Genomic DNA, 144,179 nt, shown 5'->3' on the forward strand with positions numbered 1-144,179 from the left:
TAAATGTGTTTAGTTCCGACGCAAAGACCTTATCAGTGACTCAATATTAACGCCAAAATATGCAATCTTTAATGACTTGACAACAGTATCGTAATTATATCCCTTCTTAATAAGTCTATTCAAAGGTTTTGTAAGTTTATGAGGTGAATACTGACACCTTTGTGCTTTATAAAGAATATTTCCATAAAAAATTGGATGTGAAATACCTGAACGTATAAAAAGTCTGCATGTTGAGCTATATTTACGAATGATGTCTTTATACCGATGATAAAATTTAGTAAATGTTTTGACTAATGTAAATGTAAGTGTTATAGTTGACTGGCAATACCTTATTGTTAAAGAAATATCACATGGTGTTTTAGTCAATTCACTTTGTCTTATTTATACAGATATATTTAGTTCACTGACATTGTCGTATTTGTACAGATATATCTAGTTGACTGACAATGTCGTATCTATACAGATATATCTAGTTCACTGACATTGTCGTATCTATACAGATATATCTAGTTCACTGACAATGTCGTATACAAGTGAGAGATATAGCTAGCTATACAACCAGGTTCACTCCACCATTTTCTACATTAGAAAATGCCTGTACCAAGTCAGGAATATGACAGTTGTTATCCATTCGTGTGATGTGTTTAAACTTTTGATTTTGTCTTTTGATTTTGGACTTTCCTTTTTGAATTTTCCTCGGAGTTCACTATTTTTTGTGTTTTTACTTTTTATCTATACAGTTCACTGACAATGTCGTATTTATACAGGTAAAGCTAGTTCACTGACAATGTCGTATTAATACAGATATATCTAGTTCACTGACAATGTCGTATCTATACAGATACATCCAGTTCACTGACAATGTCGTATCTATACAGATATATCTAGTTTACTGACAATGTCGTATTTATACAGGTAAATCTAGTTCACTGACATTGTCGTATCTATACAGATATGTGTAGATCACTGACAATGTCATATATTTACAGATATATCTAGTTCACTGACAATGTCGTATTCATACAGATAAATCTAGTTCACTGACATTGTCGTATCTATACATATATATCTAGTTCACTGACAATGTCGTATCTTTACAGATATATCTAGTTGACTGACAATGTCGTATCTATACAGATATATCTAGTTCACTGACAATGTCGTATTCATACAGATAAATCTAGTTCACTGACATTGTCGTATCTATACATATATATCTAGTTCACTGACAATGTCGTATCTTTACAGATATATCTAGTTGACTGACAATGTCATATCTATACAGATATATCTAGTTCACTGACATTGTCTTATTTATACAGATATATGTAGTTCACTGACAATGTCGTTTATATACAGATATATGTAGTTCACTGACAATGTCGTATCTATACAGATATATCTAGTTGACTGACAATGTCGTATCTTTACAGATATATCTAGTTGACTGACAATGTCGTATCTATACAGATATATCTAGTTCACTGACATTGTCTTATTTATACAGATATATCTAGTTCACTGACATTGTCGTATCTATACAGATATATCTAGTTCACTGACAATGTCATACATATACAGATATATCTAGTTGACTGGCAATGTCGTATCTATGCAGATATATCTAGTTGACTAGCAATGTCGTATCTATACAGATATATCTAGTTCACTGACAATGTCGTATCTATACATATATATCTAGTTCACTGACAATGTCGTATTCATACAGATACATCTATTTCACTGACAATGTCGTATCTTTTTAGATATGATAAATGGTTACCTATAGCTAGCTATCTGATAAGGTACTATTTGTACAGATATAGTAGATGGCTGTCCATTTAACGAACACTGTATTATGTATACAAATGTATCACATAGTTGTGAAGCTTATTGTCAACATCTTACGCAGGTAGGTTAATGACATACAGTTAGCACCAAATCGTTAAAAAATGTCAAAGCATGAGTTATTTCCCTTTTTTATTACGTAATGGCTGGCGTTCGTCTCTTTCGGTAACAAAATATATCTGTTCAGGAATCCCCTCAAACGCATTCGTGTTACATTATGACCAATAAGATGCCAAATATTATTATATTGACGTACATGGCAGAAATAAACTTCATTTGTGTTTTAAAACACGTACCATAGTTCTTCAAATATTCTTCAATCAGTCAGGGAAGTAAGCTCCGCCCTCTTTTACCATATTTGCAAAATCGGTGTAATTTAGAACCTTGCATCCTGAACAAATTGTGCGAAACACCTGTTCGCAGAAAATTCGTATTTGGCGAAGAAGTGCTCTTGTATGTATTTTTTGGGCTGCAAAACGATATTTCATGGGTAGATTTGAAAGATTTGAAAGATTTTGACGTAGGGAAGTGTTTTTTATTGAAGGTAAAATAGAAGAAAGGACAAAATAAAGGCTCGATACTGTTGGTTAATTGGCCAGACGTGCTCCAATTTTCAATCTTCTTAGAATAATTGTTTTTCAAGTTATAAAAATGAAATACTTCTATTTTAATTATTCTCGAAACTTGATTTGGTATCTAAAGGTTGACATGATACACCTTTTTCCATGTTATCAGATCTTTTTTTCATGCAATGAAATAGTCTAAATAGTTATCATCTCTGGCAAAAAACAAATAAGCCTCGCCAGACGTCGTCCTGAAAAAAAATAAAATAGCCTTGCCAGACGTCATTAAATATTTAAACATCTATGAAATTGAAAAAAAAATAAATATCTGTATTTCCCACTTCTGTAGAACGGTTGGGTACGTCACAGATTTCTTTCGGCTATTGTGTGACGGGATGATCTGCGCATAAATTAGTCCCGCTTGCTGGGGAGTAATGATTTAAATCCTGAGTTATAGTGATGCAGTCCGGTAGATGGTTTCTGTCTACTGTGTACAGTGCACACAAAGATGGAGATTTTGAATTCGTCGGTCTTACTGATATGATAATGAACTATGACCGCATGTTTGTGGTTGCGAACTTGCTGGTCTATAATGTTCTTAGTTACAAAATTGTTATAAGTTGTCGCTCTTATTTGTCGTTTGGGTCTGGAATTTTATTAGATCATCTGGCGGATTCTAATTTGTCCATGTCTTTCATAACTTTGTTTCCAGATTGTCAATAGGACAACTTCCCACAAGAGACCAAAATGACCCAGAAATTAACTAGTATAGGTCACTGTATGGCCTTGATATTATATTTACACCTTGCATAAGTTAATAAAGCACCAACCCTATTATTTTCAAAACTGTTTTTGAGCTTACAGTTTATCCTTTACTCATATAACACTTGTGTTGCATACATATACATTTGCTTTATTTAATGGGGACTACACACCATCGATTAGAGAGCAAAATAAATTTGGTGTAACTGCTGTTTTTTTTTTATTATATGAAATAGCTTCTTAATGGGCAATTACACGATGAACTGTCAGTGATATTGTTGGCTTTTTTCAAAACTACCTCTATCCTTTTGTTATTGGGAAGATATGCGTCATTTTCATCAAGTTGGGAAATTTCAAATAAACCATGAATTTGACTGAAACTTCAATTTACAGACCCATTTTCAAGAGTTTAACCCTGCTTTAAAATAAGGCCCCATTTTGTCAGCGATGATACATACATAGACCCTCAAATTTGTACATATAGTCATTTTAGACATTTAAATTGTTTAGATGAGTGTTTTCCAGTTTGTATTCACGCACAATTACTACTGAAACTGCACTGTTTGGGAAAAAGTTGTCTTTTTTAGGGAATAATTTTAAGCCATTTTTTTCAAATTAGGATTCTTCTCCAGGGGAAAAAGCCTTTATTCTCCACTAATTTAAGGCAAATAATATCATTGACTGCCAATTGGAGATATATTTATTTGAAAATTTGAAAAATTATGTACCATTACTTATACATGTAGATAAATGGTCTAAGTTTCTTATAACGCTTGCAGATATGAAGAACAAGTCACAAGAGGGTTTCAAATGAAATAAGATTTGAAAAATAAAATCTTTCCACCCACCCCATTTTTTTCAAAAATTTGGATGAAAATCTACTAATAAATTTTAGTTGGCCTTTGGAAAAAACTTTGATGCAGATCTAGACTAATATGATGCTATGACATACACATGCATTTTTTGTATGTGTAAGGCTTTTAAAAAATTAATGTTAAAAACACCCCAGTGTTGACATTATATCTTGTCTGTATGGTGACACATGTTCTCTCTAATTCAAAAAAAAAATCAACCTGAGGTTTATCACAGACTAGAAGGGAGTGGGCATCGTACATCTGCTATTCAAATTAATAAGATTTAATCATTCAGCATTCAATCAATTTAATAATAGTTCTCAAAGGTACCAGGATTATAATTTAGTACGCCAGACGTAATACATTGAGAGTATCGTCTGCTTTACTAGAGGTACCTTTTCTTTAATTTTGACGGACTTAAGCGTCATGTTTTAACCTACATTTTTCATAAGCGGTTTTATGGTATAAATTGCATGCTTTTCGTGATTTGTTCATTGCGTGATTTGAACTCTAAAAGAACACAAAAAGGACAGGTAGATTCGGACATAAAATAAGTTCATAATGCTTTATTGATAGTAAGATTAGTTACTGCAATTGTTTTTTCCGGATTATTTTATTTCTGTAATTTGTAAAAGAAATTATTTGATTTTAAATAAAAGTTATTTCTTGCAAATAGTTCGATTCATTAATTCATTTTTTCTCTCACTTGAATAGCATACTATAATCTAATAATAATTGTTATGTTACATTATGCACACTTATATTTCATCGACTAGCATTAAAATTAAATGCTTTACTACATATATATTTGTTTTAAATGTATTAGCGATACACTTTGAACAGGTGATTACAATGTATGTTGTGTATGCCGTGTTATCATTAACATGACCGGAAACGTTTAATAAATGTTATTAAACGTTACATGATTTATACATGTGTGTTTAATTTGCGGAAACATAGTTTAATTAAGTTAAGCTTGGTAATAGAAGCTATCAAACGTTTTCAAAACTATGTTTATTTTGTTAAGAAAGCACACAAAGGTCACTGGGAAATTATCGCCCCTGTAATGGATGCGCCCATGCGCAAATACTTAATTTTTGGTTTGTGTTTTTTTTAATTTTTTTTTTATTTGTTATTTGCTTTTTATTACTTTAGTTTTGCTTGCTCTCTATGCTTTCTTGCATGATTATCTGCAATATATTGGCAGACACATATTCATGTAAATGCTAATTATGATTTATATATACATATACTCATTTTCCAACTTGCTGAGTTAAAATGTTTGCCTTTATTATTCATTTATATGTTTATTCTCTGCTGCTTATACATGTTTAGTTATTTATAATTTTGCTATTGCTAGTTATTTACTTTTATTGTGAACTGCTATAATGTGCGTAATGCTGTGGTTGCTATATGCTTTACTTTATTTTATCAAATACAGACTGACACAAATGAGTTGAAGTTGGAATATGTAAAGTACAGACCACTTTTAAAGTGATGTTTATTCCAAATTTAAGAATGAGACGCTTGTTTAAAATTAGCTTTCCTTGGTTGTGTTTATGGTACATGTACATTATAATGAAATGACTTTACTGTAGTAATTTTTACACAATCTTTGCTGAAACTTACGCATTAATAAAAGAGGGACGAAAGACACCAAAGGGACAGTCAAACTCGTAAATCTAAAACAAACTGACAACGCCATGGCTAAAATTGAAAAAGACAAACAGAAAAACAATAGTACACATGACACAACATAGAAAACTAGAGAATAAACAACACGAACCCCACCAAAAACTAGGGGTGATCTCAGGTGATCCGGACGGGTAAGCAGATCCTGCTCCACATGCGGCACCCGTCGTGTTGCTTATGTGATTACAATAATAAGATATGCATACACACACTCAGGATGTGCAGTCTGTGTTTGACTGATAGATAGTTTTGTTAGTTTTTAAGATATATTGATCGTGCGTTAATTTGATTTACACTGAGATACAAAAGTGTTGCTACATATATATATATAGTGATACTACATTTGAAGTCAGTCAGAGTTTTTAATTTTTTGAAATCATCTCTGAACTACGCACTGTTCTTTTAAGCAAGAAATATTGATATTTAGATAAATCTTATATATTTACTACTGCATCTCATAATATCATAAAGAATATTGATCCTTAATGGTACAAATGTATCAGAGATATATTGAGTATAAAACATCTCTGCCTTCTTAAATAGAAATAGGATTATATAAATCTGTGCATTTGACTTTGGAGTTTTAATACATAAATACAAAGGACAAACATAGAAATTTCCATATCTACATGTAGTCAATTGAACAACTCTGACAGTCTTGAAATATTTTATATAATAGGCTTATTTAGAATGCATCTAATAGTTCATTTAACTAAAACTGTTTTTCAAAATGAATGAACGTGTTATAAAGACAACATATTATGATAAAAATATGACTGGATCAGATTTGAAGGCAGAACAATGGACATTTGTATACTTGTGCTTCTTGTGTGATCTTTTCTTTTTTGCCAGAACCACATATAATGGAAAAGTATATTTGTGTGTTTGAAAGAATGACAGTAAGAAAATTAAATGTAATATGAAATTATAGGAATGAAATGATCTTTCAAAATATGTACATAACACGAACTATACAGATATTCACTGATGGGTTTGCTCAAATTAAATTTCCATCTGAATCCAATGTATTTATTGAAATTTCTTCTGAGTTATCTCCCATAAACCATTTAGAGTGACTATCCTATACAACAACAGTGAATGTCTCAGAGTGCAAATTTAGTATTTGATTTTAATGTTTGACTTTGTCTTGCTATTTTATTTGATGTTTTCTTATATATGTATTTATTGTACATTACAAATATGTCTTAAGGTTTCACAGATCTGGAAAAACTATACAGTTTTAAAGGAAAAGAACTTTAAAAGTCCCTTGATTTCACACATTTCATGGTATATTTTTGAATACTCACTCATCATTAGAGCTATAAATATTGATAAAGCTAAACGCATGCATGAAGGGTGATATTCTTAAAATAATTTCTTATAATTGTCAAGGTCTGTATACAAAGGAGAAACGGAGAGATGTTTTGAACTATTTAAAGTCGAAGAATGTTTATGTATATTGTCTTCAGGACACACATTTTACAGAACAAGATGAATTAAATATTAAAAATCAGTGGAAGGGAGAATGCCTTTTCAATTCATTTACATCCAATCAGAGAGGTGTGGCCATCTTTTTTAATGAAAACTTTGATCTTCAAATTGACAAAGTTAAAAAAGATGAGGGTGGAAATCTTCTTGGATTGGACATTACAATTGAAGAACAAAGAATTACTTAAGTAAATATTTATGGGCCAAATGTAGACACTCCTTGCTTTTATCAAAAATTGGCTGACATTATTGAGGAATTTGATAACCAATCTTGTATTATTTGTGGAGATTTTAACCTCATTCAAAGTTTTAATCTTGATACCCATAATTATGTTAATATCAACAACCCAACGTCTAGAGAAAAAGTATTACAGTTAATTTAGTTGATCCATTTAGAGAATTATACTCCAATCTGAAAAGATTTACTTGGAGGAAAAAAAAACCTTTAAACAAGCTCGTTTAGATTTTTTTCTGATTTCTGATAACATTTTTCACTTTGTTAATGATGTTTAAAAAGATAATAGTTACAGGTCTGATCATTCACCTGTGGTCTTTTCTTTCAAGATTAATGAATTTTAATGAATTTTAGAAGGCAGACACCTTTGGAAGTTTAATAATTCCATTCTTCATGATACTGACTATGTTAAAGAGATAAAAAAAAAAAAAAATCATAAGTATAGTAAAAGAACAATATGCCGTCAAGATATATAGAGATGAAAATTTACAAAACATTGACAACTCTGAAATTGAATTAACTGTTGATGACCAGTTATTTTTAGAAACTCTACTCACAGAAATAGGTGGCAAAACTATTTCATATGCCTCTTATAAAAAAAAAGTCGGGTATAAAAATTGAAAATGATATTATTTCAAAATTAAAACAATTAAAAGAAAATGCCCTAACAGTAGAAAATCTGGAAGAGGTTAACCAGACAAAAGCAGAACTTAAAATGTATAGACAAAAGAAGGTTCAGGGACAATATGTTAGGTCAAGAAGTCAAGAAGGGGAAAAACCTACCAATTGTTTTTAAATCTAGAGACTAGAAATTATATTAATAAGACTATTCAAAAACTTACTTTAGAAAATGTAGTTATAGTGGAGGAACAAAAAGAAATCTTAAACCAGACAAAGGTGTTTTATGAAAAACTTTATAGAAAACAAGATTGTTTAAAAAAAGTTGATTTAACACGGGAATGTTGTTATGACGAGATATTAAAGCTTAGCGAGGATGAAAAGCAATTATTGGAGGGAAATATTAATTTTTCTGAATTAACTGCAGCATTAAAGCTGGATCTGATGGTTACACTGCAGAATTATTTTAATTTTTTTTTATCGATATTGGTAAATTTGTCCTTAGATCTATAAATGTTGGGTATGGGAAGGGCCAAATGTCTGTCACCCAGAGGCAGGGAGTGATTACATGTATTCCAAAAGATGGTAAACCAAAACAATTTCTTAAAAATTGGAGACCTATTACTTTACTAAATTCTACATATAAATCGGCATCAAGCTGTATAGCAGAGATAATAAGATCTGTTTTGTCAAAATTAATAAGCTCGGATCAAACTGGTTTTGTTCCAGGTAGATATATAGGCGAAAATTGTCGATTGATATATGATATTCTACATTTTACTGAAGAAAATAATATTCCAGGAATTCTGCTGCTGATTGATTTTGAGAAGGCATTCGATTCCATATCTTGGTCATTTCTTTATCATACATTAAGATATTTTAATTTTGGTGAGTCTGTTATATCCTGGGTTAAAACCTTCTATAACAATATACCAGCTGCGGTGACACAAAACTGTGTCTGTCAGAATTCTTCACTATAGAGAGAGGCTGTAGACAGGGAGATCCTTTATCCCCTTATATTTTCTTGCTATGTGCAGAAATATTAGGCATTTTGGTAAGAAATGGTAAGGAGATAAAGGGTATTACTGTGGATGATACAGAGTTTGTACTTTCTCAATATGCAGATGATACATCCTTGTTATTAGATGGCTCACCAGAATTGCTCGATGCATCTCATCGTGTTCTCCAATTGTATGCTGAAATCTCGGGACTTAAGACAAATATAGAAAAAACAAGTGTTATTTGGAAAGGAAGCAAAAAACCTAGTCAGGATCAAATTTGTGTAAAGTGGGGATTGAAATGGGGCTGCAGTACATTTAAACTACTTGGAATCCCTTTTCAGCCGACCTAGATAGAATGATTAATTTAAATTATAGGCCAGTTTTAGATAATATAGACAACACTTTGAAAAATGTTCAAAACAGTATCTCACCCCCTTTGGAAAGATTACCATTTTAAAAACTTTGGTCATAGCTAAATTAAATCATCTGTTTCTATCTACATTGTATCCCTTGTTCAGATGAGAATATGTTACTTAATTTAACAAATAAAATGTATGCTTTTATCTGGGATAATTAACCAGATAAGGTCAAGCGATTTCTTTTATGTCAAGATTATTATAAGGGTGGTTTAAAAATGCTAAATTTCAAAGCATTTATACAGGGACTAAAACGTACATGGGTGAGACGTTTGTATAATTCGAGTTCAAAGTGGGTGAGGTTAGTCTCTATTGTGGAGCAGATAAATTTTATTGAAATAAGTTATATTGGGCCCATTTAAAGTTCATCAAATCAATTTTGGCAAGAAGTTTTTGATACTTCGAAAACCCTTAATCAAATTAGAAAACCAAGATGTATTGATGAAATTCTATCTTATTCTTTATGGTAGAAAACTTTAAAATTGGTGGTTCAAGAGTCTACAAAAAAAACTGGGCAAATGCGGGAATTTGGACAGTGCAAGATTTGTTAGATGACCAGGGCAAAGTTATGTCATTTCAAAATTTCCAACAATTATATCAATTTAGGCCAAATATTTTACATTATTATGGAATAGCACACTCGCTTAATGAGTGGTTAAACACGATAAATATTGAAGTAAACGAGAGAAAAATTCATGCAATACAACCTTTTAACATAAGTATTTTTTTTGAATCAAAAAAGGTTCAAAGGACATGCACAACATATTGAATGAAAAATATATTACATTTGCTGCAAAGGAAAAATGGGAGAACCATCTTAATATGACTGGTATTAACTGGAAAAAAATACACACTTCGTGTACAAAATATAGTAAAAGCACTAAGCTTAGCTGGTTCCAATATAGAATTATCCATAGAATTTTGAGAACTAATTCACTACTTTACAAGATGAAAATAAATAGTAACAACATGTGTACATCTGTAAAGAAGGACCAGAGACCATATACCATGTATTTTGGAGCTGTCCGATTGTCGCCAGTCTCTGGCATGCACTAAACATTTGGATTTTTGAAATGACAAATATTGAACTGCCTTTGGATATTATGATTATTTTATTTGGTATCTTAGAAAATGTTTAATTGAATTTTGTTAAAAATAAGATTATTCTTTTTTTCAAAATACTACATTTACCGAACAAAACTACAAGAAGTTTTGCCAAATTTAAATGCTTTAAAAAACTAGTTAAAGGAACACTTGAATTTAAAAAAATACATTTCATTTAAAAACCTCTCTGTAGGAGAGCAAAACAAATACTGGAGTCCCTGGGCCCCTATCATAGAATAAATAGTAAATGTTAAATTTTATTACAACATCACTTATGCATATCGCAAGAACAAGTAAGACTTCAATGTTATACGATATTTATTTATTTTCAAGCTACTATTGCACCATCATATATATTCAATTGTTGTTTTATTATCGAATACTTCTTTTGTGTGAAAATGCCATTCTGTACACCTTTGTTCATACATGTTGTGCTAGTCTATTTGTTACAATAAAGAAAAGTCATTATAAAAAAAAAAGAAAGAAAGCACACATCGTAGCTGTTTTGAGTTACGTTTTTATAATCAACTTCATTTGTTTTATGTATAAAAATGTATCAAAGGTTTAGTTTTGGTATTTCAATTTATTTCAATTTGAGTAATTTATCTTTTGTTGAATGCATACATGTTTAAATATGATCTGGACTTTAAAGACTCGGTGTATGTATATAATCTGTATTTATGATTATAATAGTTATAACCAAGAGGTAGAGGTAGACGTCGCCGACAGGAGCAGGTTAGAGGTCCTGCGCTTCGGGTTAGGAGGGCTCCCAGTGAAGTAAAACAGCCACAATCAGTTGTGAGAAATGTGGGAAGGAGTCCGCCAGCTGGTGTAGAGCAAGAAGCATATATAGAAAGAAGACTGCAGGTCGATGAACCCGAATTAGTTGCCATGCGACCTGTAGACGATCGATTGAATGAGCCTCAATTAGCTGCATTATGTGAGGTAATTGAACTTAATGATGAACCTCTAATGTTACCTGGCTTTAATGAAGTTGACATATTTATCAGCCAAACACTTAAGGACAAAATGTGGATTTTGAATACATTGATTTGTCTCTTATGCACCGTAATAATTTTAACAGCCAAACAAAAAATGAAAACACAATTGGCATCAATGAGGGTATGCTAGTTATTCAAAACAAAGTTAAAAAAAAAACCTACTGTTTGTTCTGTTGAAGATTGGACTGATTCATTTATTGCCTATGCCCAGGTCCTTATTTTTTTTTCGTATATGTCCATAATAAGGGGTGCAGCAGCTGATCATTCTTTTGAAAAATGCTATTCTTATTACCAACAATTGCGTTTAAGGGTATCAAGGGATCATACAAAGAAATGGTCATCCATAGATGTTTTTTTTGTGGTTACGTATTTTAACTGCCAATACACAAAAACAACAACACGCTGATGTTAGTCATAAATGCTACGATTTTAATTTTAAATGTTTGTGCAATAAACGCAATTGCAAATACAGACATGCATGTCTCAAATGTGGTTTAGATCACTCATCCTTAAGATGTCGTCGATTAGTGGACAATGAAATTGATACTGATCCATCTAGGTATAATAGGAATGACATTGCACCTTTCGGAGTTTGCAAGCATTTGGCTAAATTTATCACAATTGGCGTCTGGTAGCCCAGTTGCCATTTGGAGAAAACGTATAATGGTTGTCCTTCAATATTTTTATCTTGGACATTAATGAGAAATTGTCGATGATGCAAATTCGTTGGCCGGTTAATACATAGTTTAACTGTCCTAACTGTCCATGACAATAAATTGCCAAATTCAAACTTACTAGTTGTTGTTTTTTATTATGATCATTATATTAGTTTGTCTTACAGTTTGTTCACATTTGTATAACGAAGGTAATATGAAGTCGTTGGAAATATTACGAGGGAATTCAACGAATTTTGGTTAACTTTTATCTGGTATATCGTATTCCTCAATTGAATTCTGTTGGTTTCTTTCGAATATTTGATAACTGTTTATATTCATGAAAGACTTCAATTTTTGAAAGTAAGCTATAATTTTGCATTTTAAATTGAATACCATGGTGTAAAAAGTGGGTCTCATCGGGGTCTTATTATATAAGCGTGACACAGGATTGCCGATTTTTTCTAAGCGTGACAAGTGAAAGTCAAATTATTGTGTTGTAAACACGGGAAATGAGGAATGAGGTCTAGTGGGAACCGGGAAATGACAAAAAAAAAGAATTGCTTACGAACAAAGTGTAAGTGGGATGTGAGAATCTGACAAAATAGTAAGCATCCGAATACATGTATCAGAATGACACAACGATTTAAGCAAGACCCAACATTAATGGTTATATGTCTCTAGGGTTACAAAAAATATAGGAGCCAATCAGACATATTTTTTTCATATCTCTATTTACTTCATATAGACCAAAGTTACAAAATGTAGTCCTGGTAATCAGTTAACTAGGCATCACATAAACAATGATTGACATAAATATACATTTTTTTGTACTAAACTTAAATTTTGATAAAAATTTGATGTTCTGACTTAAACTGTCAAACGGACCTATATCTGGGATAAATAGCTGCCTGTGCATTTTTATTACTTCCAATATTGTCAAAATCTATTCTTTAAATATAGAATGTAAATTGTCCCTAAAAATAATAGGAATACACGTCTGACTGTTATAAAAGTCTTATCCACAGTACACAAAAGATAAATCTATACACATATTTTTCACATAAAGGATATGTTCAATCATAAAAGAAAGGCAGACATTTTGACAAAAATTTCTTCATGTTCTTATGTTATAAACTTGAACTATCCTGATAGCTTGACTTCAGTATTTCCAAGGACTACAGTGTACATGTATATGTATATGTTTTTTCTTGATCTGTCCCAACATTATCTCAAAAAGGCATCCTAATACATGTGTAGCTTTTAAAAAGGTTTATTTTGGAATTGCTTACATTTAATAATTGACTGAAATATATTTGTTTTTAACTAACAATGGAGATTGTTTCCTAGTAATGTCTTTTTTATATACTTTACATGATTGTCTAGCTACGCATTGGAATTGATTTGATTCCGAAACGTACACACTTTATAGTGTTACATCCTTTGATATTGATACTCAAATAAACATTAACATATATCGTTGGATTACATTAAGCAGGTAATATTAAAGGATTATGTAGAGTTGATATGAATGTCATGTTTTACTGTTTTTCGTTATGAAATTCTAAGATGCGGTCTTGTTAATGTTATTATTGCATTAACTATTTATAATTTTCTTAAAATTTAACTTACCAATAATTGAAAACCCTTCACTAATCAAATCCATCACAAAACAAAATGCCGCACACAAGAGAAAAGATATGAATGTGTATTTAAACCAAACATCGATATGTAAATAGCCATTCACTTCAGTGTTAAATAGATAACCTTTAATCTATGTGATGTTCATTTCATGTGTCATTCAATTTGACATTTAAATTTAAACACGTTACTAGGAGAATCAGAAATCTTTGTTCTCTTTTATTAGTCTGAAGTGTTTTTTTTGGGCTCGATAATAAATTAGTAACAACCAAACAAATATTTGGATACATGATAATTTAATGAATATGTACATATAAACATCAACATGTATCGTTGGTACCAAATTTATCAGGTTATATTAAAAGAGTATCCAGGGTTTATATAAATGACTTATGTTACCGATTTGGATTTTGCAATTTTATGATGCGGTCTTGTTGATGTAAACATTACATTTACTTTTAATCATTTGATTAAAATTGTTCTCATCAATAAGAGCAAAGTCCCCCACTAAACAAGTTTATTCATTTAACAAAATAATGCACACACAAATAAAGATATGAATGTTTATTTAAACCAAAAATCGATATACAAATACCCCAAAACTACAGTTTAGATAGGTAACCTTTAAATGGCGTCATGTCGTTTTAGGTGTAATTCAATAGGTCATTTAAATTTAAACGCGTTGCTAGGAGTATCAGACATGTTTGTTCTATTTTATAAGTATAAGATGTTTTGAATGGGCTAAATTATAATTTAAATGAAGTATACCTGTGCAATGCACTGTCAATTATCAGAGTCCACTGGAATTCATTTTCTGCAGACATTGGCTTGTTTATTTGGTTTGAATAATCATGTGGTTTGTTATGTTTAACTGTTTTCACTGTAAGTTCATTTAATAAAGAGGATAGATATGACCGAATAAAATAAAAAAAAAAAAATCCAAACACTTAAGGTTTGCTTTTATTTTTTTTAAAGTTCAATGTTTCATCTCATTATTTTAACTGATGGAGCAAATATCTTGTATATTTGCGCAAAGCCTTCAAAAATTGCTCCTTTGAGGCTTGTAAATGAGCGGTATTAGGTCACTAAAGTCGAGTGCACCCTAGAAAGTCTACATAATTGAAAAGGAGTGCCTGCTAATTTATTAATTTATTATTATTGGTATCAGTAATCAATTCGACTCATAATATGTGGTTGATTCAATTCCATTTAAACCTAGTTCAGAAAATCGGGACTTTGTGGCAAATATAGTTAAGATCTACAGACTTGAATAAAGAGATTTTTATTATAAAAAAGTTAAATATAGTTTGCTCACTCCTTAATGTGCTAGCGTTTATTGTTGACAACAAGTCATTTTCAACTATTTTCAAAAACAAAACTCGTATTAAGTCACTAAAGTCGAGTGCACCCTAGAAAATTTACTTCGCTACATAATTGAAAAAGGATTGCCTGCTAATTTATTAATTTATTATTATTGGTATCAGTAATCAATTCTACTCATATGATGTGGATGATTTAAATCCCTTATATGAGCAAATTCAATGTACGTGTATGAATATTGTTAACGTTACCTTTTTTTTGTTTTCTAATTCAACTTCACGCCTGGGTAGTTCAATGATTTAAAACATAAACAAGTATATAGATGGACACGAAAATCACGTGATTGTTATATGCGTGTAAATGTTAGCTTCCGTTGTCGTCTATGCAACGTTTTCATAATTGTATTATAGGTTCTGTTAATAAAGTAGAAAAATCACGTTTTGGGCAATACATATTACTTATTCCAGATTTTGACATACGAGAAGAAGGATGTAAACACAAATAATAGATAAATGAAACAATATTTCAACATTATGAAACGAAAAATTTGTATATTAAATATGAAAGAGATTACAAATTTTCCTTTTTCTCGATCACTATTTAAGCACGTATACAATCACTTAAATATTAACCCATATAAACGTTTAGATGCATCAACGTATCAGATTTGGATACGATACGTCTTTAAATGTCCCTCTTTTATTGCAAGTGCACCGTTGCCTAGTACATGTACATCCAAGCAACAAAAATACACTAAGTACCGATCTGAGAGTAGTCGCAGATACTGACATCTAGTTAAAAGTCGGAAACAACCCATACAAACAAACAATCATCTTAGACTAAATTATCAATCAGTGCACACCCAACATCCAATGGATACGTCATACACAGTCAGAGAAAACATGACCTTGTGAAATACCAAGATGCTGGTATCGACAGATTGTAGATCCATGACTGTGTGTATGTATAACAATAAAATTCAGTTTGCTTGTAATTTACTGATAAAAAAAAAATTAATACCAATAAAAACAATATTCAGTGAAATAACTACAGTTTAAATTGGTAATCGTTACGAAAAAAAGTAAAATCACAAAAATACTGAACTTAGAGAAAAATCAATCCAGAAAGTCCATAATCACATTGAAAAATTAAATAACAAAGCACATCAAAAACGAATGGACAAGAACTGTCATATTCCTGATTGGTACAGGCATTTTTTAATGTAGAAAATGGAGGATTAAACCTTGTTATATAGCGCTTACCCTCTTACTTTTATGACAGTATCATCAAGTTTCGTTATATTTACATTGATGCGTTATTAAACAGACACAATAAATAAATAGTCAAAATATGGGTACAACAGTCATCATTGTATACCAATTTTAAAAGGAACACTTTAACAGAACACAAAAACATCTTCTATCTACGAACACATTGATTGATTTGAGTGTCTGACGTCAGAATTTTTTGTATACGTCACATCTTTTTAAGTAAGATATCAAGGATTCGGATATAGTATATGACAAATTTGAGGAAGTTTTTGTTCTAAAATTTTAAAACAATTTATAAATAGTATAAGATGAATTGTAGGAAGTTTTGTTCTCAAAATTGTATTCAATATATACATAGTATATGCTGAATACGAGGAAGATTTTGTTCTAAAATTTCAAATCAATATATAAGTAGTTAATGACAAATTTGAGGAAGTTTATAATCTAACACTTTAAATTAATATCTAAATATAAATTTCAAGGAATCAAATATACGAACTGTGTAAACTACAAACACGTCCTTGTAGATGTTATCATACGTAGTATGCTCTTTTTAGGTATAAGTTTACTTTTGTACTGAAATACTATCATATGCGTTTAAACATGTTCGAGTTTTTATAACATGCATGCTTCTCATTACGTTATAATATGATATACACGGACATATTTTAGAAATCAAATTAAAATCTATATCTAGAGCTGTCAGGTTTTTTGACTATCACTACTGGTAAAATAATTTAATGTCTATAATGAAATGAGATAAGTTCAAGGCCTACGCAGAAAACTAACTAGTATGAAGAATGGACAATAATACTATCCCTGACGCAATGAGTAAAACTTCCACTATGCATCAAAGGCTTTATGAATTAATAATTTAAGACCAGGAGTAGAATGCATATATAAATGACCAATCAATTGAAATACAGATTCTACAAAGTTGATCGATCATGTTGAAAGGCATGACATGTAAACTGCAACTGTTATAAATTGTTGTTGTGAAGAAGAGTCATATTTTCCAAATATTGTAATCCCATTCTAGTATTACAACATGTATCCCACAGAATATTTGAGAAGAGTAAAATTTTCCATATGTTGTAATCCCAATCTAGTATTACAACATGTATCCCACAGAATATTTGAGAAGAGTAGAATTTTTCATATGTTGTAATCCCATTCTAGTATTACAACATGTATCCCACAGAATATTTGAGAAGAGTAGAATTTTCCATATGTTGTAATCCCATTCTAGTATTACAACATGTATCCCACAGAATATTTGAGAAGAGTAGAATTTTCCATATGTTGTAATCCCAATCTAGTATTTCAACATGTATCCCACAGAATATTTGAGAAGAGTAGAATTTTCCATATGTTGTAATCCCATTCTAGTATTACAACATGTATCCCTCAGAATATTTGAGAAGAGTAGAATTTTCCATATGTTGTAATCCCATTCTAGTATTACAACATGTATCCCACATAATATTTGAGAAGAGTAGAATTTTCCATATGTTATAATCCCATTCTAGTATTACAACATGTATCCCGCAGAATATTTGAGAAGAGTAGAATTTTTGGTCAATGTTATCAAGCTCATATTCAATATCATTGACCTCATTGTCTAGTGCAAGCCACTGTTAATAATAATTGGTTTCAAACAATTGATTACGAAAATTATTTTAAGTTATAGGACAATACTATTGTGTCAATATTATGACTGTTTTCGTTGCTCATTGTTAAACATGTATATGATTTAGTCCATTTAGTCATGACACAATTTGCATGGATCATATCGATCATAACCATAGATTCTACTTATCGAATGTTAAATACAGTTTATATGAACGTTGTTATAGAACCTTTACATTAAAATCTTCCAAGACTTCCAAGATACATGTAACATTCAATCGTCTTGATTATAATCAGTAAAAATGCTAGACATCTCAATGTGTTTTTACTCAGGTTTACCTATACATTGTTTTACTTATGTTTATGTTTATAATATAGTTCAAGGATTTGTATAAAAGTAATTTAATAGTGCTATATTTTTTAAACAATTTCTTTTTAACATTTTAAAACAGCATATCTAAATATCAGATTTGGAAACCGTTTTAATTAAGGAGTGTTCCTATCTAAACATATCTCTGGTTTGACTATATTTAGTATTGTTTCTATTTAAACATAGCTCTTGTTTGACTATATTTAGCATTGTTTCTATTTAAACATAGCTCTGGTTTGACTATGTTTAGGATTGGTTCTATCTAATTATAGCTCTGGTTTGGCTATATTCAAGATTGTTTCTATCTGAAATAGCTCCAGATTGACTATATTTAGTACTTATTATATCTAAAAATCGCTCTGGTTTGACTTTCTTCAGATTTGTTTTTAATTTAACATCGCCCTGGTTTGACTATTTTCAAAAATGGTTCCATGTAAACATTGCTCTGGTTTGACCAAATTTAGGATTTTTTTCTATCTAAACATAGCTTCGGTTTGACTATATATTAAGTATTGTTTCTATGGTTTTACTATATTTAGGATTATTTCATATTAACCATAGCTCTGGTTTGACTTCATTATTTGGTCATTCGAGTTTATGAGCACTTTCGTGTTTCTTCATTATTTGGTTATAGGTTTTTACATATTTATCTATTGATCATATTTGAGGATCATGCCCATGAGGTACAATACAAATGGTACCGTTGATAATTATACACACGTCTGCATGGTCTGCTTCTATATAGCACATGTTCTAACTTTTTCTTCTATCACACCAAGAAATGTGCAGTATCAAGTACAATTGTGTAAAATAACAAAAATACTGAACTCCTTTGAAAATTTAAAATGGAAAGTCCCTAATCAAATGGCAAAATCTAATGATAAAACACATGTTACGAATGAATGGGTTGTTTGGTAAACTTGAATGACCAAAAGATTAAGTCAAACCAGAGCTATGGTTAGATAGAAATATTGAATGCACACATACATCGAATAAAAAGACATGTGGGAATTATTGTTAAAGCAACCAATCAGAACAAATCCATACACAACAGTCAGGGGCGTTACTTAAACAAGTTAATTTTTTTTTAATTACTTATATAAGTATTTTTTTATTTTAAAAATAATAAAATTACTTAATAGAGTTATTTTAATTTTCAATAGAAAAATAGACTTAATGTAGTTTTCATGATTTTAAACAACATTTTATATCATAAAATAAAGAATTTATCAGATTTGAGAGGAGTATAGAGATAAAGGGTTACTTTGAAAATAATGACCAAAATATTACTTGAATAAGTTATTTTAAACTTTTTTTTTTTTTTTTTATCTAAGGCACATATGTAATTGATTTAGGTAACACATTATAAATAACTTCAGGTCTTAACCAATTCACAAGTATATATCTATTTATATTAGCCTACCTTCAAAATTTTAGAGGAAAATGATAATTTAATAGTCCCAAGAGACCAGTTTTTGACCCAGATGCGTCGGTATGAAGGATAAGTCCGTCGGAAAGTTAATTAGTGTTTCTAAAAAAATAGGTTTTATATGTCAAGAGAAAATTAACCAGATAACTGTGAAAAATATTTAAAGCTAATTAAATCTGTATTCTTGGACACCTATAAAATAATATTCAGAAATATAACTTAAATAAGTTATATTTAAATTAGCCTCGTTTTCAACATTACTTGTATAGATAATATTAATTGTTACTTGTTTAAGTAATGCCCCTGACTGCACAATGTAAATATCTACCAGTTTTCGGACATGTAAATCATCAAAATAGAAAAAAAATCATTAGTTAATAAATTCCTATTTTGTTTACTACATTTTGCTATTACTGTTTCTAAAGTTATTGTTTTCCGACACCACATTCAAAAATGTTGATGAAATTCATCCTCCAAAACCTTTAGGTTGTTTTCTTATCTGACAGACGATAAATAAAACTCATTGGTGGCTATATTTATAACAGTTTTAGTAGAAATTATTTACAGATACAAAATGTTATAAAGGTACACGTACAATTGTTATCTACCTTTTAACCAGGTTTAATCCATCGGTATTCACAGTAAGGATATACCTTTACCCAGAAAAGCATACGAATGTTCCTTAAAGTTAGATATTTTTTATCTATTTCACTTTTTAATCATTTAGATTTTTTTCTACTCTATTTGAGTGCCCTCAAATTGTCCTAATTAATTATTGACAATACGTCGTTTTTAGTGTCAATATGAGGAGCTGTTCACAATGATATTGAGTACAAGATGGCGATCTGTATACACATTTCTTTAATTCTATTGAAAAAAAACCTCATAAATAATATTTGACTTTGCCCAGATCATAATGTTTATATGGATCAAAATTAAAATTAAAAAGCTTTCTATTGTCATGACATATAAGCATGAACAGAGAATTTTTATTTCTTTAATCAAAAAAATATTCTAGGTATTTAGCAGTTTTATATATTAAACAATGCATGCATTTATTTAACTTATACGTCTTATCTTGTTGACACATACAAAACAATGAAAGTGTATACAATTCAATCACTCCACGAGCTGTCATCTTTGCATACAAGGCCATTAGATATCATTAACATAATTAAGGCGGAAGTGTCGTGAATATATATGCAACACTGTAAGGTCAAACCTCGATGTTGAAATGCGGCGTTAAAACTTATTTGAAAAAAACACCATTTGCTATTCTTTAGTTATTTATAAAATATGGAAAACAATGATACTAGTCACTACCTTCACTTGTTTCACAAACCAATCATCCACATAATGAAGTCAGCCGCCATTTTGTGACAGACCTATCGTCAGGAAACACTTAGTTAACGGAAATATGTACATATCGAGAAGTTTGATGTATACAAAGAGTTTGAATGATAATGTCTGTATCTTTTTAATGTATTTGTTTGTAAATTTCTTACAAAGTCTTCATTGTTTAATGTTTTTTTTCCAATAAACCAACATATTATAACTATTGTTTGTTAAAACACTGAAGATGAGTTTTCGCTGATATAACATTAACAAGTTAACATTAACCACTAAGCATTCCACAGCTTGTTTTATAGTTCTAAACATGGAATAGTTATATGCATATATGTTGTTTTTAGTATATCGTATCTATCGAAAGGGGGACGAAAGACACCAAAGGGACAGTCAAACTCGTAAATCTAAAACAAACTGACAACGCCATGGCTAAAAATGAAAAAGACAAACAGAAAAACAATAGTACACATGACACAACATAGAAAACTAAAGAATAAACAACACGAACCCCACCAAAAACTAGGGATGATCTCAGGTGCTCCGGAAGGGTAAGCAGATCCTGCTCCACATGCGGCACCCGTCGTGTTGCTTATGTGAATACAAATCCGGTAAATAGTCTAATTCGGTAGGTCAAATTCATGAAAGGGAAGGGGATTATAGTTACGACGTAAGGAACATATCCGATATCATTTGTGAAACGGTTATTCCATAATACATTCTGCAGAGGGTATACAAAAAAACGGGGATTGCAATTTTAAATAGATTGGTAAATAGCCTTTTTACATATAAGATGTCAAATTACACATCGTATTTATCGAAAATACATTCTGCAGATGGTATACAAAAAACGGGAATTGCAATTTTAAATAGATTGGTAAATAGCTTTTTACATATAAGATGTCAAATTACACATCGTATTTATCGAAAATGCATTCTGCAGAGGGTGGATACCAAAAACGGGGATTGCAATTTTAAATAGATTGGTAAATAGATTGGTAAATAGCTTTCTACATATAAGATGTCAAATTACACATCGTATTTATCGAAAATACATTCTGCAGAGGTTGGATACCAAAAACGGTGATTGAAATTTTAAATAGATTGGTAAATAGCTATTTACATATAAGAAGTCAAGTTACATCGTATTTATCGAAAATACATTCTGCAGAGGGTGGATACCAAAAACAGGGATTGAAGTTTTAAATAGATTGGATGAAGTTATATGCATAAAAGATTCTATAAATAGTTTATCGTTTTTGTCGAAAATACATTCTGCAGAGGGTGAATACTAAACACGGGGACATTATGCAGAGAAGGGATACTAAAACGGGGACAATGTGCACAGAGGGGACACTAAAACGGGAACATTGTGCCCACGGGGACACTTAAACGGTTGATTTGTATTTAACAAGAAAGAATCATTACTCTTCGTTTGTTTTGCCTTTGTATACTGTATACATTAATGTTATCAATGTTGAATTGAAAAAAAAACGACAACACGACGGGTGCCGCATGTGGAGCAGGATCTGCTTACCCTTCCGGAGCACCTGAGATCACCCCTAGTTTTTGGTGGGGTTCGTGTTGTGTATTCTTTAGTTTTCTATGTTGTGTCATGTGTACTATTGTTTTTCTGTTTGTCTTTTTTCATTTTTAGCCATGGCGTTGTCAGTTTGTTTTAGATTTACGAGTTTGACTGTCCCTTTGGTATCTTTCGTCCCTCTCTTTACCATGCATGTACACTTGAACTTTTCATATAAAAAAGAATATGTGGTATAATTGCCAATGAAACAACTCTCCGTAAGTGATTAAATGACACAGAAACTATATGTCACCGTGCGGCCCTCAAACATGAGCAAAGCACATAACGCATCGTCAGGCATAAAAGACTTTGCCATCTTATAAAAGTGAGACGACAGAACAAAACATAAAAATGTTAAATTCCCCATTTCCTTTCTCAATTTTTTTTTTATTATTCAACAACATTATTGCACACACTGTTGACTTTATCAACTCAGTTTATATGGAAAATAAGAACATTCATGCTAAACATACTGAAAAAAGAATAGAGTTTTCCTAAAACTTCGATATTCTTTTTATTTTACTTTCTACCTTCTGTCATTGTCTGTTAATCTCTTTTCATTAGGATAACCTTTAATTCTATAAATGGTTATTTTATATCTATATTACATTTTAGTAAAGTAATGCTAACCTTCTTTTCTATTTAATATTGAATGTCGTACATTATCATATCAATGATTTTAGATGATATTATATTAAAAGATTAGGATATTATATTTCAAATATGGTATTGAGTTTTATACTGTTTCCAGTAATTGGTCTGAATTTGTTAGTCAATTGTGTTGTACGTCTATAATGGAAACACTATGTTTTCATAATTACGTCAAATTGATAATTTAAAACAAATTCAGGCAAAACTAACAAAAGAAATGATTTTTTTAATAGTCCAGTATCTTAAATTATAAACAGAAATGTTGACACAATGAATAAAGCATACTTAATAGTTATCCCACGAGGACGCGGTGTGTCCTTGTAAGTAAAGGCAACAGTAGTATACCGCTGTTCAAAACTCGTAAATCCATGGAAAAAAACAAAATCGGGGTAACAAACCAAAACCGAGCGAAACGCATTAAATATAAGAGGAGAACAACGACACAACACCGAAACGCAACACACACAGAAATGGACCAAGCATCAGACAAAACACCACGAGAATAACAAATATAACATGAAAACCAAATACATGAATTTGGGATAGACAAGTACAGTGCCACGTCTTATCTCAATATCTCAAAAATAAGAGGAAACATAAACGATTCAACGTTAAAATGCAACACACAGAGAAACGAACAATAATATAACAATGACCATCTTCCTGACTTGGTACAGGACACTTTTAAAGTGGAATAAAAGTGGTGGGTTAAACCTGGTTTTATGGCATGCCAAACCTCGCACTTTAATGGCAAAGTTAAATATAACATTGAAATGACAACATAATAATACAGGACTACAATACAAATAAATAGGAGAACATATTAGACAAAGAAAAACATGATTAATAGATTAACAAAAAGCATCAGGTTTAAAATTCAATACGCCAAAAACGCGCCTTGTCCACACAAGACTCACCAGTGACGCCCAGATATAAAAGATCGAAAGTGACAAAAGTACAAAGTTGTACAGCACTGAAGATCAAAAGTTGAAAAGGTTTCGCCAAATACGGCATTGTTTTTATGCCCGGGATAAGAACATTCTTATTATATAGAACAATTCATGCTATTGCAAACAGTAAATGTTATCAAATGAATATGAAAGAGATATACACAAAGAAACTAAAGTATTAACTAATTACAGAAAACTAAACCTGAATACATAACGCCTAGATATAAAAGATCGAACGTGAAAAAGGTACAAAGTTGTACAGCACTGAAGATCAAAAGTTGAAAAGGTTTTGACAAATACGGCATTGTTTTTATGCACGGGATAAGAACATCCAATTATGTAGAACACTTAATGCTATTGCAAACAGTATATTTTAACAAATGAATATGAAAGAGATATAAATAATGAAACTGAAGTATTAACTAATTACAGAAAACTAAACCCGAGTTTATCACAAAATAGACACACATCCGAATCAGTCTAGGAACTTGACACCATATAATCTAAATATATGAGGTGAATATCATACAATAGATCTTTAGGATCTTTGTTTACAAAATTGAAAATGCCATCTCAAATATTTTCATTTAAAGTACATGTGTGGCCAAGTTATTGATACATAAAATTATAAATGATAAAGCGTAGTGTGTAGTAGATAGTTCTAGTCCAATCTAAGTTTTCCGTGTCGAAAAAAACTGTTTGCTTGAATGGGGTTGAAGTAACTTCAGTGACTGACCTATCGGCAAACATTTAACAGTTTCTATGAGCTGTCTGTTTAACTGTCACATGTTAACTTTTATCAATCAGAATATTTAGTAAACAAATTTAGTTGCTGATTATCATATCACGCATAAGAATAATTGCTTAAAAAACAGCCATGCTACTTTAACTAGAAAAATTCCAGAAAAGGTTACTGAAACAGCTGCTTTAACTGTCTACATCAAAACCAGACACGGCGGTGTACATACTATCAGGAATACTACCCGTCAAATCACTGTCTACATAAACACCAGACCCGGCGGTGTACATACTATCAGGAATACTACCCGTCGAATCACTGTCTACATCAACACCAGACACGGCGGTGTACATACTATCAGGAATACTACCCGTCGAATCACTGTCTACATCAACACCAGACCCGGTGGTGTACATACTATCAGGAATACTACCCGTCGAATCACTGTCTACATCAACACCAGACCCGGTGGTGTACATACTATCAGGAATACTACCCGTCGAATCACTGTCTATATCAACACCAGACCCGGCGGTGTACATACTAGCAGGAATACTACCCGTCGAATCACTGTCTACATCAACACCAGACCCATCGGTGTACATACTATCAGGAATACTACCCGTCGAATCACTGTCTACATCAACACCAGACACGGCGGTGTACATACTATCAGGAATACTACCCGTCGAATAACTGTCTACATCAACACCAGACCCGGCGGTGTACATACTATCAGGAATACTACCCGTCGAATCACTGTCTACATCAACACCAGACATGGCGGTGTACATACTATCAGGAATACTACCCGTCGAATCACTGTCTACATCAACACCAGACCCGGCGGTGTACATACTATCAGGAATACTACCCGTCGAATCACTGTCTACATCAACACCAGACCCGGCGGTGTACATACTAGCAGGAATACTACCCGTCGAATCACTGTCTACATCAACACCAGACCCATCGGTGTACATACTATCAGGAATACTACCCGTCGAATCACTGTCTACATCAACACCAGACACGGCGGTGTACATACTATCAGGAATACTACCCGTCGAATCACTGTCTACATCAACACCAGACATGGCGGTGTACATACTATCAGGAATACTACCCGTCGAATCACTGTCTACATCAACACCAGACCCGGCGGTGTACATACTATCAGGAATACTACCCGTCGAATCACTTCCCACATCAACACCAGACTCGGCGGTGTACATACTATCAGGAATACTACCCGTCGAATCACTGTCTACATCAACACCAGACCCGGCGGTGTACATACTATCAGGAATACTACCCGTCGAATCACTGTCTACATCAACACCAGACACGGCGGTGTACATACTATCAGGAATACTACCCGTCGAATCACTGTCTACATCAACACCAGACACGGCGGTGTACTTACTATCAGGAATACTACCCGTCGAATCACTGTCTACATCAACACCAGACACGGCGGTGTACATACTATCAGGAATACTACCCGTCGAATCACTGTCTACATCAACACCAGACACGGCGGTGTACTTACTATCAGGAATACTACCCGTCGAATCACTGTCTACAACAACACCAGACCCGGCGGTGTACATACTATCAGGAATACTACCCGTCGAATCACTGTCTACATCAACACCAGACCCGGCGGTGTACATACTATCAGGAATACTACCCGTCGAATCACTGGCTACATCAACACCAGACCCGGTGGTGTACATACTATCAGGAATACTACCCGTCGAATCACTGTCTACATCAACACCAGACACGGCGGTGTACATACTATCAGGAATACTACCCGTCGAATCACTGTCTACATCAACACCAGACCCGGCGGTGTACATACTATCAGGAATACTACCCGTCGAATCACTGTCTACATCAACACCAGACATGCCGGTTTTACATACTATCAGGAATACTACCCGTCGAATCACTGTCTTCATCAACACCAGACCCGGTGGTCTACATACTATCAGGAATACTATCCGTCGAATCACTTCCTACATCAACACCAGACACGGCGGTGTACATACTATCAGGAATACTACCCGTCGAATCACTGTCTACATCAACATAAGACACGGCGATGTACATACTATCAGGAATACTACCCGTCGAATCATTGTCTACATCAACACCAGACACGGCGGTGTACATACTATCAGGAATACTACCCGTCGAATCACTGTCTACATCAACAACAGACACGGCGGTGTACATACTATCAGGAATACTACCCGTCGAATCACTGTCTACATCAACACCAGACCCGGCGGTGTACATACTATCAGGAATACTACCCGTCGAATCACTGTCTACATCAACACCAGACACGCCGGTGTACATACTATCAGGAATACTACACGTCGAATCACTGTCTACATCAACACCAGACATGGCGGTGTACATACTATCAGGAATACTACCCGTCGAATCACTGTCTACATCAACACCAGACATGGCGGTGTACATACTATCAGGAATACTACCCGTCGAATCACTGTCTACATCAACACCAGACCCGGCGGTGTACATACTATCAGGAATACTACCCGTCGAATCACTTCCCACATCAACACCAGACCCGGCGGTGTACATACTATCAGGAATACTACCCGTCGAATCACTGTCTACATCAACACCAGACATGCCGGTTTTACATACTATCAGGAATACTACCCGTCGAATCACTGTCTTCATCAACATCAGACCCGGTGGTCTACATACTATCAGGAATACTATCCGTCGAATCACTTCCTACATCAACACCAGACACGGCGGTGTACATACTATCAGGAATACTACCCGTCGAATCACTGTCTACATCAACATAAGACACGGCGATGTACATACTATCAGGAATACTACCCGTCGAATCATTGTCTACATCAACACCAGACACGGCGGTGTACATACTATCAGGAATACTACCCGTCGAATCACTGTCTACATCAACAACAGACACGGCGGTGTACATACTATCAGGAATACTACCCGTCGAATCACTGTCTACATCAACACCAGACCCGGCGGTGTACATACTATCAGGAATACTACCCGTCGAATCACTGTCTACATCAACACCAGACACGCCGGTGTACATACTATCAGGAATACTACACGTCGAATCAATGTCTACATCAACACCAGACATGGCGGTGTACATACTATCAGGAATACTACCCGTCGAATCACTGTCTACATCAACACCAGACATGGCGGTGTACATACTATCAGGAATACTACCCGTCGAATCACTGTCTACATCAACACCAGACCTGGCGGTGTACATACTATCAGGAATACTACCCGTCGAATCACTTCCCACATCAACACCAGACCCGGCGGTGTACATACTATCAGGAATACTACCCGTCGAATCACTGTCTACATCAACACCAGACATGCCGGTTTTACATACTATCAGGAATACTACCCGTCGAATCACTGTCTACATCAACACCAGACACGGCGGTGTACATACTATCAGGAATACTACCCGTCGAATCACTGTCTACATCAACACCAGACCTGGCGGTGTACATACTATCAGGAATACTACACGTCGAATCACTGTCTACATCAACACCAGACCCGGCGGTGTACATACTATCAGGAATACTACCCGTCGAATCACTGTCTACATCAACACCAGACATGGCGGTGTACATACTATCAGGAATACTACCCGTCGAATCACTGTCTACATCAACACCAGACCCGGCGGTGTACATACTATCAGGAATACTACCCGTCGAATCACTTCCCACATCAACACCAGACCCGGCGGTGTACATACTATCAGGAATACTACCCGTCGAATCACTGTCTACATCAACACCAGACATGCCGGTTTTACATACTATCAGGAATACTACCCGTCGAATCACTGTCTTCATCAACATCAGACCCGGTGGTCTACATACTATCAGGAATACTATCCGTCGAATCACTTCCTACATCAACACCAGACACGGCGGTGTACATACTATCAGGAATACTACCCGTCGAATCACTGTCTACATCAACATAAGACACGGCGATGTACATACTATCAGGAATACTACCCGTCGAATCATTGTCTACATCAACACCAGACACGGCGGTGTACATACTATCAGGAATACTACCCGTCGAATCACTGTCTACATCAACAACAGACACGGCGGTGTACATACTATCAGGAATACTACCCGTCGAATCACTGTCTACATCAACACCAGACCCGGCGGTGTACATACTATCAGGAATACTACCCGTCGAATCACTGTCTACATCAACACCAGACACGCCGGTGTACATACTATCAGGAATACTACACGTCGAATCAATGTCTACATCAACACCAGACATGGCGGTGTACATACTATCAGGAATACTACCCGTCGAATCACTGTCTACATCAACACCAGACATGGCGGTGTACATACTATCAGGAATACTACCCGTCGAATCACTGTCTACATCAACACCAGACCTGGCGGTGTACATACTATCAGGAATACTACCCGTCGAATCACTTCCCACATCAACACCAGACCCGGCGGTGTACATACTATCAGGAATACTACCCGTCGAATCACTGTCTACATCAACACCAGACATGCCGGTTTTACATACTATCAGGAATACTACCCGTCGAATCACTGTCTACATCAACACCAGACACGGCGGTGTACATACTATCAGGAATACTACCCGTCGAATCACTGTCTACATCAACACCAGACCTGGCGGTGTACATACTATCAGGAATACTACACGTCGAATCACTGTCTACATCAACACCAGACCCGGCGGTGTACATACTATCAGGAATACTACCCGTCGAATCACTTCCCACATCAACACCAGACCCGGCGGTGTACATACTATCAGGAATACTACCCGTCGAATCACTGTCTACATCAACACCAGACCCGGCGGTGTACATACTATCAGGAATACTACCCGTCGAATCACTGTCTACATCAACACCAGACACGGCGGTGTACATACTATCAGGAATACTACCCGTCGAATCACTGTCTACATCAACACCAGACACGGCGGTGTACTTACTATCAGGAATACTACCCGTCGAATCACTGTCTACATCAACACCAGACCCGGCGGTGTACATACTATCAGGAATACTACCCGTCGAATCACTGTCTACATCAACACCAGACATGCCGGTTTTACATACTATCAGGAATACTACCCGTCGAATCACTGTCTTCATCAACACCAGACCCGGTGGTCTACATACTATCAGGAATACTATCCGTCGAATCACTTCCTACATCAACACCAGACACGGCGGTGTACATACTATCAGGAATACTACCCGTCGAATCACTGTCTACATCAACATAAGACACGGCGATGTACATACTATCAGGAATACTACCCGTCGAATCATTGTCTACATCAACACCAGACACGGCGGTGTACTTACCATCAGGAATACTACCCGTCGAATCACTGTCTACAACAACACCAGACCCGGCGGTGCACATACTATCAGGAATACTACCCGTCGAATCACTGTCTACATCAACACCAGACCCGGCGATGTACATACTATCAGGAATAGTACCCGTCGAATCACTGGCTACATCAACACCAGACCCGGTGGTGTACATACTATCAGGAATACTACCCGTCGAATCACTGTCTACATCAACACCAGACACGGCGGTGTACATACTATCAGGAATACTACCCGTCGAATCACTGTCTACATCAACACCAGACATGCCGGTTTTACATACTATCAGGAATACTACCCGTCGAATCACTGTCTTCATCAACATCAGACCCGGTGGTCTACATACTATCAGGAATACTATCCGTCGAATCACTTCCTACATCAACACCAGACACGGCGGTGTACATACTATCAGGAATACTACCCGTCGAATCACTGTCTACATCAACATAAGACACGGCGATGTACATACTATCAGGAATACTACCCGTCGAATCATTGTCTACATCAACACCAGACACGGCGGTGTACATACTATCAGGAATACTACCCGTCGAATCACTGTCTACATCAACAACAGACACGGCGGTGTACATACTATCAGGAATACTACCCGTCGAATCACTGTCTACATCAACACCAGACCCGGCGGTGTACATACTATCAGGAATACTACCCGTCGAATCACTGTCTACATCAACACCAGACACGCCGGTGTACATACTATCAGGAATACTACACGTCGAATCACTGTCTACATCAACACCAGACATGGCGGTGTACATACTATCAGGAATACTACCCGTCGAATCACTGTCTACATCAACACCAGACATGGCGGTGTACATACTATCAGGAATACTACCCGTCGAATCACTGTCTACATCAACACCAGACCCGGCGGTGTACATACTATCAGGAATACTACCCGTCGAATCACTTCCCACATCAACACCAGACCCGGCGGTGTACATACTATCAGGAATACTACCCGTCGAATCACTGTCTACATCAACACCAGACATGCCGGTTTTACATACTATCAGGAATACTACCCGTCGAATCACTGTCTACATCAACACCAGACACGGCGGTGTACATACTATCAGGAATACTACCCGTCGAATCACTGTCTACATCAACACCAGACCTGGCGGTGTACATACTATCAGGAATACTACCCGTCGAATCACTGTCTACATCAACACCAGACCCGGCGGTGTACATACTATCAGGAATACTACCCGTCGAATCACTTCCCACATCAACACCAGACCCGGCGGTGTACATACTATCAGGAATACTACCCGTCGAATCACTGTCTACATCAACACCAGACCCGGCGGTGTACATACTATCAGGAATACTACCCGTCGAATCACTGTCTACATCAACACCAGACACGGCGGTGTACATACTATCAGGAATACTACCCGTCGAATCACTGTCTACATCAACACCAGACACGGCGGTGTACTTACTATCAGGAATACTACCCGTCGAATCACTGTCTACATCAACACCAGACACGGCGGTGTACATACTATCAGGAATACTACCCGTCGAATCACTGTCTACATCAACACCAGACACGGCGGTGTACTTACTATCAGGAATACTACCCGTCGAATCACTGTCTACAACAACACCAGACCCGGCGGTGCACATACTATCAGGAATACTACCCGTCGAATCACTGTCTACATCAACACCAGACCCGGCGGTGTACATACTATCAGGAATAGTACCCGTCGAATCACTGGCTACATCAACACCAGACCCGGTGGTGTACATACTATCAGGAATACTACCCGTCGAATCACTGTCTACATCAACACCAGACACGGCGGTGTACATACTATCAGGAATACTACCCGTCGAATCACTGTCTACATCAACACCAGACATGCCGGTTTTACATACTATCAGGAATACTACCCGTCGAATCACTGTCTTCATCAACATCAGACCCGGTGGTCTACATACTATCAGGAATACTATCCGTCGAATCACTTCCTACATCAACACCAGACACGGCGGTGTACATACTATCAGGAATACTACCCGTCGAATCACTGTCTACATCAACATAAGACACGGCGATGTACATACTATCAGGAATACTACCCGTCGAATCATTGTCTACATCAACACCAGACACGGCGGTGTACATACTATCAGGAATACTACCCGTCGAATCACTGTCTACATCAACAACAGACACGGCGGTGTACATACTATCAGGAATACTACCCGTCGAATCACTGTCTACATCAACACCAGACCCGGCGGTGTACATACTATCAGGAATACTACCCGTCGAATCACTGTCTACATCAACACCAGACACGCCGGTGTACATACTATCAGGAATACTACACGTCGAATCACTGTCTACATCACCACCAGACATGGCGGTGTACATACTATCAGGAATACTACCCGTCGAATCACTGTCTACATCAACACCAGACATGGCGGTGTACATACTATCAGGAATACTACCCGTCGAATCACTGTCTACATCAACACCAGACCCGGCGGTGTACATACTATCAGGAATACTACCCGTCGAATCACTTCCCACATCAACACCAGACCCGGCGGTGGACATACTATCAGGAATACTACCCGTCGAATCACTGTCTACATCAACACCAGACATGCCGGTTTTACATACTATCAGGAATACTACCCGTCGAATCACTGTCTACATCAACACCAGACACGGCGGTGTACATACTATCAGCAATATTACCCGTCGAATCACTGTCTACATCAACACCAGACCTGGCGGTGTACATACTATCAGGAATACTACCCGTCGAATCACTGTCTACATCAACACCAGACCCGGCGGTGTACATACTATCAGGAATACTACCCGTCGAATCACTTCCCACATCAACACCAGACCCGGCGGTGTACATACTATCAGGAATACTACCCGTCGAATCACTGTCTACATCAACACCAGACCCGGCGGTGTACATACTATCAGGAATACTACCCGTCGAATCACTGTCTACATCAACACCAGACACGGCGGTGTACATACTATCAGGAATACTACCCGTCGAATCACTGTCTACATCAACACCAGACCTGGCGGTGTACATACTATCAGAAATACTACCCGTCGAAGCGCTAATTGACAAAAGAGCACTGGATTATTTAACAACATCTGTAACCAAGATGAAAGCAGCACGGAAAAACAACTGGCGCGGAGACAAATCAGTGTTAAGTCGCTGGGCAGTAATAGCTGGTTTATACAAATCAAAAAGATCCTATCAAAATATAACATGGATGAAATCAACACCTACTTGATATACCTATGAAGAAAGAAAAATGGATCACTTTAATAAACCGAATTATCCAAAAAAACTGGAGTGACTCAATAACAAGAATGGTTTCTTATAACAAAGGCCTTCAACACTTTATTTACACGGAATTCCACCAAGGGAAGCTACATCCACTACTAAAAATCAAATGTCAATCAGTTAGAGACATAGGAAGAATTCCTCCAAAGCTAAAAAAATTAACCGGCACATACATTCGGCACTCGCACAGAATCAAAATGTATGACAATGAAACAAACCCGAATTGTCTGATATGTCACCAACGGGACGAAGCGCTGGAACATTTTATCCCAGAATGTGAAGGGTTATCCGATACTAGAATCAATGATGGATGAAGTTAGTGCCATTCTGAAGGGTTCAATACATGTAGACTTTCATGAGCAAACATCAAAAGTAAAGATACAAATTCTTCTGGACATTACAATGCTGCGGGAAAATCTAAAACTAAATACAACATAGATGGCCGAAATCGAATACTGTAGCCGCCGACTTCTCTTTTTTTAACACACCACCAGATATAGTTTCCTGTCAAAAGGATGGAAAAAGGACTACAAAAACGTAAAGGTGTAATAACCCAACAACTGATGTTGAAAATGAACAATGTGTAAATAACTTGTATATAAAACAAAAATCCAATGGTACTGCACTATATATAAAGCACGCAGTTGGGGGATATAACTGTTAGACACACTGAAGCCTATGAACACACTGAAGTGGTTCTCCTATATAGGTGGTTAAGGATACAGAGGTAAGGTAAGGTTTAATCGTTTAAAAGGTTAGTAGTCAGCAGTTCGGTGTTGACATGAATACAAATGTTGGGGTCTAATCATTGTTACGTTATCATCATTTACAATATTAGTAGTCAGCATTTCAATGTTGACATGAATAAAAATGTTGGGGTCTAATCATTGTAACGTTATCATCATTAACAAGGTTAGTAGTCAGCATTTCGGTGTTGACATGAATACAAATGTTGGGGTCTAATCATTGTTACGTTATCATCATTTACAAGGTTAGTAGTCAGCATTTCGATGTTGACATGAATACAAATGTTGGGGTCTAATCATTGTTACATTATCATCATTTACAAGGTTAGTAGTCAGCATTTCGGTGTTGACATGAATACAAGAGTTGGGGTGTAATCATTGTTACGTTATCATCATTTACAAGGTTAGTAGTCAGCATTTCGGTGTTTACATGAATACAAATGTTGGGGTCTAATCATTGTTACGTTATCATCATTTACAAGGTTAGTAGTCAGCATTTCGGTGTTGACATGAATACAAGAGTTGGGGTGTAATCATTGTTACGTTATCATCATTTACAAGGTTAGTAGTCAGCATTTCGGTGTTTACATGAATACAAATGTTGGGGTCTAATCATTGTTACGTTATCATCATTTACAAGGTTAGTAGTCAGCATTTCGGTGTTGACATGAATACAAATGTTGGAGTCTAATCATTGTTACGTTATCATCATTTACAATATTAGTAGTCAGCATTTCGGTGTTGACATGAATACAAGAGTTGGGGTCTAATCATTGTTACGTTATCATCATTTACAAGGTCAGTAGTCAGCATTTCGGTGTTGACATGAATACAAATGTTGGGGTCTAATCATTGTAACGTCATCATCATTTACAAGGTTCGTAGTCAGCATTTCGATGTTGACATGAATACAAGAGTTGGGGTCTAATCATTGTTACGTTATCATCATTTACATGGTAAGTAGTCAGCATTTCGGTGTTGACATGAATACACATGTTGGGGTCTAACCATTGTTACGTCATCATCATTTACAAGGTTAGAAGTCAGCATTTCGGTGTTGACATGAATACAAATGTTGGGGTCTAATCAGTGTTACGCTATCATCATTTACAAGGTTAGTAGTCATCATTTCGGTGTTTACATGAATACAAATGTTGGGGTCTAATCATTGTAACGTTATCATCATTTAAAAGGTTATTAGTCAGCATTTCGGTGTTGACATGCATACAAATGTTGGGGTCTAATCATTGTAACGTCATCATCATTTACAAGGTTCGTAGTCAGCATTTCGATGTTGACATGAATACAAGATTTGGGGTCTAATCATTGTTACGTCATCATCATTTACAAGGTTCGTAGTCAGCATTTCGATGTTGACATGAATACAAGAGTTGGGGTCTAATCATTGTTACGTTATCATCATTTACATGGTAAGTAGTCAGCATTTCGGTGTTCACATGTTGGGGTCTAACCATTGTTACGTCATCATCATTTACAAGGTTAGAAGTCAGCATTTCGGTGTTGACATGAATACACATGTTGGGGTCTAACCATTGTTATGTTTTCATCGTTTACATGGTCAGTAGTCAGCATTTCGGTGTTGAAATGAATACGAATGTTGGGGTATAATCATTGTTACGTCATCATCATTTACATGGTAAGTAGTCAGCATTTCGGTGTTGACATGAATACAAATGTTGAGGTCAAATCATTGTTACGTCATCATCATTTAAAAGGTTTGTAGTCAGCATTTCGGTGTTGACATGAATACAAGAGTTGGGGTCTAATCATTGTTACGTTATCATCATTTAAAAGGTTATTAGTCAGCATTTCGATGTTGACATGAATACAGGAGTTGGGGTCTAATCATTGTAAAGTTATCATCATTTAAAAGGTTAGTAGTCAGCATTTTGATGTCGACATGAATACAAATGATGGGTCAAATATTGTTTACGTCATCATCATTTAAAAGGTTAGTAGTCAGCATTTCGTTGTCGACATGCATACAAACGGTGGGGTCTAATAATTTTTACGTCATCATCATTTAAAAGGTTAGTAGTCTAGTTTTATTTACTGACAATGTCTTAGTAGTTGGTAGTAACAAAACATATATAACTAGACACTACTTGTAATTACTGGTGGTATTGATTATATTGAAAACAAAACAGCCTGGAATAGTATGATTTTCAAACAACATAATTGACCTGTACTAGTTTTATTTAAAGTTGAATTCTTTGAATCATCGTTTTTATGTCATGCCAACTATACAATTGGACCTGGTTACATGTATTAAAATATATTTGGATTATTACATGGCATTTTCATATCAGAATCTTTATCGGCCCTATGTAATGATATCAGCCCCTAAACAATTTACAAAATATATTGTATTTATGGCTGAAGGTTCATACGGTACTTAATGTTGTATTTTTACCATATTTACTTAACACTTAACGCTTGCAGTTCATGCAGTACTTTGTGTCGTTCTTTAAAACACAAAATTTACCAGAAACCTTATAATGTAAATCGGAGAATTCGGAAATTAAATGTGGTTTGTCTCTTCGATCTTTAGGTTGTCTGTCTCGAAATTCGAAACTCGGCATTTAGGATTCAAGATATGGTCGGTTTGAACGTGGTGATTTTAAAGTGTAAACCCCAATAGAAACATAAAAAGCTAATTGGACTATTAATATTTGCCAGGCCGATGTCTCTTGTCAATCAAAATGAATGTACCTTCTGCACTTACTTAGATATGAATGAAGGACATTTTATAAATTCAGATTGGAAGGAAAGGAATCCCTGTGTAACTTCTATAATATTTTCGTGGTTTCAAAAGACTGTTTCATACATATTTTATTTTATTATATAAGAATAAGAATAAGAATATTTTATTAATCCAATCATGGACCCTTGCGGGTTTTAAATTTCACATAATGATTACAATGATTTGTGTTATAACAATGAAATTATAAAATGAAATACATGACAATAGAACACTGAACAGTTGCATGCACATGGAAGATAAAGTAATATGGGAGACAATCAATTTCTGTAAGGATTATTCACCTGTAAACAGATATGGTGTTTTGAGCTGCATAAAAATGAAATGCAGCCCCAACTGATTAGAGATAAGGGTATTTTTCTCCCAAGTATACACGGCAACCAATTTCTAGATATTTATGTAATATGATTATATTTCTTTCACAATTGCAAGATTATGATAAGCACCTTAGAGATTTGACTGCAGTTTATTAATGCATATATAAGCATTTACATATTAATAGATGAAATATGCATACACAAAGATAGGGAAATGTGTATTTAAATTTAATTTTTGAATTTAGAAAATATATATGGACAAAATAAAAGAGATTTAGCCATTAACATAATTTGTGAATCTCAATTCAAAACTCTGGATAAGAAAAATAAATAACTTTTTAAGTATATGTTTATCTTCAGTGGTCATTAAACATATTTTTTTTTATTTGCAGTCATAAATGAAACCTTTTGTAGGATATACGATTGTAGTTTCGGGAAACAATGTCAACTAAATCTAAAGTTATTTGTCTTCTTTTTCAGAATGTCTTGATAACTTTTAATTTATTAAGTCGACACAAAATAATTATATCAGTAACTGAACGCTAGTACAAAGTAAATAATAACATAATCCAAATGTTTAAATGACTTTGAGCTAGCTTTCGGTAAATGGAAGTTGTATCACATAAAAATTTGATTGAATTGTCATGCATGTAGTTATTTAGTTCAGGATTACCAATCCGTGATCACATATTAATAATCCGAGATCTTAGATTTTCAATCCGATATTCACGGAACATATTTGTGTAGTGTTCCTTTATCATGGCTTTCGTAGATATATGACTACACCCTTTTACCTTTTGTTGATAAATTATTTACAAGATGATGTTAATTGATCTAACAATATATCTATTTAACCGTTGCTGGTTCTTAAAATACATAATTTTATTTTGATCTTCTTCTGCGTACTTTAAAAGATGTAATTGTTTAGATTAATCTCAGAGGTATCAAACAAGCCTATCCATACAGGTAACAACATACTTATATTGTACCTTTAGAGATAGTCCCAACAGCATATTGTATTCATCTTCCATCCAACACGAGCGCCAGCAGTAGTGTCGACTTTCCTAACACGTCTATTAAATTAACTCTACCGAACTGCACGGATAACACAACTGTCTATTGACAAACACCTCTTTTTAGTTATTGTTGATAAAAAGAAGAAGTATTGATATTTCGTAACATTGCAAACTGTATTTTAGTATATTTTCTCCGACAATCATCCTATGTTTTATAAAAAAAAACTTTCTTAATTACAACAAGTACTAAAAATCAATGAGACATTTTAATTTCCATTTATATAAGGCCAAAATTGCAATATGTCTAAGTTATTAAAATTTTGACAGTGCTCATGAGCTTTTGCAAACAATGATTTCCGACATTTATTATAAAATGGACAGTTTATTAAAAAATGAAACTCAACTTCAATATTATTTTGAGAACAAAAATTACAAGTCCTCTGTGACTTTTCTATAGGTTTGTTCTTAAGTCGCTCTTTTTCTACTCGTAATTGGTGGGCACTTATTTAATTTACATAAACTTTGTCTTGATTGAAAACTTTGAATATAAAGATATTTTCCATTTGGAAATTATTCTTATCAGAAAAATATATATCTAGCTTCCCATTAACATTATCTTTATCATTGAACCATGCTTTTAAAAATAATGTCTTTAACTTTTTCATAATAAGTTGTTTTAATATATTAATTGAATAATCAATACAATATGTATCTTTCAATTCAAGCTTTTGTAAAATAAATTTAACAAAGGAATACCATGTCATAGTGTTATTTTCATGCATATCTTTGATACATAAAACGCTTCTTTCAATAAATTTGAGTTACAATGATCTAATTTATGCAGATAGCTTAACATAGATATAACAATATTAAAATATTCAGGAAATCTACCTAATTCTGATTGTACAGCAACATTTGTACTTTTATTATTTAAGCCTAAAATATGCTTACAGAAATTTAAGTTCATTTTATCAACAACATTAATCTGGTATATTTTTTTCAAGTACATTTGTAGCATCTTTTTTACAAGAAGCAGAGTTGGTTTTAAACATTACCCATATCTCTGAGCCATACAAAATTCTAGGTTTAATGGTATGGTCAAACAGATATACATTTGTTTTAATACTAGCATCTGAGCCAGATAAACATATATTAAGTTTATATGAAGCTTTTAAAGATTTATAAAATAAGTCTTATTTTGCATAATTAAATAGACTGGAACATAACTCCAAGGTATTTATATTTGAAAACAGTTTCAATTAATTCATTTTTAAAATAGAATGGTTCTTTTATGTGGCGTTCACTTTTATTAAAAATTAAAACTTTTTTTTTTTTTTAAGTTTATATTTAGGCAACAGGTATCACAGTATGATTCCAATGCCTTCAAGCGCTTTTGAAGTCCATTAGCAAAATCAGAAAATACAATGACATCATCTGCATACATAAGACAGTCTATGTGACTAGTGCTGAGTTTTACACTAACAGGACAATTTAGTAAAAAGTTAGGTAGATCATTTATGAATAGAATAAAAAGGGCAGGGCTTAAAATACCCCCTTGTCTAACCCCAATATAATGGTTAAAACATGGACCCAGTGTGTTATCAACTTTTACTCTTAGATTATTAAGTGTATACATGTGTTTAATTAACTGGTAAAATTTTCCCCTAATGTCTGACTTGAGCATTTTTATAAGGATACCTGGGTGTATCACAGTATCAATGGCTCTTTTAAAGTCAATAACACATGCATACAATTTACTTCCCTTACAATTAGTATATTTATCAATTTGAGGATAAACATGTGATCTCTTGTCCTTGATTAATTTCTGAAGCCAGCTTGGCAATCAGTCAAAATATTTCTCTCATCGAAATGTTTAGAAAGTCTTGTATTTAACACAACATTAAATAACTTTCCAATACAAGAACTTATATGTACACATTTTATCGATCAAATTGTAGGGATCATATTAGCAAGTTATTGCTATACAGAAACTAACGTTGATACAGATTGTGTTAAGGGACAGCTATTAAGGTCAAAATTTGCTTGGAGAACTAGTTTAGCGGATCTGTTAACAGCTTTACTTAATGTTGAGCACCAAATAACTTTAACACATGTTGACAAAAGCTACAGGTTTGTTTGTTTACAGTACTTGTTTAACGGATATATTAAAAAGTTTACTTAATGTGGAGCATCAAATAAATTTAACACATATTGTGAAAAGCGACGGCTGTCAATGTCGATTTTTTTATGCAGTACTCGTTTATCGGATCTTTAAAAAAGTTATCTGAGTGTGGAGCAAACACGAGCAGAAGTTAAAATAACAGAAACATACTTTAATAAATATTTTGTTTATTTACAGCTGTCAAAACTCTATGTTGCCGTACTAGTTTAGTATTTACGTAGTTCGGAGCAGACAAGATAACAAAAAAACTTGATCACAAACTGTGTTAAGCGGCAGGTGTTAAGGTCAACATCTGTTTGCAGTACTAGTTCAGGGACGACATCAAAAGTTCAATGAATGATAAAAATTACTTAATTCACAGTTTTTTTCACTGACGCCCCCACCCCCTCTTTAACTTAATTTAGGAAAAATTGGTTGACCAATATGGATATATGTGAAAATCAATGTCGGATTAACAAAACTTGCAGCAGTTTAACCCCCCACCCCCATCCCCGCCCCCCCCCCCCCCCGCCAACTATTTGATTTAATTTTTTATCCTACATTGATCTTTTGATGTCGTCCTTTATTGGATCTGTTAACAGCTTAACTTCATGTTGAACACCAAATACTTTTTTATAACACACGTTGTGTTAAGCGACAGCTATTAAGGTCAAAATTCGTGTGCAGTACTAGTTTAGTGGATCTGTTAACTTTATTTTACTTTACTTAATGTTGAACACCAAATAAATATAACACATGTTGTGTAAAACGACCGCTGTCAAGGTCAACGTTCAATTCTTTGCAGTACTAGTTTAACAGATTTGTTAAAAAGTTTACTGAGTGTGGAGCATACAAGATCAGACGTTAACTTTACATAACTCGTTTAGCTCCGGCTGCTAAGGGTGCAATTTGCGTCTTTGTTTTAATAGTTTAGATGATTTGTCTTCATTTACCTTTGTCACTAGAACATTCCAACAACCGATTATTGACAAACAAAATGTGTTATCCATTCGTTCGATGTGTTTAGAGATTTTAATTTTGCAATTGTTTTATTGACTTTTCCTAAAACGTCTATCAGGATAACCTTTAATTCTTAAAGTCATTATGTTATTTCTATGTTAAATTGTAGTAAGACAATAACAATCAAAACCAAGGAGTATACAAAGACTCACAAAACCAATGACATTTACATCAACAGTTATATAAATAATAATTAAGAAACAATACGAACTCCACTAAAAACCGGGAGTGAAATCAGATGCTCCGGAAGGGTAAGCATTTCCTGCACCGTATACTGCACCCGTTTCCTGTAGACTAGTTTGTGACAAAACGAGATATTGCTATCAATGATGCGACATTATATTTGGAAACAAGTATTAGTAAACTATTTATCTAGTCTATTTTCTTCCATCTTCTTACCACTATACATTTTTGTTAATTATTTAAAAAAATAATTTACTTTATATTACGTTCATTGTAATATAAAAACCGAAATATTTCAACAGCAGTAAAAACTATGCATATTAAAATCAGCATGACATGATCAGATCACAATACGACTACCAAACAAAGACATACGTACTTTAATTCCGCCACGGACCAGCGATGTCGTTGGTTGTTTGCGATCTTAAACATGCATAAATATTTATGAAATATGAGAAACACTATCATTATACATGTACCCATTTATATATTTTTTTAAAATCTAATGTCGCATCATTAATACACAATATGTCATTTAGTCACACACTTGTCTTCAGGAAACTTATACTTTAACACCGGGCATGTTTACGTATATAGCGATATAAGGTTATTTTATCATCATTTATAAACAATTTATAATGAAGTATAACATTGTATACATTTGTATGTTATATTGAATGCCGTATATTATCATATAATTGATTAAAGGTGATATTGCATATGTCATATGTTCCTATCAGTCCAATAGGAGCTTGAAAACAGTAAACTAATGGTATATCATTTAAGAAAGATTATGAGAAGAGAAATACTGCGAGCAGAGAAAAAATGTGAGAAGAATTTAATAATCACAATATGTCAGGTCATCATTAACCCCAATATTAATGCATACTAAAGATTATAAAACAATAGTAGATAATAATCGTGTGTTGTTGACATTTTTGAGTTTTAAATCCAATTTTCAATTTTCAATATTTCTTAAAAATATTGGAAGTAAAATATGCTACTTTATTTATTATATTGAAATACTAGTCAAAACTCGTCTGTATCACAATTTTGTAAAATAAAATTATACAAAATATTTCTCAGGATTCTCCAAGTTTCTAGAAATATTGTTTTGTCAGGCAAAAAGAGAAAACAGTTAATCTGATTAATTAGAAATAGGATGATGTGGTATGGGTGCCAATGAGACAACTAAGTTCCTTTTAAATAAGTTATTCTGATTAAAACAAGGTATTAAATAAAACTGGAAATCAACATCAATTCTAGAAAACCTCCATTTCTTCTTACCTCTTAATTTCATGGTGTTAGTTCAATTATTTTTTAATTTGATGTAATTACCTTTTTTTTCTGTTTAGTTGGTTTTTTTCATATTCAACCTATTAATTATGTTTTACATACATATTGTGCATTATAACTTACCTTAGGAAATAAATTGCAAAACTTGATAGTATGGCTAAACCTTTTCATGATTTGTAAACATGAAAACTTAGAAACTAAGCTTACTCCATGCATGCATGGACGAAGGTAACTAACGTTAACTTAGTCCATGCATGCATGGACTAACACAACAGACTTAGTCCATGCATGCATGCACTAAGGCAACTAACCCTAACTTAGTCCATGCTTGCATGGACTAACACAACAGACTTAGTCCATGCATGCATGGACGAAGGCAACCAAGGCTAACTTAGTCCATGCTTGCATGGACGAAGGCAACTAAAATTAACTTCTTTAAAGTTTAAAAAATTTATAAATGCAAAATATTTCAAAAAAATCAAATTTTTCAAAAATTAAAAAAAAAATTAAATATTTAAAAAAAAAATCTTTTAAAATTTAATTCTTATAAAAATAAATGAAAAAAACATGAAAAATTTACAAAATTATTTTTTTCCAAAATGCTGAAAAAAGTTTAAATCCCATTTTTTTTAAAAATTAAACAAAAAGAAGAAAAAAATGGTTAATTATCACCACCAGATATAGGTACCCTTGGATATAGGTATAAATACCACATGAGAATATTCACGTCTGCCAAAAGATTAGAATGTGTTCACATTTCATTTCAATGGTAAAAACTCTTCACTGAACAGATCAGTTGGAGGTGATTTGTTTAACATAACCTGGACAGTAGCTGCAATTAGTTCCTGAAAGTTCCTAATCATTTAGTAGTGGTAAGTGTTATTTTAGTTTGTTGGTATTATATCTGTAATAAACATGTGTTGTTGCACTATGATTTTTGCCTTTGTCTCAATAGCAGCTAACTTTTTGTATATTTTGTACATGTACATGCATTTAGTCGTCAAATCATCAACCCAACAATGTAAGATCTGTAAATTTGCTTTCACAAATTTTTTGTTCTTCCCATGCCGGGATTCTAATCCATGCTACTGAGATATTGTGACACCAAATCTGTACAATTTTTAAACACCAGAGAAGAGCAGATGATTTAAACACTTTTGTGTAATCCAGCATTATATAAGATGTTTTGTGTCTAATGTTATTATTGCAGTTTGAGCATTCAAAAACATGTTCATTATGTCCACTGGTAGTGTTTGGTTGCTGTCTGCCATATTAAATGGATTTCCTTTTTTTGTTATTTGCTTAAATTTGTCTATTAGCTTTCTCTTTTGAAATTAAATAAAAACAGTTCACAAATTGAGTGTGCTGGGCTTATTTTAATTAACCTTCATCAGAAACATACTAACAAAAATTTGAAAGCAAAGGATGTAGATACCATTATCTTGGGACTTAATAAGCCCATGTATAACGATCTTTAAATTCAGGCTTTTGCTCATTGTTGAAGACTTCAGGTGATCTGTACTTGTTTACATCAGTGCCCTTCTATGCAGGGCTAGCAGTTGTCTCAATTGCAATCATTCAATGTATCCTTGCTTTTGTATCATTTAAAGACTTCAATTCTTTAATCATTTCAGTTAACACATTTTAATTTCAAAACATTCAACAGATATTTCCAAATAACAAATTTTGTAAACAACAGATATAATTGGTAACTGGTAATTATTTTACAGTCAATATGTTTTTATATTTATCAAGAGGCATCATAATCATGTTCATTAAATTCTTTCCTTGTCTGACTGTTACTGATCTCAATTAAAACCAGTGAAAATTGCAAGTAGCTTTTGGTTTCTAGTAGTACTATTTTGATAAGATGTGTAATTTTTCGTCATTTCTTTTGATGTTCTGTCATATCCAGTCAGACTATTTCACATGATGAACTTTACTCACAATTATATTTCATCTGTAAATGCTAAATTATGCAACTTCTAATGCAGGGAGACATGAGGGTTACTAATTTTTTAAATGTATAACTAGTTTTTATCTAATGCAGTATTTTTTTAATATCAAAATAAAAATAACTAAAACTGAGTATTTAATAGCAATATTTATTTGCAATTTTTTTAGTTATCTAACTTCAGTTTGCCTCAACTAAATGTTATGAAACTTATAAATCTAGGAACTTTGTAGAACATATTGTTGTTAATTGACCATGTTGATTTGCCATAATTTATCACATTCACACATATTCATTGCAAAAACATCTTCTTTTTCATAAGTGTCTACAGGAGCTTGTGTCTCTGTATCTTTCTTTAAAGAATCATCATGATAGCTTCTGTTCCCTTCACATTCGAGACATAAATGAGATTTTCAGGAAAATATCTACTCCTTATATCTTAATCTGAAAAAACAAAACAAAAAATATGCTTTCACATAGTTTGACATATTTTTACAAGATTGTACATACTGAATTCAGAAATGTCTTGCCTGCTTTATGGTCATGATTGAACTTTCTGTTGCATGTTTCAATCTGAAGAATATACCACAATTAGTTCCTAAAACATATACACATGACAAAATTTTTCTTCCAACATGATTTTTATTTATTTACTAATCAAGCTGAGAGTAGACAATGAAAAGTAGATAAACATATATAGATTACCGTAGCTTCTCAACTTTAATTTGATATCAACAAAATGTATTGTGGTAATTCTCAAATATCTGTGCATGGTGGATCCAAGGGGAGGGTTCCGGTGGTTGGAACTCTCCTTTTTTTGAGACGATCAATGCACTTGAATGCAGACATATAGTTTCACCCCTCTTTTTTTTAACAGGAGGTTAATAAGCTGTAATTAGCAATGGATGTTAGTAGCCATTTAATTCTTTTAAATTAAAACTAGTCTGAAGTACTGAACCATGTTTGATTGAAATATTTGTAGATGCTATAATGACACACTTCTTCAAACATCAGTAACAGTTATAATCATACCTTTGCTGACTTCAGCATTTGGTTATGTCTTCAGTTTCTTTTCTCATCTGTCATAGTATCAATATTATATATGTAGCATACCACCATCTTGATGCATTCTGTATTACAAATAGTTACTCAACAGTTTTATCGTAGCAATCTTTTGGTGTTTTTTTTATCAGGAACTACATGTTCTATATTCTGGAAATCTTACAATGCATGGAAAAGCTGAAATTATAAATTAGGTAAATAAATTTTAATTAATATGAAACGACACAATCAGCTTTATTAATGATAAATGTGTACTAAGTTTCAAATTGATTGGACTTTAACTTCATCAAAAACTACCTTGACTAAAAAAACTTTAACCTGAAACTGAGGGAACACTTTTAATTTCTATGTTCAGTGAACCATAAAAATGGGGTCAAAAGTCTTTAATTTTGTTTTAAAATAAGAAAGATCATGTCATAAGAAACATTTGTAGTAAGTTTCAAGTTGATTGGACTTCAGCTTCATCAAAAACTATCTTGACCAAAAACATTAACCTGAAGTGGGAAGAATGGATGGACAGACAAACAAAAAGACGAAAGGACGCACAGACTAGAAAACATAATGCTTCTCTACTATTGTAGGTAGAGCATAAAAATTCATAAAAGAACTAGCAAAAAAAGGCACCAACAAAAAGAAACAAATCTAAAGTAATTGTCCATTATTGATTAACCAGGAAACCCTTGTTTTTCCCCTTTTGTTGCTCCCAATTCATTAACAGATTGAGTCATAACTCCAATATTCCAACCCTAACTATCCTTTGGAGTTTTGTGGTGTGGAAACTTCAGGCAATTCTATAAACTGTTCTACAAATTATTGTCTGGACAATAGAAAATTGATTATTTGGGCCCCTTTTATATCCCTTTTTCCTACACCAAAGGGACCATAAATTAACCCCAAATCAATCCAAACCTTCCTTTTTGTGGTTTCAAACTTCAAAGATTTATATTTACTTATAGTCCAGTCAAACTAAGATTTAACCTCAAACTAATTGCAACAGAAAATGTTTTAGTTCTAATCTATAGCATTATGCCCTTTATATACACAGAAAAAAGTCCAATAAAATCTAACTTGAGGAAAACTCAAAATCAGCACTTTTAATTTCCTATGGAAATTAACATTGGAAGGGGAGATAACTCTTACAAAAATGAGTCTTTTTTGGACAGTTTTTGGTTGTTTTTCTTGAAATGTATGTACAGTATGATACTTTGATGGGGTTATAAGTTTGTATTTGACTGAAATATATAATCTTCTGCTCATGAAATGTACAAAACCAAAATGGAATGGGTAGTTTTATTTTTTTCATGCATTTTTCATTAAAGAATTTGCAAATTTGAAGCTTTGTAACCATTTTGAAAAAATAATGTGAAAATTTGGTAATGTTTATATCTGTATATTATATTATTTCAGCAACTTTCTTATCTAAAGAAACTTTAAACCACAAAAAGGAGAATACATGCTTAATTATTTTTATTAAATTTGAGATTCTTTACCTTGACATGTTGAAAAAATCAATAAATGGTCAACTAATGAATAACGAAATCTAGATTATAGCTTGATAAAATATATGAAAACACATTAAGAGTTGTTTATTATACTGTAAAGACCACTAAAAATCAAAAATCAATACATTCTGATGGATAGAAGAGGTAAAGTTATAATTTTGTATCAATTTTTATTGATATTTCTGCCTTTTTTGCAAGAGTTATCTCCATTTACAATACAAATCTACATAGGAATTTTAAATGGTGATTTTTTTAGTCTTCCTCAAGTTAGATTTTATGGGACTTTTTTCTGTGTATATTTGGGGTATAATGCTAAAGATTTAAACTTTTAAATCTTCAGTTGCAATTACTTTTAGGTTAGGGTCAAATTTATGCTAGATAGACTGGACTATTATGCTAAAACTATTGGCATTTTTTTTAATTAAACTTAAGTTATTGGCAAATTTCCAATGGATTTTATTAATACTGAAGTTATATATTTTGGTAAATTTCAAAATCACATCTTTAAGGTGGTACCCAACACTTGAACTAAAATTAATTTGGCTCGTTTAATTTTCTTAAAATTTTGACAAAGTATTTACTTTGACCCTTTGACAAAAATATAAAAATTAAAATTTTTTTGAACCAACCATTTTATCAGAAAAATTACACTGGTTACATATAGCAGTTTGACAAACACTCATTTTGATCATTGAAAATCTTAACATCCCTTTAACAACACAACGTAATTAAAACGTTTAGCTGACTTTACAGAGTTATCTCCCTGTAGTGTTAGGTACCACCTTAAAATTTGTGTGAAATAATTCAAATATAACTTTTGGATTACCTCCCTTACACAGCTTTCAAATTGTCTTGACTATCCTTTAACCAGAAAAATAATTATTTTTCATCTTTTTTGCCCCTTATTCATAAATGGTTTTATCTATACCCTCAGCCAATCCTAACCATCCCATATAGTAGTATAGAGCATTGGGGTATAATTTCAGAAAGATCATACACTTTTTCACAAGTCATTAACTTAAAACTACAAAAATGCTTGTGTTTGGCCCATCGTTCTTGACTGTTTGCCCCATAACCCTAAAAATAAATTCCAACCTTCTTCAAATCTTATAATATTTAACATTGTGGTACAATTTCAGAGGAATTGAAATACTTATACACAACTTATTGTCCTGAAACTAGATAAATGCTTGTTTTGGTCCCCTTATCCTAAACCTTAGGGACCATAACCCCCAATATCAATCCCAAGCTTTCTTTTGTTGTTTTAAACATTGTGTTAAAATTCTATTCATTTCTATTAACATGATTAAAAAGTAAAATCACAAAAATACTGAACTCAGAGGAAAATCAATTTGGAAAGTCCATAATCACATGGCAAAATCAAAAAACAAAACGCATCAAAAACGAATGGACAAGAACTGTCATATTCCTGACTTGGTACAGGCATTTTCAAATGTAGAAAATGGTGGATTAAACCTGGTTCTATAGCGCTAACCCTCTCACTTTAATAACAGTCTCATCAAATTCCGTTACATTTACATGATGCGTTAAATAAACAGTCACAATCAATAAAATAGTCAAAATATGGGAACATCAGTCATCATCGTATAACAATTTAACAGGACACAACAACATCTACTATCTACGAACACATGGATTGATTTGAGTGTCTGACGTCAGAAAAATTATATACGTCACATAAATTTGTCGTTCAATGTGCATACAATAGTTATCAAAAGTACCTGGATTATAAACAATTTTAAATTTTACATAGGCAATGAGCGCAGACAGGGTTAAAAAATCAAAAGTATGTAATAATAAATTACAGAAATCAAACTAGTCCAAAAGTTATACATAGAATTTTAATATATGAGAATCCAAAACTTTTAAAAGGAACAATTTAACAGGACACAAAAACCTATCCACGAACACATGGATCTACTTGAGTGTCCGACGTCAGAAAATTTATATACGTCACATAAATTTGTCGTTCAATGTGCATACAAACAATTTTAAAATTTACATAGGCAATGTACGCATACAGGGTTAAAAAATCAAAAGTATGTAAGAATAAATTACAGAAATAGACCGAGATTCAAACTAGTCCAAAAATTATACATAGAATATATGAGAATCCAAAACTTTTTAAAGGGAACAATTTAACAGGACACAATAACATCTACTGTCTAAGAACACATGGATTGATTTGAGTGTCTGACGTTAGAAAAATTATATACGTCACATAAATTTGTTGTTCAATGTGCAAACAAACAATTTTAAAAAATTTTCATAGGCAATGTACGCATACAGAGTTAAAAAATCAAAAGTATGTAAGAATAAATTACAGAAATAGACCGAGATTCAAACTAGTTCAAAAGTTATACATAGAATTTATGAGAATCCAAAAATTGTCAATTCCACTACGCCATTGATTGATTTTGACGTTTGTGGTTCAACGTATAAAGTAATTCATAATAGAAATATATCATAATGACATATTATAGACAAATATCATACTGACGGGATCTTTTAAAGTACAGAGTCACGTTATAAGCACAAAAGAAATACAAAGAGTCACATATACAAAACAAATCACCAAAAAATGAAAGCCAATACAAACACATTGACGAGATGTATAAGTACCGAGCCACGTCAAACGGATATCACATAAAACCATTCAACAGTAAAAGTAATCTTAATAATAGAACAAAAACAAATAAAAGAACAATAAAACATGTTGTTAAGATGATACACAACATCAGTACGCAGAATCTATACATCAAGACCATCGTGTATTATTTGAGAAGTTGATACGGAATATTTATCAACAAGGTCTTGGTACCTTCCGATGAACTTTTTTAGAAAAAGGACGAGACGTTCTTTGACATACCCCTGGTTCATCAACTTTCTACTCAGACACTGATGACGTTTTACAAAGTCTGAGTAGGAGCTGCAAGCTCTTGAATATCGAATAAGTTGGGAAATATATATCCCATATGCAGGTGAAGTTGGTATATTGCTACTAAGGTGGGGGAAATTTATAATTTCGAAATTAAAATTGTCTTGTATGTCATAGATTCTGATACTGAGATGACTGTGTAAGTCAAATTCGAGATATAAGTCTAAAAATGAGGCGGAGGAAGCCGTGTCTGTTGTTTCTTTAATCTCGAGTTCTGGGGGATATATTAATGGAACCCAATCAGAAAAGTTCGGATTGTTTAAGGAAAGAACATCATCAATATATCTGAAAGTGAAATTAAATAATCTGGCTTCTTTGATCCTCTTGTTTTTGACAAGTGTCTGGAGGAACTCCGATTCATATGAAAATAAGAAGAAGTCGGCAAGAAGAGGCGCACAGTTTGTTCCCATAGGAATGCCGACAACTTGTTGGAAAAGTCTACCTCCAAACTCAACAAATATGTTGTCGATAAGAAACTCCAGCATACTGACTACTTGTTCTTCTGTGTAGCATGATTTACCTTTTTGTTTGTCACTATTAACGAAATATGCTTTATGAAATCCCAAAGTAATAAATTTATAGCGTATGCTAGCTACCATTTTTATGTTGAAAGGCATTGTGGATAATTTCTTTTAGGCGATTTTTCAATTTTACATCGGGAATGGTGGTATACAGGGTTGAAAAATCAAAAGTTTTGATGGAACTTATTTCGGAAAGAGACCGAGATTTGAAATTGTCTAGAAGTTCTTTAGCATTTTTAAGAATCCACATATGGTTAATACCACTACGCGAGTAAACAGTTTCACAGTATTTCTGAAGACCCTCTTTCACTGCGGACAGAATTTTAGTCAATCTAATAGACAATTCTTTAGTGGAACATGAAGATGAGCCAGCAATATATAACTTATACTAAAGTTATTATCTGGAAACCATCCGTCTTTGAACGATGCTCAGCTGACCACAAAGACGATGTGATACCAATATAATTATATGATTGCAAAAATTTTATGGTTGTATAAAAAGGTATTCTAGACTTTAAACTAGAGGCTCTAAAGAACCTGTGTCGCTCACCTTGGTCTACATGTATGTGAATATTAAACAAAGGAAGCAGATGGATTCATGACAAAATTGTGTTTTGGTGATGGTGATGTGTTTGTACATCTTACTTTACTGAACATTCTTGCTGCTTAAAATTATCTCTATATATAATAAACTTGACCCAGTAGTTTTAGTGGAAAATGTTAGTAAAAATTTACAAATTTTATGAAAATTGTTAAAAATTGACTATAAAGGACAATAACTCCATAGGGGATTAATTGACCTTGTTGACCATTTCGGTCATGTTGACTTATTTGTAAATCTTTTTTTGCTGAACATTATTGCTGTTTACAGTTTATCTCTATCTATAATAATATTAAAGATAAAAACCAAAAACAGCAAAATTTCCTTAAAATTACTAATTCAGGGGCAGCAACCCAACAATGGGTTGTCTGATTCATCTGAAAATTTCAGGTCAGATAGATCTTCACCTGTTAAACACTTATACCAATTATACCCTTGTCAGATATATGCTCTAAATGCTTTGGTTTTTGAGTTATAAGCCAAAAACTGTATTTTACCCCTATGTTCTATTTTTAGCCATGGCGGCCATCTTGGCTGGTTGGCCGGGTCATCTGACATATTTTTTAAACAAAATACATGTACCACAATGATGATTGTGGCCAAGTTTGGTTTAATTTGTTTTCAAAGTTTCAGAGTTCTAGAAGATTTTTGTAAAGGTAACAACACCAGATGCAAAGTGATGGGAAAAGCTCACTAGGCCCTTTGGGCTAGGTGAGCTAAACATTACATTCTTCTAGTTTATAACTGAGTGAAGGCAATATCATATATACCCAATAAATCAAATTCGAATCATATTTCTATGTTGATTAAAATGAAGCTTTTTATTATTTGATGCAAATTTTATGTTCGGAGAGCATTCTACAGCTATTTTCCAGTATTCATTTAGGAATTACTTGATCATCAAAAAAGCGGTGTTTAAAATATAATACAGGGGACTCATATTCATTTTAACTTTATTTCGTGCTGCTACTTTTGATTTTACACAGTTAAGATGGCTCAGAATTATTCAAAGTCTCTATCAGAATGCTGTATTATTTTAATCTTTACAAAGAGTACCTCAAATTTGTCGAATAAATAGGGGTTCCAGACCATTTTAGCTCAAAATTTTACTTTAAATAGGTACAAGCATGTTAAAGGGACCATTTTCAACGAAATGAAAATAGAGGTGCTGACATATTTTTATGGGATATCAAATAAAAACTGTCTGTGACACCTCAGGTGTGACCTGGTCCAAATCTGTAATGTACAAAGCTGAAATATAGCTTCAAATATTAAGCAAATACAAGCACTTTATACATGTATGCGTCCCTGGCAAATACAAGGGTCACCAATAAGGAAAAATAAAATTTTTGCCTTTAAACCCAAATTTTGTCGGGAAAATGGTGAAATTGGGTGAAATGTCAATTTGAGCCTTTAGCAGACCTGTACAGAAATTGCTAACAAAACCACTTAGAAGCATATTTCAGAGATGCAAGTAAGAATTGTATAGCTTAAAATTTATAAAAAAAACATAAATATTTTAAAAGTTTTTAGGAAAGGTAATTGTTCAATAACATGTAAATTATTCTCACTGATTTTTGTGATAATTGTCTTTTGATGGATCAATAATAAAAAAACAAACTTTTTGTTTTGATTTATAAGCTAGTAGTCAGCTTGGAATTAATAAAAACAATGATGTCATGGATGTACGAACTGTAAATGACGAAAACAGGAATTTAATACAAGGATTTACAAGTTCGTTTAAAATTACATTTTGTATATTCTGAGACTTGTATTAAAAAACAAATTATTTTGTTAAAAAATAGCAATGAAGATAAATTAATACATTGTACTCCAGTGTTGTTCTACTATCATGACAGTGACTAAGCAAATAGGGGAAATAATAAATTGGTTGTGGCAATACAAAAATTCAGCAAATTTTTCAACAAACTTTAACATGTAATGTTCAAATAATTAACATTATGCAACTGGAGTACAAAAAAAAATCAGAGCAAATTGATCCAGGGTGAACAAGTACAAGTGTGAGTGATAAATTTGTCCTGGTAAAATATGTCAGGACGGACAAATATTACTATATAGTATAAAGAGTCCATGGTTACAGAATTGACTAGTATATATTTAGTCAGATATTAGTTATATATGTCCCCAGACAAATTTTCCTAGGTAATCATGTCCTATAAAAGATTTACTTGCATTTGCAAATTTAAATCTTATATATTAGTAATGTCACATAGTTAAATTTTTGAAAAAATTTATGTCCCAAAACTATTAATTTTCCCACAAAGTCATGTCCATGTCATTAAAAGTCATAGGTTTAAATGTCTATGCCTTTAATTTTTAAAAGTGACTATGAATGTAATATGTTTTAACATTGTTATAGACAAAACGAAAGAGTTGTGTATCAATCTGTTACAGCTAATTTCCTAAAGCATGTAGAGCAAGACTTAAGTTAGCTTGCTTGCTTTGTATTTAAATTGTACACTCATTTAAAAGGATAATATCCAATTAAATTCAAATATTAAATATACAGGTTAAACTATGCCTATATATATATATTATATAAAGATGACCATCATGTCAATCTTATTAACAAAGCTTGTATAAACAATTATACAAACAAAGAAGGCAAGCCAACCAAAGTTTTGCATTACATGCATTAGGAAATTAGCTGTAAATAAAATTTGTCTCCAGACTAATTTTCCTAGGAAATCATGTCCATGTCATATTTTCCTAGAAAATCATGTCCATGTCATTAGTATTGAATTCCTAGGTAAAAATGTCCTAGTCCAAATAATTATGACAGCTTGAAAGGCTATTATATTTTTTTTCTTTGAAGCCTTACTTCGACGAACTAAGTAAGGCGTCAAAGAAAAAAAAATCTAAAAGCCTTTCAACTTACAAGACATCATAATTTGACGAAGTAAGGCGTCAAAGAAAAAAAATATAATAGCCTATCAAGACGTCATAATTATTTGGACTAAAAATATCCATGTCTTTAATTATAAAAAATGTTATAAGCAAAGGAAACTGAATATTTATGTTTTTAATAATTAGGTTATTAATGAAATATATTCTTCATTTTTATTGGAAAAAAAATTCTTCTATTTTCCAATCTTATCTATAAAAAAAAACACTTCTATTTTAAATATATTTTATGATACAAAAAAAACTATTAGAAAAAGTCTTGTGACATATTTTCCTAGAAAAACAAGTTACAAACATAAATTACTAGCTATGAACTGATTTTCCTAGAAACATTTGTCCTGGGACTTTAATTCCTAGTAAAATCATGGACATGGACCTAATTAAGGGGGCTCACGGGTCTAAATCATTTTTTTTATTTAATATAATATTTCGCTATATTTTCTATAAATTAACTTTATCTTATACCTAATAGAAAATTGAAATAAAAAAATGGGGTCACCGTTCATATACGCTCACAATCTGCTTTCGACAAAAAGCATATAATTTGGCTAATGTCCTTTTTTTCTGTTGAACTAATAGGAGAAAAAGCGGTAATATAGAAATTAAAAAAGAATAAAATTACAGAAATCGCTAAAATTTTACAATTATTTAGTTTGTGTACAGCTTTTTCGAAAACAATAATAAAAAATATTGGTCACCGATGAGTTAAAAAATATATTTAAATTTTAATGCAAAAAATGGCATTTTTGCATCAAAGGGAGATAATTTGGAGCTTTTTCAATGATATCTACAGTTAAAAAGTCACCTGGGGCCAACACGTATTGATGTTTTGGAATAATTTTTGTACCATATGATAAAGTAACAACTTCTTAAGGCAATTAATAAAATTTGTAATGAAAAATAAACGTTTGATTTTTTTCTAAAATTTTATATCCGTCATGTCCGTGAGCCTCCTTAACTAGGAAAAAAAGTCTGGAGAACAAATTTTACAACCGGACCAAATTTACTGTTACACTATTCCAACTAATTATGACGTCTGGCAAGGCTATTTTTATTTTTTTTCTGGGGGCAGGGGCGTCCCAGAAAAAAATTTAAAATACCGGTAGCCTTGCCAGACATCATAATTATTTGGACTACTGTTACACTAGGACCACAGGCACTAGACGTTCCCCCTGTTATTATTTTTTTGATTAGCTACTGTCACGGTGTATTTGTATATACAGAAGAATTCTAGAGTTTTGTATCACTTTGACAGTCAAATCCTGACACAGCAGCCCAACTGAGACCAGATATCATTTTTATTCACGAGTTATGATCAGTATCAGATATAAATGAGGGGGAGGACAGGGATAAGGGAGATAGGAGGTAGGAGAAAGGGGTGGGAGAAAGGGGTAGGAGAAAGGAGAGGTAGGTTGGGAAAAAGGAGAAGTTGGAGAAAAAAATAAAATATTAAAAAATAAAATATCTCTCTTTTTTCCGGTAAATTAAAAAAATAAAATAAGGAGAAGAGGGGTAGGAGAAAGGAGAAAAGGGGTGGGAGAAGGAAAAGGAATACCCCCCTGTCCCCCCCCCCCCTCATAAATGCATTTTCAGATCCTTTTTTCGCTTGTTCTGTTAAAATCTTACCACGTAAATTCCTTAACTCTCTTTTTTATTTAATTGAATGTTGATTTTGTTTGCCTCAAAATAAACTGTTATTCCTGTGAATAATTTTCAATCTCCTTGCTTCTAGTATGAAAAATTTGCAAATCATCTTTGGCAGACGACGCGAGCACGAATCGCAATCTGTCAACAATGTTCTAAATGCACATAAAAATAGTTCGCTGTCGAGTTTTAATTTGATTTAGAATGACAAGACATTTCATCGTTCTTTGTAGAACAAACCATGATATCAATACACGTTTGTATTTTATTGATTTTCTAGGGATGTTGCGACTTTGATAATAAATATTCGTGTAGTAATATGCCCTCACTTTTCTGTACGAAAGGAGACCGTAAAGACAGAGCAAACGAAACTTGAGGATGAAGATGAAGATGTGTTGATAAGATCTGATACGTAAAATGCATAAAACTTAAATTTTCTCGGTTAAAAGTCACTTACTATTATTTCTCTTTCAAAACTGCCATTAAGGAAACACGCATTAAAATACCCGTTTGAAAAAGGGGGGGGGGGGGGGGGGGGGTCTCAACGGAAGATTCCGGGAACGTTCGGCCTGATATATATATATTTAGCCGTCATGTTAAGAATGTAAATTATATGAATTAATATGGGGAAGTTCTAATGTTCGCCGATTATGGCCAGATAATTGTTTTCCATTGATTTGTGTCTAATAAACTTTTGAGCTGCAAAAAAAAATCAGTTTCTTTTAACGGAGCTATCCATTTGATTTTTAGGGGGGGGGGGGGGGGGCTAGAATAAAATTTGAAAAAAATAGGTAGGACAGGAGTTTTGAGTAAAAAAAAGGCAGGATAACACACTTGCAAAAAAAAATAAGACAATTTTGGTAAAAATAAAAAAAGTCGGGATAAACTAAAAAAAAAAAAATGGCAGGACCAGAGACATATAAAGGATACAATGTATTATATGTCTCTGGCAGGACCGAACACAGTGAAAAATAAAAAAGCAGGACAGAGATTACAGCTAAAAAAAGGCAGGACAAAATTTACATCCTAGCTCCCCCCCTAAAAATCAAATGGTAGCTAAATGGAGCTACCATTTGATTTTTATGGGGGGGGGGGGGGGGGGGGGCCTAGGATGAAAGATTTTGTCCTGTCTTTTTTTTTTTTAGTCTATTTGGTCCTGCCTTTTTTATTTCTTAGCTTATCCTGACTTTTTTACAATAATTGTCATATACTGCCATTTTTTTTTGCCAAGATACTCATCCTGCCTTTTTTTTTACTCAAAATCCTGTCCTGCCTTATTTTCAAATTTCATCATTTATAAATCTGGTGACCCATCTAATTGTGGGAACTATAGAGGTATAAGCATAACAAGCTGTCTTGGTAAAGTCATTACATCCATTTTACAAAAACGACTTAGTGATTTTCTTGAAACACATAATTTATTATTTTCAAATCAAGGTGGTTTTAGAAAAAAATTACAGAACTGTAGATCATGTCTTTTATTTTAAAAACAATAATAAACAAATATTTGTTTAAATGTAAAAAGAAACTATATGTGTGTTTTGTAAATTTTAAAAAGGCTTTTGACAGTGTCTGGAGATCAGCTCTGTTCTTAAAATTACAAAATAAAGAAATACAAGGCAAATTTTATTATATACTGCATGACATGTACTCTAATACCTTATATTCATGTAAATATCAAAATATGTTTACCAAGCCTTTTCTTGATAATCAGGGTGTCAAACAAGGTGACAGTTTTAAATAAGTCCAACTTGGAAAATTTATACAAGCAGTGTCAAGCCTCTCAGATAAAGCTAAAACAGCATATTTTGCATTGAAGTCAAAACTACCATATAGTGAAAATTTGTCTGTTAAATTAAGACTTGGCTCCAGCTTTTTAATTCAATGATAACTCCTATTTTAACTTATGGATCAGAAGTACAATGTATGGTTATCAGAATTCAAACCAAATTTTGAAGCATTTATAGACAAAAGTAATTTAGACAAAACACAAAACTCCATATTTAAAAACATACTTGTGGTTCATGGAAAGTCTTCCAATCTAGCAGTGCGGTGTGAATTGGGCACTTTACCCATTAGCATTAAATGTTATCAACTTATGTTTAAATATTATGAGCGTCTCAGTAATATTGGTGAACAGTCTGGTGGTCCGCATGAAAATTCTCAAGGCTGCTTTTGAAGTGGACAAAACTCTCACAAATAGAGAAAATTCACGGTCTTATAAACTATCTGAATTAATGAAATATATTGCAATACCATTTAAAAAGCATTGTTATAGTAATTTCAAATAGAAACTAGAAGATTTCTACAAAAATAAAATTATATTTGAACTTTCTAAAATAAAAGATGGACACTGGTAAACTTTTATTTTTTAGTAAAATTTAAACAACAAGAATATTTAAATTTTAATATTCCTAAATACCTTTAACCCTTTCCTCCATAATGACGCCTTTTGACGCCTTTTGACGCCTATGTAGTACCTCAGTTGAAACACTTTGACTACAAAGTGTCTGCAGTTGACTTAATAAAATTGGTATCCATTATGAAAAGGAATATCATATAGGAATATATATATATCCGACTCAAATTTATTTGATGAAATAGTTGTTTTTCGCAATGCCTTAATACTTTTAAGCATATGTTCAGCATTTTATCAAAAAAATCCTATGCGAATCAAGTATGCAAAAAAAAAAAAAAATTCAATGGAGGAAAGGGTTAATTGAAAAAAACTCACTAAATTAAGAATAATGCACACTCATTAGCAATAGAATAACTGGGAGGTATGCAAGACCAAAAATACCATCTAATGAGAGATTTTGTATATTTTGCACAGGAAAAATTAAAAATGAGATTCATTTCTTGATTGAATGTCTGCAATATAACAAAATTAGATCTAAATATAAAATTAATGATATCAATTTAAATAATTTGGATTAAAGTTTTACCAAAATGTTAAATCCTATATGTCTGAAAAGGAATTAAAATCTATTTGTATGTATATTGAAGAAGCTTTTTATTTAAGAGACCTCCATACCGTTTCATCAGAAAATAATCCTTGACAGTAGTTTGTCCATATACATATATAAATATCTTATATTGTGTGTTTTAAGTAAATATATGAAAATCTAGAATAATACTGAGATATAAGTCTATGGTATCAATATCAGTCTATAATGTATTTGTATACATAGAATTGGCTTGACTTGTTCCATGAATCTTTATTTCATTTGTGTGTTGTTTTAATATTATTAATTATCTGTATTTGGATCACGCCTCTATTGAGCTCTTTCCAATAAAATATTGAATTGAATTGGATAAACAGGAATTTCGGGAGGGGGCACTTCCTATACATATAAGGTGTCAGCTGGGAACAGTATATTTAATACATGTACACATGTTCCCAATGCATAGTCAATAGTCAGATCCTTGCCCCCCCCCCCTTTTCGTGGCAAAAAAATTGGTTTATCAGAGGCGGATTAATCATTTAGGAGGGGGGCCTTCCCCCCCTTTTTTTGGAAAAATTTGGTTGCTTATATAGGAAATCACTGAAGCGTGACTGGAGTGTATTTAGTGTGAATTAATTTGCTAGATATGTTCAAAAATTTATATTGTCCGAAATGTTTTACTTCTTGTTTAATTTCAAAAACTTTTTCTACTAGCAAATGAGAACTGGCAGAAGAAGTTATGTTAGATTTGTGAAGCTCTTGGCTGCATTTATAAGCATCTTTCAATAGACTGAATTCAGTTGTAAGATTTTCAAATCTATACCAGTATTGTACAATTGACCTTACAATATATATCATAATGTAAGGGGAAAAGACTGAAGTGGGGACCCCTCTTAGGCAGTCTATGGGCCCCCTCTTATGAAAATTTCTAGATCCGCCATTGTTTTCTAGTTTAAAAATATGTGAATAGGTGTTGAAAATATTAAGAAATATATTAAGTCAACAAATTAAAAAGAAAATGTGGTACACTGTATGATTGCCAATGAGACAACTCACTATTATGTTTCTAGATAGGCAGAATCAGGGGGCCCTGTCTGACAACACCTTTTGTTAGAAAAATTTAGTTGATTGTATATAGGGAATGACTCGAGTTAAGGGACAAAGGGCCCCCTCTTATGAAAATTTCTAGATCCACCATTGATTTCTAGTTTAAAATATGTGAATAGGTGTTGAAATATTCAGAATATTAAGTCAACAAATTAAAAGGAAAATATGGTATACTGTCAGTAGGTATGACACATGATTTTTTTAACACATCCATTCCATAATATAAATGCTTTTAACTTACAGAGCTCATAAAAACAAAGAAAATGGTGTTAAAAATATGAAGATACCTTTAGCGGTTCAAAAGTTACGACCAAAACAAATTTAAAAAATAGCGATATTTTCTGCCGCTTTTGCTATATATGATACAAAAATGATAAAATCTCAAATTTTAGAGGCTTTTATCTCCACATTTGTTACTAACAAAACCTAAATAAACTCTAACTCTTCTATTTAGGGATATATTAGACTGGTATGGTCTTTACTAGTTACTTAAACCCAAAGTTTCCAAAAATATAAACACCACAAATAGGTCTTCGAGCACCCTCGGAAATGTGTCCTAACTGCAGAAACGACAGAGTCCAGCATTTTTTCTCTTGAATTGGCTGTAATTCTGTTACTATTTGCATTACCTCCTTATAAATTTGGCTACTAGGGTAATTTGGCATGCTCTTTCATTTGGCACTGTCAAAATTGCAATATTTTTAGTGGAAATTGAGTTTTTTTACCATGGTTACCATTTTTTTCAATGATCTAATTTGAAGCAACCATCGTACAACCCGTTAAATATTCAATTTCCAAGTTATCTTTGCACAAATTAGTTTTCTGAGACTTTTTTGCATGCTTTTTCTTTTATCAATGTTAAAGATATATTTACTGGTCAGGAAATGATAGTTTTTTTATCCCTAAATAGTCAATTACCATGGCAACAATTAACTATAACTTTCCACAAAATATATTGGATACTTTAAAAATTACTGTTTCAATGTTTTTTTAAAGGAAGACCATGTAATTTCTAAAATGTGTATGGTGTGTCCTTTCAGGGAAAAACAACCAAATGTGTTTATTTCAAATATGTCTGTAGTCTGTAGTGTGAATCTTTAAAAGGTTGGTTTGGCAAAGAATGATATGAAACAGTGGAATATGTAATAATTTAAGTAACAAGATAAAATAGCAATAAACAGTTACATGTAACATTGAAAAATAAACATTTTCAGAACAAATTAACAATTTTCAAAGTATTTTTCCACAAATTGTTTATGCAATATTTCAATTTCATCCATGTTGGGAATGAGCCAATGCCTAAGCCCCGGAGAGGGCATTATTTCAAAATCAGAATAAATTATAAATTTTTCATTAATACTATCTATATCGTCTTTGTTTGGCCAAATAAAAGTATTTCCTCTCATACTTTTTCGTTTTAAAAACTTTACAGTGTATGCATTGTCAATTATATCCATAATTTCCCCTGGATACCAATTATCCTCGTAGGATACTGCAACCCATATCCCATTTTCTTAAACTTTCTGTTTGTCAATTTTCAAAGTAAGTGTTAAAACATCTTTCATTTGGTTAACAGTGTTTTTCCACATTATGTCTTTTTTATCAACATCTAAATTCATAAAATGTTTACAATAAAGTAACTGATTTCTGAGTTTTTCTTTCTTTAATCGGATTGATTTAGACAATTGTAAAAGACGGTCAACATCCTTCCTAGATCTCACTATACCACCCATTAGCCTCACACTTTGTTCAATTTTGTTTATTTCCATCTTTTTCTTTTGTTCAAGCTGTTGTTTTTTCTTCTTTATTTGCTGTAAATGTGTTTTCCTAGCTTCCATAACACTCTTTTCATACGCAATTTCTTTTGACTTTAAAAGATTTAGCACTTTTTCTAGCTTTTAAAAGTAAAACTTTCCTGGAATTTTCAGTTTTAGTTTTTAGCCATTGTATTGTTTTATTTCGTTTGAGCATACTTATTGCAGAATGGTGTCTTAAAGTTGCATTTGGTTTTCTTTTAAAATAAAAGTCTAGATCTCCAAACAAATTTTCCGCGGGTATATTTGTTAACCCTTACAGAAATGAAAAGTTTGCTGCAATATTGCAACAATATAGCGGCAATATTGCGGCAAACAAATTTGTTTGCAAGAAAGTTGCAGGTTGTTGCAGCTACCTGCAATATTCCCGCAATGTTACTGCAACAAAATTTGTTTGCAAGAAAATTGCAGCAAGTTTGCTGCAATGTTGCAAGAAAGAATTTGTTTGCCAGAAAGTTGCAGGAACCTTTTCTTTTATTATTTAAGGAAAGACTATTTGCAACAACTTTGCAAGAAAAATTTCTTTAATAATGTCAGACATGTAGTAATGCACCAATATTTCAAGCATTTTAAAATATTACATTTTTAAAGATTTAAGGTTCAAATAATACACAACGTATGGTTTCTTTGAACATTCAGTTATGGAATTACTTCAAATTATCTAAATTTGTTATGGTCATACTTTATTTTACACAGATAAATCTGGATATTTGAATAATTTATTTGAAATAATCTTCAAATAACAATTAATGCTTATAAAGAATTCCTAAACTGCACATTTATCACAATTTTAGATATTTTGTAAGGAAAGAATTCTTTGGTATTCATTTCAACAAATTAAATCTAAATAATTGAGTCATAATAAATTTTGTTCTATATGTATTATTATGCCTTTTTGTCACTTTTTTGTGACATTTTTCTATAAACAATATTTGTAATTCTAATATTTTCAATCAAATGAATTTAGCCTCACCTGCAGTTTAATTTCTAGTATCATTATTTTAAAATTATTTATACACAAATTATCTTTCTCATCTCAATTAGTAATATGAGCTGGTGATAGAAATGTAATGTGCACATCTGGTTTTCATTATCTGTGGAGCTGTAGAGACAGGAAGTACCATAAATTAATGTACACAGAGTTGGAGGCCAAATTAAGGGCAGAGCATTTCTTGTTTGTATATATTTCCATTATAACTTATAAAACCAAAGATAAAAAAGATGTATTTATAATTATTCATATATTATAATAAATAACAAATATTCAAGATTTAGGCAATGGATATTTATAATTATGGGCAAATTTCAAAGGGATCACATTGAAACAATACCCTAAGCAACCTTGATCAACATATATTCAAAATTTGAACTGGACATGAACATGCATACAACAAACAAAGATGTCTTCTATCAGGAACAAAGTAATATGAATTTTACAATGGATTTAGACATGTTAGATCCAAAAGATCCAATTGATTCTATTGACACTGGGTAATGCAGATGCTAGCCTTCAGTTGACATGACTCTTGGATTCAGGAAGATTGGTGTTTACACACAATTTGGACAACATCTTTTGGTAAGTAAAATGGAGTTGAATGTCCACCATTTTGAATAAGTGCATGCTCTTTAACAGTTCAAATAGTGATAAATAAAGAGTCTTCTTAATTTAATAGAGTTGGCAAAAGTATTAGACAATAGATTTATGCACATGAATATTATCAATATTGTGTAAGACAGGAGATATTTTTTTAAATCTTTTAATTACTGTATGTTTTAGAAATAATTAAACATTACTTATATTGAAACAAGAAATCTTCTAATAAAAGCAGTTTGGTATTAAATTAGAGATCTGTGATTTAACTGTGCCAATAAGAGGTTTGTCAACAAATGGCAACAATGTATAGCTTTCATATATATATATATACACAACTTATCACAAAAATTAACATTTTAAAGAATAGACTAGACCAATTATGTTACAGTTCAATGAAAAACAAATATTCAAAAAAAACAATAACAACCTAGTACTGACATGAGGTTAAATGTATTCTATAGTTATATGCAATTTCTAGAAGGACTTGATCACTTTTAGACTTTGGCGCTTTAAGTGAAACAAATTCACGCGTAGCGAGTCATTTAACAGTGAGCACCAAATTTGTTATGTTATTTTGAATAGACAGAAAAAATATTACAGTCATTTCTTATAATTTAATACTAAATTCCATTTTAAACCGTAAAAAGCTATGATAAAACGTTGATAATATCACGGTCACAAGACTAAATTATGTATATGGGCTGATAACAAAATAACGTCAGCCAATCAGAAGACAAGTTACATCCAAAATTAAACCATATAGTAGTAACTTATATCTGTGTATCTTTATAATTTTAGTTATTTTTTTTATGTCTACTAATTAAAATTCTTCAACTTTTATTTTGCAGTATTTTTGAAATCAGAAAATTCAACTTAAAGGACAGTGAGACTTATAGAGAAACAGAACTGAAAGCTACACAGATGTAACACGACAACCTATAGAGGACAGAGACCATTTTCAACCTACAGAGGACGGAGACATTTTTTTTTTTATTATTAAATCATAAATTATTAAATGTTTAGTTTTTAATTCCAAATTTTACACCTGAATTGTTGAAAGATTTGCTGCAATGTTGCCGCAATATTGCAAGAAATTAATTTTCCTGCAATATTGCTGCAACATTGCAGCTAATGAACTTGCCGCAATATTGCTGCAACAATCACAGCTACTGATTTTCCCACAAACATTTGCTGCAATATTGCCGCAATTTGTTGCGTCAATGTTGCAGCAACTGTTTGCAAGAAAACTAATTTGCATACGAAAAATGAATATTTGCAGCAATATTGCCGCAACTATTTGCAGCAACATTGCCCCAAATATTTGCAAGAAGCCTTATTTTTCTGTAAGGGAACTTGCTATGAGATGTTCTTGATTTCAGATCTGGATCAGGGAACGATCCATATACTCCATTTTCAAGGTGGTCATTAAGTTGTCTTTTTACAATTGTCAACATGGATGAACATATAATTTTAAGAATGTCATTAGTTTTAGGATGTATCTTTGCCTTGTTGAATACCTTTTGAATTATGTCATGTGGATATTGTTCATATAAACTAGAAATTTCGTCATAATTAAAATCAAAAACATTGAAATCATTGGAGCTCCAATCAACCAATCTATCTCTTAAAGGTATAATAAATTTGTAAAGATCTAAGTAATGTTCATCACTGTTAATTACATTCCAGAATGGTTCAGCTAAAATCATAGATGCTATAGCAATGGCGGATACATGGGAGAGAACATCAGGACATTTAATGTCAGCAAGAACAGATTGCAGTTTATCATTTGGATTTTCTCTATAGTTCAAAATAAAGTCAATTATGTCTTCAGAATGGTTTAAAATAGAAACAGCACCTGTAAACAAATTGTTGAACCTATTCCCCCTGTAATTTATAATCATGGAAGATTTTTGTTTTAGAGCTAAATAAGCAAGCCACTCCTGTCTTGCACCGTTCTTCTCGTCACCCCTTGGACCTAAAACTTCTGAAGCCATACGAATTAATCTGATGGATGATGGCTCAGAATTGTGTTTGAAACGAGAAAATTTTGGCAATGAATCTCTTCCAATAGGTGGATTTTGTTTTGCTAATTCTTTAAGTGATTTTGTTATTTCATTGTGGAAGCCTAAAAGAACATGTGCACTGCAATAAAAGAAATTAAGTTTTGATATGTCGTTCTCATTTAAATCTTCTGTTAATTTTAATTTTCTCCATTCATCAATAATTTCATTTGTTTTTTTCATCACGCTATTACTGTATGATTGCCAATGAGACAAATCTAGTCTCTAGACAATAGACACAATAACATTAGAAATTAACAACTTTAGGTCACTGTATGGCCTTCAACAATGATAAAACCAGAAACTACTATAAGTTACAATAAGGAGGCTCGAGGGTACATGTATAAAAATTTAAGAGAAAAATAAACATTTATTTTTTCATTACAAAGGAGTAGATTCAGTAAGACCCCTTTTTGGCCCCAAAATATAGCAGTTTTACAAAATTGTGAAAATGTAATCCTTAAGCTATTGATTGGAAAGTAGCATGCTTCTGCTAAATAAATATAGGATGTTTTTGACAATCCAATGCATATATCAGGTACTAGCATCATTAAGTAATGCTAAATTACTGAAATCTTCAAAATGTTAGATTTTTTGGTAAATTTTAGACGGTTTCTGTCTTAAATGAAAGTGTAAATTTTCCCCTTACATTATGATATTGTTATTATTCGTGTTCATTTATAATATTGAAATGTTAATTATACCCCATGCAACGAGTTGCGGAGGGTATAATGTTTTTGACCCGTTCTTTCGTCCGTCAGTCCTGTTTCTTGTCATCGCAACTCCTTTCAAACCATGCATCAGAATTTCATGAAACCTTTTTAGATAATAAGGACATACTATGTAGTTGTGCATATTGACCGGAAATTGTGATTCAATTTTTTTTCTAGGAGTTACGCCCCTTTGAACTTATTTACTTTAATGTACTACTGCAACAGTTTGTCATCTCATCTTCTCTCAAACCACACAACAAAATTTCATGAAACCTTTTCAGAAAATAAGGACATACTATGTAGTTGTGCATATCAACGGGAAATTGCAATTCATTTTTTTTCCTAGGAGTTACGCCCCTTTGAACTTATTTACTTCAATGTTCTACTGCAACAGTTTGTTATGGCAACTCCTCTCAAACCACACAACAGAATTTCACGAAACCTTTTCAGATAGTAAGGACATACTATGTAGTTCTGTATATCGACGGGAAATTGTGATTCAATTTTTTTCTAGGAGTTGCGCCCCTTTGAACTTATTTGCTTCAATGTACTTCTGCAACAGTTTGTGATCTCAACTCCTCTGAAACCACACAACAGAATTTTTTTTTCTTACACTAAATTAATTTCTCCAATGACAATGTGGGGACGTGGGGTATGTGAGTGTGCTCACTAAGGTTCTTTAATTGTATTTAATGATAATACATAATATATATATACATGCACTTTCATTTTTTGACAAAAACCATCAGAAAAGTGACATTTTTTGGCAAATTCAATAGATTGTTCATACGAAAGCTTGAATCTGAGCGTTTTTAATGACTAAGTCAGTCAAAATCTATCACATTAACTAATTGAATCAATTGAAATAGACAGTTAAGTGTTTAAAAAGTGTTCAAAATCTTTCGTTAGATGAATTTGAAATTTGAGGCCAAAATCAGAACCTTACCTACTGCTCTTATTTGTTACCTTAAGTAGTTGTTACTTTATCATATGGTACAAAAATAATTTTAAAAAAGCAATTTTTGATGGCCTCAGATGAATTGTAAAATGTAGATATCATTAAAATTGCTCAAAATTATCTCCCTTTGGTATAAAAAAGCCATTTTTGAACTCATCCGTGACCTTTATTTTTTATTATTGTTTTAATTAAGCTGTTCTTAAACTAAACTATTGTAAAATTTGAGCGATTTCTGTAATTAAGTTCTCTTATTTCGGTATTACCTCTATTTCTGCTATTAGTTCAACAGAAAAAGGGTACCTTTACAAAAATGTATGCTTCTTTCGAAGGCAGGTTGTGAACGGTGACCCCATTTTTTTTTATTAAGTATAAGATTTAAGTACGTTTAATATCATTTTTACAGAAATAATTTTTCCTTGTAGATGTTGCAGATACATTCATACAAATGATGTTGAAGAAACAAAGAGAAAAGGAACTTGGACTGTACCATTTTGTTTGCAGCTGAAGTATACTTATTTAAATGTTTTGTAAAAATAAGAAGATGTGGTATGATTGTAAATGAAACAACTCTCCATGAGAGACCAGTGAGAGAAAAAATAACAACCATAGGTAACTACATCCTTCAACAATGAGCTATACAACGTCAAGGACTTGAAATTACCAATGAACAACTTAGGGCCTGATTTATTAACAAAACATTGAACGATAAACTGTTATGATATACAGCAACAAACTACTGAATTACAAGCTCCTGAATTGAGACAGACACATGGAGTTTGTAAAACATTAAAAATGGTTGCTGGCACGAAACCCTTCTTCTGACCTATGACTGGTGCAACATTTCAACTAGCAAACTATAAAAATCATTTGAAAAGGGCTTAATTCTAAGATCAATACAAAGTCAAAGCACAATAAAAAATCCTAAAACAAAAACACATGAAATACACATCTGAGATTTATAGCAGTTACTGAAAGCATGTTCTAATAATCAATATTTTATCCTTGTCCTTACACAATGGGTTGAATTTCTCTTAAGGGCATACCGTCCAGTGTTGGATCCTGTATTTACAAGTTCGTGAAAATTTGCATATAGGCTATTTTTTACCTGATTAAATCAAATATGTAATAAAAAATATACCTTCATGTGCTACTTTTTGAGAAAAATGAGGTCGAAATTTTGTATATTTGCTCAAAATTCAGATATGTCACAATGTGGCCGTATTTTCTTTTTTCGAAAAAAAGAAATAATTTTTATAAAAGATAAACTCAAATTGTTTTTTGTTAAAGTCATATGAAACGAGTGAGTGGTGAAAAATAATGTTTGTCCAATTCTTGAACCAATGGATGTATACATTCATAAACTTAGTCCTATGTGCACGATTTTATCATTATTTTCGCAAATATATCATATAATCGCCAATTTTTTTCTCTCTCTGTTATGATTGAACAAATATGGCTGCTCATTTAATGCCGTGATTTGAAGCAGAGTTTAACCGATTGTCACCTTATAGTAAACAAATCACAAAAAGCATTGGTATTGAGCATGTGTTTAACATGTATAATCAGATATTTGTTTATTTCAATGACAGATCCATGCGTATTGTGGTCACCGGATTTTTACGAGGAGGGTTACGCTTGGGTCACTTATAATGCATACGGAAAATATGTCGGCAAATTGCTTGCTGGCAGCAAGCAATTAAAAATAAGTACTCTTCTTCTAAATGTGGACAAATTAAAAAATTTAAAAGTATATGTACATAAGTTGTTTAAAGAAAACTAACCATTTAGTTATAAAAAACATATGCAGATTTTTTTTATTTGAGGTTTCTTATGACTTTAAATAATCGGTAATTTCTGTATTTTATAAGTATCCTAAAAAATTATGCATTTTTTATTCCGAAATAACTCGTATTTATCAAATGTTCATGAATTGAGGAAAAATATGTCATTTTTGGCTTTATGTTTATCAAAATTTAAAAAAATCCTAAATTTGGGTCACATAATCTCCCTGCAAATTGAAAGTCAAACAAATTGCTGTTTTGAAAAATGGGGTTCCATGAACTCGTTTTCAAATAAATTCAGTTTGAATGATAAAAATCAGTCGAAAAATGCATTTTTCCCTGGTATGTTAAAGTTTGATGTCGCAAAAATAACATTTTGCATTAGCAACGTCATTACCTCCTCTGTAACTGTATCGTATGCCCTTAAAAGCTAACCTAGACCTATAAATGAATGATTATAGCCATCACTTGATGTCATCTAAACAAATAACATATAGATGGAGAGAAATTTTAGTTTAAGTCGCAAAAATGAACAACAAGAAAAGATCATCAAATAAGTATCATGAATGGTTGAAATTGTCAGTCAACTCCTAATTATTTAATAAATTAGCCACAGAGTTTTTTGTAAGGTCTAGTTTTAATTAGGATTTTATTGTAGATAAAGGAGATAAATTTCCTCTGTTGACAAAAAAATGGTTGAGGAGTCGGAAAGTTTGACTGAAGATTAAGGATATCAAATGAAGGTAAACATAAACTTAAAGTAATGTTTATATTTGTATTAATACATGTACCTCGAGTATGCATCAAAGATGTATTGGGTAAGATGGTAATAACTGTATGTGAAACAATAAAATTTGTTTAAAGTGGGCAGTACATGTATATTAAAACATACCATCAACATTAGCACAACTAAAAATGCAATCATAAAAGCATCTGCAAAGTTTCATAGAAATCTGTGAAAGTATGACACAGTATCCATGGTATCAGTTATTTGATGTCCATGTCATTCAAGGTGGATATTGTGTCATTGGCAATAGACAAATTTCCTATTTACATGTACCCACTTTAATCGGAACAAATTTGAGGGAAGTTAACTGTTTAATGCATATGCCATTATGTTTTCTATACATGACTAAATCATCAGAAAACAGTAAACCTTCCCCCAAAATTGCACCATTTATATTTTTGAATTTACTTCTTTCGGGTGTTTGTAGTGACAGAGTACTAGGATGTCTTACCACAGAGACGGTATTAAAACCTGTTGAAAAAAATAGAATCCTAGTCAAAAGTTGATAATGTGAAAATAGACTGTTATACCACATCATCTTATTGTCGAGCCTGCAACTTTTGTTGCAGAAAGCTCGACATATATATAATGTTCTGGGGGCCAGCAGAGGAGTTAGCTGAATTTTTAAAAGCTTTATATTTTAGAAGGATGAAGACCTGGATGCTTCATACTTTGAATATATACCAAGATGCCTCAGGTTACCAAGTTTCTCTCAGTCACATGTCCAATGTCCTTGACCTAATTTTCATGGTTGAGTGTCTACTTGAAAAAAAAGTTAAGATTTTTATACGACTGCAAAAATTTAAAATTTTGGTTGTATATTGGTATGAGGTTGGCGTCATTGTCGTTGTCATCCGAAGACATTTGGTTTTCACACTATAACTAGTATAAGTAAATAGAAACCTATGAAATTTGAACACAAGGTTAAAGACTAGAAAAGGAAGTTTCAAATTGATTTTGGGAGTTTTGGTCCCAACAGATTAGGAGTAAGGGGCCAAAAAGGGCCCAAATAAGCATTTTTCTTGGTTTTTGCACAATAACTTTAATAGTATAAGTGAATAGAAATCTATGAAATTTTAACACAAAGTTTATGACCACAAAAGGAGGGTTGTTATTGATTTTGGGAGTTTTGGTCCCAAACAGTTAAGGAATTAGGGTCCAAAGGGTCCAAAATAAAACTTTGTTTGAGTTGATCAAAAAATGAATTATTTGGGTTCTTGTATATATGTCAAATCTAACCGTATATTTAGGGTGCAATCAACAGTTTTTTTCTATGACGTTATATTTTGAGGGACCATCTATAATTGACCCTTAGTGGTGTTAATGTTAATGAAGATACTTGTTTAAAACTAGATATCATTAGAATTAGAATTTTCTTTAGTTTATAATGAAATAAAAATAAATTGTACTTTTAATAGTACCAAAAAGTTTTATCCAGAGAAAATGGAAAAAACATTGCCTAATCTATGCATAAAAAACACTAGAACACACCCGTGATATCGCGGGTCCGTGACTGAATTAATGTATATTACTATGCGCAAGCCTTATTTTAGTATTAGTATTGTCATCTGTTAAAGTCATGCCGATTATAAGATACACAGTTTTCTCTGCTTTCAAATCTTTCTGTTTGAACCCGTCGAACTGGAACTTATCAATTATAGGTAATATTAATTATTTGGAAAACAAAAGGTCCTGGAATGGAGTATTTTTTAATCAACAGCATTGTCCTATATTAGTTATAAATAAAATTGAATTCTTTGATTCGCTGTTTTACGTCATGCCCGCTAACAAATTGAAAACTGTACCTATACGCCTTATTTTTAGTCCAGATTTTTAGTATTCGTATTCTTATCTTAGAAAGACTTACTGATTAAATGATTAAAATTAGTAGTGTCAACCCTGTGATTATGACCCGTGTATATAGCATATTAATCCTAAATACACCGTTTGGTGGTGCGCCTGTCAGGTGCGGAACGTTCAGATAAGGTAATAGGTAACAGGTGAATATACTATTGGTATCGGTATCGGTATCGGACTCGACCCGGAACTTCTTAATTATTGGCAATATTAATTACGTGGAAAACAAAAGGGCCTGGAGTGGTGTAATTTTTAATCTACAGCTTTGTACTATATTACTTATATATAAAGTTAAATTCTTTGATTCGTCGTTTTTACGTGATGACGGCTGACAAATTGGACCTCGTAATTTTAGTATTATAGATGAAATCAGGCCATGTGCACACCCATGCAGACATGATACATGCACATTTTTCATATTCAAAACAGTATGAATTTCATAGGTTTTTACCTGGTCTTTTAAAAATTTATGCTTCAGGCTACGTTCGTCTGCTTCGAAAAGAGATACAGTGGGTGCAAATAAGTTTTGCACTTTTCACTGACAAAAAAACAGGATGTTTACAGTTTGTCTCCCCTTAAAACATGTGTATTTAATCTAATTTTTAAAAATTATTTTAATCATTCAACCTGTTTTAATTGAAGCTAATTAACTTAATTTTACAATTAAATATAAAAAACATGATACTTTTTTACCAATTATGTTGATAAAAAAGGACTTCCCTCCAAGTCTATTTTTAGTTGGGGGAATTACCCCTAGTTTTTTATATGAAACTGTTTATAGCACCCTTAGATTTTTAATTTTTGGTCCCGTTTTCAAATTGGTCTACATTAAGGTACAAATGGTCCAAAATTAAACTTTGTTTGATTTTAACAAAAGTTGAATTCTTGGACTTCTTTGATGCTGAATCTAAACATGTACTTAGATTTTTGATTATGGACTGTTGGTCCAAATCGGGGTTCAAATTAAACTTTGTTTGATTTCAACAAAAATGGGGTTCTTTAATATGCTGAATCTAACCGTGTATTTAGATTTTTAATATTTGGGCCCAGTTATCAAATTGATCCACATTGACATGCTTGAGGTCTAAAGGGTCTAAAATTGCACATTATTTGATTTCATCAAAAATTGAATTCTTGGGGTTCTATGATCATGATGATATGCTGAATCTAACCATGTATTTATATTTTGGATATTTGACCATAATAGGTAAATGTCCAATTTAAAATTTATAAGTTTTTTTCTTGCCTTGACGGGGTAAAAAAATGAGACATAGGTATGGTGTTCCCCGCAGCGGCAGCATCAACTATGTATTAGTTTGTGATTAGGTCAATTTATGGTGAACCACTAGTGGTAGGTGAATGATATTTGGTATGCAGTTGTATAAGCATTGGCATATCTCATTTTCATGGTCTATAGACTTTAATAATTTTGCTAAGTTAATATGTATTAGTTTGTGATGAAGGTCAGTTCAAGGGGAACCATTAGTGGTAGGCCAATGTTAATTGGTGTTCAGTTTTATAAATATTAGCACATCTCATTTCCATGGAGAATATTTGGCCCTGCCCCCTCAGTCATGGTCTATTGACTTTGGAACTTTTGCTTAGTTTACATGTATTAGTTTGTGATAATATCAGTTTAAGATGAACTGCTAATGTTAAGTCAATGATATTTGGTATGCAAATTTATTGTCATTTGAAAGTGTTGTTTTCATGGAGATTATATAGCTCCACCCCTGATCATGGTTCATTGACTTTGAAACTTTTACATAGTTTAAAAGTTAATGTTTGTGTTTAGGTTCGTTTAAAGGGAACTACTTATTATGAGTCAATGGTAATTGGTATGCAGTTGTATTATATTTATCATTGGCACATCTCATTCCATGGCGATTGTTTAGCGCATGCACCATGTACCTTCAGTCATTGTTCATAGCCCTGAGACTTTGAATATTTGCATAACTTACATGTTAAAATATTGCTATTTAATTTCAACATTGCATTATCAAAATTACATGAATATTTGCATAACTTACATGTTAAAATATTGCTATTTAATTTCAACATTGCATAATCAAAATTACATGAATATTTGCATAATTTACATGTTCAAATATTGCTATTTAATTTCAACATTGCATTATCAAAATTACAAAAAGGCGATACATATCTCTGTGATAACAGTTTATTATAAAGAGTAAGTTCTTAGACCACATTCATTCTGTGTCAGAAACCTATCTTGTGTCAACTATTTAATCACAATCCAAATTCAGAGCTGTATCAAGCTTAAATGTTGTGTCCATACTTGCCCCAACTGTTTAGGGTTCGACCTACGTGGTCCTATAAAGGCGTGCCCTGCGGAGCATCTGGTTTGTAAAGTGAAATTCTCTCTTATTATAAGTAATAGGATAACTATATTTGGTATGTGAGTACCTTGCAAGGTCCTCATGGCTGTCATACAGTTTTCACTTGACCTCGCCCTCCTTTCATGGATCAGTGAACAAGGTTAAGTTTTGGTGGTCAAGTCCATATCTCAGATACTAAAAGCAATATGTCTAGTATATTTGGTGTATGGAGGACTGTAAGGTGTACATGTCCAACTGGCAGGTGTCATCTGACCTTGACCTCATTTCCATGGTTCAGTGATTATAGTTGAGTTTTTGTGGGTTTTTTTTCTGTTTTTCATATACTATTTGCAATAGGTCTAATATATTTGGTGTATGGAAATAATAACAGAATAATTGTTAGGTGTACATTTCTAGCTGGTATGTGTCATCTGCCCTTGACCTCATTTTCATGGTCAGTGGTCAAAGTTAAGTTTTTGAGTTTTTGTCTTTTTATCTAATACTATATGCAAAAAGTCTACTGCTATAATAACTATATTAGGTGTATGGAGATATATTAGTTGTATGGAAGAATTATTAGTTGTATAGATGTGTGCCTTGTATGGTTCATCTCACCTTGCCTGTCCTTGGCCTCATTTTCATGGTTTAGTGGTAAATTTTTAGTTTTTTTGGTTAATGTTAAGGTTATGTTTTAATTGTAATAAAGCTTTATTTTAAGGACTACATTATATTAAACATTAGAAAGAAGCTACAGATTAATGTTAACTGCAAAAATACTAAAATCCTTTATTAATTAGATCATGTAGATACAGGAAATGAAAATATTTTGAAATTTTTTATCATAAAAATGGTTATGCTTATATATTCAAGTTTCACTAAATTCCAAGAAGGGTTTCCACAAATAAAAATGACTGATTTTCAAAATGATCATCATGTAAAAATGAAGAGATGTGCTAAGATTGCCCATGAAAACTATCTTTATGAACAATGACAGTTCAGTGGTTTGCTTTCAGCCTTTAGCAAAAATAATTACCATATATATTGTAATAAGCTATTAAGAAAAGCCCCCCATTGTTAAATGTTAAACAATTAAAAAGTAAAAAACAGCGTCCTGATTTTTATAAGTTTGAAGAATAAAATTGAGTCATATTATGGTATGATGTTGTTGTTAGCGATGTATGTTGACACATATGGTTTGATAATTATATAGTTAAAGCGAATGGATATCCATGAAATTTTACACAAGGTTTAATACCAAAAAGGAAGGTTGGGTTGATTTTTGGGGTGATGGTACCATTGTTACAGTTTAGAAATTAGGGGCAAAAAAGAAGCATTTTTGTAGTTTCCAGACATTAACTTGTGTGCCAGTGTACTAATCTCTCTGAAATTGTTCTTCAAGGTTCCATATCACAAAGGGTAGACTGGAATTGTTTAAAGGGGTAATTGCCTCAAACGTTCAGGAAATAGGGGGTCAAAAACAAGCATTTTTCTAATTTCCAGACAATATTTTGTGTTTAAGTGTATGGATTTCTTTAAAATTGTACTGCAAAGTACCATACCACAAAGGAAAAGGCTGGGATTAAGTTTTGGGTTAATTACTGAAAGGGGGTTGAAAAAAATTGGGGGAGGGTTTTTTTTTTTCTCCTCATAATTTTGATAAAAATCCAAATACAGACAGTCTATCAAGCTTGAATATTGTGTCCAAACATGCACCAACTGGTCAAATAACAAGGCTGTGCTGCACATAATTTTCTTCATCATATTAATCTGACATGTTAAAATTTTGTACATTATGAAGTTACTAAATTGTTGATTTTGTGTATTTCAGATTATTATTGAAAAAAGAGCACTTTGAAGTACTAGGAGAATTTGAAAACATCGTGGTGAAATAGTCTGACTGATTATGACAGAACATCAAAAGAAATGACGAAAAATTACACATCTTATCAAAATAGTACTACTAGAAACTAAAAGCTACTTGCAGCAATTTTCACTGGTTTTGAGATCAGTAACAGTCTGACAAGGAAAGAATTTAATGAACATGATTATGATGCCTCTTGATAAATATAAAAACATATTGACTGTAAAATAATTACCAGTTACCAATTATATCTGTTGTTTACAAAATTTGTTATTTGGAAATATCTGTTAAATGTTTTGAAATTAAAATGTGTTAACTTAAATGATTTAAGAATTGAAGTCTTTAAATGATACAAAAGCAAGGATACATGGAATGATTGCAATTGAGACAACTACTAGCCCTGCATAATAGGGCACTGATGTAAACAAGTACAGGTTACCTGAAGTCTTCAACAATAAGCAAAAGCCTTAATTTAAAGATTTGCATGGGCTTATTAAGTCCCAAGATAATGGTATCTACATCATTTGCTGTCAAATTTTTGTTTGTATGTTTCTGATGAAGGTTAATTAAAATAAGCCCAGCACACCTAATTTGTGAACTGTTTTCTTTTAATTTCAAAAGAGAAAGCTAATAGACAAATTTAAGCAAAAAACAAAAAAAAAGAAATCCATTTAATATGGCAGACAGCAACCAAACACAACCAGTGGACATAATGAACATTTTTTTGAGTGCTCAAACTGCACTATAACATTAGACACAAAAACATCTTATATAATGCTGGATTACACAAAAGTGTTTAAATTATCTGCTCTTCTCTGGTGTTTAAAAATTGTACAGATTTGGTGTCACAATATCTCTGACAGTAACATGGGTTAGAATTCCTGCATGGGAAGAACAAAAAAATTGCGAAAGCAAACTTACAGATCTTACATTTTTGGGTTGATGATTTGACAACTTGCATGTACATGTACAATATATACAAAAGTTAGCTGCTATTGAGACAAAGGCAAAAATCATAGTGCAACAAATAAAATTGAGAAAGGAAATGGTGAATATGTCAAAGCGACAACCACCCGACCATAGAGCAAACAACAGCCGAAGGCAACCAATGGGTCTTCAATGTAGCGAGAATTACCGCACCCGTAGGTGTCCTTCAGCTGGCCCCTAAAATATGCATAATATTACAGTGATAATGGATGTCATACTAAACTCCGAATTATACACAAGAAACTAAAAAGGCCAGAGGCTCCTGACTTGGGACAGGTGCAAAATTGCGGCGGGGTTAAACATGTTTATGAGATCTCAATCCTCCCCCTATACCTCTAGCCAATGTAGAAAAGTAAAAGAATAACAATACCCACATTAAAATTCAGTTCAAGAGAAGTCCGAGTCCCATGTCAAAAGATGTAACAAAAGAAAATAAATAAAATGACAATAATACATAAATAACAACAGACTACTAGCAGTTAACTGACATGCCAGCTCCAGACCTCAATTAAACTGATTAAACATGTTTATTACAGATATAATAACAATAAACTAAAATAACACTTACCACTTCTAAATGATTAGGAACTTTCAGGAACTAATTGCAGCTACTGTCCAGGTTATGTTAAACAAATTTTCAGCTCCAACTGATCTGTTCAGTGAAGAGTTTTTATCATTTAAATAAAATGTGAACACATTCTAATCTTTTGGCAGACGTGAATATTCTCATGTGGCATTTATACCTATATGCAAGGGTACCTATATCTGGTGGTGATGATACACAGTGATAATTAACCATTTTTTTCAGCATTTTGGAGAAAAAATAATTTTGTAAATTTTTCATGTTTTTTTCATTTATTTTATAAGAATTAAATTTTCAAAGAATTTTTTTTAAATATTTTTTTTTTTTTTTTTAATTTTTTGAAAAATTATTTTTTTTTGAAATATTTTGCATTTATAAATTTTTTAAACTTTAAAGAAGTTAATTTTAATTGCCTTCGTCCATGCAAGCATGAACTAAGTAAGCCTTGGTTGCCTTCGTCCATGCATGCATGGACTAAGTCTGTTGTGTTAGTCCATGCAAGCATGGACTAAGTTAGGGTTAGTTGCGTTAGTGCATGCATGCATGGACTAAGTCTGTTGTGTTAGTCCATGCATGCATGGACTAAGTTAACGTTAGTTACCTTCGTCCATGCATGCATGGAGTAAGCTTAGTTTCTAAGTTTTCATGTTTACAAATCATGAAAAGGTTTAGCCATACTATCAAGTTTTGCAATTTATTTCCTAAGGTAAGTTATAATGCACAATATGTATGTAAAACATAATTAATAGGTTGAATATGAAAAAAAACAACTAAACAGAAAAAAAAGGTAATTACATCAAATTAAAAAATAATTGAACTAACACCATGAAATTAAGAGGTAAGAAGAAATGGAGGTTTTCTAGAATTGATGTTGATTTCCAGTTTTATTTAATACCTTGTTTTAATTAGAAATAAGATGATGTGATATGGGTGCCAATGAGACAACTAAGTTCCTTTTAAATAAGTTAATCTGATTAATAAGAAACAAGATGATGTGGTATGGGTGCCAATGAGACAACTAAGTTCTTTTTAAATAAGTCAATCTGATTAATTAGAAATAAGATGATGTGGTATGAGTGCCAATGAGACAACTAAGTTCCTTTTAAATAAGTTAATCTGATTAATTAGAAATAAGATGATGTGGTATGGGTGCCAATGAGACAACTAAGTTCCTTTTAAATAAGTTAATCTGATTAATTAGAAATAGGATGATGTGGTATGGGTGCCAATGAGACAACTAAGTTCCTTTTAAATAAGTTAATCTGATTAATTAGAAATAAGATGATGTGGTATGAGTGCCAACGAGACAAATATGTTCCTTTTAAATAAGTTAATCTAATTAATTAGAAATAAGATGATGTGGTATGGGTGCCAATGAGACAACTAAGTTCCTTTTAAATAAGTCAATCTGAATAATTAGAAATAAGATGATGTGGTATGGGTGCCAATAAGACAACTAAGTTCCTTTTAAATAAGTCAATCTGATTAATTAGAAATAGGATGATGTGGTATGGGTGCCAATGAGACAACTAAGTTCCTTTTAAATAAGTTAATCTGATTAATTAGAAATAAGATGATGTGGTATGGGTGCCAATGAGACAACTAAGCTTCTTTTTAAATAAGTTAATCTGATTAATAAGAAATAAGATGATGTGGTATGGGTGCCAATGAGACAACTAAGTTCTTTTTAAATAAGTCAATCTGATTAATTAGAAATAAGATGATGTGGTATGAGTGCCAACGAGACAACTATGTTCCTTTTAAATAAGTTAATCTAATTAATTAGAAATAAGATGATGTGGTATGGGTGCCAATGAGACAACTAAGTTCCTTTTAAATACGTTAATCTGATTAATTAGAAATAAGATGATGTGGTATGGATGCCAATGAGACAACTAAGTTCCTTTTAAATAAGTAAATCTTATTAATTAGCAATAAGATGATGTGGTATGGGTGTCAATGAGACAACTAAGTTTCTTTTGAATAAGTAAATCTTATTAATTAGCAATAAGATGATGTGGTATGGGTGCCAATGAGACAACTAAGTTCCTTTTAAATAAGTTAATCTGATTAATTAGAAAAAAGATGATGTGGTGTGGGTGCCAATGAGACAACTAAGTTCCTTTTAAATACGTTAATCTGATTCATTAGAAATAGGATGATGTGGTATGGGTGCCAACGAGACAACTAAGTTCCTTTTAAATAAGTCAATCTGATTAATTAGAAATAAGATGATGTGGTATGGGTGCCACTGAGACAAATAAGTTCCTTTTAAATAATTTAATCTGATTAATAAGAAATAGGATGATGTGGTATGGGTGCCAATGAGACAACTAAGTTCCTTTTTAATAAGTTAATCTGATTAATTAGAAATAAGATGATGTGGTATGAGTGCCAACGAGACAACTATGTTCCTTTTAAATAAGTTAATCTAATTAATTAGAAATAAGATGATGTGGTATGGGTGCCAATGAGACAACTAAGTTCCTTTTAAATACGTTAATCTGATTAATTAGAAATAAGATGATGTGGTATGGATGCCAATGAGACAACTAAGTTCCTTTTAAATAAGTAAATCTTATTAATTAGCAATAAGATGATGTGGTATGGGTGTCAATGAGACAACTAAGTTTCTTTTGAATAAGTAAATCTTATTAATTAGAAAAAAGATGATGTGGTGTGGGTGCCAATGAGACAACTAAGTTCCTTTTAAATACGTTAATCTGATTCATTAGAAATAGGATGATGTGGTATGGGTGCCAACGAGACAACTAAGTTCCTTTTAAATAAGTCAATCTGATTAATTAGAAATAAGATGATGTGGTATGGGTGCCACTGAGACAAATAAGTTCCTTTTAAATAATTTAATCTGATTAATAAGAAATAGGATGATGTGGTATGGGTGCCAATGAGACAACTAAGTTCCTTTTTAATAAGTTAATCTGATTAATTAGAAATAAGATGATGTGGTATGAGTGCCAACGAGACAACTATGTTCCTTTTAAATAAGTTAATCTAATTAATTAGAAATAAGATGATGTGGTATGGGTGCCAATGAGACAACTAAGTTCCTTTTAAATACGTTAATCTGATTAATTAGAAATAAGATGATGTGGTATGGATGCCAATGAGACAACTAAGTTCCTTTTAAATAAGTAAATCTTATTAATTAGCAATAAGATGATGTGGTATGGGTGTCAATGAGACAACTAAGTTTCTTTTGAATAAGTAAATCTTATTAATTAGCAATAAGATGATGTGGTATGGGTGCCAATGAGACAACTAAGTTCCTTTTAAATAAGTTAATCTGATTAATTAGAAAAAAGATGATGTGGTGTGGGTGCCAATGAGACAACTAAGTTCCTTTTAAATACGTTAATCTGATTCATTAGAAATAGGATGATGTGGTATGGGTGCCAACGAGACAACTAAGTTCCTTTTAAATAAGTCAATCTGATTAATTAGAAATAAGATGATGTGGTATGGGTGCCACTGAGACAAATAAGTTCCTTTTAAATAATTTAATCTGATTAATAAGAAATAGGATGATGTGGTATGGGTGCCAATGAGACAACTAAGTTCCTTTTTAATAAGTTAATCTGATTAATTAGAAATAAGATGATGTGGTATGGGTGCCAATGAGACAACTAAGTTCCTTTTAAATAAGTTAATCTGATTAATTAGAAATAAGATGATGTGGTATGGGTGCCAATGAGACAACTAAGTTCCTTTTAAATAAGTTAATCTGATTAATTAGAAATAAGATGATGTGGTATGGGTGCAAATGAGACATCTGAGTTCCTTTTATATTCGTTAATCTGATTAATTAGAAATGAGATGATGTGGTATGGGTGCCAATGAGACAACTGATATCTTTTTACATAAGTTATTCTGATTAATTAGAAATAAGATGATGTGGTATGGGTGCCAATGAGACAACTAAGTTCCTTTTAAATAAGTTAATCTGATTAATTAGAAATAGGATGATGTGGTATGGGTGCCAATGAGACAACTAAGTTCCTTTTAAATAAGTTAATCTGATTAATTAGAAAAAAGATGATGCGGTGTGGGTGCCAATGAGACAACTAAGTTCCTTTTAAATAAGTTAATCTGATTAATTAGAAATAGGATGATGTGGTATGGGTGCCAACGAGACAACTAAGTTCCTTTTAAATAAGTCAATCTGATTAATTAGAAATAAGATGATGTGGTATGGGTGCCAATGAGACAACTAAGTTCCTTTTAAATAAGTTAATCTGATTAATTAGAAATAAGATGATGTGGTATGGGTGCCAATGAGACAACTAAGTTCCTTTTAAATAAGTTAATCTGATTAATTAGAAATAGGATGATGTGGTATGGGTGCCAACGAGACAACTAAGTTCTTTTTAAATAAGTTAATCTGATTAATTAGAAATAAGATGATGTGGTATGGGTGCCAATGAGACAACTAAGTTCCTTTTAAATAAGTCAATCTGATTAATTAGAAATGAGATGATGTGGTATAGGTGCCAATGAGACAACTAAGTTCCTTTTAAATAAGTTAATCTGATTAATTAGAAATAGGATGATGTGGTATAGGTGCCAATGAGACAACTAAGTTCCTTTAAAATAAGTTTATCTGATTAATTAGAAATAAGATGATGTGGTATGGGTGCCAATGAGGCAACTAAGCTCCTTTTAAATAATAAGAAAACGTAATATCCTTTTTGCCGTAAAATGTCATCAGAGAATACTGAAAGAAATCTAACTTTAATAAATTACCTATAAATACTTTATTATACAAAAGCATCAGTTTTATATAATTCTATATAAATGTTTACCAATTTAACCTCCATGCTCATTTTAGTTATACTTGTTGTGTTCAATATATAAATAGTATATGATGAATATGAGGAAGTTTTTGATCTAGAATTTTAAATCAATATCTAATTATAAAGTTCAAGGAATCAAATATACGAACAGTGTAAACTACAAATACTTCCTTGCTGATGTTAAAATATTTAGTATGCTCTTTTACAGATATGAGTTTACTTTTCTACTGAAATAATATTATATGTGTTTAAACATGATCGAGTTTTTATAACACAAGCATACTTCTCATCACTTTAGAATATAATATACACGAACATAATTTAGGAATAAAATTCAAATCTAGATCTAGAGCTGTCAGGTTTTTTGACTATCACTACTGGTAGACTAATTTAATGTCTATAATGAAATGATATAAGTTTTAGGCCTACACAGAGAACTAACTAGTATGAAGATTTGACAATTATACTATCCCTGAGGCAATGAGTAAAACTTCAACAATGCATTGATTAAGGGCTTGATGAATTAATAATTTTTGACCAGGAGTAGAATGCATATATAAATGACCAGTCAATTGAAATTTAGATTCTACAAAGTTGATCGATCGCTGAAGAGCAGGACATGTAAACTGTGACTGTTATAAATGGGTGTGTTGAAGAAGAGTCGTATTTTCCAAATCTTGTAATCCCATTCTGGTATAACAACATGTATCCCGCAGAATATTTGAGAAGAGTACAATTTTCCATGAGGTGAATATCATACAATAGATCTGTATGATCTTTATTAACAAAATTTAAAATGCCATCTCAAATATTTTCATTTAAAGTACACGTGTGGCCAGGTCATTGATACACAAACTTATAAATGTTTAAGCGTAGTGTGTAGTAGATAGTTCTAGTCCCATTTAAGTTGTTCGTGTCGAAAAAAAACTGTTTGCTTAAATGGGTCTGAAGTAACTTCAGTAGCTGACCTGTCGGTAATCATCAAACAGTTTATATGAGCTGTCTATTTACCTGTTACACGTTAACTTTTATCAATCAGAATATTTAGTAAACAAGTTTGGTTGCTGATTATCATATCACACATAAGAATTATGGCTTAAACACAGCCATGCTACTTCAACTAGAAAAATTCCAGAAAAGGTTACTGAAACAGCTGCTTTCACTTCCTACATCAACACCAGACCCGGCGGTGTACATACTATCAGGAATACTACCCGTCGAAGCGGAAATTGACAAAAGAGCACTGGATTATTTCACAACATCTGTTACCAAGATGAAAGCAGCACGGAAAAACAACTTGCGCGGGGACAAATCAATGTTATGTCGCTGGACAGTAATAACTGGTTTATACAAATCAAAAAGATCCTAACAATTTTAACATGGATAAAATCAACACCTACTTGATATACCTATGAAGAAAAAAAAGGATCACATTAATAAACCGAATTAACCAAAAACACTGGAGTGACTCAATAACAAGATTGGTTTCTTATTACAAAGGCCTATAACACTTAAATTACACGGAATTCCACCAAGGGAAGCTACATCCACTGCAAAAACCAAATGTCAATCAGCTAGAAACATAGGAAGAATTCCTCCAAAGCTAAAAATACTAACAGGCACATACATTCTTCAGTCGCACAGAATCAAAATGTATGAACATGAAACAGACCCGATGTGTCTTATATGTTACCAAGGGGACGACACGCTAGAACATTTTATCCTAGAATGTGAAGAGTTATCCGATACTAGAATCAATTATGGATGAAGTTTGTGTCATTCTGAAGGGTTCAATACATGTAGACTTTCATGAGCAAACATTAACAGTAAAGATGCAAATTTTTCTGGACATTACAATGCTGCGGGAAAATCTAAAACTAGATACAAAATTAATGGCCAAAATCTAATACTGTAGCCGCCGACTTCTCTTTTTGTTACACACCACCAGATATAGTTTCCTGTCAAAATGATGGTAAAAGGACAAGAAAAACTTAAAGGTGTAGTAACCAAACAACTCTGATGTGGAAAAGAACAATGTGTAAATAACTTGTATATAAAACAAAATTCAATGGTATTGGACTTTTAATGCATTATATATAAAGCACACATGTGGAGGGTATTACTGTTAGAAATACTGGTGCCTATGAAGACACTGGTGTGGTTCTCCTATATAGGAGGTTAAAGATACAGAGGTAAGGTAAGGTATCATCATTTACAAGGTTAGTAGTCAGCATTTCGGTGTTGACATGAATACCAATGTTGGGGTCTAATCATTGTTACGTTATCATCATTTACAAGGTTAGTAGTCAGCATTTCGGTGTTGACATGAATACAAATGTTGGGGTCTAATCATTGTTACGTTATCATCGTTTACATGGTCATAGTCAGCATTTCGGTGTTGACATGAATACAAATGTTGGGGTCTAATCATTGTTACGTCATCATCATTTACAAGGTTAGTAGTCAGCATTTCGGTGTTGACATGAATACAAATGTTGGGGTCTAATCATTGTTACGTCATCATCATTTACAAGGTTAGTAGTCAGCATTTCGGTGTTGACATGAATACAAATGTTGGGGTCTAATCATTGTTACGTCATCATCATTTACAAGGTTAGTAGTCAGCATTTCGGTGTTGACATGAATACAAATGTTGGGGTCTAATCATTGTTACGTCATCATCATTTACAAGGTTAGTAGTCAGCATTTCGGTGTTGACATGAATACAAATGTTGGGGTCTAATCATTGTAACGTTATCATCCACTACTGGACGAAAAAACGTCTGTCCATACCAGTAACAGTCGTTCTAAGACTGATAAGGCCTGTTAAAGTTGTAACAGTTGTTAAATTTCACTGCTTCAGTTATTTTGTAACTGTCCCAACTTTAAAAGTGTTTGTCTACAACATAAATCGACTGCAACAACGCAAGAAAAAACTGCCACAGACATTAAAGGACTGATACAACTATTTCAAAGTTGTTACAGTTGATTTACAACTGTCCCAACTCGAAAAACGTTGCAACAGTCATAAATAAACTGATTAAACGCCTAAAGAGTTGTCACAGTCGAAATAAAACTGATGCAACTATTTGAAAGTTGTAACAGTTATTTTATTACTGTCCCAACACGGAAAACGTTGAAACAGTCATAAATAAACTGTTTAAACGCAGAAAAAGTTGTAACAGTTAAAATATAATAGCTTCAACCATTGTATAGGCCTAGCTAATTTATAAGCGTAGCAACTTCAAAACATTGATATTCGTGTACACTTAAAAGTCACGGATACAAATTGTCTGACAGCCAGGCCCGGGATAAAGGTTAAATTATTTGTAAAACAATTTTACCGTGTGAAATATAAGGTTGTGACAAAGAGAAACAACTTTCATTCCCATTTAATACATTAATTTTAGATGTATATTGTTTTAAAAAAATAGTTTTTTGAAATATTTGCCGCTGAACACATTTTTGTATTCCTCAGTTATTTAGTGAATGTGCTGAATTTATATATTTTTTTAACACTTCCTCGCCATTATCTCTTCGAACAAATAAAATCGGAACCAGCCATTGATACCTGCAATTTCACTAGATAAAATATAACTGCTAACAGAAAAAGCGAAAAATTACCCAATGTATTTGTAAACCAAACGTATCTTTATAACTGAATTAACAGTTGACAATTTTTAATATTATTTTTTTTTTATTATTAAATCAGTTAGGTGTGAAATCATTCATGCATACACAATTGTTTTCAATACCCGTAGTTTTACGAATCACATTACTTCATAATAACGCTAATATACATGATATACTCTAAACCTAGCCGGGAACTCCTTATACACACACTTGTCAAACTTATCCCCATATAAAACTGCTTTATTTTTTTTAGGGCTTATTTCAGACACTTATTCTGAGCTTTTATTCGAGGCTACATTTTTTTCTTTTAAAATTATAAATATTGCCGTATTAACCATATTGATTTCTATACATGTAAAACATATAATCAAAGCTATTACGGACATTTAACACATCTTTAGCGGCTATGGAAAACAAATTTTAAATCTATCCAAATTTAATTTATTTTATCGTTTTTTATTTAAGAATAGTTCAATATTAACTCGACTTTGTACTGTATATTCTTCATATTGTACGGAATGGTCAATGAGTTCAATTGTAATTGATACACATGATACATATAAATAGCACGTCAGCATTCACGATTGAGGTGAACAAATATTATCACTCGCGAGAAAAAATCATATTTTCACCGGATTTTCGCAAACAATTTACCATACATATTTTGTACATTTGTAAATACTAGTAGATGGACATACTGTTCATACAAGACCCGACAAAATAACTAGCGCAAGTGAAAGTTCAAATGTTCAAAACAAGAAAACTTGCATTGTTTCAGACAGGAAAATCAAATCTTCTTTTATGTTTTTTCACATCAAGGTTTATAACTTGGTGTATTTGGTCAATTCTAAAGACTGACATCGGATTCTCTTACGTGGTTTCAGTTGATCAGATGTCGTACTAATTACGTTTATCCAAAATATTTTCCCATTTCAATTGTTCAACTTCAAATTATTTAATCTTTTAAATTCTTGTACAATAATGTCATACTATTTAATTAGTAAAGAAAACTAACAATGTTACTAGATGTAGACAATATTCTGGGTCCCTTAATATTTTTTTTGTTCGGTGTGAGCCGAGGCTCCGTGTTGAAGGCCTTACATTGACCTATAATGGTTTACTATTATAAATTGTTATTTGAATGGAGAGTTGTCTCATTGGCACACACACCCAATCTTCCTTTATCTATGACAGTACAGTAATGGAAATTTTAAAAATGGTCACATTTATAAATTACGAAAATGGGTCCCATATTCTGAATTCATAGACAATAGACAATATTTTATTCGCACAAACACATTTACATTAAATGGTTATGGCATACAAAATTAAGACAATAAACGTACAATAGTTAAATTGATTACAATTATATTAGAGTGACAGTGGTATTCACAACAAAGAAGAAAAAAGGCTATAAATATCAACAGTTAACACATTATTAATGTTCATGAACAATTGAAAAAAGAACACAAACAAAAATTAGGTTGGCATTGCATATTAAAAGAAATACAAGTTATACAGATGTTCTTAATAAAAGACAATCATTAATATACTTTATGGTGATTTTTATAATGACTGGTAGACTGCTATTTAAAAGTACAGTCAAATGCTTAAGTGTTATAGTGGACTGTAATTTAATAAAATTGAAATTAAGATTTTTATTAATATTTTGTATATAGGTATCCCTTAATGATGAATAACATGGACAGATTGAGAAGAAATGGTATTCATCCTCAATTTCTTGTCTGTTACAGGATAAGCAAATGCGTTTACTTCTTTCAATGTTGGTATAAAGCCCTCTTTCAATTGCTAGGGAATGTGCACTTAGTTTAAATTTACTGAAAACTGATCGGTCAGTTTTGAATTTACATATATCAATATATGGGGGCCTTTTCCTAATTCTTTTAGTATGACAAAAGAAATTTAATTTTTCACATTTATTGATAGAACAATTTATAATTTGATAAGCCTGGTCATAGATTCTTTGTTGGATACTATTTATGTGATATTTTAAATTAAAAGTATCAAAAGTGAGATGACCAAAACCTAATTTATTTAACCAGTCTTTTACAATGTTAACCCATTTACTTGTTTTCTCTACATTATTATATATTTTATGGACTAAAGTGTTAGGCGAGTTTACAATATGGTTTAGAAATTTTATAGCTGAAAGCTGAATTTTAAAGTACAAAGGGATTCTGTTTGCCTCAGTTAAACAGGCTACATTTGTTGTTTTGCACTGTACACCTAAAATTTCTTTAATAAATTTAATATGTAAATGTTCAAATGGATCTGAATCTTTGAACACTTGGCTTACACCCCAAACTTCACTCCCTATAAACACCTTAGAAAAAACAAGTGAAACTGCGAGCTACTGCTCACTGATGATACGCCGCCGCAAGTGGATAATATAAATAGTGTAAAAATATGCAAGTGTTCGGTAAACAGGAAATTGTCGAGTGATGAATCTGAAAACGCATCGCACGGTATAGCTGACTGATATAAATCCTGCAACCAAATTTCAGAAATCCTTATATTGTAGTTCCTGAGAAAAGTGTGACGAAAATTTTCAACTTGGCTTTCATGTGTAAAATCATACAAGTGTTCAGTTAACAGGAAGTTGTCAAGTGATGAATCTGAAAACGCATCACACTGTATAGCTGACTTAGATAAACCCTGAAACCAAATTTCAGAAATCCTTGTATTGTAGTTCCTAAGAAAATTGCAACGAAAAAATAAATAGTGTAAAATTATGCAAGTGTTCGGTAAACAGGAAGTTGTCGAGTGATGAATCTGAAAATGCATCACACGGTATAGCTGACTTCGTTTAACCCTGAAACCAAATTTCAGAAACCCTTGTATTGTAGTTCCTGAGAAAAGTGTGACGAAAATTTTCAACTTGGCTATCATGTGTAAAATCGTACAAATGTTCGGTAAACAGAAAGTTGTCAAGTGATCAATCTGAAAACGCATCACACGATATAGCTGACTTAGATAAACCCTGAAACCAAACTTCAGAAATCCTTATATTGTAGTTCCTGAGAAAAATGGGACGAAAAATATTCATGGGAGGGACTGACTGACGGACGGACTGATGGACAGACAGAGGTAAAACAGTATACCCCCCTTTTTTTAAAGTGGGGGTATACAAATACACAGATTCAGTGACTTGTGACTCGTTTCATCCCGGATGGCAACTATTAAAGAACCTACCAAGTGTATTCATTGTAAATTGTTTTTGTCCTGAACATGCATGTAATATTTGCTACTGGACAATAGCAAATTAAAACCCCAAAAATATGCTTCCAAACATAAATATTATAATTAAATTACAACAAACAGCTCACTATTAGTGCATTATACATGTATGACTTTGTAATGCTTATTGTGTTTATGGAAACCAATGGGAAAATGTTGCTTAACATCTTGGGTCATATATTTAGAAGGCATTTATTCAAAAGCAGATAGAATGGATTTGAAGAAAAAAACATGAATAAGGACAGAAAATCACCTATTTAAAGTACAAGTCTTTGGTTAAACACAATATATGTGTCATCATTGGTGTATCAATGTTGCTTTTGTGTACATGGTATTAAAATCAAACTTGGGTTTCTCATCTAAACTTGTTTACATTGTGTTACATCATCCAATATGGCTAGGCCTGTTATAGGTTTTTCATTATCACACTTACATGTATGCGGAACTGATTTTGCTCATTGTTGAAGGATGTACAGTTACTAACAATTACATCACTTGGCTTATGATTGATGGTCGTCTTATTGAAATTCATACCACATCTCCTTATTCTGGTTATCATACAGTATTCATGTTATACAATACCTAGTATTATCAAATGAATTATAACAATTGTTAATAGTTGTCAGACTTTTGTTATCAAAAAGCAGCTACATGTGTATAATCTTGCTTTTCCTACATGTATGAAGGTTTTAGTACATTGTACATGTACAGGTATCACACAAACTTTCCATTATAAATAACCTTTGAAAAAGAATTTAAGTCACAGTAAAATTAACCATGCCAGACAGATGATGTACACCCTACAAACTGACATGCCATACACAAAATTTAGTGATTTATACTGTCTGTGGAATAGACTTAACTTTCTTAACATCCAAACCATGAAAATTAAACATTGCCCAATGAAACATGAAATGAGGTCATGGTCAGATGTAAAGCCTGCCAATCAAACTTGTACACCTTATGAATATATATCCAATAATATGCCAAAAATAGTGATCATATACATGTCATGCATGTACATGTAGTTTATACTGTAGCATCTGAGAAACATTTGGAAATAGATCAAACAACAAAAACTAAGCATTGTTCAATGAACCATGATATTTTCATTGAGGTCAAAGTCCGATGTAAGTCTTGCAATTAAGACATTTTTTCACCGCACTCATTTCATACACCAAATATATATAATTGACCTACTTTTCCTACTGCTTGTAGTATTTAACATGTGTGAGAAACAAACTTGACAAATTACATGTAACTGAAGTAACCTTAATCACTGATCCATGAAATGAAGTCAGGATCAGGCCAACCTTGCCTGACAGACAATGAGACATACAATGTAAACCTTTCAAGATACCTACATGTATATATATAAATGGGTTTACCTAAAATTAATCCATGTTATACATGTAAGACTTAGAGTCAAGTGTATTCCACTGTGACTGTTCAAACAGTAATATTTTTTTTCCAAACAGTTACATGTTCATGTAGCATGATGTAGTGTACCATGCAAACTAGGTTACGTGCAAGGGACAAGTCACTAACAGAAATGTCATAACATAAGGAAGTACCCAGGCCCAGCTTCTAAAATGTATCTGCTGAAGCTCAAATACAAAACGGTACGTTGTTGTCAGATTGTAATACCAATTTCTTGCATGCATGTACTTCAACTTTTGTTGCAGGTGGAATAATAAAATTATACTTTAAAGTACATGCATGGTTTATTTGTTTCAAATACTTGGCCACTAATCATGCTAATTAAGATTTTTATTTAATTCTAATTCAGACTTTAATAATTTAAGTACAGCAAGCAGTCATTTGACACTAAACAATTGACACAGACTGCACGAGACCCTCATAGTTGGTTAAGATCTTTTTACACACCCTGGACACGCTGGTGGTAGTTAACAATTGCAATGCCAACATAAACTTCAGATGTGATATACATGTACTGTTTTGTAAATTTCACTGAAGCTATAAATTCACATTATCCATATTCATGATATTGTTATTATAATAAATCCACTAATTAAAAGTATTCATGAATTCAGATATGATGCACTATTATAAGTAGTATTCACTTGAAACTATTCCAAATTGCTATTTCAAATGAATAATTATCCTGGGTATTCATGGAACTCAGAAACAATGTACATGTATGATTGCAGTATTAATATGCACTACAACTATGGAATTTTGTTATTCCAAATTCACAATTGATCATGATTGATGATAATCCCAGGTATTTAGTCCTCCAGCAATGTGGTCCTCCTTTTTATACAATATATTAAGTTTCCTATTTGTACAAGGCACAATTTTCTTCTTGTTCAATTTAATCAGAACATCACATCATCATCATTGAATAATGCTGCAAGCCCTATTCTTTATTTCAAAAACAATAGATAACTAGTATAAAATAATGAATTAATCCATTGTTTCACAATTTACAGCTATGAGAGCGACTCAGTGACGTCTACATTTCCTATGCATCAACGTGCACATGTTTCCTATGCACCAAAGTGCACATGTACTAGCAGGCATCATATTCTAAGTGGGAATCATGGTCAAACCAATACATTTTCAGTATGATTCTACAAAATAAAATACACATTAAGACTCAAGTACAGTAAATGTTTAACTAATAATAAATATATATAATACTACAAGTACATGTATATACATTGTGCAATAATAAGAAAGTTAATTACAATAACTGTATTTACCTAAAACTATGGCACTCATTGACTGAAAAATTCTAGCACTAATACAATTCTATTTTCAAGTCACTATTAACAAGAAAAAAAAATCTGTTAAGGGGGTCTAAATTCTGTATAGTGTTGTCTTTTTTTCCTGCATTAATGATTTTTTAAGTGTGATTGTGTACTTTCATTGAAGGGTTACTGTCTTATTGAGGCTCACACCATACTTTAATTCATCAATTCTTTAAAACACAACAGGTTATTTCTTTTATTCATTTTAATTATGTTTATAATTTAATATGAAATATATTGATACTACAAACATGACAAAGAAAAGTTTAAGGAATGAAAAAATAAAATTAATAAACAACTTTGCACTGTTACTATATACATGCACTAGATAATATTGACTTTACCTTTGTCCAGTGCATATAATGAATAAACCTTTGCAATGTAAATATATTGTTCCAAGACTTAACCATCCCAGTTAATGTTTTAAATCCTTGAGTTTAATATTTTTTACATCTTTTATGTTACCCTGAATACTTTTTACTTATTCATTTCTTATTACAGCTTGCATTAAATAATGCTTTGCAGCTCAGACAACACTTTTTGTTTATTTAATTTAGTCATTTACCCAATTTTATTTTAATAAATCAATATTGAAATTACTTTTAAAATTTGAATTTTTATATCCAAAATAATAGTATATCCTGCTGTTTTATATTATTTAAAATTATAATTTGTTTTGAAAAAGTTATCAAAATTTTAATCATGATAATTTGTGAAGATTATCATAAAATTATATCATTTTACCAATGACAGATTAAATATCATCCCCAGGGCAATAAACTAGTGTGTCTTCATTTGTATATTAGCTACATCATGTATATAATAATTTCTTATTAATACCTATCAGATATCCAGTGTTAACATCCTGATTATTACCTATTTTAATGTCACATTTGCATGGTCATATTCAGTAAATACAAAAATTTTATTTTTTTATTTTTTTTTAAATATTTTGAGCTTCATAAAATACTTTAAAAAGGTTTATACCATGTTAACATAAAAAAAATGCATACATACATGACAGATAGATTGTTCTGTTATGTTTTCCTGACATATTGAATTTTAACATAAAATAATTATCATGATTATGTAGAAAATGCAAAAAATCAGCAATCGTTTGTGAATGCACATAATCAAAGGAGGTGTGGGATATATCAATGATGCATCAACCCAACAGTTAGGCAACAATAAAGTAACCAAAACACAATTGAATGCGTGTCAAAAAATATGACTCATGATTAGAAGGTCCTTAATAATTGTGGGAATAATAAAAAGACCATTGAATGTTACTACTTGTAAGTTACATAACATGTATTGCACAAATGAATTTTTAAAAACAATGCTAACAGGGCACAGTTTATATAAAAATTTCACATGAAAATATATAGTTTAGGTTCAAATTATTAACAAATTATAGTGATTTAATATAAATTCTATGTTAAATCTAAAAAGAATAAAATTATGATGCTAGCTTTGCTCTTTTAATATTTGCTTTTTAAACAATGCAGTACATGATAAAACAATTACTAATTGAAATAAATAAGCACAATTTGTTTAATCAACAGTGTTTAAATGGCAACTGTTTATGACTCTGTGCCTTGTTTCAGGAACATTAATTTAATAATATTGTTTTATTTTGATGATTAATGCTATTTTAAACCATTTCTGAAATACCTATTCACTTTCAATGTCTGCTATCATGTATTAACAAAAATATATATTAATGTTTTGTTGTCCATGATTTGAGAATTATTTAAAATCTAAATGAAAGTGGACACTTGCTAAATAAGTCACTATTTAATCTTAAAGTTAATAGTTTTCATAACATTTTATGATCAAATCATATGTTTTTGTACTATGCATGGTTTTTTTTATGGAAATTGTGACATCACAATGCATTCCTAATTGAACAAAAACTATCAGCTGATAAAGCAAAATCAGGGAAATACTAGTAATCCTGCATAAGCATGATAAGAAACACATGTATATGGATACGTACATGTAAAGATCGGTTGGTTGTTGGTTATAAAATGTCCAGTGACAAGTATTTCATGCAAATTTATGACCCGAGTTAGCAATACTTTAACATTCAATATGTACGATACATGATGCATAGGTCAGTGGCACATCCAGAACTTTTCATAAGGGACAGGGTTGCTGACTGCACAGATCCAGTCATGCTTGAGTGATTCCCTATATATTCAACCAAATTTTTCCCACAAAAAAGGGGAAGATATAGAGTAACCTTTTCTGTATTCCACTCGGGGTGATGTATGCAAAATAATTAAGGTAATAAATGGCATACTGTTCACACATGATAATAGGGGGAGGGGAACGGTGTCCTTTATGACTTTCAATGATTTATTATGATGCTCAACTTTAACATTGAAGCTCAAAGCCTATATTTTCCCTGGAATATGCAACTTTGCACGAGTGTGTTAATATAGAACATTGATTCATAGCTATAGCCTATCGGAGTATCTAAATACATAGATTCCGTAGGATCAGTTGCGGATCCGGACATTTTAAAAAGGGGGGGGGGGTCCAACCCAGGACAAAATAGTGGGGGTCCAAATATATGTCCCCATTCAAATGCATTGAGCGGCCAAAAAAAAAAGGAATGGGTTCGAACCCTCTCCCCCCCCCACCCCCCTTTTGATCCGCCAATGGGAACACATTGTAAGGTCTGTAAGCAGACAAATGTGCACATTTTCCCTTCAAAATTATGAATCCATGATTATTCGATAGACATGCTATAAAATATTGATTATTTCTACTCACCGATTGTAATTTCTAGCTAAGATTATTGAACATGTGGTCTAACATCTGTAGTTACCTGTGTAAAAATATAGTTTGCCGACCTGAGGTCCAAGGTTTTTTGCCGACAAAAAATTAAAGAGTGTAAATCGTTTACGGTGAAGAATTGTTTTCCGTTTTTAATGAAACTTGACAGATTTTGCTAATTATTTTTTTAATCATCGGAAATGTCCTTCTTGGTGAAATTCGAATTAAAACTGTTTTATTATGCTGTACAATATTGGTAACTGAGTCATAATCTTTAAATTTATTTCAAGTACACCCTTGTACATTTTTCTATTGCGCAGAATTTATCAAAACTTTTTTAAGTATAAATTTGAATGAATTCATTGTCATCTTCTTATTCTTCTGCAATAATATTAAAACTCTATTTTAAACGAAAGCTGCTGGTTTTTAAAACCAGTTATGAACGAAAATGTTATAAAACAGATATTATAAAATAAAAAGTAAGGATATCAGAAGGATTATTTAAAGTCAAACGCACATGACTGTCAAAAATGAACGGACAATGCTACGGCAATAAATAGAAAACGACAAAAGACAAACAACGATCGCAAAATAAATGAATAAACAGCAAAACAAGTTAACAATCGCACAATAGACGATAATAGTATAAGTAAAGACTATTTCACAACAAAATCAAATCTTGAGAGCCGGGTGAGACGTGATTTTTTTACACTGATGGCCGACTACCGTTACGCTAAAATATTTGTATTAAAACATTTACCGACTGTATCAACCTATGAAGTGTTTGTTTTAAACATTGAACGACTGTGTCAACCTTTTATAAGTTGTTATAAACATTTAATGACTGTGCCAACCCTTAGAAAGTTGTAACAAACATTTAACGACTGTCCCAACTCTAAAAACGTTGTGACAAACATTTTTTGACTGCATCAACGTCTGAATAGTTGACACAAACAAATTTTAACTGTCTCAACTATGAAAAGGTTGGGACGGACATTATGCAACTGCCACAACTATTAGAAAGACTGTAATAAATAGATTTTGACTGTGACAACACCGTAAACCACTGCAACAGTTCTGAAATGACTGATGGTAGCATTTTTTGACTTTCACAACCCGTAGAAAAGTTGGGACAGACATAAATAAACTGTTGCAACGAAATATGACAGATTTGACAGTCATTACTGGTCTTTTACAGACTAATACAGTCGTACAATGACTGTTACTGGTATGGACAGTTGTTTTTTCGTCCAGTAGTGATCATTTACAAGGTTAGTAGTCAGCATTTCGGTGTTGACATGAATACAAATGTTGGGGTCTAATCATTGTAACGTTATCGTCATTTAAAAGGTTAGTAGTCAGCATTTCGTTGTTGACATGAATACCAATTATATGGTTATATTTATCAATTTACTGTTTTAGAAAAGTATGAATTATTTGAAATACGAAGGACTTGTTCATCCCATACAAATATTAACGCAAGCTCAATTTGAAATTTTTGATCTTCAATACTTACAAATACCTTTAATTAGTCAGTTAACAACATATATCATATAACGAGTCATCTCTAATGTGTGTCGTTCAAATGATACTGAACAACAATTTAAACTAGTCCAGTAGATATAAAGAACAAGAGGAGGTGTCATAATTGACCATCAGAAACTGTTTAGCTGAGATAACATGACATAAACATTAAATTGTGGACACTACAGTTTATCGTATCGCTTTTACAAAAAATGTAACAATGAGTATATCACAAATACAGATCTAAGATAGAGGATAGGGCAGTGAAGGGACAACGTTTGATGTTGAATAAAGGAAACGTCATCATTTATCATATGTGTTGCTCCTTAAGATGGAGCAATGCTTGGATCTTTAAGTACACATTAAAATCTTCCTCGCCCTGCTCGTCCGAATTAAAAGTATTAAATCTCAAATTTAAATAGACTATAAACAGGACAAACACAGATATAGGATTAGTTGCTCGCAGTACCATATTGTTTGTTCTTGAGATACAATCCTGTATTTTACTTTATTGAACAAATTTGTTCGATTTTAACAACATATACATACATGACATATATACATTGTTCCTCTTTCGCTTCGTTTTTTTAGCAAACGGGAAAACTTTCAAACGAAATGCAATATATGTTTTTATAACGTTGTCTAGCTAATGGACGATGTCTGATTTAAACATACATAGTTGTCATTTAATTGACTGTCTTATTTATAATGATGATCTAGTTTTATTTACTGACAATGTCTTAGTAGTTGGTAGTTACAGACAATATATAACTAGAAACTACTTTTAATTACTGGTGGTATTGGTTCTATTGAAAACAAAACGACCTGGAATAGTATGATTTTTAAACAACATAATTGGCCTGTACTAGTTTTATATAAAGTTGAATTCTTTGAATCATCGTTTTTATGTCATGCCAACTATACAATTGGACCTGGTTACATGTATTCTAATATATATCTTATCGGCCCTAGGTAATGCTATCAGCCCCTAAACAATGTACAAAATATATAATATTTTCGTGGTTTCAAAAGAATTTTTTATACATATTTTTTTTTATTATATAAGAATAAGAATAAGAATAAGAATACTTTGTTAATCCAATCATGGACCCTTGCGGGTTTTAAATTTCACACAATGATTACAATGATTTGTGTTATAACAATGAAATAATAAAATGAAATACATGACAATAGAACACTGAACAGTTACATGCACATGGAAGATAAAGTAATAGGGGAGACAATCAATTTCTGTAAGGATTATTCCCCTTTAAACAGATATAGTGTTTTGAGCTGCATAAAAATGAAATGCAGCCCCAACTGATTAGATATAAGGGTATTTTTCTCTCATGTACACACGACAACCAATTACTAGATATTTATGTATATAATTATATTTCTTTCACAATTGCACGAATATGATAAGTACCTTAGAGATTTGACTGCAGTTTATTAATGCATATATACGCATTTACATATTAATAGATGACATATGCATACACATAGCTAGAGAAATGTGTATTTAAATTTAATTTTTGAATTTAAAATATATGTATGGACAAACTAAAAGAGATTTAGCCATTAACAGAATTTGTGGATCTCAAGTCAAAACTCTGGATACGAAAAATAAATAACTTTTTAAGTATTTGTTTATCTTCAGTGGTCATTAACCATAATTTTTTTGATTTGCAGTCATAAATGAAACCTGTTGTAGGATATACGATTGTAGTTTCGGGAAACAATGTCAACTAAATCTAAAGTTATTTGTCTTCTTTTTCAGAATGTCTTGATAACTTTTAATTTAATAAGTCGACACAAAGTAATTATATCAGTAGCTGAACCCTGGCGCAAAGTAAATAATAACATAATCCAAATGTTTAAATGACTTCGAGCTAGCTTTCGGTAAATGGAAGTTGTATCAAATAAAAATTTGAATGAATTGTCATGCATGTAGTTATTTAGTTCAGAATTTCCAATCCGTTATCACAGATTAATAATCCGAGATCTTAGATTTTCAATCCGATATTCACGGAAAAATATGTGTAGTGTTCCTTTATCATAGCTTTCGTAGATATACGACTACACCCTTTTACCTATTGTTTATAAATTATTTACAAGATGATATTAATTGATCTAAAAATGTATCTAGTTCTTAAAATACATAATTTTATTTTGATCTTCTTCTGCGTACTTTAATAGCTGTAATTGTTTTAGATTAATCTCAGAGGTACCAACCAAGCATATCCATACAGGTAACAAAAATATTTAGATTGTACTTTTTGAGATGGTCCCAACATCATATTGTATTCATCTTCCATCCAAGACGAGCGCCAGCAGTAGTGTCGACTTTCCTAACACGTCTATTAAATTAACTCTACCGAACTGCACGGATAACACAACGGTCCGTTGACAAACAACTATTTTTCTTTATTGTTGATAAAAAGTATTGATATTTCGTAGCATTGCGAACTGTATTTCAGCATATTTTCTCCGACTATCATCAAATGTTTTATAAAAAAAAATCCTTAATTACAACAAGTACTAAAAAATCAATGACACATTTTAATTTCCATCTATATAAGGCCATAATTGCAATATGTCTAAGTTATAAAAATTTTGACAGTGCTCATGAGCTTTTGCAAACAATGATTTCCGACATTTATTATATAATGGACAGTTTATTAAAAAATGAAACTCATCTTCAATATTAATATGAGAACAAAAATTACAAGTCCTCTATGACCTTTCTATAGGTATGTTCTTAAGTCGCTCTTTTTCTACTCGTAATTTGTGCACTAATGCGAAATTTACATAAAAGTTGTCTTGATTGAAAACTTTGAATATAAAGATATTTTTCCATTTGGTATTATTTTTATGAGAAAAATAAATATCTAGCTTTCCATTAACATTATCTTTATCATTGAACCATGCTTTTAAAAATAATGTCTTTAACTTTTTTATAATAAGTTGTTTTTTAATAAAGGCGACAGGAGTATACCGCTGTTCAAAACTCATAAATCCATGGACAAAAAACAAAATCAGGGTAACAAACTAAAACCGAGGGAAACGCATTAAATATAAGAGGAGAACAACGACACAACACCGAAACGCAACACACACAGAAACGGACCAAGCATCAGACAAAACACCACGAGAATAACAAATATAACATGAATCATTTAATCTATTAATTGAATAATCAATACAATATGTATCTTTCAATTTAAGCTTTTGTAAAATAATATTAACAGAGGAATACTATGTCATAGTGTTATTTTCATGCATATCTTTGTCACATGCAAACGCTTCTTTCAATAAATTTGAGTTACAATGATGTAATCTATGCAGATAGCTTAAAATAGATATAACAATATTAAAATATACAGGAACTCTACCTAATTCTGATTGTACAGCAACATTTGTACTTTTATTATTTAAGCCTAAAATATGTTTACAGAACTTTAATTTCATTTTATCAGCAACATTATTCTGGTATATTTTTTTCAAGTACATTTTTAGCATCTTTTTTACAAGAAGCAGAAATGGTTTTAAACATTCCCCATATCTCTGAGCCATACACCCTAATAGGTTTAATGTTATGGTCAAACAGATGTAAATTTGTTTTTATACTAGCATCTGAGCCAGATAAACATCTATTAAGTGTATATGAAGCTTTTAAGGGCATATCCAACAGTTTCAGGGGAGGTTATAACAAACGTAAACGTCGTTTATTGTTTCCCGTAATTTAACGTTGTTTCAACGACGTCATAAAGGAATCACCATTTGAATTGCTATGGCGGTCTGGAAAGGGCGGGATCTTTTATCAAAGGAAAGGGCACGGCAGGAATCGGCAAAAAACTCATACAGAATATTAACAGAAATAGAACTCAAATATTTAAAGATATCTTTGTCGTTTTAGTCTATTATAAAAGAACTGCAATTATCTTGATCAGACCATACTCACTTAAGTTTCCGTTTTATTGAAATTATCTTCAATACAGTAGAGAACAACGAGAAGAAATGCGTAATGATTTATTATTACATTAGAATGTAAATTGTAATTAATTCTTTACCAAACTTTTCCGAGATTTTGTCATTCAGGATTGAAAACTCAATTTTGGTTTTACTTAAGAAAGATGAAAAAAACCTGGTTTCTTGAGAAAAATAAGATATGGCGTAAATTAACATTTATCATGCATCTAGCTTTGCGTTGAAGTCCTAATGTACAGTATATACGTACATATAGTAGATCTTTAAATGAATACGACCTTTAACTGGTAAAAAATGTACAACAAAAGATGACACTGTAATAAACACAAAATTGAAAAAGGAAAACATTGTAATTAATACACTGGCATACAAGTAGAAAATATCTGACGATTTCGATGTTTTCTTATGTATGAGGAAACAGATATAATTTAGCAAAAAAAAAAGGTGTAGGTCTTGATGTAGGTCTTGACTAATTAGACACGTTCTCATAAATTCAGCGTGTCCATAACAGGATAGGGAAAAAAACAGCCATCGAAATACCATAATTCAAAATTGGGGGAAAGGGGATGGGTGCTAATAGCTTAACTCAAGATTTTGATCTTATTCAACTTTATTCTAGTACGGCATATGTTTTACCGCTAGCAAACTCTTTATCTTAATAATGTATCAATGATTTACTTCAGATCCACTTTCCCCTCGTCCTAAATATGCGTGATATATTTGCCACTGGAGCACGGGAGCAATCAATTTATCAGTTTCATATAGTGATGCATAATCATCAGTTTCCGACGGATAATTGTCTCAAACAGTTTTCCAGTTTTGATATTTTATTTTTATTTATATTTTGTTTTTAAAAGAAAATTTTAGAATTTCTTTCCGCATCTTTATCTTTGAATTCATTTGTTTGGATAATCAAAAATAATATGGTAGTCTACATTGTATGCAGTCAAACTATGTAGAGGGCAGTAGAACAGAAAACGATCTCCATTGTGTATATGCAGTAACTCATATATTGAAGCGTGAACAGTCAATCTCATTTTTCATCCCTTTCGTTTATTCTCAAGCTTTTGTCTTACTGGTCTGTTTTTTTTTTAAATAAAGCTGTTTTTTCCCCTTCAATTGCAAGAGGCACAACAGACGTGTTAAAATCAGCCATGTGACTTACAGATTCATGTGACCTTTGTTGTTGTTTAGAGATTTTATTCGAAGTTCGTATATTCCTTTAACCATTTATTTATATGTTTTTTTAACGTATAGATAGCGCGAAACTCACTGCACTATACATCAGATATACATTTTTATTTCGACTAAACGAGGCATCCGAGCAGCTAAACGGCTGCACCAAATTTTAGCAAAGATATACTGTCGGATGGGAGAAGTCCAGAGATGTGAATATTTCTATACCCAATCAATCCTTTTGTTTTGAAAAAGATATACATTAATACGACAGCAATCCAACGAACAATATAATTCAAAACACTAAGAGTCAACATACAGATTTTTGTTATAGCTAGAAGCCTATAAAGAATATAAAAAGCCCGAAACTGCAAAATGAATTAATACGGAGTTTAAGTTTTTCAGTATCGGGTTTACAATTTTGACGAACACAATAGTAAAATTATCTGAATTGTTATCTCGTCCAGATACTGGTTCATTATAAATAAGAAGATGCGATATGAGTGCTATCGAGACAACTACCCAACAAAGTCACAGTGTAAATACATTTGTCTGCCACACCGTCACACTGCCTTTGGAAAATTAGCGGGAAAATATAACGTTATTTTCCGAAACGTCTTAATTATTGGCGCAATTTGTGAGGCTTACGGGAGGGATTGAGTAAACAGTGTTATATTACTCAATTTTTCTCAAAAACGAGTATGGTGACAAATATTTTTCAAAACGTTATGACGTTCCATTTTTTAAAAAGAATAACATATCTTACTTTGGCCAAATCGACACCGTGAGAAATATTTCAAAAAATCAAAAACGTGCATTTCAAATGTTCATTTCTTGCCGTTGTTTGGGTGCACCATAACGTTTTTGGCTTTATTTGAGTAAAAATTAATGCCTTAAATGGTAAAGTTAGATTTTTCTCACCATCATGATTTATTTTGGTTCAATTTGAGCCCAATTATATAAGTATATGTTGATTAAAAAAGCATATTTATTTTTTTCAATAAAAAACGTTTTTTACTCCAAAATTGCAAAAATGTTCAATTTTCAGCAGTAATTTTTGGAAAAACGAGATCGACAACATATATTTTTTTTTGCAAACTTTGATTCTCTGTCAACTGAAGATTGAAATATCTTAAAGTGAAAAAATTCTCACCGTCAGAAATAAACTATTGGATATGCCCTTAAAGATTTATTAAATGAGTCTTATTTTGCAAAATTAAATAGGCCACTTGACTGGAATATAACTCCAAGGTCTTTATATTTGAAACAGTTTCAATTAATTCATTTTAAAAATTGAATGGTTCTTTTATGTGGTGTCCACTTTTATTAAAAATTAAAACAATGCCTTCAAGCGCTTTTGAAGTCCATCAGCAGAATCAGAAAATACAATGACATCATCTGCATGCAAAAGACAGTCTTTGTGACCAGTGCTTAGTTTTACACTATCAGGACAATTTAGTAAATAGTTAGGTAGATCATTTATGAATAGATTAAAAAGGGCAGGGCTTAAAACACCCCCTTGTCTAACCCCAATATAAGAGTTAAACATGGACCTAGTGTGGTATCAACTTTTACATGTAGTTTAAATCATGTTTTATCTACACACAGTCTATAGTCAATGTAGGCCTTGTGTAGGTTAAGTGTACACAAAACTAGGCATTTAGAACATTAGTTTTACCGTGTTTATATTTAATTTACTATTTTTGAGTAAAATTGATATTTTTGATAATTATTAGTATAGTTCTTTACAGAAATTGTTGTCTAAATTTTACAGATTTTTTTTCGTTAAAAACAAATTCACGTACTTTTTAACCCCTGATCAAGACTCAAAGCAGCAGCATTGTCGAACCCATAAGGCAGGAACATATTGATTTTCGGGGAGGGGGGGGGGCTATTATAGTTGAGTCTAAAGCATAAAGGCAAGGGGGTGGGGATGGTGAGCTATGGATTTTGTTTTGGAAACAAAAAATGTTTCCGGTTTTTGGCCCTGAAATGTTTTTTGTTTGTTTCACCTTCAGCTGCCACTATATATAATGCTAAAATTGATTTCGACTTGTCACAAGCATTTGTCCTGAAAAAAAACAATAGCCCTAGCCCCTCTACATCTCGCCCTCTCTAAAAAATGAAGTAAATAGTTGCTGGCTTATTCATTTGAAAAGGTCTTCACGAATCGACTTGACGTACACAGAAATGTTCGCCACTGGTATTTACTTAAACAGCGATTCACGCTTAAATACATGACTAAAAAAAGTGTCGGGTAAAGATATGTTTGTCTAGTATCTCTTTAACCAAATACTCCTTGGAGAAGAAATACCATTTGAAACAAACAGAAAAGATAAAAAAATTAGTGATCCCTAATATCTCAATCCTTTTTTTCCGGCTGTAAGCACGCTGCTGCAGCTAACGTTTTCTAATGCATAATCGAGACATCTTCCCATATAAATTTAAACTACTGCAAATTATAAAAATGGCTTTCATGAAGTAGCAACCACTTAACTTAAAAAGAGGGAGGATTATTATTTTTTTTATCTGAGTAAGATTTTTTTTTTCGCGCGTACGTTTTTATTCCTTTTTTTTCGATGCTGATGATCAAATACATTTTGTTTTAAAATATTTAACACTATAATGTATGTGGAAACTCTTGATTCAGAATACTTTTTTTATCATCTGTAAGACCATATTTTTTTTTATCAAATTGGGGATCGGAATATTTCCATTCCCAACCCCCCACCCCCTTTTGAAGTCAAATGGTTGTTCCCTTACCGCTGGAAAAATTGTCCAAAATTTTGAATTCATTTCTACGTAATAAACATTTAAATGACACATAGTTTACAAGTGAGAACAAATCTGATGTACAGGTAGCTAAACAAGGTGTATATATGTGAACAAATGTAATGTGAAACCAGTGTACACTACACTCAACTAATTGTAAACATGTTTACTCTACACGGCGTTTGGTGTGAACACGGCCTTAGATTATTAAGTGTATACATGTGTTTAATTAACTGGTAAAAATTCCCCCAATGTCTGACTTGAGCATTTTGATAAGGATACCGGGTTGTATAACAGTATCAAAAGCTCTTTTAAAGTCAATAAAAACATGCATACAATTTAGTTCCCTTACAATTAGTATATCTATCAATTAAGAATTTGAGGATCAACATGTGATCTGTTGTCCTTGATTATTTCTGAAGCCAGCTTGGCAATCAGTCAAAATATTTCTTTCATCTAAATGTTTAGAAAGTCTTGTATTTAACACAACATTAAATAACTTTCCAATACAAGAATTTATGTATACACATTTTATCGATCGAATTGTAGCGATCATATTAGCAAGTTATTGCTATACAGAAACTAACTTTGATACAGATTGTGTTAAGGGACAGCTATTAAGGTCAAAATTAGTTTGGAGAACTAGTTTATCGGATCTGTTAACAGCTTTACTTAATGTTGATCACCAAATAACTTTAACACATATTGACTAAAGCCACAGCTTTCAAGGTCAAACTTCATTTGTTTACAGTACTTGTTTAACGGATATATTAAAAAGTTTACTTAATGTGGAGCATCAAATAAATTTTACACATATTGTGAAAATCGACAGCTGTCAATGGTATATGAGTGTAGAGCATACACGAGCAGAAGTTAAAATAACAGAATAAAATTGGGAATGGAAATGGGGAATGTGTCAAAGAGACAACAACCCGACCGTAGAAAAAAAAAAAACCAGCAGAAGGTCACCAACAGGTCTTCAATGTAGCGAGAAATTCCCGCACCCGGAGGCGTCCTTCAGCTGGCCCCTAAACAAATATATACTAGTTCAGTGATAATGAACGCCATATTAATTTCCAAATTGTACACAAGAAACTAAAATTAAAATAATACAAGACTAACAAAGGCCAGAGGCACCTGACTTGGGAGAGGCGGGGTAAAACATGTTTGTAAAATCTCAACCCTCCCCCTATACCTCTAGCAAATGTAGAAAAGTAAACGCATAACAATACGCACATTAAAATTCAGCCCAAGGGAAGTCCGAGTCTGATGTCAGAAGATGTAAACAAAGAAAATAAACAAAATGACAATCATACATAAATAACAACAGACTACTAGCAGTTAACTGACATGCCAGCTCCAGACTTCAATAAAACTGACTGAAAGATTATGATTTCATCATATGAACATTAGGCACAATCCTTCCCGTTAGGGGTTTAGTATCATACCATCAAAGCATATATGAGAAGAACATAACCCGTGTCATGCCAACAACTGGTTTTTGAATAAATGTGTTTAGTTCCGACGCAAAGACCCTATAAGTGAATCACTATTAACGCCAAAATATGCAATCTTTAATGACCTGACCACAGTATCGTAGCTATATCCCTTCTCAATAAGTCTCTTCAAAGGTTTTGTAAGTTTATGAGGTGAATACTGACACCTTTGTGCTTTATAAAGAATATTTCCATAAAAAAATTGGATGGGAAATACCTGAACGTTTAAGAAGTCTACATGTGGAGCTATATTTACGAATGATGTATTTATACCGATGATAAAATTTAGTTAATGTTTTGACTAGTTTGTGATATCGAAAACCCTGGTGTAATAATTTTTCAGTAATACATAAATTTCTCTCGTTAAAATCTAAAACATTGTTGCATACACGAGCGAATCGTACAAGTTGAGATATATAAACACCGTAAGATGGTGACAAGGGAACGTCACCATCTAAAAATGGATAACTAACGATAGGAAATCAAACATCATCTCTTTTATCATAAATTTTAGTATTTAGCTTTCCGTTAGGGATATAGATATCAAGATCGAGGAAAGGGCTGTGGTCATTGTTAGTATTAGCTTTATTTAAAGTAAGTTCAACAGGATAAATTTCTTTAATATACATACTGAAGTCGTCATTATTGAGAGCCAACATATCATCAAAATATCTAAAAGTATTATTAAATCTGTGCATCAGATGTTGTTTCGATGGGTCTTTGCTTATTTTTGTAATAACTTGTAACTCATAGCAATACAAAAACAGGTCCGCAATAAGTGGTGCACAGTTAGTCCCCATTGGAATTCCGATAACCTGACGATATACGGAATCCCCAAAGCGAACAAAAATGTTATCTAGTAAAAATTCAAGGGCATATATATAGTATCAATACTTTAATAAATATTTCGTTTATTTACAGCTGTCAATGTCAAAACTTTATGTTGCCGTACTAGTTTAGCGTTTACGTAGTTCGGAGCAGACAAGATCAGAAAAAAACTTGAACACAAACTGTGTTAAGCGGCAGGTGTTAAGGTCAAAATTTGTTTCTGTACTAATTCAGGGACGACATCAAAAGTTCAATGAAGGATAAACAAACTTAATTCACATTTTTTTTTTCACTGACGTCCCCACCCCCTCTTTAACTTAATTTGGGAATAAATTGGTTGACCAATATGGATATATGTGAAAATCAATGTCGGATAAACAAAACTTGCAGCAGTTTACATATCTCGTTTAGCTCCGGTTGCTAGTTAACTTTGCCAACTGTCACTAGAACATTCCAACGACCGATTATTGACAAACAAAATGTGTTATCCATTCGTTTGATGTGTTTTGAGATTTTAATTTTGCAATTGTTTTATTGACTTTTCCTCAAACGTCTATCAGGATAACCTTTAATTCTTAACGTTGTTATGTTATATCTATGTTAAATTGTAGTAAGACAATAACAATCAAAACCAAGGAGTAAAAAAACACTCACACAACCAAAGGACATTTACATCAACAGTTATAAATAATAATTAAGAAACAATACGAACTCGCCTAAAAACCGGGTGCTCCGGAAGGGTAAGCATTTGCTTTACCGTATACGACACCCGTTTCCTGAAGACTAGTTTATGACAAAACGACACATTGTACAATAATGATTTGACATTTGATTTGGAAACAAGTATTAGTAAACTATGTATCTAGTCTATTGTCTTCCATCTTATTACCACTGTAAATTTTTGTTTATTATTTTAAGAAAATGAATTTACTTTATATTACGTTCATTGTAATATAAAAAACGAAATATTTCAACAGCAGTAAAAACTATGCAAATTACAATCAGCATGACATGATCAGATCACAATACGACTACCAAACAAAGGCATAGGTACTTAAATTCAACCACGGACCAGCGATGTCGTTGGTTGTTTGCGATCTTAAACATGATCAATAGCTGAAATATGAGAAACAATATAATTATACATGTACCCATTTATAATCTTTTTTAAATCTAATATCGCATCATTAATACACAATATGTCATTTAGTCACAAACTTGTCTTCAGGAAACTTATACTTTAACACCGGACATGTTTACGTATATAGCGATATAAGGTTGTTTTAAACATTTAGTGTGAATGTTAATCATCATTTATAAACAATTTATAATGAATTATAAATTTGTATTGAATATTGAATGCCGTATATTATCATATTATTGATTTTAGGTGATATTGCATATGTCATATGTTCCTATCAGTCCAATAGGAGCTTGAAAACAGTAAACTAATGGTATATCATGTAAGAAAGACTGTGAGCAGAGAAAGATTGTGAGAAGAATTAAATAATCACAATATGTAAGGTCATCATTAACCCCAATATTAATGCATACTACAGTTTATAAACAATATTAGATAATAATCGTGTGTTGTTGACATTTCGGGGTTTTCAATCCAATTCTCAATTTCCAATATTTCTTAAAAATATTGGAAGTAAAATGTGTTACTTTATTTATTATATTGAAAAACTAGTCAAAAACTCGACTTTAACACAATTTTGTAAATAAAATGACACAAAAAATTTTCAGGATTCTCCAAGTTTTTCATACAAATATTGTTTTGTCAGGCAAAGAGAGAAAACAGTAAATCTGATTAATTAGAAATAAGATGTCGGGTGTGGTTGCCAATGAGACAACTAAGTTCCTTTTAAATAAGTTAATCTGATTAATTAGAAATACGATGATGTGGTATGGGTGCCAATGAGACAACTAAGTTCCTTTTAAATAAGTTACTCTGATTAATTAGAAATAGGATGATGTGGTATGGGTGCCAATGAGACAACTAAGTTCCTTTTACATACGTTTATCTGATTAATTAGAAATAAGATGATGTGGTATGGGTGCCAATGAGACAACTAAGTTCCTTTTACATAAGTTAATCTGATTAATTAGAAATAGGATGATGTGGTATGGGTGCCAATGAGACAACTAAGTTCCTTTTACATAAGTTAATCTGATTAATTAGAAATAAGATGATGTGGTATGGGTGCCAATGAGACATCTAAGTTCCTTTTACATAAGTTAATCTGATTAATTAGAAATAGGATGATGTGGTATGGGTGCCAATGAGACAACTAAGTTCCTTTTACATAAGTTAATCTGATTAATTAGAAATAGGATGATGTGGTATGGGAGCCAATGAGACGACTATATTCCTTTTACATAAGTTAATCTGATTAATTCGAAATAGGATGATGTGGTATGGGTGCCAATGAGACAACTAAGTTCCTTTTACATAAGTTAATCTGATTAATTCGAAATAAGATGATGTGGTATGGGTGCCAATGAGACAACTAAGTTCCTTTACAAAACGTTAATCTGATTAATTAAAAATAGGATGATGTGGTATGGGTGCCAATGAGACATCTAAGTTCCTTTTAAATAAGTTAATCTGATTAATTAGAAATAGGATGATGTGGTATGGGTGCCAATAAGACATCTAAGTTCCTTTTAAAAACGTTAATCTGATTAATTAGAAATAGGATGATGTGGTATGGGAGCCAATGAGACGACTATATTCCTTTTACATAAGTTAATCTGATTAATTAGAAATAAGATGATGTGGTATGGGTGCCAATGAGACAACTAAGTTCCTTTAACATACGTTAATCTGATTAATTAGAAATAGGATGATGTGGTTTGGGTGCCAATGAGACATCTAAGTTCCTTTTAAATACGTTAATCTGATTAATTAGAAATAGGATGATGTGGTATGGGTGCCAATGAGACATCTAAGTTCCTTTAAAATACGTTAATCTGATTAATTAGAAATAGGATGATGTGGTATGGGTGCAAATAAGACGACTATGTTCCTTTTACATAAGTTAATCTGATTAATTAGAAATACGATGATGTGGTATGGGTGCCAATGAGACAACTAAGTTCCTTTTACATAAGTTAATCTGATTAATTAAAAATAAGATGATGTGGTATGGGTGCCAATGAGACAACTAAGTTCCTTTTTCATAAGTTAATCTGATTAATTAGAAATAGGATGATGTGGTATGGGTGCCAATGAGACATCTAAGTTCCTTTAAAATACGTTAATCTGATTAATTAGAAATAAGATGATGTGGTATGGGTGTCAATGAGACATCTAAGTTCCTTTTAAATACGTTAATCTGATTAATTAGAAATGAGATGATGTGGTATGGGTGCCAATGAGACAACTAAGATTTTTTTAAATAATAAGAAAACGTAATTTCCTTTTTGCCGTCAAATGTCATCAGAGCATACTGAAAGAAACATAAATTTAATAAATTACCTATAAAGACTTTATTATACCAAAGCATCAGTCTTATATAATTCTATATAAAAGTTAACCAATTTAACCTCCATGCTCATTCTAGTTATACTTGTTGTGTTCAATATATAAATGGTATATGATGAATATGAGGAAGTTTTTGATCTAGAATTTTAAATCAATATCTTATTAAAAAGTTCAAGGAATCAAATATACGAACAGTGTAAACTACAAATACTTCCTTGCTTATGTTAAAATATTTAGTATGCTCTTTTACAGATATGAGTTTACTTTTCTACTGAAATAATATCATATGCGTTTTAACATGATCGAGTTTTTATAACACAAGCATACTTCTCATCACTTTAGAATATAATATACACGAACATAATTTAGGAATAAAATTCAAATCTAGATCTAGAGCTGTCAGGTTTTTTGACTATCACTACTGGTAGACTAATTTAATGTCTATAATGAAATGATATAAGTTTAAGGCCTACACAGAGAACTAACTAGTATGAAGATTTGACAATAATACTATCCCTGAGGCAATGAGTAAAACTTCAACAATGCATTGATTAAGGAATTGATGAATTAATAATTGTCGACCAGGAGTAGAATGCATATATAAATGACCAGTCAATTGAAATATAGATTCTACAAAGTTGATCGATCATGCTGAAGAGCAGGACATGTAAACTGCGAATGTTATAAATGGGTGTGTATTTTCCAAATCTTGTAATCCCATTCTAGTTTTACAACATGTATCCCACAGAATATTTGAGAAGAGTAGAATTTTCCATATGTTGTAATCCCATTCTAGTATTACAACATGTATCTTGCAGAATATTTGAGAAGAGTAGAATTTTCCATATGTTTTAATCCCATTCTAGTATTACAACATGTATCCCACAGAATACTTGAGAAGAGTAGAATTTTCCATATGTTGTAATCCCATTCTAGAAGAGTAGAATATTTGGTAAATGTTATCAAGCTCATATTCAATATCATTGACCTCATTGTCTAGTGCAAGCCACTGTTAATAATAATTGGTTTCAAACAATTGATTACGAAAATTATTTTAAGTTATAGGACAATACTATTGTGTCAATATTATGACTGCAATGATAACACGTCTGTTTCAATAAGCATTGATCTTGTTTTCGTTGCTCATTGTTAAACATGTATATGATTTAGTCCATTTAGTCATGACACAATTTGCATGGCTCATATCGATCATGACCATAGATTCTACATATCGAATGTTAAATACAGTTTATTTCAACGTTGTTATAGAACCTTTACATTAAAATCTCCCAAGACTTCCAAGATACATGTAATATTCAATCGTCTTGATTATAATCAGTAAATATGCTAGATATCTCAATGTGTTTTTACTCAGGTTTACCTATACATTGTTTTACTTATGTTTATGTTTATAATATAGTTCAAGGATTTTTATCAAAGTAATTTAATAGTGCTATAGTTTTTAAACAATTTCTTTTAACATTTTAAAACAACATATCTAAATATAAGATTTAGAAATCCGTCTAAATTAAGGAGTGTTCCTATCTAAACATATTTCTGGTTTGACTATATTAAGTATTGTTTCTATTTAAACATAGCTCTGGGTTGACTATGTTTAGGATTGGTTCTATCTAATTATAGCTCTGGTTTGGCTATATTCAAGATTGTTTCTATCTGAAATAGCTCCAGTTTGACTATATTTAGTACTTATTATATCTAAACATCGCTCTGGTTTGACTTTCTTTAGATTTGTTTTTAATTTAACATCGCCCTGGTTTGACTATATTCAAAAATTGTTCCATGTAACAATTGCTCTGGTTTGACTAAATTTAGGATTTTTTTCTATCTAAACATAGCTTCGGTTTGACTATATATTAAGAATTGTTTCTATGGTTTGACTGTATTTAGGATTATTTCTTATTAAGGATAGTTCTGGTTAGACTTCATTATTTGGTCATTAGAGTTTATGAGCACTTTCGTGTTTCTATTTGGTTTTAGGTTTTTACATATTTATATATTGATCATATTTGAGGATCATGCCTATGAGGTACAATACAAATGGTACCGTCGATAATTATACACACGTCTGCATGGTCTGGTTGTATATAGCACATGGTCTACCGTTTTCTTCTCTCACACCAAGAAATGTGCAGTATCAAGTACAATTGTGTAAAATCACAAAAATACTGAACACCGGGGAAAATTTAAAATGGAAAGTCCCTAATCAAATGGCAAAATCTAACAATAAAACACATGTTACGAATGGATGGATTTTTTGGTAAACTCGAATGACCAAAACATTAAGTCAAACCAGAACTATGGTTAGATAGAAATATTGTTTCTAAAGTAATTGTTTTGCGACACCACATCCAAAATTTTTGATGAAATTCATCCTCTAAAACCTTAAGGTTGTTTTCTGATCTGACAGTAAATTCGATAAATTAACTCATTGGAGGCTATATTTATATCAGTTTTAGTAGAAATTATTTACAGATACAAAATGTAATAAAGGTACACATACAAGTTTGATTGTTATCTACCTTTTAACCAGGATTAATCCATCAGTATCCACATTAAGGATATACCTTTACCTCACTTTTTAATCATTAGATTTTTTTCTACTCTATTAAAGTGCCATCAAATTGCCCTAATTAATTATTGACAATACGTCGTTTTTTATGTCAATATGATGAGCTGTTCACAATAATACTGAGTACAAGATGACGATCTGTATACACATTTCTCTAATTATGTTGAAAAAAACAGCATAAATAATGTTTGATTTTGACCAGATCATATTGTTCATATGGATCAAAATTAAAATGAAAAAGCTTTCTATTCTCATGACATATAAGTATGAACAAAGATTTTGTTTTCTTTAATCAAAAATGTATTGTAGGTATTTAGCAGTGTTATATATTAAACAATGCATGCATTTATTTAACTTATACGTCTAATCTTTTTGGAACATACAAAACAATGAAAGCGTATAAAATTTAATCACTCCACGAGCTGTCATATTTGCATACAAGGCGACGCAATGACGAGTTTATTACTTGACCATTAGATATCATTAACATAATTAAGGCGGAAGTGTCGTGAATATATATGCAACACTGTAAGGTCAAACCTCGATGTTGGAATGCGGCGTTAAAACGTATTTGAAAAAAAACACCATTTGCTATTCTCTAGTTATTCATAAAATCTTGAAAACAATGATATTAGTCCCTACCTTCACTTGTTTCACAAACCAATCATTCACACCATGAAGTCAGTCGCCATTGTGTGACAGACCATATTGTCAGGAAACACTTAGTCAACGGAAATATGTACATATCGAGAAGTTTGATGTATACAAAGAGTTTGAATGATAATGTCTGCATCTTTTTAATGTATTTGTTTGTAAATTTCATACAAACTCTTCATTGTTTAATGTTTTTATCTCAATAAACCAACATATTACAACTAGTGTTTGTTAACACACTGAAGAGGAGTTTTTGCTTATATAACATTGACAAGTTAACAGAAACCACTTAGAATTCCACAGCTTTTTTTATAGTTTTAAACATGGAATAGTTATATGCATATAAGATGTTTTTAGTATATCGTATTTATCGACAATACATTCAGCAGAGGGTGGATACAAAAAACAGGGATTGCAATTTTAAATGGATTGGATGAAGTTATATGCATAAAAGATTCTATAAATAGTATATCGTTTTTGTCGAAAAAACGGGGACACTAGGCAGAGAAGGGATACTAAAACGGGGACAATGTGCACAGAGGGGACACTAAAATGGGGACATTGTGTCGACGGGGACACGTAAACGGTTGATTTGTATTCAACAAGAAAGAATCATTACTCTCCGTTTGTTTTGCCTTTGTATACTGTATACATAAATGTTATCAATGTTGAATTGAAAAAACAACATTTAACATGCATGTTCACTAGAACTTTTCATATAAAAAAGAATATGTGGTATAATTGCCAATGAAACAACTCTCCGTAAGTGATTTAATGACACAGACACTATTTGTCACCGTGCGGGCCCTCAACCATGAGCAAAGCACATAACGCATCGTCAGGCATAAAAGACCTAACATCTTATAATAGTGAGACGACAAGGCAAAACATAAAAATGCTAAATTGACACATTCCCCATTTCCTTTCTCATTTTGTTTTTATTATTCAACAACATCATTGCACACACTGTTGACTAAATCAACTCAGTTTATATGGAAAATAAGAACATTCATGCTTAACAAAGTGAAAAAAGAATAGACTTTTCCTAAAACTTCGGTATTCTTTTTATATTACTTTCTACCTTCTGTTAATCTCTCTTCATTATGATAACCTTTATTTCTTAAAATGGTTATTTTATATCTATATTACATTTTAGTAAAGTAATGCCAAGCTTCTTTTCCATTTAATATTGAATGCCGTACATTATCATACCAATGATTTTAGATGATATTATATTAAAAGATTAGGATATTTTATTTCAAATATGGTATTGAGTTTTATATCGTTTCTAGTAATTGGTTTGAATTTGTTAGTCAATTGTGTTGTGCGTCTATAATGGTAACACTATGTTTTCATAATTACGTTAAATTGATAATTTAAAACAAATTCAGGCAAAACTAACAAAAGTAATGATTTTGTTAACAGTCCAGTATCTTAAATTAAAAACAGAAATGTTGACACAATGAATAAAGCATACTTAATAGTTATCCCAGTAAGATCAGAGAAGGCCAGAGGGTGATCTAACACTGACACACCAAGTCCGAATGGGATAACTATTTTACATCCTAGCTGTTTTAGATTAGACGAAAAACTATTTACAATTCATAAAATCTAGTTTAGAACGTCACACAACCATTATAATATACTTTTTTGCTATATGATGTATACCTTAATAAACCCCGAACAAGATGAGTAGATATCAAATAATGTCAACTCGCCCAACTGGCCAATCGTCCCACAATATATCGTCACTCTATAATCAAAAAAATGCCCGACTCATGTATCTTGCTTCCTTTAAGTATGTTTACTGATAGTTCGTATCTAGTCGTCCTGTTATAGTGGAATGTGACGCGGCTTGATAAACTAAAGGTCTTGAATTCAAATTCCAGCATATACATGTACACTGGATTTTTTCTACGCGAATGTTGATAGATAGTCTTTTCCGTATAGTTAATTATAAGTTTTATAGTGGATTTTTCATTCCCGCCAAAATCTTAAAGAACAAAGGAAAGCATGCATAACAAAGAAATGTAAACTGGGGTGATCTGGAAGGGGTGATCCAGCTCATATCACCCCTGTTAGAACAAATGAGCTTGGATGTAAGATAAGAAAATGATAAATTGTAGTAACTTGACACCATATAATCTAAATGTATGAGGTGAATATCTTACAATAGATCTTTAGGATCTTTATTTACAAAATTAAAAATGCCATCTCAAATATTTTCATTTAAAGTACACGTGTGGCCAAGTTATTAATGCACACAATTATAAATTATTAGGCGTAGTGTGTAGTAGATAGTTCTAGTCCAATCTAAGTTGTTTGTGTCGAAAAAAAATGTTTGCTTGAATGGGTTTGAAGTAACTTCAGTAGCTGACCTATCGGCAATCATCAAACAGTTTCTATGAGCTGTCTATTTACCTGTTACATGTTAACTTTTATCAATCAGAATATTTAGTAAACAAATTTAGTTTCTGATTATCACATCACACATACGAATAATGGCTCAAAAACAGCCATGCTACTTCAACTAGAAAAATTCCAGAAAAGGTTACTGAAACAACTGCCTTCACTTCCTACATCAACACCAGACCCGGTAGTTTACATACTATCAGGAATACTACCCGTCGAAGCGCAAATTGTCAAAAGAGCACTGAGATTATTTAACAACATCTGTAACCAAGATGAAAGCAGCACGGAAAAACAACTGGCGCGGAGACAAATCAGTGTAAAGTCGCTTGGCAGTATTAGCTGGTTTATACAAATGAAAAAGATCATAACAAAATATAACATGGATGAAATGAACACCTTCCTTGATATACCTATGAAGAAAGAAAAATGGATCACATTAATAAACCGAATTATCCAAAAAGACTGGAGTGACTCAATAACAAGTATGGTTTCTTACTTCAAAGGCCTACAGCACTTAAATAACACGGAATTCCACCAAGGGAAGCTACATTCACTACTAAAAAATCAAATGTCAATCAGTTGGAGACATAGGAAGAATTCCTCAAAAGCTAAAAAATGCTAACCGGCACATACATTCTGCACTCGCACAGAATCAAAATGTATGAAAATGAAACAGACCCGATGTGTCTTATATGTCACCAAGGGGACGAAACGCTGGAACATTTTATCCTAGAATGTGAAGGTTTATCCGATACCAGGAATTCAATTATGTATGAAGTTAGTGCCATTCTGAAGGGTTCAATAAATGTAGACTTGCATGAGAAAACATCAAAAGTAAAGATGCAAATTTTCTGGACATTACAATGCTGCAGGATAATCTAAAACTAGATATACAATTAATAGCCGGAATCGAATACTGTAGCCAACGACTTCTCTTTTTGTTACACACCACCAGATACAGTTTCCTGTCAAAAGGATGAAAAAGGAACACGAAAAACGTAAAGGTGTAATAACCCAACAACTATGATTTGGAAAATAAACAATTTGTAAATAACTTGTATATCAAACAACAATTCAATGGTATTGGACTTTTACTGCACTATATCATGTATATATAAAGTAGGCAGGTGGGGATATTACTGTTATACATACTGGTACCTATGAAGACACTGGTGTGGTTCTCCTATATAGGAGGTTAAAGATACAGAGGTAAGGTAAGGTATCATCATTTACAAGGTAAGTAGTCAGCATTTCGGTGTTGACATGAATACACATGTTGGGGTCTAATCATTTTTACGTTTTCATAGTTTACATGGTCAGTAGTCAGCATTTCGGTGTTGACATGAATACGAATGTTGGGGTCTAATCATTGTTCCGTCATCATCATTTACATGGTAAGTAGTCAGCATGTCGGTGTTGACATGCATACACATATTGAGGTCTAAACATTATTACGTTATCATCATTTACATGGTAGGAAGTCAGCATTTCTGTGTTGACATGAATACAAATGTTGGGGTTTAATCATTGTTACGTTATCATCATTTACAAGGTAAGTAGTCAGCATTTCGGTGTTGACATGAATACAAATGTTGGGTTCTAATCATTGTTACGTTATCATCATTTACAAGGTTAGTAGTCAGCATTTCGGTGTTGACATGAATACAAATGTTGGGTTCTAATCATTGTTACGTTATCATCATTTACAAGGTTAGTAGTCAGCATTTCGGTGTTGACATGAATACCAATGTTGGGGTCTACTCATTGTTGCGTTATCATCTAGTCTATTATGGAGATACTGGACTAGATCCAGAAATACTGTTACACCTGTTTAAAACATACATTAGCCCTGTACTACTCTACGGAATGGAACTATTACTGCCCAAAACAGCCATGCTACTTCACCTTGAAAAATTCCAGAAAAATTTACTGAAATAGCTGTTTTCACTTCCTACATCAACACCACACACGGCGGTGTACATACTATCAGGAATACTACCTAACGAAGCGCAAATTGCATAGTAAAAGACATAAGAGCATTAGGGTTATTTAACAACATCTGTAACCAAGATTAAAGCAGCACGGAAAAACAACTGGCGTGGAGACAAATCAGTGTTACCTCGCTGGGCAGTAATAACTGGTTTATACAAATCAAAGAGATCCTAACAAAATATAACATGGATGAAATCAACACCTACTTCATATACCTATAAATATAGAAAAAAATGAATCACATTAATAAATCGAATTATCCAAAAACACTGGAGTGACTCAATAACAAGAATGGTTTCTTACTACAAGGGCCTACAACACTTAAATTACACGGAATTCCACCAAGGGAAGCTACATCCACTACTAAAAATCAAATGTCAGTCAGCTAGAGATCTAGGAAAAATTCATCCAAAGCTAAAAATGCTAACCAACAAATACATTCTTTACTCACACAGAATCAAAATGTATGAAAATAAAACAGACCCAATGTGTCTTATATGTCATAAAGGGGACGAAACGCTGGAATGTTTTATCCTAGAATGTGAAGGTTTATCCGATACCAGGAATTCAATTATAGATGAAGTTAGTGCCATTCTGAAGGGTTCAAGAAATTTAGACTTTCATGAGCAAACATAAAAATTAAAGATGCAAATTCCTCTGGACATTACAATGCTGCGGGAAAATCTAAAACTAAAAACAAAATTAATGGCCGAAATGGAATACTGTAGCCGCCGACTTCTCTTTTTTTAACACACCACCTGATATGGTTTCCTGTCAAAAGGATGGAAAAGGGACAAGAAAAACGTAAAGGTGTAATAACCCTACAACTGATGTTGAAAATGAACAATGTATAAATAACTTGTATATAAAACAAAAATTCCATGGTATGGGACTTTTACTGCACTTTATATAAAGCACGCAGCTGGGGGATATTACTGTTAGACCCACTGAAGCCTATGGAGACACTGGTGTGGTTCTCTTATATAGATGGTTAAGGATACAGAGGTAAGGTAAGGTATAATCATTTAAAAGGTAAGTAGTCAGCATTTCGGGTTGACATGAATACAAATGTTGGGGTCTAATCATTGTTACGTTATCATCATTTACAATGTTAGTAGTCAGCATTTCGGTGTTGACATGAATACAAATGTTGGGGTCTAATCAGTGTTACGTTATCATCATTTACTAGGTTAGTAGTCAGCATTTCGGTGTTGACATTAATAACAATGTCGGGGTCTAATCATTGTTACGTTATCATCATTTAAAAGGTTAGTAGTCAGCATTTCGGTGTTGACATGAATACAAATGTTGGGGTCTGATTATTTTAACGTTATCATCATTTATAATGTTAGTAGTCAGCATTTCGGTGTTGACATGCATACAAGAGTTGGGGTCTAATCATTGTAACGTGATCGTCATTTACAAGGTTAGTAGTCAGCATTTCTGTGTTGACATGGATACAAATGTTGGGGTCTAATCATTGTTACGTTATCATTATTTAAAAGGTTAGTAGTCAGCATTTCGGTGTTGACATGCATTCAAGAGTTGGGGTCTAATCATTGTAACGTGATCGTCATTTACAAGGTTAGTAGTCAGCATTTCCGTGTTGACATGGATACAAATGTTGGGGTCTAATCATTGTTACGTTATCATCATTTAAAAGGTTAGTAGTCAGCATTTCGGTGTTGACATGGATACAAATGTTGGGGTCTAATCATTGTTACGTTATCATCATTTAAAAGGTTAGTAGTCAGCATTTCGGTGTTGACATGGATACAAATGTTGGGGTCTAATCATTGTTACGTTATCATCATTTAAAAGGTTAGTAGTCAGCATTTCGGTGTTGACATGGATACAAATGTTGGGGTCTAATCATTGTTACGTTATCATTATTTAAAAGGTTAGTAGTCAGCATTTCGTTGTTGACATAAATACCAATGATATGGTTATATTAATCAATTTACTGTTTGAGAAAAGTATGAATTATTTGAAATACTAAGGACTTTTTCATCCCATACAAATATTAACGCAGGCTCAATTTGAAATTTTTTATCTTCAATACTTACAAATACCTTTAATTGGTCAGTTAACAACATATATCATATAACGAGTCATCTCTAATGTGTGTCGATCAAATGATTCTGAACGACAATTTAAACTAGTCCAGTAGATATAAAGAACAAGAGGAGGTGTCATTATTGACCATGGGAAAACTGTTTACCTGAGAAAACATGACATAAACATTAAATTGTAGACACTACAGTTTATCGTATCGCTTTTACAAAAAAAGTAACAATGAGTATATCACAAATACAGATATAAGATAGAGGATGGGGCAGTGCAGGGACAACGTTTGATGTTGAACAAATGCAACGTCTAGGCATTTACCATATGTATAGGATATGAAGAGTACGATTTGGGCTAAATGTGATTGATACAACACAATATTCCAAAAGCATTGGAGTTTAATAAAGTTGAATGCATTTGTTCTTTTATTGGACAACATTGTAAATGTAAAGAATTTGCTAGGATATATATATATTGGTAGGTGAAAGAAACAAATAGTACGAAATTGTGTCTATCAAATTCATAAGTTTCACCAAATTCGTGTAATGTGTCATTAACACAATCACTTGTCTATAGCTTTAATTGGCCAGTTAACAACACATATCATATAACGAGTCATCTCTAATGTGTATCGTTCAAATGATTCTGAACGACAATTCAAACTAGTCCAGTAGATATAAAGAACAAGAGGAGGTGTCATAATTGACTATCAGAAACAGTTTAGCTGAGATAACATGACATAAACATTAAATTGTGGACACTACAGTTTATCGTATCGCTATTACAAAACAAATGTAACAATGAGTATATCACAAATACAGATATTAAATAGAGGATGGGGCAGTGCAGGGACAACGTTTGCTGTTGAATAAAGGAAACGTCAAGGCATTTATCATATGTGTTGCTCCTTAAGATGGAGCAAAGCTTGGATCTTTAAATACAAATTAAAATCTCCCTCGCTCTGCTCGTCCGAATTAAAAGTATTTAATCTCAAAATTCAATAGACTATAAACATGACAAACACAGATATAGGATTATTTGCTCGCAGTACCATATTATTTGTTCTTTTCGATATAATCCTTAATGTTACTTTATTGAACAGATTTCTTCGATTTAAACAACATATACATACATGACATATAACATTGTTCCTCTTTCGCTTCGTTTTGTAGCAAACGGGAAAACTTTCAAACGAAATGAAATATATGTATTTATAACGTTGTCTAGCTAACGGACGATGTCTGGTATAAACATACATGTAGTTGTCCATTTAATTGGCTGTCTTATTTATAATGATGATCTAGTTTTATTTACTGACAATGTCTTAGTAGTTGGTAGTTACAAAACATACTAGAAACTACTTGTAATTACTGGTGGTATTGACTATATTGAAATCAAAACGGCCTGGATTAGTATGATTTTAAAACAACATAATTGACCTGTACCAGTTTTATATAAAGTTGAATTCTTCATCGTTTCTATATCATGCCAACTATACAAATGGACCTGGTTACATGTATTAAAATAGATGTGGATTATTAAATGGCATTTTCATATCAAAATCTTTATCGGCCCTAGGTAATGATATCAGCCCCTAAACAATGTACAAAATATATTGTATTTATGGCTGAAGGTTCATGCCATACTTAATGTTGTATTTTTACCATATTTACTTAACGCTTAACGCTTGAAGTTCATGCGGTACTTTATGTGGTTCTTTTAAAAACAAAACTAACCAGAAACCTTATGTGTAAATGGGAGAAATTAGAAATTAAATATGGTGTGTATCTTCGATCTTCATGTTGTCTGTCATATTTTTTTAACGCTTAACGCTTGTAGTTCATGTGGTACTTTATGTCTGTCTTTTAAAATCAAAATTAACCTTATGTGTTTATCGGAGAAATCGGAAATTAAATATGGTGTTTATCTTCGATCTTCATGTTGTCTGTCTGTGGTTTAATTTAAAACCCTGCATTTAAGATTCAAACTGCAAGATATGGTCGGTTTTAAAGGCAGAATATGAATGTGGTGATGTCCAAGTATAAACCCCGATAGAAACATAAAAAGCTAATTGGACTATTAATATTTGCCAGGCCGATGTCTCTTGTCAATCAAAATGAATGTACCTTCTGCACTTACTTAGATATGAATGAAGGACATTTTATAATTTCAGATTGGAAGGAAAGGAATCCCTGTGTAACTTCTATAATATTTTCGTGGTTTCAAAGGAATGTTTTATACATATTTTTTTTTATTATATAAGAATATGAATAAGAATACTTTGTTAATCCAATCATGACCTTTGCGGGTTTTAAATTTCACACAATGATTACAATGATTTGTGTTATAACAATGAAATAATAAAATGAAATACATGACAGTAGAACACTGAACAGTTGCATGCAAATGGACGATGAAGTAATATGGGAGACAATCAATTTCTGTCAGGATTATTCCCCTTTAAACAGATATTGTGTTTTGCTCCCATGTACACACGGCAACCAATTACTAGATATTTATGTATATAATTATATTTCTTTCACTATTGCACGAATATGATAAGCACCTTAGAGATTTGACTGCAATTTATTAATGCATATATAAACATTTACATATTAATAGATGAAATATGGATACACATAGATAGAGAAATGTGTATTTAAATTTAATTTTTGAATTTTAAATATATATATGTACAAACTAAAAGAGATTTAGCCATTAACAGAATTTGTGGATCTCAATTAAAAACTCTGGAAAATAAATAACCTAAGTATATGTTTATCTTCAGTGGCCATTAATCATACAATTTTTGATCTGCAGTCATAAATGAAACATGTTGTAGGATATACGATTGTAATTTCGGGAAACAATGTCAACTAAATCTAAAGTTATTTGTCTTCTTTTTCAGAATGTCTTGGTAACTTTTAATTTATTAAGTCGACACAAAGTAATTATATCAGTAACTAAACGCTAGTGCAAAGTAAATAATAACCTAATCCAAATGTTTAAATTACTTTGAGCTAGCTTTCGGTAACTGGAAGTTGTATCAAATAAAAATTTGATTGAATTGTCATGCATGTAGTTATTTAGTTGTAGTAACCAATCCGTGATCATATATTAATAATCCGAGATCTTAGATTTTCAATCCGATATTCACGGATCATGGCTTTCGTAGATATACGACTTCACCCTTTTACCTATTGTTTATAAATTATTTACAAGATGATATTAATTGATCTAAAAATGTATCTATTTAACCGTTGCTGATTCTTAAAATACATAATTTTATTTTGATCTTCTTCTGCGTACTTTAATAGCTGTACTTGTTTAGATTAATCTCAGAGGTATAAAACAATCCTATCCATACAGGTAACAAAATACTTAGATTGTACTTTTAGAGATAGTCCCAACATCATATTGTATTCATCTTCCATCCAACACGAGCGCCAGCAGTAGTGTCGACTTTCCTAACACGTTTATTAAATTAACTCTACCGAACTGCAAGGACAAAACAACCGTCTATTGACAAACAACTCTTTTTCTTTATTGTTGATAAAAAGAAGAAGTATTGATATTTCGTAACATTGCAAACTGTATTTTAGTATATTTTCTCCGACAATCATCCTATGTTTTATAAAAAAAAACTACCTTAATTACAACAAGTACTAAAAATCAATGACACACTTTAATTTTCCATTTATATAAAGCCATAATTGCAATATGTCTAAATAATTAAAATTTTGACCGTGCTCATGAGCTTTTGCAAACAATGATTTCCGACATTTATTATACAATGGACAGTTTATTAAAAAATGAAACTCATCTTCAATATTATTATGAGAACAAAAATTACAAGTCCTCTGTGACTTTTCTATAGGTTTGTTCTTTTTCTTCTCGTAATTGGTGGGCACTTATTTAATTTACATAAAATTTGTCTTGATTGTAAACTGAATATCAAGATATTTTCCATTTGGAAATTATTTTTATGAGAAAAATATATGTCTAGCTTTCCATTAACATTATGTTTATCATTGAACCATACTTTTAAAATAATGTCTTTAACTTTTTCATAATAAGTTGTTTAATATATTAATTGAATAATCAATACAATATGTATCTTTCAATTCAAGCTTTTGTAAAATAAATTTAACAGAGGAATACCATGTCATAGTGTTATTTTCATGCATATCTTTGTTACATAAAAACGCTTCTTTCAATAAATTTGAGTTACAATGATGTAATTTATGCAGATAGCTTAACATAGATATAACAATATTAAAATATACAGGGAATCTACCTAATTCTGATTGTACAGCAACATTTGTACTTTTATTATTTAAGCCTAAAATATGCTTACATAACTTTAAGTTAATTTTATCAGCAACATTATTCTGGTATATTTTTGTCAAGTACATTTGTAGCATCTTTTTTACAAGAAACAGAGTTGGTTTTAAACATTCCCCATATCTCTGAGCCATACAAAATAATAGGTTTAATGGTATGGCCAACCAGATGTAAACTTGTTTTATTACTAGCATCTAAGTCAGATAAACATCTATTAAGTTTATATGAAGCTTTTAAAGATTTATTAAATAAGTCTTATTTTGCATAATTAAATATGCCACTTGACTGGAATATAACGCCAAGGTATGTATATTTGAAAACAGGTTCAATTAATTCATTTTTAAAATTGAACGGTTCTTTTATGTTGCGTCCACTTTAATTAAAAATTAAAATTTTAGTTTTTTTTTAGTTTACATTTAGGCACCAGGTATCACGGTATGATTCCAATGCCTTCAAGTGCTTTTGAAGTTCATCAGCAGAATCAAAAATACAATGACATCATATGCATGCATAAGACAGTCTATGTGACTAGTGCTTAGTTTTACACTATCAGGACAATTTAGTAAATAGTTAGGCAGATCATTTATGAATAGATTAAAAAGGGCAGGGCTTAAAACACCCCCTTGTCTAACCCCAATATAAGAGTTAAAACATGGACATAGTGTGGTATCAACTTTTACTCTTAGATTATTAAGAATATACATGTGTTTAATTAACTGGTAAAATTTTCCCCAAATGTCTGACTTGAGCATTTTGATAAGGATACCTGGGTGTATCACAGTATCAAAAGCTCTTTTAAAGTCAATACAACATGCATAAAATTTACTTCCCTTACAATTAGTATATTTATCAATTAAGCATTTGAGGATAAACATGTGATCTGTTGTCCTTGATTTATTTCTGAAGCCAGCTTGGCAATCAGTCAACATACTTCTCTCATCTAATGTTTATAAAGTCTTGTATTTAACACAACATTAAATAACTTTACAATACAAGAACTTATATATACACATTTTATCGATCGAATTGTAGCGATCATATTAGCAAGTTATTGCTATACAGAAACTAACTTTAATACAGATTGTGTTAAGAGACAGCTATTAAGGTCAAAATTTGTTTGGAAAACTAGTTTAGCGGATCTGTTAACAGCTTAACTTAATGTTGAGCACCAAATGACTTTAACACATTTTGACTAAAGCTACATCTTTCAAGGTCAAACTTCATTTGTTTGCAGTACTTGATTAACGGATATATTTAAAAGTTAACTTAATGTGGAGCATCAAATAAATTTAACACATATTGTGAAAAGCGACTGCTGTCAAGGTAGAATTTTTTTAATGCAAGACTCGTTTATCGGATCTTTTAAAAAAGGTATCTGAGTGTGGAATATAAATGAGCAGAAGTTAAAATAACAGAAACGTACTTTAATACATATTTGGTTTATTTACAGCTGTCATTGTCAAAACTCTATGTCTGTCGTACTAGTTTATCGTGTACGCAGTTTAGGGCAGACAAGATAAGAATATAACTTGAACACTAACTGTCTTAAGCGACAGGTGTTAAGGTCAAAATTTGTTTGAGTACTATTTTAGTGGACAACAGTAAAAACTATGCACATAATAATTATCATGACATGATCTGATCACAATACGACTGCCAAACAAAGGCATATACAAGGACCCGCGATTTGGCTGGGTGTTTGCGTTTTAAAACATACATAAATATTTATGAAATATGAGAAACAATATCATTATACATGTAACCATTTATAATTGTTTCCAAATCTAATGTATCATTGTTAATACACAACATGAAATTTAGTCATAAACTTGTCTTCAGGAAACTAATACTTTAACACCGGACATGTTTACGTTTATAGCGATATAACGTTGTTTTAAACATTTAGTGTGCAGGTTTAAGCTCTAATAATCATTAATAAACAGTTTATTTTGTTTACCTTTTTTTTTCATTTAATATTTGATGCCGTAAATTTTCATATAATAAATTAAAGATTGGGAGGAATCACCAGAACATTATATTTTAATATGCGTTTAATGTATATATGTTTTTAGCTATTTGTTTTGAATTTGTTAGTCAATTGGGTGTTGTACGTCGTTGATGGTAAATACTATCTGTGTTTAAATTGGTCACATTAAAAAATTCAGACAAAACTTCGCCAGTACGAATAATATTCAAAACCATCATGTATTATTTATGAAGTTGATGCGGAATGTTTATCAACAATGTCTTGCAACCTTCCAAAATCTTGTTTTCCGAAATTAATTATAGGACATTAGGAACACGTCCTCCAGTATCTGTGAGACGTATATTTCACATGGATAACTAAAGACTGTAAGCAGTCTTAGAACTGGGTACAGACATATACTAGGTATATAAATAATCTCAACAAAGACAACTCAGGCCGTGTTTACACCAAACGCCGTGTACAGTAAACATGTTTACATTTTGTTTAATGTAATCTGTACTAGTTTCACATTAAATTTGTTCACATCTATACACCTTGTTTAGCTACCTGTATATAAGATTTGTTCACACTTGTAAACTATATGTCATTTAAATGATCATTAGGAGGAACTGAATTCTAATTATTGAACAACTTTTCTAGCAGTTAGGGAACGAATAGTATTTGACTTTAAAAAAGGGGAGTGGATTTTCCCTCAAATTGAGTAAAAAAAAATTGGGTTATTCAGATGATTAGAATTAAAAAAAACATTCTGAATCCAAAGTTTCCCCATACATTACAGTGTTAAATATTGAATTGGTACCATCGAACAAAAATTGATTATCAACTTTCGCGCGCAAAAAAACAAATCTGACTCAGACTTCCCCTCCCCCATTTTTTTGGAAGTGAAGTGGTTGCTCCTTTAAGAAAGTCATTTTGGATGATTTGCAGTAGTTTAAAAATGTGTCGTTTACACATTAAAAACATTGGCTCGCCATCAGCGTGCTTACAAAAAAAAAAAATTGAGATGCTAAGGATCACTACATTTCTATCTTTTCTGTCACAAAATAGTATTTGTTTCTCCAAGAAGTATTTGGCAATTTCTAATTGTATTTTAACGGATCTGAGATACTCCACAAACAAACAATTAACCTCGCCCTTTTTCAGTAATGCATTTATGAGTGAATCGTTGTTTAGGTAAAAAGAACAGTGGCAAATATTTCTGTCAGCGTGTACATCCAATCGATTCGGGAAGACCTTTTCAAATGAATTATGTGTTCGGCAACGATGATGGAGTTATGTCTTGATTAGGGGTTAATAAGGCTACGTAAAGTGGTTTTATAATAAATAAATATATCTAGTTTTTACAAATATTTCTGTGAAGAACTTTTTTAATAAGTGTTATAAGTATCAATTTTATTTAAAAATTGTTTCATTTTTAAATATACATGGGAAAAATAAAGTTATAAATGCCTAGTTTTGTGAACACTAAGCCTACACAAGGCCTACATCGACTATCGACTGCATGTAGATAAAACATAATTTAAACTACATGTAAACATTGCGTTTCATCAATGGGAATGTAATTGTGTTTTGTTTATGCGTGAGTTACACTAACACAACACCTAGTTCTGGTCTATGTGAACACGACCACAGACAACTAAACACTGTAAACAGTTGTAAAACTGAGTACAGACATATTCCGGATATATAAATAAACTCCACAAAGAAAACTGAAGACTGTTAACAGTTGTAAAACTGAGTAAAACATATACTGGATAAATAAATACAGTCAGAATTTAAACGAAAGATTGTAAGCAGTTGTAAAACTGAGTTCAGACATATAATATGTTTATAGATAAACTCAAATAGACAACTAAAGACTGTAAACAAACTGAGTAAAAACATATACTAGGTATATAGATAAACTCAACAAAGAAAAATAAAGATTGTTAACAGTTGTAAGACTGTGTACAAACATATACTAGGTATATAGATAAATTCAACAAAGAAAACTAAAGACTGTAAACAGTTATAAAACTGAGTAAAACATATACTAGGTACATAGCTAATCTCAATATAGAACAATACAGACTGGAAACTGTTGTAAAACTGAGTTCAGACATATACTAGGTATATAGATAAACACAACGTAGAAAACTAAAGACTGTAAGCCCCCGTTACTATAAGTGAAGACATAAACTGGGTATATAGATAAACTCTACGTAGAAAACTAAAGACAGTTAACAGTTGTAAGACTGTGTGAAGACATAAACTGGGTATATAGATAAACTCAACAAAGAAAACTAAAGACTGTCAACAGTTGTAAGACTGTGTGAAGACATAAACTGGGTATATAGATAAACTTAACAAAGAAACCTAAAGACTGTTAACAGTTGTAAGACTGTGTGAAGAAATAAACTGGGTATATAGATAAACTCAACAAAGAAAACTAAAGACTGTTAACAGTTGCGAGACTGTGTAAAAACATATACTAGGTATATAGATAAACTCAACAAAGAAAACTAAAGACTGTTAACGGTTGTAAGACCGTGTGAAGACATACACTGGGTATATAGATAAACTCAACAAAGAAAACTAAAGACTGTTAACAGTTGTAAGACTGTATGAAGACATAAACTGGGTATATAGATAAACTCAACATAGAAAACTAAAGACTGTTAACAGTTGTAAGACTGTATGAAGACATAAACTGGGTATATAGATAAACTCAACAAAGAAAACTAAAGACGGTTAACAGTTGTGAAACTGTGTAAAAACATATACTAGGTATATAGATAATCTCAATATAGAACAATACAGACTGTAAGCTGCTGTAAAACTGAGTTCAGACATATACTAGGTATATAGATAAAGTCAACAAAGAAAACTTAAGACTGTTAACAGTTGTAAGAGAGTGTAAAAACATATACTGGGTATATAGATAAACTCAACAAAGAAAACTAAAGACTGTTAATAGTTGCGAGACTGTGTAAAAACATATACTAGGTATATATATAAACTCAACAAAGAACACTAAAGACTGTTAACAGTTGTAAGACTGTGTGAAGACATAAACTGGGTATATAGATAAACTCAACAAAGAAAACTAAAGACGGTTAACAGTTGTGAAACTGTGTAAAAACATATACTAGGTATATAAATAAACTCAACAAAGAAAACAAAAGACTGTTAACAGCTGTAAGACTGTGTAAAAACATATACTAGGTATATAGATAAACTCAACAAAGAAAACTAAAGACTATTAACGGTTGTATGACTGTGTGAAGACATAAACTGGGTATATAGATAAACTCAACATAGAAAACTAAAGACTGTTAACAGTTGTAAGACTGTGTGAAGAAATAAACTGGGTATATAGATAAACTCAACAAAGAAAACTAAAGACTGTTAATAGTTGCGAGACTGTGTAAAAACATATACTAGGTATATAGATAAACTCAACAAAGAAAACTAAAAACTGTTAATAGTTGTAAGACTGTATGAAGACATACACTGGGTATATAGATAAACTCAACAAAGAAAACTAAAGACGGTTAACAGTTGTACGACTGTGTAAAAACATATACTAAGTATATAGATAATCTCAATATAGAACAATACAGACTGTAAGCTGCTGTAAAACTGAGTTCAGACATATACTAGGTATATAGATAAAGTCAACAAAGAAAACTAAAGACTGTTAACAGTTGTAAGACTGTGTAAAAACATATACTGGGTATATAGATCAACTCAACAAAGAAAACTAAAGACTGTTAATAATTGTACGACTGTGTAAAAACATATACTAGGTATATATATCAACTCAACAAAGAAAACTAAAAACTGTTAATAGTTGTAAGACTGTATGAAGACATAAACTGGGTATATAGATCAACTCAACAAAGAAAACTAAAGACTGTTAACAGTTGTACGACTGTGTAAAAACATATACTAAGTATATAGATAATCTCAATATAGAACAATACAGACTGTAAGCTGCTGTAAAACTGAGTTCAGACATATACTAGGTATATAGATAAAGTCAACATAGAAAACTAAAGACTGTTAACAGTTGTAAGACTGTGTAAAAACATATACTGGGTATATAGATCAACTCAACAAAGAAAACTAAAGACTGTTAATAATTGTACGACTGTGTAAAAACATATACTAGGTATATAGATAATCTCAATATAGAACAATACAGATTGTAAGCAGTTGTTAGACTGTGTACAAACATATACTAGTTATATAGATCAACTCAACAAAGAAAACTAAAGACTGTTAATAATTGTACGACTGTGTACAGACATATACTAAGTATATAGTTAATCTTAATTTAGAACAATACAGACTGTAAGCTGCTGTAAAACTGAGTTCAGACATATACTAGGTATATAGATAAAGTCAACATTAAAAACTAAGGACTGTAAACAGATGTTAACCTGAGTACATACATATACTAGGTGTATAGATAAACTCAACATAAAAAACTAAAGACTGTAAACAGTTCTTCAAATAAGAACAGACATATACTAGGTATATAAAAAAATATTCTTAGAAAGCTTATGACTGTATACCCCCGTTACTCTAAGTGCAGACATAAACAGGGGCTATAGATAATCTTAACATAAAAAACTAAGATAAACTCAACGTAGAATACTAAAGACTGTCAGCAGTTGTAAACTCAGAACAACATTATACTATGTATATAGATAATCTCAATATAGAACAATACAGACTGTAAGCAGTTGGTAAAACTGAGTACATACATATACTAGGTATATAGATAAACTCAACGTAGAAAGCTAAAGACTGTAAAAGTTGTAAACTTAGTATATAGTTAATCTTAATATAGAACAATACAGACTGTAAGCTGCTGTAAAACTGAGTTCAGACATATACTAGGTATATAGATAAAGTCAACATTAAAAACTAAGGACTGTAAACAGATGTTAAACTGAGTACATACATATACTAGGTGTATAGATAATTCAACATAAAAAACTAAAGACTGTAAACAGTTCTTCAAATAAGAACAGACATATACTAGGTATATAAAAAAATATTCTTAGAAAGCTTATGACTGTATACCCCCGTTACTCTAAGTGCAGACATAAACAGGGGCTATAGATAATCTTAACATAAAAAACTAAGATAAACTCAACGTAGAATACTAAAGACTGTCAGCTGTTGTAAACTCAGAACAACATTATACTATGTATATAGATAATCCCAATATAGAACAATACAGACTGTAAGCAGTTGGTAAAACTGTGTACATACATAAACTGGGTATATAGATAAACTCAACAAAGAAAACTAAAGACTGTTAACAGTTGTACGACTGTGCAAAAACATATACTAAGTATATAGATAATCTCAATATAGAACAATACAGACTGTAAGCTGCTGTAAAACTGAGTTCAGACATATACTAGGTATATAGATAAAGTCAACAAAGAAAACTAAAGACTGTTAACAGTTGTAAGACTGTGTAAAAACATATACTGGGTATATAGATAAACTCAACAAAGAAAATTAAAGACTGTTAACAATTGTACGACTGTGTAAAAGCATATACTAGGTATATAGATAATCTCAATATAGAACAATACAGATTGTAAGCAGTTGTTAGACTGTGTACAAACATATACTAGTTATATAGATAAACTCAACAAAGAAAACTAAAGACTGTAAACAGTTATAAAACTGTGTACAGACATATACTAAATATATAGTTAATCTTAATATAGAACAATACAGACTGTAAGCTGCTGTAAAACTGAGTTCAGACATATACTAGGTATATAGATAAAGTCAACATTAAAAACTAAGGACTGTAAACAGATGTTAACCTGAGTACATACATATACTAGGTGTATAGATAAACTCAACATAAAAAACTAAAGACTGTAAACAGTTCTTCAAATAAGAACAGACATATACTAGGTATATAAAAAATTATTCTTAGAAAGCTTATGACTGTATACCCCCGTTACTCTAAGTGCAGACATAAACAGGGGCTATAGATAATCTTAACATAAAAAACTAAGATAAACTCAACGTAGAATACTAAAGACTGTCAGCAGTTGTAAACTCAGAACAACATTATACTATGTATATAGATAATCTCAATATAGAACAATACAGACTGTACGCAGTTGGTAAAACTGAGTACATACATATACTAGGTATATAGATAAACTCAACGTAGAAAGCTAAAGACTGTAAAAGTTGTAAACTAAGTATATAGTTAATCTTAATATAGAACAATACAGACTGTAAGCTGCTGTAAAACTGAGTTCAGACATATACTAGGTATATAGATAAAGTCAACATTAAAAACTAAGGACTGTAAACAGATGTTAAACTGAGTACATACATATACTAGGTGTATAGATAATTCAACATAAAAAACTAAGGACTGTAAACAGTTCTTCAAATAAGAACTGACATATACTAGGTATATAAAAAAAATATTCTTAGAAAGCGTATGACTGTATACCCCCGTTACTCTAAGTGCAGACATAAACAGGGGCTATAGATAATCTTAACATAAAAAACTAAGATAAACTCAACGTAGAATACTAAAGACTGTCAGCAGTTGTAAACTCAGAACAACATTATACTATGTATATAGATAATCTCAATATAGAACAATACAGACTGTAAGCAGTTGGTAAAACTGAGTACATACATATACTAGGTATATAGATAAACTCAACGTAGAAAGCTAAAGACTGTAAAAGTTGTAAACTGAGTTCAGACATATACTGGGTACATAGATAAATTCAACATAAAAAACTAAAGACTGTAAACAGTTATCAAAATGAGTACAGACATATACTAGGTATATAAAAAAACATATACATAGAAAGCTAATAACTGTATGCCCCCGTTACTCTAAGTGCAGATATAAACAGGGTTTATAGATAATCTTAACATAAAAAACTAAAGACTGTAAACCATGTAAACAGTTGTAAGTATGTGAACATACAGATACTTGGTATATAGATAAACTCAATATAGAACAATACAGACTGTAAGCCCTCGTTACTATAAGTGCAGACATAAATACAGATAAACTGAGTAAAACATATACTAGGTATAAAGATAGACTTAACTTAGAAATTTAAAAACTGTAAGCCCCCGTTACTTTAAGTGAAGACATAAACTGGGTATATAGATAAAATCAACAAAGAAAACTAAAGACTGTAAACAGTTGTAAGACTGTGTAAAACATATACTAGGTATATATATAATCTCATATAGAACAATACAGACTGTAAGTAGTTGTTAAACTGAGTTCAGACATATACTATGTATATAGTTAAAGTCAACGTAGAAAACTAAAGACTGTAAACAGTTGTGAAACTGAGTACATACATATATAATAGGTGTATAGTCAACGTAGAAAACTAAAGACTGTAAACAGTTGTTAAACTGAGTACATACATATACTAGGTTTTTGTTCTCAAAATTGTGTTCAATATATAAATAGTATATGATGAATATGAGGAAGTTTCGAGCTTGAATTTAAATCAATATCTATTTATAAAGTTCAAGGAATCAAATATACGAACTGTGTAAACTACAAATACTTCCTTATTAATGTTTAAAATATGTAGTATGCTCTTTTATAGATATTAGTTTACTGAAATAATAATATATGCGTTTAAACATGATTTTATAACACATGCATAGTTGTAATACTGAGTCCCAACATATACTGGGTATTCAAAAAGATGTACGTGTATGTTGCTTATATATCTGTTGCGCAAAAAAACTCGCTTACGATACATAGTGATGCAAAATTTTGGCAACTATTTGTATTTAGCGTCCAACTTCAGAACGAGGGAGACCTTGTTAATTCATACATTAAATCACATTGACACTATTGTCTTGCTTACAGAACTGCTAATAACACTTGTTTTCAAACAAGTGATTAGGAAGATTAGTTTTAATAATATAACAATACTATTGTGTCAATATAATGACTGCAATGATAACACGTCAGTGCTCTTGTTTTCGTTGCTCATGAAATAGGTCATCTGAAATAGCTCCGGGTTGACTATATTTAGTACTTATTATATCTAAACATCGCTCTGGTTTGACTTTCTTCAGATTTGTTTTTAATTTAACATAGCCCTGGTTTGACTATATTCAAAAACGGTTCTATGTAAAAAAAAATGCTCTGGTTTGACTAAATTTAGGAAATGTTTCTATCAAAATATAGATCTGGTTTGACTATATATAAAGAATTGATTCTATGGTTTGACTATATTAAGAATTATTTCTATTTAAGCATAGGTCTGGTTTGACTTCATTATTTGGTCATTTGAGTTTATGAGTACTTTCGTGTTTCTATTTGGTTTTAGGTTTTAACATATTTATATATTGATCATATTTGAGGATCATGCCAATAAGGTACAATACAAATGATACCGTTGATAATTATACACACGTCTGCATGATCTGGTTGTATGTAGCACATGTTCTAACTTTTTCCTCCGAGGAAAATTTAAAACGGAAGGTCCCTAATCAAATGGCCAAATCTTACGATAAAACAGATGTTACCAATGGATGGATTTTTTGGTAAACTCGAATGACCAAAACATAAAGTCAAACTATATATTAGATAGAAATATTGAATGCACACATACATCGAATGGAAAGAAATGTATGCATTATTGTAATAGCAACCAATCAGAACAAACCCATACACAGTGTAGAGTATCTACTAGTTTTCGGACATGTAAATAGAAAAAAAAACATTAGATATTATATTCTTATTTAGTTTACTACATTTTGCAATTATTGTTTCTTAAGTAATTGTTTTCCGACACCATATCCAATATTTTTTATGAAATTCATCCTCCAAAACCTTAAGGTTGTTTTCTGATATGACAGACAATTCGGTCATGAGGGGCTATATTTATATCAGTTTTAGAAGAAATTATTTACAGATACAAAATGTAATACGTACCAGTTTTGATCGTTATCTTGCTTTTAAACCAGATTTAATCCGTCAGTATCCATACAAAAAAATCCTTTACCAAGACAAGCATATGATTATTCCATAAAGTTCGATATTTTTGTTTATTTCACTTTTTTATCATTTAGATTTATCTACTCTATTTGAGTACCCTAAAATTGCCCTAGTTAATTTTTGACAATACGTCGTGTTTGATGTCCATATGAAGAGCTTTTTACAATAATATTGAGAACAAGATGGCAATCTAAAAAAAATGTATATACAGATTCCTCTAATTATGTTGAAAAAAAAAACATCATAGAAAAAATTTGATTTTGTCCAGATCATAATGTTCATATAAATCAAAATCAAATGAAAAATCCTTCTTTTGTAATGACAGTGAAGCGTGAACAGAAAGAACAAATTTTCCTTTACTCAAAAACGTATTGCAGGTATTTAGCAGTGTTATATATTGAACAATGCATGCATCTATTTAACTTATACGTCTCATCTTTTTGGAGCATACAAAACAATGAAAGCGTATAAAATGTAATCACTCCACGAGCTGTCATATTTGCATACAAGGCGACGCAATGACGAGTTTATTACTTGACCATTGGATACCATCAACATAATTAAGGCGGAAGTGTCGTGAATAAATATTCAACACTGTAAGGTCAAACCTCGACGTTGGAATGCAGCGTTAAAATTATTTGAAAAAAAAATCCTTTGCTATTCTTACGTTATTTATGAAATATTGAAAGGATATTAGTCCCTACCTTCACTTGTTTCACAAACCAATCATTCACGTCATGAAGTCAGCCGCCATTTTGTGACAGACCTATCGTGAGGAAACACTTAGTCTACGGAAATATGTACATATCGAGAAGTTTGATGTATACAAAGAGTTTGTATGATAATGTCTGTATCTTTTTAATGTATTTGTTTGTAAATTTCTTACAAAATCTTCATTGTTTAATTATTTTTTTTTCTCAATAAACCAACATTTTATAACTATTGTTTGTTAAAACACTGAAGATGAGTTTTCGCTTATATAACTTTAACAAGTTAACAGAAACAACTTAGAATTCCACAGCTTGGTGTATAGTTCTAAACATGGAATAGTTATATGCATATAAGATTTTTTTAGTATATCGTATTTATCGAAAATACATTCTGCAGAGGGTGGATACCAAAAACGGGGATTGCAATTTTAAATAGATTGGTAAATAGCTATTTACATATAAGATGTCAAATTACACATCGTATTTATCAAAAATACATTCTGCAGAGGGTGAATACCAAAAACGGGGATTGAAGTTTTAAATAGATTGGATGAAGTTATATGCATAAAAGATTTTATAAATATTATATCGCTTTTGTCGAAAATTCATTCTGCAGAGGGTGAATACTAAAACGGGGACAATGTGCACAGAGGGGACACTAAAACGGGGACATTGTGCCGACGGGGACACTTAAACGGATGATTTGTATTCAATCATTACTGTTCGTTTGTTTTGCCTTTGTATACTGTGTGAAGATATGTTATCAATGTTGAATTGGAAAACGACATTTAACATTCATGTTCACTTGAACTTTTCATGTAAAAAAGAATATGTGGTATAATTGCCAATGAAACAACTTTCCGTGAGTGATTAAATGACACATAAATTAACATCTATAGGTCACCGTGCAGCCCTCAGCCATGAGCAAAACCCATAACGCAACGTCAGGCATAAAAGACTTTACCATCGTCCTAACTACACAATAATTTTGGCCACTAAATTAGACTTAACTAAAATATGCATTTTGCCGTGCAGACAGACTGGAGCCAGCATTTAATCAAATTTGCAATTCAGTACAATACAATAATCTCATATATACATATGCATACATCATATATAATAGTATCTATATAATAGTATCTATACTAAGTAATTTAACACAAAACTTTGTGAACCAAAAAATATACTTCCGGCAACAATAGTAATAAATATCTATTAACTTCCAATAACATTCAAATGATAAATATCGTATTATGAATACCCGTCATAAACAGACACTCGCCGCCCAGGAAAATCCAACTTAAAAAGTTTGGAAACCTGCGCACGGAGCAATGCAAGAACCGTTTCTGGGTAATGATGCCGTACTCCATCATGATCATGATTATATAAAAATACATTTTTTTTTTTATTCAAAAAAGGAAGTTTTAACTATACGATGTCTACGGCTAGAATGACCACCTAGACAATTTTTTCACGAACCCGCGAAAAACAAATTAACATAACAAAACATTAGGTCACCTGACCTATCGAATCATACATCATTGACCCATACAAAATATTACAGAAACTTTAAGACAGTATTTTTCCGCTATACTGCGAAACGCTGAAAAATATATTTATAATAGTGAGACGACAGAGCAAAACATAAAAATACTATTTTTTATTTATTCAACAACAGCATTGCACAACTCAGTTTATTTGGAAAATAAGAACATCCATGCTTTACATACTGACAAAAAAACTTTTCCTAAAACTTGGGTTTCTTTTTATTTTACTTTCTACCTTCTGTTAATCTCTCTTCATTAGGATAACCTTTAATTCTTAAAATGATTATTTTATATCTATATTACATTTTAGTAAAGTAATGCCAACTTTCTTTTCAATTTAATATCGAAAGCAGTACATTATCATATCAATGATTTTAGCTGATATTATATCAACAGATAAGGATATTATATTTCAAATATGGTATTGAGTTTTATACTGTTTCTAGTAATTGGTTTGAATGTGTTAGTCAATTGTGTTGTACGTCTACAATGGTAACACTATGTTTTTATAATTACGTTAAATTGATAATATAAAAAAAAATCAGGCAAAACTAACAAAAGTAATGATTTTTTTTAACAGTCCAGTATCTTAAATTAAAAACAGAAATGTTGACACAATGAATAAAGCATTCGATAAGCAAATGATAAATTGTAGTAACTTGACACCATATAATCTAAATGTATGAGGTGAATATCATACAATAGATCTTTAGGATCTTTACACCATATAATCTAAATGTATGAGGTTAATATCATACAATAGATCTTTAGGATCTTTACACCATATAATCTAAATGTATGAGGTGAATAGCATACAATATATCTTTAGGATCTTTACACCATATAATATAAATGTATGAGGTGAATATCATACAATATATCTTTAGGATCTTTGTTTACAAATTGTAAAAGCCATCTCAATCATTTTCATTTAAAGTACACATGTGGCCTGGTTATTGGTACACAAAATTATAAATGTTTAAGCGTAGTGTGTAGTAGATAGTTCTATTCCCATCTAAGTTGTTCGTGTCGAAATAAACTGTTTGCTTGAATGGGTTTGAAGTATCTTCAGTAGCTGACCTTTCGGCAATCATCAAACAGTTAATATGAGCTGTCTGTTTATCTGTCACATGTTAACTCACACCAATCAGACTATCTGGTAAACAAGTTTGGTTGCCGATTATCATAACACACATAAGTTGAATGGCTTAAGGCTTTACAAACTTTATAAACAAAGCATATATTAATTTTTTTCAAATTTGGCACTTGCAAAAGTACATTTTAAAATTGTGGAACAAGAGTGACATTATTTGTGTGTGCTTAAAAATACCAGACAAAAAGAGGAAGATACTTCAATGTACATTTACTGTCCTTCTTGTATCTTTTGTTCCTCTATTGTATCACCCATGGCATAATCAATAAAATTACGAAAGAAGTTAATGCAAGATTTTTGTTTTTTAATTGTATGTCAATTAACAATATGGTTTAGAGTTTAGTAGAATTGCATAACAATATATAGAACATCACCTCTTGCGTTATAGGCAAGACAGACCTTTAATCAACGAAGTAACATCAAAACTATTTTGTCAACCCATTTATGATTTAGTTACAACTGCCTTGTCTCTTATAACGATAAATGTCTTATTTGAAGAATGTATTATTAAAACTTTTATTTTTTTAGTTTTAGCATATTTAAGTATACAAACATTACAGCAAACATTTACTGTGTTCTATTGATAGCAAAAGCAATGCTCTATTTCCTTTCAAAACATATACGAATAGGTTTGGACCATAATAAATTAAAGAAAATAAACATTAGGATTGATTTAATGATTCAATTGATTTGAATACACAAGTTTGTGTCTACGTAGTTTTACAGAAAGGACATTTGATAGATTCGTGTTTAACTTACTCGGAATATAATAATTATTACTTATATTTTTGAAACTATTTTCTATTCTCAAAACTTCATGTGTACAGGTAGGCTACAAATCTACAACTATCAGTGTTGGCTTCACGTGCTGATCTTATTTATAAAATCATGAATATTTATTAGCTACGTAGGGGTGTCATAATCCTTTCATACGCGGTACTGACCAGCCAAAACACATTGTAATCGTTTCATTAACCAGTATTAGAAATAATAACATATATGAATATACGGAAAGAAGAAAACGTATTTGAAAACTTCTAGGTTACACAAACTATAAACAAAAGACAAGTATTAATTTTATATTTAACCTCCATGCTTCTTCTAGCTTCCATGCTATAAGTTTATTGTTTTTATGTAAGATGTCAGGATTCTGATATATACAGGATATACTAGTCAACAAAAGAAACGATAAAGATGAAGTTTGCATTACATGTGCAAGACCAACATTGAAGATGGAACGATAAAGATGAAGTTTGCATTACATGTGTAAGACCAACATTGAAGATGGTAATACCGAATGACCATGGAACTATTAATTCGTTTAAAAAAAATAATGTATTGCTTTCTATGACGTCATTGGGCGAAAGCTGTTTTTAGAAAGAATTTACAAAAATCGACAATTTAAAAAAAAAAGAAGTTTTTCCTAATGGTGCCAACCTTTCGTTTGTATGAAACGACAATGTTGTCCATCAATTTGTTTTTTCAAAATCATGTGTCTTTGTTTTTTAATTTGTAACGCGAAATTCATTTCATTAAGAATTAGGTAAAATGTACGTATCATCACTTCATTTATCATGGGCAGTGTATGAAAAGTAAAATTAAAAAAAAACACGGTATCAAACTCAAAACTATCTGAAAGGATCGTGGTAAATCGTGTGGTGTTTCCATATATATAGCATTGGTTTGGGACGTAAACTCATTAACACAAAATTGAGATTTCAAAAAACATTTTTTTTTTACCAAAATAAAAAAAAAAACAATTATATTTCATCCAATATATATATGAGCATAACTTGATTAGCATAGTGCATATTTTTAAATAAATTTGCTTTTTTTAATTCCTATGATAATTGTGTGTCGATTTAAAGCCATTTTTCCGCAAAAAAAATTAGTTCCTATCCGACAGGTTTTGATTTACATAATTATATGCATATACATGGCAGATGAAAAGTTTTTTTGTATAATGCATCTAGGTTTGTTTTATGTTAAATACTTTTTGATCAGTTTAATTCCAAAGTCATGTATCGTCTTGTTTGTTGACTAGTATAGTATATGATATACTCGAGGAAGTTTTTGTTGACTAGTATAGTATATGATATACTCGAGGAAGTTTTTGTTGACTAGTATAGTATATGATATACTCGAGGAAGTTTTTGTTGACTAGTATAGTATATGATATACTCGAGGAAGTTTTTGTTGACTAGTATAGTATATGATATACTCGAGGAAGTTTTTGTTGACTAGTATAGTATATGATATACTCGAGGAAGTTTTTGTTGACTAGTATAGTATATGATATACTCGAGGAAGTTTTTGTTGACTAGTATAGTATATGATATACTCGAGGAAGTTTTTGTTGACTAGTATAGTATATGATATACTCGAGGAAGTTTTTGTTGACTAGTATAGTATATGATATACTCGAGGAAGTTTTTGTTGACTAGTATAGTATATGATATACTCGAGGAAGTTTTTGTTGACTAGTATAGTATATGATATACTCGAGGAAGTTTTTGTTGACTAGTATAGTATATGATATACTCGAGGAAGTTTTTGTTGACTAGTATAGTATATGATATACTCGAGGAAGTTTTTGTTGACTAGTATAGTATATGATATACTCGAGGAAGTTTTTGTTGACTAGTATAGTATATGATATACTCGAGGAAGTTTTTGTTGACTAGTATAGTATATGATATACTCGAGGAAGTTTTTGTTGACTAGTATAGTATATGATATACTCGAGGAAGTTTTTGTTGACTAGTATAGTATATGATATACTCGAGGAAGTTTTTGTTGACTAGTATAGTATATGGTATACTCGAGGAAGTTTTTGTTTTACAATTTTAAAACAATATATAAATAGTATATGATATACTCGAGGAAGTTTTTGTTGACTAGTATAGTATATGGTATACTCGAGGAAGTTTTTGTTTTCAAATTTTAAAACAATATATAAATAGTATATGATATACTCGAGGAAGTTTTTGTTGTCAAATTTTAAAACAATATATAAATAGTATATGATATACTCGAGGAAGTTTTTGTTTTCAAATTTTAAAACAATATATAAATAGTATATGGTATACTGGAGGAAGTTTTTGTTGACTAGTATAGTTTATGATATACTCGAGGAAGTTTTTGTTGTCAAATTTTAAAACAATATATAAATAGTATATGATATACTCGAGGAAGTTTTTGTTTTCAAATTTTAAAACAATATATAAATAGTATATGATATACTCGAGGAAGTTTTTGTTTTCAAATTTTTAAACAATATATAAATAGTATATGATGAATATGAGGAAGTTTTTGTTCTATAATTTTAAATCAATATATAAATAGTATATGATGAATTTGAGGAAGTTTTTGTTCTACAATTTTAAATCAATATATAAATAGTATATGATGAATATGAAGAAGTTTTTGTTCTACAATTTTAAATCAATATATAAATAGTATATGATATACTCGAGGGAGTTTTTGTTTTCAAATTTTAAAACAATATATAAATAGTATATGATGAATTTGAGGAAGTTTTCGTTCCAGAATTTTAAATCAATATATAAATAATATATGATGAATTTGAGGAAGTTTTTGTTCTAGAACTTTATATCAATATATAAATAATATATGATGAATTTGAGGAAGTTTTTGTTCTACAATTTTAAATAAATATATAAATAGTATATGTTGAATTTGAGGAAGTTTTTGTTTTAGAACTTTATATCAATATATAAATATAAATTTCGTGGAATCTAATATCCACACAGTGTAAACTACAAATTCTTCCTTGTAGATGTTGAACATATGTAGTATGCTCTTTATAAATATAAGTTTACTTTTCTACTGAAATAATATAATATGCATTTAAGCATGTATGAGTTTTTATAACACAAGCACACTTCTTATCACTTTAGAATATAATATATACGGACATTTTTTAGGAATCAAATCAAATTATAGATCTAGAGCTGTCAGGTTTGTTGACTATCACTTTTCGTAGACTTATTTAATTTATATAATGAAATCATATAATTCCTAGGCGTACACAGATAACTCACAAGTATTAAGAAGGGACAATAATACTATCACTGAGGCAATGAGTAAAACTCTAAAATTGCATTAAGGGCTTGATGAATTAATATTTTTTTACCAGGAGTAGAATGCATATATAAATGACCAGTCAATTGAAATTAAGATTCTACAAAGTTGATCGATCATGCTGTAGAGCAAGACATATAAACTGTGACTGTTATAAATCGGTGTGTTGGAGAATAGTCGTATTTACAAATTTTGTAATCCCAGTATAGTAATACAGCATGTAGATTGCAGCTTAAGAATAGACAGCTTCCTTTAACGACAGAAGAGGACAACACAAACAGTGACTTTTTTTGTGACGTATATATATATATACATAATCATTAAATTTACACAACTATATTGAAAAAGAAGCAACATTCACATTGATTGTTACAATACTAGTGTGAAGATCATGATTTGAATGATATATACAGACTAAGTATTCGTTAAGCTGAGAACTAATATATTATTCATATAGAACTACACTCGAAATTTAAAGGTAAAGACTATAAGAAGTTGCAAAACTGAGTACTAACAAGTACTTGGTATATACAAACGATGTATGTTGTTTATATGTTTAAGTTATCAGGTTTGAAGTCTGTTGTCAGTAGTTGAAGTATTGAGTACCATCATATACTTGGTATTTGCAAAAAAGGTTGTTGATTACATGGTCAATGATGTCACGGTCATATTTCTGTGCCTCAATTAAAGTCACGTACGATACAACATATGTCCCGTAGAATATTTGAGAAGAGTAATTTTCCATATGTTGTATTTCAATTTTATTACTACAGCATGTAGATTGCAGAACAAAAAAGGATGACAACTTCCTTTAGCGACCTTACATGACATTACAAACAGTGACTTTTGTTTGCGACGTATATATATACATAACCTTTGAATTCACAAATGTAAATTGAACAAGAAATAAAATTCACATTTATTTTCGCAATACTA

General features: G+C 31.8%; 8 protein-coding genes and 2 long non-coding RNA genes across 10 annotated transcripts; 1 reads left to right on the forward strand and 9 right to left on the reverse strand.

Moving 5' to 3' along the window:
* Positions 1–25,349: 25,349 nt before the first annotated feature.
* LOC134719291 (serine-aspartate repeat-containing protein G-like) lies at positions 25,350–27,077 on the reverse strand. Its single transcript, XM_063582295.1, has one exon. It carries the CDS (start codon positions 27,075–27,077, stop codon positions 25,350–25,352), a length of 1,728 nt encoding a protein of 575 aa, XP_063438365.1.
* Positions 27,078–27,147: 70 nt separating this feature from the next.
* LOC134719292 (dentin sialophosphoprotein-like) lies at positions 27,148–27,834 on the reverse strand. The gene has a single exon (XM_063582296.1). It carries the CDS (start codon positions 27,832–27,834, stop codon positions 27,148–27,150), a length of 687 nt encoding a protein of 228 aa, XP_063438366.1.
* Positions 27,835–27,904: 70 nt separating this feature from the next.
* On the reverse strand, positions 27,905–28,591 carry LOC134719293 (dentin sialophosphoprotein-like). Its single transcript, XM_063582298.1, has one exon. It carries the CDS (start codon positions 28,589–28,591, stop codon positions 27,905–27,907), a length of 687 nt encoding a protein of 228 aa, XP_063438368.1.
* Positions 28,592–29,103: 512 nt separating this feature from the next.
* On the reverse strand, positions 29,104–29,790 carry LOC134719294 (dentin sialophosphoprotein-like). The gene has a single exon (XM_063582299.1). The coding sequence runs from the start codon at positions 29,788–29,790 to the stop codon at positions 29,104–29,106; it is 687 nt and encodes a 228-aa protein (XP_063438369.1).
* A 7-nt stretch (positions 29,791–29,797) lies between these two features.
* LOC134719295 (uncharacterized) lies at positions 29,798–30,358 on the reverse strand. The gene has a single exon (XM_063582300.1). The coding sequence runs from the start codon at positions 30,356–30,358 to the stop codon at positions 29,798–29,800; it is 561 nt and encodes a 186-aa protein (XP_063438370.1).
* A 638-nt stretch (positions 30,359–30,996) lies between these two features.
* On the reverse strand, positions 30,997–31,683 carry LOC134719296 (dentin sialophosphoprotein-like). Its single transcript, XM_063582301.1, has one exon. The coding sequence runs from the start codon at positions 31,681–31,683 to the stop codon at positions 30,997–30,999; it is 687 nt and encodes a 228-aa protein (XP_063438371.1).
* Positions 31,684–31,690: 7 nt separating this feature from the next.
* Positions 31,691–32,566, reverse strand: LOC134719297 (uncharacterized). Its single transcript, XM_063582302.1, has one exon. The coding sequence runs from the start codon at positions 32,564–32,566 to the stop codon at positions 31,691–31,693; it is 876 nt and encodes a 291-aa protein (XP_063438372.1).
* A 70-nt stretch (positions 32,567–32,636) lies between these two features.
* LOC134719298 (dentin sialophosphoprotein-like) lies at positions 32,637–33,323 on the reverse strand. The gene has a single exon (XM_063582303.1). It carries the CDS (start codon positions 33,321–33,323, stop codon positions 32,637–32,639), a length of 687 nt encoding a protein of 228 aa, XP_063438373.1.
* An 11,552-nt stretch (positions 33,324–44,875) lies between these two features.
* LOC134718449 (uncharacterized) lies at positions 44,876–56,875 on the reverse strand. Its single transcript, XR_010107385.1, has 3 exons — positions 56,710–56,875; positions 46,546–46,752; positions 44,876–45,957 (listed from the first exon to the last, which is right to left on the reverse strand). It is a non-coding gene; the product is annotated as an uncharacterized LOC134718449 (long non-coding RNA).
* A 161-nt stretch (positions 56,876–57,036) lies between these two features.
* On the forward strand, positions 57,037–76,868 carry LOC134718448 (uncharacterized). The gene is made up of 4 exons (XR_010107384.1): positions 57,037–57,168; positions 68,341–68,424; positions 70,358–70,442; positions 76,511–76,868. It is a non-coding gene; the product is annotated as an uncharacterized LOC134718448 (long non-coding RNA).
* Positions 76,869–144,179: the final 67,311 nt, after the last annotated feature.

This window comes from Mytilus trossulus, chromosome 5 (genome assembly GCF_036588685.1).
Source record: "Mytilus trossulus isolate FHL-02 chromosome 5, PNRI_Mtr1.1.1.hap1, whole genome shotgun sequence".
NCBI classification, from domain to species: Eukaryota; Metazoa; Mollusca; class Bivalvia; order Mytilida; family Mytilidae; genus Mytilus; species Mytilus trossulus.

Excerpts from the sequence above, each read along its gene's own strand:
- LOC134719291 (XM_063582295.1), bottom strand. The coding sequence starts at position 27,077 with ATGTCTGGTGTTGATGTAGACAGTGATTCGACGGGTAGTATTCCTGAT.
- LOC134719292 (XM_063582296.1), bottom strand. The coding sequence starts at position 27,834 with ATGTCTGGTGTTGATGTAGACAGTGATTCGACGGGTAGTATTCCTGAT.
- LOC134719293 (XM_063582298.1), bottom strand. The coding sequence starts at position 28,591 with ATGTCTGGTGTTGATGTAGACAGTGATTCGACGGGTAGTATTCCTGAT.
- LOC134719294 (XM_063582299.1), bottom strand. The coding sequence starts at position 29,790 with ATGTCTGGTGTTGATGTAGACAGTGATTCGACGGGTAGTATTCCTGAT.
- LOC134719295 (XM_063582300.1), bottom strand. The coding sequence starts at position 30,358 with ATGTCTGGTGTTGATGTAGACAGTGATTCGACGGGTAGTATTCCTGAT.
- LOC134719296 (XM_063582301.1), bottom strand. The coding sequence starts at position 31,683 with ATGTCTGGTGTTGATGTAGACAGTGATTCGACGGGTAGTATTCCTGAT.
- LOC134719297 (XM_063582302.1), bottom strand. The coding sequence starts at position 32,566 with ATGTCTGGTGTTGATGTAGACAGTGATTCGACGGGTAGTATTCCTGAT.
- LOC134719298 (XM_063582303.1), bottom strand. The coding sequence starts at position 33,323 with ATGTCTGGTGTTGATGTAGACAGTGATTCGACGGGTAGTATTCCTGAT.